At 47.9% G+C, this 118,351-nt stretch overlaps 1 protein-coding gene across 1 annotated transcript; it reads right to left on the bottom strand.

Annotated features, from left to right (window-relative positions):
* Positions 1–35,395: 35,395 nt before the first annotated feature.
* Positions 35,396–107,192, bottom strand: LOC147662678 (proteasome subunit beta type-9-like; the record flags this gene model as incomplete). The annotated part of the gene is made up of 4 exons (XM_086950985.1): positions 35,396–35,587; positions 54,276–54,417; positions 106,895–107,024; positions 107,170–107,192. Coding segments are annotated over 4 exons (423 nt in total), but the record flags the coding sequence as incomplete, so codon positions are not given.
* Between the last annotated feature and the right edge of the window lie 11,159 nt (positions 107,193–118,351).

Raw genomic sequence — 118,351 nt, 5'->3', positions numbered from 1 at the left:
TTCATGTTCTAAGTGGAAGTACCTGGAGAGACCATCTGCATTACCATGGTCAGTCCCTGGGCGGTGCTCCACTGTAAAGTCCATCCCCTGTAGGGAAATGGACCACCTGAGCAGTTTGGGATTTTCACCCTTCATCTGATTTAGCCACAAGAGGGGCTTATGGTCTGTCTGAATTAGGAAGTGAGTACCAAACAAGTATGGCCTCAACTTCTTCAGGGCCCAAACCACAGCAAAGGCCTCCCTCTCAATAGCTGACCAACGTTTCTCCCTGGGGGTCAGCCTTCTGCTAATAAAAGCAATGGGCTGGTCTTGACCATCTTGATTAAGTTGTGAAAGCACAGCTCCCACCCCCAACTCAGAAGCATCTGTCTGTACAATGAACTGTTTGGAGTAGTCAGGACTCTTCAGGATAGGTGCAGAGCACATGGCCTTCTTCAGGTCATCAAATGCCTTTTGACAGCTAACTGTCCACTGAACCTTTTTGGGCATCTTCTTGGATGTCAAATCATGTAATACCCAGTCAGGCCCAAGAAGGCTCTGACTTGTGTCTGGGTAGTTGGAGGAGCCCAGTCCTGTATGGTCTGGATCTTGCTCTCCAGTGGTTGAACTTGACCCCCACCTACTAGGTGGCCCAAGTACACAACCTTGCTCTGCCCTATCTGGCACTTAGTAGCCTTGATAGTCAGGCCTGCCTTTTGCAGGGCCTCCAGAACCTTCTTCAGGTGGATCAGGTGATCCTCCCAGGTGGAGCTAAAGACAGCAATATCATCTAGATATGCTGCACAAAAGTCATCCAACCCAGCAAGGACTTGATTCACCAACCTTTGGAAGGTGGCAGGTGCATTCTTCAAACCAAAGGGCATTACCACAAATTGATAATGCCCACTAGGGGTAGAGAATGCTGTTTTGGCTTTTGACTCTTCAGCTAGTCTGATTTGCCAGTAGCCAGCTGTCAAATCAAATGTGCTCAGAAACTTGGCAGAAGCCAATTTATCAATGAGCTCATCTGCTCTTGGAATGGGATGGGCATCTGTCCTAGTGACAGCATTGAGACCTCTGTAGTCCACACAAAACCTCATTTCTCTCTTCCCATCTTTGGTATGAGGTTTTGGCACAAGGACCACTGGGCTAGCCCATGGGCTCTCTGATGGCTCAATCACTTCAAGCTCCAACATCTTTTGCACCTCAGCCTTTATACAATCCCTGACATGGTCAGGTTGCCTGTAGATCTTATTCTTCACAGGCAGACTGTCACCAGTGTCCACCTCATGGGTGCACCAATTAGTCTGGCTGGGTGTGAGTGAAAACATATGTCTGTGGGCCTGCAACACCTGTCTGCAGTCCACCTGTTGCTGCTCAGTGAGGCTGCCTGCCAAGGCTACTCCATCAACTGAACCATCATCAGGGTTCTGGGAAAGCAGGTCTGGGAGAGGGTCACTCTCTTCCTCCTGTTCCCCATCTGTGGCCATGAGGAGACTCATGTCCTCCCTGTCAACAAATGCTTTCAAACGGTTTACATGAAGCACCCTGTGGGGGCTCCTAGGGGTACCAAAGTCAACCACATAGGTGACTTCTCCCTTTCTCTCAATGATAGGGTAGGGTCCAGTCCATTGGTCCTGGAGAGCTGCTGGGCCCACTGGGTCCAACACCCACACCTTCTGCCCTGGCTGGAACTCAACCAGAACAGCCTTTTGGTCATGCCAAGCTTTCTGTAATTCTTGACTGGCCTCAAGGTTTTTGGATGCTCTCTCCATGTATTCAGCCATCCTGGAGCGGAGACCAAGTACATAGTCCACAATGTCTAGTTTAGGCTTTTTGAGAGGTAACTCCCATTCTTCCTTCACCAAACTCAATGGACCCCTTACAGGGTGGCCAAACAAAAGTTCAAAAGGGCTGTAGCCAACCCCCTTCTGTGGGACCTCTCTGTAAGCAAAGAGCAAGCAGGGTAAAAGGATGTCCCATTTCCGCCTGAGCTTGTCTGGTAAACCTTTTATCATTCCCTTCAGGGTCTTGTTGAACCTTTCAACAAGCCCATTGCACTGTGGATGGTAGGGTGTGGTAAACTTATAGTTTACTCCACACTCTTTCCACATTGCTTTTAAGTATCCAGACATAAAGTTGGTACCTCTGTCTGAAAGAACCTCCTTTGGAAAGCCCACTCTTGAGAAAACTGCAATGAGGGCTTTTGCCACCACAGGAGCTGTGGTGGTCCTCAGGGGAATTGCCTCTGGGTACCTGGTGGCATGATCCACTACCACCAGTATAAATCTGTGCCCAGATGCTGTTGGAGGATCCATGGGACCCACAATGTCTATTCCAACTCTTTCAAAGGGTACCCCCACCACAGGTAGTGGTATCAGGGGGGCCTTTGTTGTGCCACCTGACTTACCACTGGCTTGGCAAGTGACACAGGAGCGACAAAACTCCTTGACATTTTCTGACATGTGAGGCCAGTGAAAGTGTGGAACAAGCCTGTCCCAAGTCTTATTCTGGCCTAAGTGTCCTGCAAGGGGAATATCATGGGCCAAGGTAAGAAGGAAGCCCCTAAACTTCAAAGGTATAACCAACCTCCTGGTTGTGCCAGGCTTGGGGTCTCTAGCCTCTGAATAAAGGAGCCCTTCATCCCAATACACTCTATGGGTACCTTGAGCATTCCCTGCAGCCTCAGCAGCAGCTTGCTGTCTGAGGGGTTCAAGGGAAGGGCAATCTAATTGGGCCTGCCCCAGGTCTGCCCTTGAGGGTCCCCCTGTCCCCAGAAACTCAACCCGGTCAGGTTCAAGTTCCTCTGAGACAGTCTCCTCTTGGACTGCAGAATCAGTTTCCTGTGAAACTTGATCCTCAACCTGGGGCAAGTGGGAAGGCACAGCCTTAACCCTCTTGCTCCTTCTCTTGGGTTGTGGTTGGTCTATTGTTTCAAGATCCACCACTGGTTCAGGAAGGCACTTCTTAGCCTGAGACCTTGTCACTGCAAGGACATGAGCTGAAATCCCTAGCATTTCTGCATGAGTCCTGTACTCCACTTCTGACCAAACTGAGCTTTCAAGATCATTGCCTAACAGACAGTCTACTGGGAGGTCTGCACTCACAACAACTTTCTTTAGGCCATCTACCCCTCCCCAGGAGAAGTTCACAACAGCCACACTATGTGAAGTAGTGGAGTTGCTTGCATTGGTCACTAGGTAACTTTCACCTAGTACAATCTGACCAGGGTCCACAAAGTCAGGTGTCACCATAGTGACACTGGCACAAGTGTCCCTGTAGGCCTGAGCCAGTTTCTCATTGATTAAGGGAGTCTGCCTATATTTGCCCAGGTTACTGGGGCTTACTGCAGTGGTCAAAGATAAGTCCACATCATATAGGAGAACTGCCTGTGTGGGGATTCTGACTAGGCCAGATTCCACCTCAGTACCCAAGGTTAACCCTACTAACCCCTTAGGTTGTGTACCACCACTGCTGACTGTACTAGGGGGTGCAGTTGCTTTAGGAGCTGCAGTGGTAGGAACTGGATTTTTCTTAGTGCATTCACTGCCCCAGTGTGAAACTGATTTGCAGGTATTACACCAAGGTTTCTTTGGGCCATCATTCTTCTTTTTCTTGTTTCCATTTTGGGAACCCCCCTCCTTATTGCTAGTTTGGGGGCCTGAAGACTTCTGGTCCTTTTCTTTATCTTTCTGATTCCCACCCTTCTGGTCGGTTTTCTTCTGGTCACCTTGGTTCTGGTTTTTCTGCTTAATCCTTGTTCTGACCCATTTGTCTGCCTTCTTTCCCAATTCTTGGGGAGAGGTCAAATCAGAGTCAACAAGGTATTGATGCAACAGCTGGTTCTGACAGTTATTAAGGATCTGCTCTCTCATGATAAGATTGTACAATCCTGTATAGTCTGAAACTTTACTTCCCTGCAGCCAACCCTCCAGAGCCTTAGTGGCACAATCAACAAAATCAGTCCAGTCCTGAGTCTGTGCTTTTTGGGTGTCTCTGAACAACAACCTGTATTGCTCAGTGGTTAGGCCAAACCCTTCAATAAGAGCACTCTTCAGAACAGAGTAGTTTTTAGCATCCTCAGGTCTAACAGTGAGGAGTCTATCCCTCCCTTTCTCAGAAAAGGAGTACCATAAAATTGCTGCCCACTGATCCTCAGGGACCTGCTGTACCATGCAGGCCCTCTCAAGAGCAGTCATCCATTTGTGGATGTCATCCCCTTCCTTGTAGGGGGGCACAATTTTTGTCAGGTTTCTATTGTCATAGGCCCTGTCTTTTTCTTTAGGAACTTTGCTGCCACCAGTGGCATCTAAGCCACACAATTTTCTTTCTCTTGCTAAAGCAAGTTTAGCTTGAGCCAAGGCTACCTCTTCCCTTTCTATTTGGAGTTGGACAGCCCTCATTCTGGCCCTATGCTCTTTTCTCTGGGAGGGAGTCATCCCTCTTTGAGATTCTCTTGAGGCACTAGAAAGATGAGAGTCCCCAGATTGAGATCTCACCCTCCTGTTACGTGGGAGAATTTGGTTATGAGATCTGGAGTGGTGCTGGCCCTCTCCATTCCCATGTAGGTCTAGGTTGGCCTGGTTAAGCCTGGCAACCTGTACCTGGGTCACCCTCTGATCCTGATCTTCAGGCTCATCTACATCTGAGCCTTCCTCTTCCTCTTCCTCCTCCTCTTCTTCTTCATCTGGAAGATCCTCATTCTCAGGGGAGTTTATCCCTTCACCTGAATCTAAGGGAGCCTGACTCACCTTCTCTAAGTCATCCTTTTCCAGGATAGCTATTAGGGAAGGAATGGTAGGGCCTCTGCCCTTTTTTAGCCCCCTGGATGTGCACAAGGCACTCAGGTCTTTGTGGCTAAGGTTGTCATATCTGGAAGTTGCCTTGGTAAGGTCAACTGCTACAGGAGCAGAGCCTGAGGCTCCACCTGTATCAGACATGACTGCTAGTGAGGTGTAAGTGATGCACTTACCTACACTAAGTGTTTTCCTACTGTACCTTGCTAGTGAGTTGTAGTCAGGGTGTGCTACTCCCTTTAATCTACAACTACTAAGTTCAGTAGAACTTAATATGCTAAGCTTTTGATTTATATGTACCTAAGGTACTTGATGTGATCTTTCAATTTGATGTAAAGATTGCAATGGTAAAACAAACAGCAAGCTCAAATCCGCACCGCTGCACACCAATGTGAGAAGTTGGCCTGGTATGTAGTGTTTCCAATTCTGGAACCACTGGGTATCAGTCCAAACAAACCCCAAAGATGTCTGGTTGTAAGTCAACCTTGTTAGACAAGCTATCCTAGTGGTAGCATGGACTAAGCAGCCTTAAAGGCTTAACTTAAGAGGTCGTGTTAAGCGAGCTGTTTTACCACATACAATCCTGTAATCAAATGAAAGGACACCACACAAGTATATATTATAAAAATATATGTATTTATTACTAAATTACTCCCCAGTACTCTTTATGAGGAAAGGGGCACAAGCGTTAAATCAAAAGCACAGTATAACATACAAAGTTGCACAATTTTGGATAAGGGCCGGTGGCCACTTAAACCATATACTAAAAAAGTGGTATAAGAGATACCAATCGAACAGTGGTTAGGCCTAGGGCCTAGAGATTCACTGGGAGCAGTCAGGACTAGCAATGCTGAAGCCGGGAGTAGCCCACAGGAGACGGGTGCAGCACGGAAAGTGCGGCTTGCACCAATGCAATGTCAATGGTGCGTAAAAGTTACACAAAGTGAGTTAAAAGATACTTCCGCTGAACCTAGAGGAACCAAACTCAAGACACAGACCCTAGAGGTGTGTACCAGTGTGGGAACACCGGCGTTGCAATGTTACCTCACCCACAGGCCGTGGGTGCACAGGGTCGAAGTGGCGTCGGGTTTTGACACGCAGGCTCTTGGTGCTTGAAGCTGTTGCAGCTGCAGGCGATGTGAAGCAGAAGTGTCCGGTGCGATCCAAGGGTGGATCGAAGTAGAAAAGTACCTGAAAGCAGAGGGGACAGAGTCTGGGTCACTCAGCAGTGACCAGGGTGGAACCAGGACGGAACCAGGCAATGTCGGGCGCAATCAGGTGGTTGTCGATAGGCTTCTCTCCGCTGTCACGTGGGCTCTGGGGCATCTGCGACGTCCAGGAGCAGGTCACGATCTGTCCCACGTAGGCTCTCGCCGTCAGCACCGTCGGCTTCAAGATTGCAGCAAACAGCACTTGGCAAAAGCAATCCACGCGGAACCGGGAGATTGCTTATCACTCGAACCAGGAGGGTCAGAGTGGGGGCTCCTTTTCACAGGAGCTGGTGCAGATCTGGAGCAACCAGAAAAGCAAGTCGTATTTGAAGTTTCGTTGGCACAGGGGCCACAAGCCAGCTGGCAAGTGACCGGGCCAACGCGTCGAGCCAAAACAAGCAGAAGGGCCCCACGCAGCACTCGTCGAGTGTGGAGGGGGTAGCTTTGGTGCAAGTGTAGCTCGGGGTGGGGGCTTCTCAAACCCCGGTGCACAGCTTCGAGGATCACTCGTGGGCTGCACGGTCAGCGTCTCGTGGCCTTTTCAAGATGGCGTGCCCCACGCTTCCGGTCGCCTCCACTGGTCTCAGCTCTGCAGGGACTGTGGATCGGGCTGGGAAAAGGCAGGCAAGCTTGATCTCGTCGATCTCTGTCGCTCGAGTTCCGGCGGGAACTGCAACAAAGCAAGGGTCGAGGGCTGGATGGTGCCTGTTTGCACAGGGTGGTCACTCCTTGACCACAAGGGAGATTCTTCAGTCTTCTATGTTGAGTAGAATGTCGAAGGGTCCAGAATTCGTTTCTTATGTTTCTTCAGGATGATCTGAGTTGCATTGGCACTGCTCCCACTCTTATTCGAATCTGGTGGGCTGGACATCCTGCTAGGTCCCCTCCTATGGGTGGGACCCAGGAAGGGGGTGGTTACACCCCTTTCCTTTGATCCAGGCCGCGTTGGGACTGGGGCTGGAAGGCCCCAGAACCAGTTTGGCCGGATTATGCAAGGGGCAGCCTTGTGCTCCCCAGGCAGTGTCTGGTTTCTTTGAAACCTCCCTGCTACAATCCACTATCTCCTGTCTGGGGGGTTTTAACACCGCCCTTCGACAGGAAACCCTTTGTCCAGGCCACCATTTGCTGAGTTTCGGTCAGCAGCAGGAGGCCAGACCCGTGTCTGTGGCAGAGGCATCCATTTTGTGGATCTGAGGCTCATTTTAAATCAACCGCGTTTCAGTAAAGTAACATGTCTTATCCCTCTAGAAGGGTGGAATGCTACCCCCGTCACCAGAACTGGCGAGGGGGTAGTATTCCAATTCGTATGACACCTTACATGACATGTTTTGATAAAGCCAAACCAAAGTTGCTATATAACCGCGAGGATTATAAGGCGCTTAAGAGTATATGGTATGGCATTATCCCGGATCAGCTTAGGGAGTTGTTCCCGACAGCTGCAGACAGGCTCAGCTCATGCCAGAGCTCCATCTCACATAAAACCACGCACTCTGCCTCCAGGATTGATGAGGCCTTCCATAGGAGTGGCTTACAGGCTATATATGTGTCCAGATATAGGTTTAGATATAGGTATACTATATCTAAGCAAGGGGTGATTACACCCACTTGCCCCAGCTGAGTGATCAGCCAGTTGTGTCAATTTAAGAACCAGCCAGGGGTGGCAAAAAGCTATGCTTCAGCCCCTGGTAGGCCTTGGTGGCACCTATGCCCTGAGCACCTATTGTGCATGGTACAGGGGCTGACAAGGAGTCCATTTCCAATTGTGGTATGTACCTATAGCACATGTATTATAAATTTAGAGAGAGAACAGCAGGCTGGGGGTCTGATTAGCAGGCCCACAGCCTGAGTAAGTCGAAAACCAGTGAAGCAAAAAGCAAAAATTGGGGTGACCATAGGATAGCAGACCCTACTCTCCTACAGACAGCTTTGCCCAGAATGTGTTTCTGGAAGGATTTTAATGCTAGGAATATGGCTAGCAATTGTAGGTGGTTGATGTGGAGCAACCTTTGTTGGGGTGTCCACGTGTCCTGTATGGTATGATGTAAGAGATGAGCTCCCCAGCCGGAGAGCGATGCATCTGCTGTTAGCACTATCTGTGGAACTGGTTCGATGAACGGTTGCCCTTTGGAAAGGTTTTTGGTGTCCCACCACTGCAGAGAGCGATGCGTGCGACCGTCCACCAACACCAGATCTGTCATCTGACCTTGAGCCTGGTTCCACTGACGAGCTAGACTTTCCTGTAGGGGACGCATTTGGAGTCTTGCGTGAGGGTCGTTGAAAATGCAAGATGCCATCATGCCAGTTGCATGAACACTCGAGCTAGGAGAGAGTGTTGGGGTTGAAATTTTGTGACAAGGCTTTGTATGCTTGATATCCTGGGTGGACTGGGATATGCAAGCGCCTTTGAGTTATTTATTGTTGCCTTAAGGTATTGCTGTATGTGGGACGGTTGCAGGTGAGACTTTGGTTGGTTTATGGTAAACTCCAAGTCGTGAAGCAATTGGATTGTAGCGCGAGTGTGTTGTACACACTGGCTGTACGACTTGGCTTTTATAAGCCAGTCATCTAGGTAGGGGTACACATGAATATGTTGCCTCCTTAGATGAGCTGCAACTACTGCTAGACACTTGGTGAAAACTTTGGGTGCTGTGGTGACTCCGAATGGGAGTACCTTGAACTGGTAATGCTGACCGTCCACTACAAATCTGAGATACTTTCTGAAAGTAGGCGTCCTTGAGATCTAGAGTGGCAAGGAAATCGCTTGTGCAAGTAGAGGGAGAACTTGTTGAAGCGTGACCATATGAAAGTGGTCCGACTGAATATACAGGTTTAGGGTTCTGAGGTCTAGGATGGGTCTTGGAGAGCTGTGCTTTTTTGGAATGAGGAAGTACAGGGAGTAAAGCCCTGTGTTTTGTTGATGCAGTGGTACTGGTTCCATTGCATGTTTTGTGGGTGGCTTTAGATGAGGTAGAGGTATAGGAGGAAGAATAGGAGAAGAGGGTCTCAATGGCGAAGTAGCACAATCTTTCCTCTTCTTCGGCACTTCTGGGATGATTGGAGTGTCCAGTTTCCTCTTGTTCCCATGGACATTGACAACACGGCCTGTTTTTGGATTGATGTGCAATGTCTTTTGTTTCGGATCTGGTCGAAACAGCTCCTCCTCCTATGAATCGTCTCTGGGGGCTGGTTCTTTGGGCTCTGTTTCTTTCGGCTCAGAACGTGGTTTCGGCTCAGGAGCCGTAGGAGGGTTCTGTGAGTCCTTTGGCTTTGGTGTTGAATCCAATTTATTTTTCGGTTCCGGAGGGTTTTAATGTTTCTCAGGATCCGAGGCCTTGACTTTTGCTGCTGGCGCACTGGGCACCATGGCCTTTTTGGGAGCAGGGCCTGATCCATGTTTCGGCATGGACGGTGGTTTGGGAGCACTGTGATGCGTCTTGCTCGGCACGGAGCTGCCAGAAGGCTTTTCTTTTGTTTTCGAAGCCAGGCCCGGGGGCGGGGCTTCTTAAGTTGTTTTACGATCTCGACTTGGGCTGCAGTCGAAGTCTTGACCGGAGCCTTAGGTTGTTCAAGCAGGGTTGGGGCAGGGACAGGGGAAGTTGTACTCACTTGTTGACCTGGAGTGATGTGGCCATCCGAGTCGGAGTCGTCTGCCTCAGATACAATATCCATATGTTCCGAATCCTCTGCCTCCAGGTCGTCGGGCCTTCATCAAAGATATCTTCGGGCATTGATGCAGCCTGTTGTGCCATCAGTTGTCGTCGGGCCCGGTGATCACAAATAGTCTTCTTGGACTTGAAGGAGGCGCAGGCTTGGCAACGTTTCTCGTGTTTTGGCGAGAGACAAAGGTTGCAGATCTTGTGCTGGTCACTGTGTGGAAATTTAGCTCCACACCGTGGGCATTTCTTGAACGGAGTCCTTTCCATTAGCTGGAGGCCCGAATGGCGTCGATAGGTCAAACGGCCCGCGTCAACCACTGGTGTCTGGTAGTTGAGTTTGTTTGTCGAAAGGCACGCAAATGAAACCATACCGTCGAGTTTGATATAGTTTGAAGAAGTTTGCGCGTCGAAAGAAGTTCGGGAGCAAGTACCGAACCAGAGCGCAAAAGTTACATCCGAACCCAGTGGCGAAAAAAAAAACAATCTGAGGATGGAGGTGATGCCCACTGTAGTCCAAGGGAGGAGTCACCTATCTCGTGACTACAAAGACTTATTCCAAGATAACAACAACGTGCAAGCATCCGAGCCCAACACTCGGTGGCAGACTTATTGCACTAGTATGAATTCCACAGCTCATATGCCTCGAACATTATGTTTTTTAGGGCATTTCATGTTATTTTTTTTGCAACCAGTGTTAAGGTGGGGTAATATATTTGATGCCTTTGGAGGATCTGTGTTGTTGTAAAAATGTTTAGCTTAGTTAGGTTTTGTTTTTGACATTGCTCAATGAATGCTGTTTTCTCCTGTGTTACAAATTGCCATTCCTCCTTTCTTTGTCTGGCCAGTGTGTATGTGTGTTTGCCATAGGCCACCATTTGTCTTTGTTCCCCATGCCATGCGGCCAGGGGCCATTTTTAGGTAGAGTCTAGCACAGCACGTAGCGCTGCTCTAGGAGATGACCTTTAGAAATCGATCTGCACTTTTGTTACACTTGTGCTTGTTTTGGCATCCACCTTGTGGGAGCAAGCAGCAGCATGCAGGGGCCATCTGTTTTCAATTAGCTTGGCTGCGCGTGCTTGTTGACATTCCTCTACTGTCGCTCTCACCCTCGCCCTCCCTTGTTTTTTAGTAAGCACAGCTCTCTTGCGGGGCTTCCTCTTCCTATTCCTGCCCCGTGCCTAAAAAAAGACATAAATAAACATACATTGTGTAATGCAACCGCGTGTAAGCATTTAAGACAGGCAAGGAAAATGCAACTGCAACGGTGCGCAGGGGCCATCTGTTTGTAATTAACATGGCCGCGCTGGTTTACATTTGCCTTGCCCGTCTTAAATGCTTACAAGATTTTCCTGCATCTTAAATTACAGGCACCCACGAGCAGCAGCGCGCAGGGGCCATCTGTTTGTAATTTTTTCAGGTGGCCTTCTACCTGTATGCTGTCACATGGCCCACTTGTCATGCCGTGTTGTTAAAGCCCCCCTCCCGGTTGCCATCCTTCGCCCTTCTCGTGCACAGTCAGGCGGTACTGGGATGTTTGCATGCCGCTACCCAGGTTTGCAGCTTTTCTCTGTTTGCACCAAGCGTATTCAAGCAGTCCAGGAAAGGGTAGAGCCTTTGTAAATCCCTGAAAAGAGAGCGGTTTGTTGAAGGGAGTTCATTCTATTACAGCGTAGAACTTTATTGTAATTCTGCACACCGTGGTATAGAGCAGTCCGCTGTTTTCTCGTCCTATTTTAACCTCTTTTTAAATTTTCAAACACACCTTAAAAAGCACTTGCATTTTTGTGGCCCAACATTGTATTATTGCACTAAAATATGAAGTTTGTTTTTAATTCCATAATGACATGCATATTAAGACTGGTTACTTGACAGATTTTCTTTATTATTGTACATTTACTTTTGATCTCCCATGACACTTTGTATGCTTTGTAAGGATGTTTTATGTGTCTTTTATATACTGTGTACTTTTATGATAATGAAGATCAAGATAAAGTTATTACAAACAAATACTTGCTCATACAATCCTTGGCCTCTGCAAAGTGTACAGAGCAGTGGGCATCTATTCCAGTTACAATTCCATGCAAATGTGTGGGTAGGATGACTACGGAAATGTTTGTTCAAGTGTTTAAACCACACCTTAAATATACAGGCCACACCCATGTTAGGGGCCCCCCCACACACATTTTCCATCCCACTTAAGCCCTGAATAGGCCTTTTGCCATTCCAGTTTAGACTGATCACCCAGAGAGGATGGAGAAATTGTTTCAAGCCAACAAATTAAACAGTTGGTGCTCATGGGAGGGCATACATATAAATACTGGAAGGCACCTGGTTCTTGTGCTGCCGTAATTCCTCATTTTAAGAGACAAACGTGTGCACTAAAACACATCTGTAATGCCAAGGCTGCTAGAGGGGTTCACCTTCTAGTTCTGCGCTCTACCCAGAAAGAGGCATAGACTGACAGTGTTAGTACCCCAATAATTCTTATGGTAAACCGCAGCGCCGAGTCATACTTGGGGTGGTCTCCCTACACTGCTGGTCCTTGCAGCCAGACAGTGTTTTGCAGGGTCCCTCAATGCACCCCTTAGCAGTCACGTGGTTAAAGATTGAGCATGAGTACATGTTCCCCCCTGAAAAGCTGGATGATCCTCGCATATAACCACGGCGCACCCACAATTGTACATTTTGAGGCCCTCAAAACACTTTTTACGGTATAACATGTTAACGTATTCTCTCCGGGGCAGAGCAATTAACTTCTTTGACGGCTTCCATAGACATGAAATGCGCTGTTTTCTAAGGGTGAAGACAGCCGTGAGAAATCAGCTTTTTACCTCGCAGGAAAGGAGTCTTCTCCTAAACTGATTCTTTGAGAACTCTTGCTGAAGGAACTGCAATGAGAACGCCTCCCCCACCATTACCACCACTCCTCCTCTGACAGGATTTACTAGGGTACAGAAATAATGAATTTCCTGCGCTCATACCATGCCCACACTCTAGTTTAGAGGCCCTCCTCAGGAAACGTTGTCAGAGGTGATGCTAGATGAAATTGTGTTTTAATTATTTTATTTTTCTTTCTTTCACCCTTAACTTTATCTGGTCCTCATCTTCTGTTACTCTCAAGCTGTGCGTTCGTTTTTGACTGACTTTCTCGACTCTCTGCTGTGTATAGACCATATTTATACTCTGCTACTGTACATGAGTATTTTTGTAAGTTGAACATTAATGTACAGTACTGTAACCCTCTCCAGGGTTTAACATGGCTACAGCAATAAATACTAAAAAAAGCATTTTCAATGGAACAGGTCTCTCATTTACGGAAGTTTGAGCTATTGCTTGGCATTGTAGATGACAGTGCCTTTTATTTATGTTTTGGTTTTTGAAACATAAATAAAAAGCTTTGTAATTTACAATGCCAATAGCTTAAACGTGCGTAAATGCGAGACCTATTGCATTGCATTTGTAAGCATTTCACCTTGGTGCACCACCTTATTTCACAGCTTTGAGAGGAGTCTGTGCTCCCACCATGCCGACAATGCCATTATTGACCTAGGAAGCAAGTCACTTTTCAGGTGGTCATTATATTTGGTTTATTTTGTTTTCATGAATAAAGCATCATCATAGTGTATTAAATCTAACACAAGATGTGATTGTACAGCACACATCCTGTAATCGTGCATTTGAATATACTAACATGTGCTAATGAAGACAAGGATTGGCATAGCCAATAGGTCTCGCCTTTGGGACCTTATAAGTGTTTAGCCATGCAAGTTGATGTTGTTGCACCAAAGATATTGTGCTGTATAACTAAATACTTATAAGGTCCCAAAAGCGAGACCTATTGGCTATGCCAATGCTTGTTTTGTATAGCCAGGGTCCATAGACCTGTATATGTTCTTTGTTTTCCATGCCTCCTGCTTGTTGTTTGACTGTGTGGCTGGTGGCCATGTTGTGTAGCTAGCCAGTGGGCTTTTGCCATTGGCCTGCATGTCCTGTTTGTTGTGGCCATGCCTCCTTGCTGGTTGTTGATGTGATGTGATCATGAGGCTGACGGCCATTTTGTGTAGCCAGTCTGTGTGCTTTCGCCATAGGCCAGCTTGTGTTCTTTGTTGTGGCCATGCCTCCTTGCTGGTTGTTGTAACCATGTGGCTGGAGGCCATTGTGTGTAACCCGCCAGTGTGCTTTTGCCATAAGCCTGCATGTCTTCTTTGTTGTGGCCAAGCCTCTTTGCTGGTTGTTGTGACCACGTGGCTGTGGACCATTTCGTATAGCCAGCCAGTTCGCTTTTACCATAGATCTGCAAGGCTTCTCTGTTGTGGCCATGCCTCTTTGCTGTTTGTTGTGAACATGCGATGGTGGCCATTTTGTATAGCCAGCCAGTGTGCTTTTGCCATAGGCCTGCATGTCTTTTTTGTTATGGCCATGCCTCCTTGCTGGTCATTGTTGTTGTGACCATGTGGCTGATGGCCATTTTGTGCAGCCAGCAAGTGAGCTTTGTCATAGACCTGAATGTCTTCTTTGTTGTGACTATGCCTCCTTGCTGGTTGTTGCTTCTGCGACCATGTGTCTGGAGTACATTTTGTTTACGTCAATGTGCTTTTGCCATAGACCTGCAGGTCTTCTTAGTTCCCCATGCTTCCTGCTTGCTGTTGTGACCATGTGGCTGACAGCCATTTTGTTTAGCCACCCAGTGTGCATTTGCCATAGGCCTACATATCTTCTTTGTTCCCCATACCTTCTTGCTCAGTGTTGTTGACCATGTGGCATAGGCTGGCAGGCATTTTGTGTGTCTAGCCTGTGTGCCCTTGCCTTAGGCTTGCATGGAAGCATGAGATATCAGTTTAATAATATGCTTGAGGATAATTTCACTTATTATTAATTTCTAAATTTATTTTTCTTTTAATTTTTTTTTTCATTAGATTGTTTTTAATAAAAAAATATTTAGTTGTAATATTTGTATTTGAATTTATTTAAAAAGTATTAGCTTTATTTTTTTCATTATTTTTTTATCATAAATAATTTTTTCCGTTTTGCCTCGATCGATCCATCATCCATCCACCATAGGCCCACAGCCACTCAACAGCTTTCAGTTCTTTAGGTATACATTAATTCAATTTCCTCCTGGACACCCTGGCTGTGGTGCACTTTGGAGTAGACATTAGCATCATTCATATGTGTAATGATGATGATAATTCCATTCCCCCCATGACCACCTTACCTACAATAGGCGTACAGAAACTTCAATTTTTTCAAAGATTACTATTCCATTTACCCATTCAGTTCCATGAGCACCACAGGTGTCTCCTTTAGAATATATGAACATAAAGGAAAGAGCTCTATCATTCTGTATTTTATGCGTTATTCTGATGGGGAATTATGGCATGGTGGTGTGGTTTGACTTTAAAGTGGTTAAACTAAGTAAACAAAACAACCACACTAATATCCGTATTAATTCAAACTGCGAACAATGGCACTTTTCACATTAAATGTTTTTATAGCTTGTTTGCTTTTAGGAGCACAAGAGAACAGACAACACCCTCACCCTCAGCACTGTGCAGTCACATGCCAGTCCTCCAATCTCTTTCGCTTGTGCAGCTTAGTGCCACCTCCAACTGAGAGCTTTAAGAATAAGATGGCCCTAAAAGAAAGATGCTTCAAAGAAAGTGGTAGGTGAGAAGAAGCAGCTTCCCACCAGTGGCTTGTCACCCAAAACCTTTTTTGGACCACCACTTCATGTGCCTGCCGCACCGGCCCCTGGGGAGAAAGCTGAGAGCACCACTCCTGAATCAACAGCACCACCCCAACCTAAGCCCAGGACCATGTCTGTCAGTGAGGCAGCCATTGTAATCATGTCGATGCCGACGAGTATTCACGTTGAATTGGATTCGTCCCTTTGGCTAAGTTGTACACAATTGCTTCAGGAAACAGAGCAAAGTGGACAGCAGACGCAGCCAGCAATAGTGCATTTTCCTGATGTTGGAGCAGAACAGGAGGTTGAGCTTCCTTCAGAGCAATAACCTCCTCTTTTGGAATCATTGGCTCCCAGATCTCCAGCAAAGAATAAGACCCGTACTACTCCACCATCTTCTCCAAGGACCACTTCTGATGATGATGATAAGGACATTGAGTGGATCCCTGCAGAGTCCAAGAGACAACAGGAGAGGCACGGGACAAGAAAAGTTCCTGAAAGACTTAGACATAGGAAAGGGGATGATGAGGATGACGACAACGAGGCAGTCATTGTTTAAGGTGACAAAGAGGAGTTGACATTGCTATTCAACCTGCTCCGAGGGATGTTTCACAGGTAGCACCACCAGCTCCCATATTTACAAAGCCCCAGCTGAGACCTGCACAAACCCCTACCTCACAAGAAGCAGAGAAGCAATTGACGACACGCCCACTTACCTCCAGTTCTTCTTCATGCATTGGCAGTGGCTTTTCCCCTGTTTGGGACTTTTTTACAGTTAGCAAAGAGGGAGAGCACATTGCAATATGCAATATGCAGTATTTATCACACAAATGTTTGTCCAAGTGATTAAAAAATTATGGCATTGGAGTCCAAAAGACCCATATGAAAAAACACCACACAATCAAGTGGGAGGAGTACCTTAAAAAAATTCAGTCCAATCACGGTGGAGAGTGATGATTAGGAAGAAGAGGGTGATATTTTTATGCAAAGCAGCCCTGTCACCAGCAGTGGCCCAGCAGAATCTCCCACCTCTGCGACTTCACAATGGCACAATACTCGGAGTGAGATGGAGACACCATGGCATACAGTGACTGCACCACCATGACGTACATTAAGTCTACCCCCATCTATTTCTCGAAAGACGCCTCTGTCAGTGGCCCCAGAAAAGAAGAAACTCCAGATTACTATTATGTGCACATTTAGGCAGGAGGAGCCCTACAAGCGAAACCACCCAACCGCACATTTGTATAATGGAAAGCTGGCAAAAATGTTAGCGCTGGACCTCCTCCCTTTTTCTTTTGTGGAAAGAGTGAGATTCTTGGAATTTGTGGCAGCCATCGGCCCGAAATGGGAGGTTCAAAGTATGACCTATTTTACCAGAGTTGCTGTTCCAGCGCTGCTTCAAGATGTGCTGCAGTTGGTTGGACAAGCTTTGTAGCAAAGTGTTGTTCACACTATCCACCTGACAGACATGTGGACCAGTTGTCAGGTGCGTGATTCCATGTGCATCACTGCACACTGGATCTCTTTTGCGGGGGTAAAGCAAAAGATATCTGCAGGTGTTCGCCCTAAAGAAAGTTTTAAGCTGTTCGGCAGCATGCAATAGTGGTCATGTTTGCCATGGAGAAATCACATACAGCTGTAAACACCTTGGAGGAATTTAACAGCAAGGTGTATGAATGGCTAAGACCTAGAAGTATCAGAATTGGATTTGTTGCCATGGACAATGGCAGTAACACAGCCAAGGCCATGGCAGACATATGCTGTTTCAGGGTCCCGCGTTTGGCCCTTTGCATCAACCTGGTGGTGCAAGACTTTCTAAAAAAACAAGACATAGTCAGCAACATACTGACCATCCGCAGAAGAATCTGCACTCATTTCAGCCATACGTTTAATGCCTGTAAGCGGGTGCGGATTATTCAGCGTAATAACAGAGCACCAGCTAAAGCCGTGAACCCAGGAGGTGCCAACACTTTGAAACTCAACCTATTACATATTGCATTGCAATGTCTCTTTGAGCAGTACAAAAAGATCAAGAATTATGTCATTCTAAGAGGAGGGGCTGCAGATGGGAAAGCTATGACCATGGATGCGGACAAATGGGGCCTAGTTAAATGTGAGACATAGATGCTACTCCCTTTTGAGGTTTTCACACTGGAAGTTAGCAAGGACAGTACCATGGGTCAAGCTATTCCGTTGTTACATCTGCTACAGAATCAGGTAAAGAAAGTGTCTGAAATGTTTTCCCCTGCAGGTGTGAATAAAAACACAGAAGTGCATGCCTTGGTTGGGAGCTTAATCCTTTGTTTAGCTTTTAATACAAGGCTCCTGCCTGACATAATCGCGTCCAAAGACTACATCTGTGCCACATTACTTGATTAATGGCACAAAAAAATTCTGCCCACTTTCATTCTTTTTTTCTGAAGAGGATGGTTCAAAATATAAGAGATGGATTGTAGAGCAAGCCGGAGACCTGGAAGAATGGTTGGGACTTAGAGCCCTACCACGCAGTTCTGGGGTGCCACTTTCAACTTCCAAAAAGGGCAGTCTTGTCTCACAGCGGCCAACACCACCATCAACCAACCAAAACACCAACAGTAACAGCAGGACCAGCTCCAACCTCTGCATTGTATCAGCTTCAATTGGCAGGGCTTAAGTCCAGTACAGAGGAAATGGCAAAAGTAGTTGAGCAAGGGGCAGCACCAATGACCATCCACAGGACGTCCCAGGAGTATTTAGATGATCCAAAATAGATCTATGTGGATCAAAATCCATTGATGTATTGGTATTGGAAGATGTTCCAATAACCAGAGCTCAGTAGGCTGGCAAAAAAATATTGGGCTTGTCCTGTAGCCAGTGTGTCTGCTGAGCGTGTGTTCAGTGCAGCTGACACAGTTGTTACAGTGAGGACCAGTCTCTTGCCTCAAAACATGGATAGATGGACTATGATCAAAATGAACCAACATTTCATACCACACAATTACACCGTTCCTGAAACAACACAGGAGGTGGAGGAGGATGACAGGTCAGAATCAAGTGAGTTAGCTGATCTAGGCGAACCACCTGAGTTTGAAGATGAACTCCACTTCCCAGACTAAGTATGCCAGTGCCCCCAAAGAAATTTTAAATTGTTTCTCGTTGAGATCTTTTTAAAAAACAAAAGTAGCTAGTGGAACATTATAATTTTTGTGTTAGATTTATGCTGCTCAACCATTTTTTAGTCACATATATTGCCGGATTGCAGTTGAAACAGTGTGCATTGAAGAAGTCTCCACAATTCCTTCATGACACTGAAGACAAAGCCTGCCCCCCCTCGCATGCCTATTGCCGATCCCTTTTTACATCACTTAGCATGAACAGGTCTGCCCCAGAAGATTGTTGATTTACAAGAGTGCCAATACCAAATTACAATGTGTTGCCTGCGTCAAAGATGAATACCTTATGCCTAAAAAACCCATAGTAGGATTGGAAGAGGTAACTACAACTATTGCAACAGTAAGTGAGTGACTTTGAGTGATGATGACTGGTGATTCCTGTGGTGGCGGATAGTAAGGGAAGGTGTTGAACTGTAATATGGGAACTTGCTTGAGATTATTTATTTGCAATGTTTGGGGCCTGAGTGATGGGCGATCATTTTTTCCCTGATGTTGATCTCTCTTTCACACTTGGCCAGATTTACTTGCAGGGTACTCTCCATTGTTCTGGTCCCTCAAAGACCAGAACAGTCACTTTAGTTAACAAACAAAAACAAAGTCAAAGTTCTGCAATTCTGTTTCTCTACTTGCTCTTCAACAGCTGTGCATTACACGTCTATCTTGGTCGGTTCATGAATGGTCTGAGACAGAGTTACTCGGAGTCAGGAGAAGGATGGAAGAATTCAAGGCAGGAGCTGCGAAACTACCTCAACAGCAAGAAGTTATTGACTTCAAAGGTAAATTAAGAGAGTGAGCCCTAGAACTCAGCTATGTGGAATGGAGAGAGGTTCGTTGTTTTGCGAAATGCTGCTGTGTGTGTGTTGCACTGGTGGAAAAAATGAAACCCTGAGTCCCCCGGTAGTTTTGTTTTTGCCCTGCCTCTGAGTCTTCTTTATACACTCCACCAGTTGATGTCAGCTGGCAGTGGCACTGACGATGGGATGACACGGATGCTGGAGGCTGAGGGGGACTGGCTGCACTGGGGCTCGGCTGAGACTGAGCAGAAGCACCTGCCTCTTTTTCCTCCAGGACCACCAGCTGCAGTATTCTAGCTGGATACGGCCCAGCCTCTGCTGCCGCAGATGGGTTGCTAGCTCCTGATTGTTGGTGTTGGGTGCTACGGGTGGACCAGCAGGAATAGCTATACTGAGAAAAAGAAAAAGAAAAAAGACAAATTGTAAATAATGCTCTGTGCAAACAATTGTTTGATATTAGAAGGTGGTACAGTAGCAGTACATTGTGGGTGCCCTAGGGCGATTAGTATTTGATGTGATTATGATTAAGAGAGTCACAAGGCCAATTTTATGTTTTACCCACATGAAAAGCACTGAATGTGGCAAGAAATTATTAAGGCTGAATAACACTGAATAAAAAAAGTGATTTTTTTTTTCTACAGGCTTTTCAAGTAACAATAAACACACTTTGAGTGGAAAAATAATTACCCAACATTAAGGAGCACAGCATTATGTACATTATTCCAATGGCCTTCTCTTCTCCAAATACATTTCTCTTCATACCCTGACTCCAAAGAGGCAGATGAATAATAAATAAGATACTATGTCACTCACCTCACGGATAGGAACGGGCTGTATAGACTGTATTTGGCATGTTCGCCACAGTGTATCCCATACGCCAAACTTGACATTAAATCATGCACTTACTTCCACTTTACTCACTGGTCTCGCCCTCAGCCACATATTTCCAACAAATTAATTAGTTGGGCAGTAAGTAAGGTAAGGGAAATTGACTTACTATACTGCTGGGTAGGGTAGAGGGATTGGATGGGTAGGTTACAGCTTTTGATATAGAATAGGGGGGTCACCACCCTGATTATCGATTCGTCATCTTTGGTTTGTTCAGTCACTGAAGTCGACATAGTCAAAATGGAAAAATCTGAACCGGTGTAAAATAAACCTGTTATGGAAAATCATGAACTATGCCTATTCTGGAATCACCTCACTTAATATGGTTATAAATTCAAATGTGGCAAATGTCAGGAATTGATTTTCCAATTTTTTGGTAGATTGGGATGGAAGAACTTAGGAAAAAATAAAGGAGTGAAGTCCTACAAGGTGAATGAGTGAGCGAAGTGAAATGTACCTTGTGTGTTCGGTTTGCAATGCATTGAAAACTTTGTAAATGCTGCATTAACTGAAGCAGACATGCACTGCATAGACAATACTGCAGTCACGAATTGAACCATAATGCACTTCGGTCATAGGTGGCAAAATGCCATGGGCAGGGAGAGGGGTGATGAATTATGGGTGGGATACATCTGGCTCACTTAACAAACACACTGAGTCAAGGGAGTGATTACATTCTCAATTATCAACCCCCTTGATGGAAGAGGTCAGTCTCCCTTTTTTGCAATGCATAGATTCTTACTATATGTGAAATAAATAAATTGGAACTGCATGAGCTACATAAACAAAGTCAGAGAGAGAACACTAACTCGCTGCTATCACTGATTTACTATGGTGACAGGAGGATAGTCTGCAATGGCTTTTTAATTATTCAGCCAAAGCGAGTGCCAATGATGAGTACAATTAGGTAGCGCTGAGCACCTGCCTAGCAGAAACTAGAAACTGGATCACATAATAATAATATCCCAAAGTAAACTTAACGTAACTTACCTCTGAGTGTGAACAGCATGCTCTTCGGGCAAAAAAAATGTTAGCATTGTTGAACACAAACACAAGAAATAATTAATACTCACCGAGCCCCGGAATCTCCAAGCCTAGCTGGGTGAGTAGGTCCTGTTCCTGGTCTAACATATCTGCCCAGCGGTGCGTCAGCTGCTGAATGGTGGGTTGAAACTGGCTGGTGTACCACAGGCACTGGTGTACCCTCCTCAGCGCAATCGACACTCCTGCAGGCCATATCCGCTGCCGGGCCTGCTGCCAGCATGGAGGGTAGGTGACACTGCACAAAAAAACGAGTGCTGCTACCGCCTCCTCACTAAAAATCACTTGGGCTGCACACCTGGCACTCGCGCTGCCCGCAAGGGTGATGTCCCTCTGCCATGGAGCTGGGCGGGATAAAGAAAGATGAGAAAAGAAGGAAAAGGAAGGAAAGGGTATATGAAATAAGGGGGAAAATAAACAAAACACAAAGAGCCATAAAAAACACCCCAAAAAAAAAATACTCAAACAGAAAGACGCAATAACATAATAAACAAGCATTTGCAATGCTAATTGGTCTCGCATTTGTGAGAGTTAGAGGTATTGGCGTTATAAATGGCAAAGTCTTTTATCCATGTGTTTTGTAATGGAGTTGAGTGGATGTACCCAGCCGCAAACGTTTCTTTTATCAAGCTGGCACCAAGTAAATAAAACATTAACACATCATTACAAACCACAAGCAGAGCCAAACAAAAAATATTGTGCCATAGTACCACAAAATTCACAAAAAAAGTGGAAATAGTACCTCAATTATAGCAATTGCAGCAGAATAAACACATTAAAAAATGTGATAATTAAAAACTAAAAAAGAATGGATGGATCAAACCATGTGAACCACTTAGATCGCAAATCATCCAAACAGCTTGGCTGTGTAGGCTCATATATATGTACATTTTTCAAGAGCGCAGCGCTTGTGTCTTTACCAAAGAGAGTTGTTTGTGCCCGAACACTGAATTTGTTCCCGATTGTGAACTGGATTCGGCTTTTAGGATCTCTAGTTTCAAAATCTGAAAGGTCAACAGATTCACCAGCACCCTCTTTCCTACTACAAATAGCCCCCACCTTTCCTCCTGGCCTCAAGTAGGTAAAAAGCACACAAAAGAAATTCACACCCGAAACATTTATATTTTTGGTATATTCCTAGTTGGATTTAGAGATCGCCTCTAGGTGAGTCAAAATAGGCTTTGAGAGTGAATTACATTTTTGAACAAAGATGTGAGGCAGAATTAAAGTTAGTGGTGCTGTCAGAGTGAAATTGTGTTCTCACTCACTGTGTCCCTTGTCAGGAGTGATTAGTTTTTGCCGCCCTTTGATCTTGAGCTACCCCTTCTAAACAATTATTTTCTCACTCGCTCTTTAGGATGGGTTCAATTGTTTTCACATAACACACTGCAAACTTTATTTCAATGCCTACAATTTTCTTTTCCTCCATAGACAGCTTGCGGCTCAGTTATCACATGGCCTCCCACAGCCATTCCTCGCTTTTTAAAAACTAAGCATGCTGGGGAATGTAGGCTCTTTAATTGGAATATCCAAATAAGCTACAGAATGCAAATTACAATTGGCAACAGCTAGTACACTCCTGTATGTACCGTGGGAAGGGAAACGTCAAAATGAAAAAGCCGGTACCAGCATAGGAATTTACAGGGACGTTGGCGCTCGGAAACACAAGGGCTTACTACAAAAAGTATAAGATAAAGCGCGGTGCTCATTAAACGGACGCTGCACTGAGAGTTTAAGTATGTTAAACTTGATTAAAAACACGTAGATGGGCGAGCCGCGCCACAACAATTATAAACAAGTTTTGTGACAAGGAGCACTTACGAAGACCAATGCAGCTAGGAGCAGGGAAGTGGGAGTGATTCAAGCTGTGTAAAGGTTGCAATGCCTGTTAGACCTGTCAGCCTTAGGGTGGTCTTTCCCTACTTTTTTTTTGCCCTTGCCTCATTTTTCCCACCTTCTTTTTGTTGGCCCTTAGGTCTTCGGGCACCTTTTCATGGCTAATCTATGTTAGGGTGCAGGTGCTCTCTACTACAAACATGGCTGCCACTGGCCCCTGCTACTGCAGCGTGGTCTTTTAGTGTAGCACCCTAGTTGCCAGGAGCTGGCTGGGTCCCCATACATTGTTGCAATGCCAGCCTGCCATCCCCCGTCCATAGGTAGAGTGGGGAAGCTCCTGGAACCTTCCAGAAGAAAGGCAGAGCTGATTTTTGCCACCTTAGAGAGTGGTCACCTGACCTGGGCATACTTAAGCAAGGGAGGGAACTTTTTCTAGTCAGTTGGGGCATCACTGACCTGGGGAACCCACGCAGGAGATTTAGGCGGGAGGGCCTAGTCAGGAACTTATGCCACTGGGAGTGACAGGATTTAGGTGCTGCCTCTTAAGCTGAGTGAGGTGTCCAAGACTAGCCCCCTGATCTGGCCCAGCGGTAGGGGACCCCAGGGTCCATCATTAGTGACCTGAGGAAAACTCATCCAGCCTCCAACTCAACCCCCCCCCCCTCTTCAAGAAACCACCTCACAAGGGCGTAGAACCATCCAAGCACCAAGAAGACTACTTGTCCTGCAACCGGATCTGCTGGGGGATCAGCCAGGTACTGGTGTTGTCACCCCTCTGTGCCCCCCAGCACTGTCCTGACTGAACTAATTGCATTCCTGACTGGAATTCCTCACCAGCGCTGTAGCCTGACCCCCCTCTTTGTCAAGCGCTGGATCATAAACTGCCTAAAATACCAAGCGCTCCTTCCCTGGGCCCTGCCGAACTGCTGGGAGTGCCCCATCTCGTGAGGGAAGCGCTCACCTGAGCTGTCTGACCTGGCCCCAAAAGGCTCTGGTGTCGGGCCCCCTGAATAGCGCTGCATTGCCTGAGCGCCACCTTCACGAGGCGCTATTGGTCCCCCACTCACCGCCACAGCTCGGAGCTGTTCGTGCCTCCTGAGGCGCCTGAGGAGACTCCCCCTGGTGAGCGCGCCTTCAGCGCCAGCGTTGTGCCCCCTTCGGCGGCCCCAGTGTGCCAGGAGAGGGCCGCCGGCACTCTTCACAGGCCTCGCTGGGCCTCACGTGACCTGCCATCCCCAGCGCTTTAGTCAAGTTCGCGCCAGCATTGTGACCCCCCACCTCGGCGGCCCTCGGATGCCAGGAGAGGGTCGCCGCTCTTGGTACAGTAGGCCGCGGTAGGCCTGAAGCCGCCCCCGGCCCGCATCACGTGAGCGGGAGCGCCGCCGCGTCATCGGCCGCGCCCCCGCCAAAGCAGCGCAGCCATTGGCTGCCACCCCCGAGCCGTCCTGAGAAGGCCTGGCACCCGGAGGAAGCCGTGATTTCGTCGCGGAGGGGGCCGTGAGCAGAAGAACGCCCCTCCGCTTTGCCCCGCTCTGTGTTGCCTCGCCCCCGGCGCCGGTGCTCTGTGACAGCTCCCCGAACCGCGCCAGGCAGCGTGAAGGCCCCCGGTCGGGCGGAAGCCCCTCCCGCCACCTCAAGCCTGCGCAAGGGCCCCGGAGGGCAGAAAACATAAGGTAACCCCCAGGGGAGGAGGGCGGAAGGCCGGAGAAGTCCCGTGTCCGCCTCTCCCCCGGGGAAAGTGAGACTGGGCCCAGTTGGCCCCTATGTGCCTCAAGAGTTGCGAGGCCTAGTTAACAGTTTCTGCTTGAGGACCGGCTTGCTGGTCATTGCCTGGTTAGGCCGGTCAACATTTCGAATGAGCCCTGCAGAAGGGAGTCGTTGGCCCTCATGACAAGAAGTGCCTTAATGCAATGGATTAATGGATGTAATGTTCACTTCTATTTAGTGAAATGCTGTATTGAAGGTCCTTACTGACAATGCTTTACTGAAAAGGCTTTAATGAAATGTTTTACTGAAAATGCTTTAATTAAATGTTTTACTGAAAATGCTTTAATGAAATGTTTTACTGAAAATGCTTTCATGAAATGCATACTGAAATGCTTCCATGAAATGCTCTAGGAAATGCTGATGAATTAATTGCCATGGTTTGATCCTATATAAAAGATATTGATTTTTAATCCAAAGTGCTGGTGTGGTCTCCATTATTGCTCCCACTTCTTGTCTCAATGGATGAGTGTGTTATGTAGCTGCTTTACACGTAAGCCCCTGGTTGCCTGCCTGCTCGAGCCAAGCTACCCCTCGGAGAACTGGTGGTCCCAGTTCTTACATTGGTGGCGAGCGGTGGGATTCAGGACCTGTAGCTACCTAACACCCTCCAGTGGGACAGAGTGCGCTGCAATTAATTGGCCACCTATTGTGCCTACAAGCTAACTCAATTGCCCACCACTGTCTAGCCTGCAAAGTGTGTAGGGACCTGTGTTGACCCAGCATTGTTGCCTACGTCCTAGGATCTTTCTTCCAAGTTACCTGGGTCCCCACCTGACAAAATGGAGTTCCAGCTGGCTGACCTTGATAAGTACACGGTAGTGCAGTTAAGGGAGTTTTGTCAGGGGATGGGGGTGCCGGTGAGGCAGAGGGCTGTAAGAGAAGAGCTCCGCACCGCCTTGAGGGCATGGGTAAGGGCCCACCCAGGGGAGAGAGAGAGGATGAGGAACAGGAGGAACAGGAGGGACAGGTCACGCAAGGGGAGGCAGACACTCAAGAAGACCCAGGCCTGCTCAACATTGATATGTCCGACAATGTGTTGCCAGGAAGACGTTCCGGGGCAGGGAGTAGTGTATCCAGGGGGAGTGTGTCGTCGCAGGAGCACGAGGACAGGATGGAGGAGAGGCGATTGAGGTGGGAGCTTGCCAAGCTAGAGCACGAGAGGGAGAGAGAGAGGGAAGATAAGCAGTTTGCTATGGAGGAAAGGAAGTTGGCGCACAAGCTTCAGCTCAAGGAAATGGAGCTGAGAGCATTACAGTTGGGTGCGCCAGGCAGTCCGAATGGTGGCAGCGTACCAGAGGCTCAGCAGGAGCCCAGATTCTGGTTACCTAAGGAGGTGATAGCCAGCTACACCAAGGGGGATGACATTGCAAGGTGGTTGGAGGCGTATGAAGTGGCCTTGACTGCCCATGGGGTGTCCGAGAAACATTGGGGAGGTGGTTTGTACCGGTATATACCCCCTCGTCAGGGACACCCTCCTGTATTTGGAGAAGGCAGACCAGTTTAGGTATTCCCCCATGAAGGAGGCGCTCATTAAACATTTTGGCCTCAACCCCGAAAGGTATCGCCAAAGGTTCCGTGGCAGCCATAAGCTGTCCACGCAGAATTGGGTGGATTTTTTTGAGTATGCCCGTAAGGCTCTGGATGGTTGGGTGCGTAGCAGCGAGGTGCATGATTATGAGGGCCTGTACAACCTTTTTTTGAGAGAGCACCTCTTAGATAAGTGTTTTCCGGAGCTGCGCCAACATCTGGTGGACCGCAAGCTCACTGACCCCCATGAGCTTGCGGAGGAGGCGGATACTTGAGTCAGCACCCGGGTGTCACACAAGGGCCCAGGGGGAGATGGGCCGAAAGGCGGACAGGGCGCCCCCAGAAGAAAGAGGGTGTGGATAAAAAGACGGAGTTCTCACAAGGCCCACAAACTAGACAGTTTGGAAAAGGAGTAGGTACCCCACCTCAGTCCCGTTCCCCAAAACCTACTTACCCTGACAAGAGTCAGCAGCCAAAAGTGGTCCGGTGCTATGAGTGCGGAGAGGTCGGACATTACAAGGGAGATGCCCAGTGTCGCAAACGACCCCCAGCCCCCACTGTTGGCAAGAGTCCCGTGGTGGCTAGTGTAGCGCTTGAGTTGGAGCTGCCCCTAGATAGGGAAGGGGAGTGGACAGGCCTGACCCTGGTTTCACTCGGGGATAGAGAGATGGTCCCAGTGATGCCCTTACCATTGAATACTGCTAAGTACCAGCAGAGGGTGAAGGTCAATGGGGAGGAGGTAGACGCTCTGAGGGACACAGGAGCCAGCATGACCACCGTAGTGAGGCGGCTGGTGTCCCCTGAGCAGGTAGTACCTGATGTGTTCCATCCGGCCGTGTTGGCTGACGGCAGTATGAGCTACTATCCCGTGGCTCAAATTCCCTTTGAGTGGGGAGGAGTGTCAGGCCCGTTGAGAGTTGCGATCAGCGCTACCTTGCCTGTGGACTGTCTGCTAGGTAATGACCTGGAACATACCGCCTGGAAGGAAGTGGAGTTCAAGGCCCACACTGAGATGCTGGGGTTACCAGGGTGGACTTGCGTAGTCACGCGGTCCATGGCTGCCCGGCAAGGAGCTCAACCCGGATTGGAGCCTGAGACAACGGCCCAACCCAGTGCCGGTCCAGAGGAGAGTGTTGTGGAGGACACGCCCCGTGTGATTAATGGGGAGCCCGCGGAGATACCCCCGGAGTCCGTGGAGGTGGATGTCGTTCCCGCGGGGGACTTGCCGACCCTTGCCGAGTGGCATGTGGAAGGAGGGCCTACCCGGGAGGAATTCTGTCGGGCGCAGAAGGAGTGCCCCACGCTTGAAGGCATGCGGCGACAGGCCGAAGCCCAAACGGCTGACCGAGAGACCAGCAGCTATCACGTGTATTGGGAGGATGGCCTCCTGTACAGTGAGCCTAAGGTTCCGGTGCATGGATCCTCTAGGGCCTTAGTGGTCCCCCAGTGCTACCGGGCCTTTTTATTGGAACTGGCGCATTTGATCCCCTTGGCTGGACACCTGGGCCAGGACAAGACCTTTGCGAGGCTAGTCCCACATTTTTATTGGCCCAGGATGAGGGTTGCCTCTGACACCTACTGGAAGACCTGCAAGACTTGCCAGGCCAGTGGCAAGACGGGGACCAAAGTGAAGGCCCCCTTGGAACGGCTTCCGGTGGTCGGGACCCCTTTTGAGCGGGTCGGTATTGACATCGTTGGGCCGTTGGACCCTCCGACCTCTGCGGGACACCGGTTCATCTTGGTGTTAGTGGACCACGCCACTCGGTACCCGGAGGCTATTCCTCTGAGGACCGTTACTGCACCTGTGGTGGCGCGGGCCCTGATGGGGATATTCACCAGAGTGGGATTCCCCAAGGTCGTGGTGTCAGACAGGGGCACAAATTTCATGTCGGCCTACATGCAGGCCATGTGGAAGGAGTGCGGAGTGACCTATCGGTTCTCCACTCCTTGCCACCCCCAGACTAACGGGCTCGTAGAGCGCTTCAATAAGACCTTGAAGGGGATGATCCGGAGCCTGCCAGACGACTTGAGGCGGAAATGGGACATCCTCCTCCCTTGCCTGCAGTTTTCATACCGCGAGGTACCACAAAAGGGAGTCGGGTTCAGCCCCTTCGAATTGCTCTATGGCCATCCCGTTAGGGGACCCCTCAGCCTTGTCAAAGAGGGATGGGGGAAGACTTCGAAAAAGCTTCCCCGTGATGTTGTCAGCTATATGCTGGCGTTCCGCAGCCAGATGGCCAAGCTGTGGAAGGAAGCCTCAGACAACTTAGAGGCTAGCCAAGCCGTCATGAAGGAATGGTATGACCGCAACGCTCGGACGGTGGAGTTGGACGCTGGACAGAAGGTGTGGGTCATGGAGCCTGGGGAGCTTAGTGCCCTCCAGGACCGGTGGACTGGTCCGTACGAGATTGTGGAGCGTCGAGGCCAGACCACCTATGTCGTTGACTTGAAGACCCCCGTCAGCCCCATCGGGTGCTCCACGTCAACCGCCTGAAGCCTCACCATGAGCGATCGGAGCTTGCTCTCCTCATGGTGATGGATGGGAGCAAGGAGGAGGAGAGTGAGCCTCTTTCTGACCTACTAGCGGCTCAGGATAAGGATAGTTCAGTGGAGGGAGTTGTCCTCTCCCCATCCTTAACCCCAGAACAACAGAGGGACTGCCGCCAGGTATTGGCACAGCACGCCTCGTTGTTCTCCCTCACGCCTGGAATTACACATCTGTGTACCCATGATGTGGACACAGGGGACAGTCCGCCAGTGAAAACCAAGTCTTACCGGCTATCCGATAAAGTGAAGAACAGCATCCAGGGTGAGGTGACCAAGATGCTGGAGCTGGGAGTGATCAAACCCTCCAGCAGCCCGTGGGCCAGTCCGGTCATGCTGGTGCCGAAAGCAGCCCCACCGGGCACCACACCAGAACTTCGGTTCTGTGTGGACTATCAGGGGTTTAACTCTGTCACCAAGACAGATGCCCACCCAATCCCACGGGCAGACGAGCTGATTGACCGGCTGGGAGCAGCCACGTACCTCAGCACCATCGACTTGACATCAGGGTACGGGCAGATTGCCATGGCCGATGGAGCGAAGGAGAAGACACTTCCAATTCCGAGTGATGCCCTTCGGGCTCAAGAATGCTCCGGCCACCTTCCAGCGGTTGGTGAACCAGGTGCTATCTGGCCTGGAGTCCTTCTCAGCGGCATACTGGGATGACATAGCTGTCTTCAGTAGCACCTGGGAGGACCATCTGCAGCATCTCCAGGAGGTGCTGCAGGCTCTGCAACGTGCTGGCCTCACCATCAAGGCTAGCAAGTGCCAGATTGGACAGGGATCTGTTGTGTACCTGGGACACCTGGTGGGCGGGGGTAAGGTGCAACCCCTCCAGGCCAAAATTAAGACCATCATGGCCTGGGAGCCCCCAAAACGCAGACTGAGGTCCGAGCTTTCCTCGGCCTCACTGGCTACTACCGCAGGTTCGTCAAGGGATATGGCACCATCGTGGCCCCCTTGACCGAGTTGACGTCCAAACAGCAGCCACGCAAGGTGATCTGGATGGCTGCTTGCCAGGAGGCATTAAAGACACTGAAGCACGCGATGTGCACCGCCCCGGTGCTGGCCACTCCGGACTTCCAAAAAGAATTCATCGTGCAGACAGATGCCTCAGAGCATGGCGTAGGCGCCGTGCTGTCGCAACTCAACGATGACGGCCAAGACCAACCTGTGGCCTTCATCTCCAGAAGACTCCTCCCTCGGGAACAGCGATGGAGTACCATCGAGCGAGAAGCCTTCGCTGTGGTCTGGGCCTTGAAGAAGCTGAGGCCATACCTTTTTGGCTCTCACTTCCTAGTTCAAACCGACCACCGACCCCTTCGCTGGCTCATGCAGATGAGAGGCGAAAATCCAAAGTTGCTAAGGTGGTCCATTTCCCTACAGGGGATGGACTTTAGGGTGGAACATCGGCCCGGAGCTGACCACGCCAATGCTGACGGTCTCTCCCGGTTTTTCCGCCTTAGTGATGAGAACTCCCTAGAGGTTGGGTAGCTCTCCCCTCTTTCGCTGGGGGGAACGAATGTTAGACCTGTCAGCCTTAGAGTGGTCTTTCCCTACTTTTTTTTTTGCCCTTGCCTCATTTTTCCCACCTTCTTTTTGTTGGCCCTTAGATCTTCGGGCACCTTTTCATGGCTAATCTATGTTAGGGTGCAGGTGCTCTCTACTACAAACATGGCTGCCACTGGCCCCTGCTACTGCAGCGTGGTCTTTTAGTGTAGCAACCTAGTTGCCAGGAGCTGGCTGGGTCCCCATACATTGTTGCAATGCCAGCCTGCCATCCCCCGTCCATAGGTAGAGTGGGAAAGCTCCTGGAACCTTCCAGAAGAAAGGCGGAGCTGATTTTTGCCGCCTTAGAGAGTGGTCACCTGACCTGGGCATACTTAAGAAAGGGAGGGAACTTTTTCTAGTCAGTTGGGGCATCACTGACCTGGGGAACCCACGCAGGAGATTTAGGCGGGAGGGACTAGTCAGGAACTTATGCCACTGGGAGTGACAGGATTTAGGTGCTGCCTCTTAAGCTGAGTGAGGTGTCCAAGACTAGCCCCCTGATCTGGCCCAGCGGTAGGAGACCCCAGGGTCCATCATCAGTGACCTGAGGAAAACTCATCCAGCCTCGAACTCAACCCCCCCCTCTTCAAGAAACCACCTCACAAGGGTGCAGAACCATCCAAGCACCAAGAAGACTACTTGTCCTGCAACCAGAGACTGCTGGGGGATCAGCCAGGTACTGGTGTTGTCGCCACTCTGTGCCACCCAGCGCTGTCCTGACTGAACTAATTGCATTCCTGACTGGAATTCCTCACCAGCGCTGTAGCCTGACCCCCTCTTTGTCAAGCGCTGGATCATAAACTGCCTAAAATACCAAGCGCTCCTTCCCTGGGCCCTGCCGAACTGCTGGGATTGCCCCACCTCGTGAGGGAAGCGCTCACCTGAGCTGTCTGACCTGGCCCCAAAACGCTCTGCTGTCGGGCCCCCTGAATAGCGCTGCATTGCCTGAGCGCCACCTTCACGAGGCGCTATTGGTCCCCCACTCACCGCCACAGCCCGGAGCTGTTCGTGCCTCCTGAGGCGCCTGAGGAGACTCCCCCTGGTGAGCGCGCCTTCAGCGCCAGCGTTGTGCCCCCTTCGGCGTCCCCCGTGTGCCAGGAGAGGGTCGCCGGCACTCTTCACAGGCCTCGCTGGGCCTCACGTGACCTGCCATCCCCGGCGCTTCAGTCAAGTTCGCGCCAGCATTGTGACCCCCCCTCGGCGGCCCTCGGATGCCAGGAGAGGGTCGCCGCTCTTGGTACAGAAAGCCGCGGTAGGCCTGAAGCCGCCCACGGCCCGCATCACGTGAGCGGGAGCGCCGCCGCGTCATCGGCCGCGCCCCCGCCGCGCAGCCATTGGCTGCCACCGCCGAGCCGTCCTGAGAAGGCTCGGCACCCGGAGGAAGCTGTGACTCGTCGCGGAGGGGGCTGTGAGCAGAAGAACGCCCCTCCGCTTTGCCCCGCTCTGTGTTGCCTAGCCTCTGGCGCCGGTGCTCTGTGACAGCTCCTCGCACCGCGTCGGGCAGCGTGAAGGCACCCGGTCGGGCGGAAGCCCCTCCCGCCACCTCAAGCCTGAACAAGGGCCCCGGAGGGCCGAAAACATAAGGTAACCCCCAGGGGAGGAGGGCGGAAGGCCGGAGAAGGTCCCGTGTCCGCCCCTCCCCCGGGGAAAGCGAGACTGGGCCCAGTTGGCCCCTATGTGCCTCGAGAGTTGCGAGGCCTAGTTAACAGTTTCTGCTTGAGGACCGGCTTGCTGGTCATTGCCTGGTTAGGCAGGTCAACATTTCGAGTGAGCCCTGCACAAGGGAGTCGTTGGCCCTCATGACAAGTAGTGCCTTAATGCAATGGATTAATGGATGTAATATTCACTTCTATTTAGTGAAATGCTGTATTGAAGGTCCTTACTGACAATGCTTTACTGAAAAGGCTTTAATGAAATGTTTTACTGAAAATGCTTTAATGAAATGTTTTACTGAAAATGCTTTCTTGAAATGCATACTGAAATGCTTCCATGAAATGCTCTAGGAAATACTGATGAATTAATTGCCATGGTTTGATTCTATATAAAAGATATTGATTTTTAATCCAAAGTGCTGGTGTGGGCTCCATTATTGCGCCACTTATTGTCTCAGTGGATGCGTGTGTTGAGTAGCTGCTTTACACGTAAGCCCCTGGTTGCCTGCCTGCTCGAGCTAAGCTACCCCCCGGAGAACTGGTGGTCCCAGTTCTTACAATGCCCATACAGGAGAAGGGAGGAGGGGCCATCACACGCTGTACAGTGTGATGGCCAACCAAAATGAAATCGCGGGAAATACAGCTAAGCACACAAAAGAGAGACAGTTATGGAAATGCACCAATAAAAAGCCAGCATTTCTAAATGCCACATGAAACAACCAATGGTAATTGGTGGGTGGGCCAGAGCCCATGGAAGAGGACACAACAGGTCGATAGAGGCTTGACCTAATAAAAACGAGGCGTAGATAAGTTTGATAGGTGGAGGATTAAAGAGATGAAAGAGTGATTGAAAATTAGGCCCAGCACCATAACAGAGAGTGGAAAAACAAGATGGCCACGTCCATGCAAACTGCGTGCTGCCGTTTGCATGTGATTTCCAATGAGAGAACGCACATGAAAGCCATGTTGGGTAGTTCGTGCGTGATGTGCAACATGAGGATGCAATCCATGTTGCACAGAGCAATGCGAACAGGCGGCCTGTCAAACTCCACCCGTGGAATTCCGCATAGCACAGTGGACTTTTCTAGCCACATCGATGAGTTCTGCGAGTTCTGCCCAGGCCTAGTTTCCACCACAAACTGCAAGTAGGTATAAACCACAAAAGTTGCAAAAATCAACTAACATTTAGGAAAATACAAAAACATTGGTAAAAAATATTATTATCTTTTTGGGCAACTCTGCCCATTCCTGAAAGCTAGAAAGAGGGTCATTAATATTAGCAAAGCAACCCCAAAATGTTAGAACATTTTTGCTATTTTCTTGTTTTCTTCCAAAGGAATCCGCCTTTAGAACATGTGGGTTGCAGAGTTGGGAACTGGCCCGAGTACTTCCGTGTAATAAAGTAAACATACACTGACCCAAGAATAAAAAACACAATAGCACTGGGGAAGAAAAAGCCTCAACGGTTAAGGTGTTAAGACAACAGGCTATGTATTATCTTTGCAATTCTAAGGTAGCCAGGCATCCTGGACTTTATAAAACTTTGACATCAGTAAGGAGATACTTATTATCAGCATGTTTTATTTGCTGATGTTAAAAGGTATGTGAAAGCATGCCCAATCTCTGCTCAGATCAACAGTTCACATAGTAAACCCATAGCAGTACCGAGGCGTTTGCCTGTTTTACCTATCCCATGGCACATAGTGCTATGGAGTTGATTTGGGGTTGCATAAGAGTGTAGCTTACACAGTGATTTGGTGGTTATGATCATTTGACTAAAATAGGTAATTTCACACGTTTGCCTGGGTTAGCTACATCCAAAGATTTAGCACAGATTTCTTTCACGTGTTATTCTCTCATATTGTGTGCCACAGTTTTGAGTACTGATATTCTCTGATTATTTCAAAATTCTGGTGTGCTTTGGGTAAGGAACTGGATATGGAAGTTCTCATCCTCGAATGGATGGACAGACTGAAAGTTTGAATAATGGGCTGAGCAGAGCTTGATATATCAATCCTTGACCCAAGGAGAGGAGTGGAGTACAACATTTTGTTTCGTAGAGTTAACTCATAATACCACAGACCACTCGTTTACTGGAATGTCAGTCTTTTTTGTATGTGTGTTTATCATCCAATATATTTTAGACTTTGTCTACCTCAGTACCTTCTCTGCAAAAACATTTAACTAACAAGTGAATCACTGCATGCTCCCCCTATTTAAAGAGATGGGATCAAGAGGACTCCTATTCTTTTGCAAACAGGATGTCATCCCAACTTAGCAGTCAGTAGCTTTTTAATGCTTTACGAGTGGATTTCAGTAGCAAAACATTTATGTATCTCGAACAGATTGGTATTTCGAAGGGATGCATAGAAGACACCCCTCGAAATAGCAAACCACTAAGGGGAAGCAATACCAGTTTAACAATCTGAAAAGTTTATTGACTCCTAAAATGAGATTGATACATCAGAAAAATCATTTGTGAGGTTGCTAAACTATATGGATGGTATTAAGGTGGTATTAGGTGGGTTTTGGAGTAGGGAGGTCAGATGGAATATGTTGGGTAATTTTTACATTCTGAGTGCAGAGCTTTCTCAATAATTGTAATCATTCGGATATAAGTATAAATGAACAATGAATTATGCATAATAAAGAACTGCACAAGATAAATTACCAATCATTGTGTGTACTTACTGGTTGTGGGTACCAGGTTGGAGCCCCATCCATAGCCCCATACAGATGAGAGATCCTCAAAAAAAGTGTGTCTGTCTCCTAACACTTTTTAACTAGAAGCCTAACTCATTTGAGGAGGGATTGAGTAGCACCTGCCAGTACTCCTTTTCTGGAGAAAAAACCATTCTCTTTCATTTGAGGATAATTGGATCTTACTGGGAGTGCCCACCTTAAACTGAGGGGTTCATAGCTCAAGCAAGACGCCCTAGGGCATTCGTGCGCTCTATACATTTATAAATCAAATCAAATCAAGCACTGGCAGTTCTCTGACACTGGCAGCCTCAGGGCTCCTAACAGCTGGTCATGTACTGTGGCATTGTACATTTTCCTACATAACAGCTGGGTGGCACCTTCCAGGGGAGCCCTGTTAATGGGTAAGTTTTCCTAAATGACACCTACAATCAGCAGCACCAGCATGAACTAACAAGTATCGATTAGTTTACTCTGTTTTAATCCTCTTACCTTTCCTTATTCTCTGTAACAATAGTTTTTTTAACATGTGATTAAGTGCCTTGTATCCTGTGAACAGTTGTATCGTTGAAAAGTGCAAAACTAAAACTAAAATAAAGACCCTTCATGTGCTCTATTCAATGTAATGTTTTATTAAATGCTTGTGGGTAAACTGCATTTACATCTGGGTTGAATGTCACTCATCATAGAATTGTGGCACGTCGGCACCAGCAAGGATCTTATGTTCACTTCCTGCCTTGGTGATAATAACCATGTAGATCACGCCTCCACTGGACCCATCACGTGACATCGCCAACGCTACAGCTGCGGAGAAACCAGAGAGGACACGTGTTAGTACCAGCCAGAAAGGTACTTCCGCTACTAAGAGTGTCTTGAGTTACTTAAACATGCATATGGGCATGATTTTAAGAAATGTTTCCTGGCTTGACAGCAACATCGACAGCAAAAGACCGTGCTCCAAGCTTATGCTTGGTCCACTGGTAAATAATGAATAGGAAGAGATATTCATGAAGAGATTGCTGATCTGAGGATAAGTAAATCAGCTGTGGGGGTCCAGTAGGCTTTGCAGTACACCATGCAGGCCAGAGCAAACTAATTCATCCACGATGAAAGGGAAGTGAGATAGAGACAGAGAGCAACAAAGAATGTGATGGAAACAAAAAGAAAAAAGACACCATTTGCAAGATAGAGATAACAGAGATTGAGCAAAATAATAGGGAATGAGGGAAAAATGAAGGCAGAAGGTAAGTAGGAGATAGGAGCGGGTAACAGAGAGAACAAGTATTGGCTAAGTCAACAGGTCTCTTCTATGCGAGAGCTACTGGCTTTGTCAATGTCTTTTAGCCATGTTGGACAGTAGCCCAGATGTTCTGTGGCATAACTGAAAGTTAGAAAAAAAGCACTATGGCGTTGCCGCATCATATTGCTTTTTTATGGCTGGGGGATTGGGACACGCAACAACGCAGGAGGGGAGAAGCAGTTAACACAACGCAAGAGGAGGGAGAAAGGAGACAAGCAGTACAACATGGAAGGGGTTAGGAGGCACGAGGCACGTAACACAACATGGAATAGGGAAGCAACACAAAGCAGAAGAAGGTGGGAGGGACAGGGAAAGCAACACAACTTGGAAAAGAGGTGGGGGACCACAGGGATGGGGTAAGCAATGATGGGGCAACCAACGAGTGGCAGGTTCAAGCAACAGCAACAAGGCAACATCAACAATGCATAAGGGAGCAGGTGCAAACAACGAAGGAGGAGAGGCAACCTGCAAACATATGTACTCTTATGGAATGCTGCAACTAAAAGAAGATTAGCTTACAAAGTTCAAGCAGTTGAAGCACACTGGGCAATGAAGAGGTACTTGGGCCTTGCTCAAGGGGAGGGAGAAACACAGCAAGAGGAAGTGAAGCTGGCATGCGCTGACCAAGGAGAAGCAAGGAAATGAGAGTGATGATGAAGCCAACCAATGATAAGCAATGGGCGGGCTCAAAGCCCCCTTCCTGTGTGTAAGCAAAATGACTTGCACATGACAGTGCACTGTCCCAGGCAAGACTTAAAAATAGGGAGCGAGCAAGAGAAAGGGAGAGATAGAACAAGAGGCATCAATAGAGGAGGTGGCGGGGTGGAAAGGGTTGTGTGTGTGTGTGTGCACACATACGTTTTTCAAATACAATATGGTGTTGGCCAAGGGCAGATTACAGAGCTCTATCATTTTTTTCTTGCAATTTCGTGTTTGATGAGCAGCAAGAGAATTTATACTATCATTACTGTTCAGAGCTTTCAACTTGTAGGGAACAGTTAGTCGCTCGAGGAAGCAACTGTTTTTTGTGTTAGGTATACATTTCTTGAAGGTATGCATTGAGAGCGGTCTTGAATGTGGGTAGTCTAGGCATCACTCAACATAAAGTGTCTTCCAATGGTGTCTTACATGGTGGTTAAAAGTGCAAAATATGTGCTCAGCACAATGGTGTTTGGACAGGAAGACAAACCAAGTGGGAGTTTTGTGCTTGGCTGCATCGGGTGAAGATGTAGGAGAGGTTTGCCGTTGAACTGTCTCTCACAGACCTAAAAACTAGTGTTAGTCATTTATGTAACTATGGAGTACTGAGTGTGTGCCTGCAGAAATGAAAGAGTGAGCAAGGACAAGAAACAACAAGTACTGCACGTGCCTTGGCAGAATAAAGATAGTATGCGTCAAGTGTACAGAAAGCGTACTGTATGTGTCTGATAAGATTTTTAAAAGTAGGCTTTGTGTGTATGAAAATGAGCACTGTGTGTGCATGGGGAAATCAAAGAGAGTATGCGATTGATGCACACGGGTACTCCATGTGCCTGGGGAAATTGAAGAGAGAACACGATGAGAGTACACACTAGTACTGCATGTGCCTGGGGTGAATAAAAAGATTATGAGTCCACTGTACATAATGAGTACCGAGTGTGGCTGGGAGATTAAAAAGAAAATACATGTCGACTGTACAGATTGACTACCACATGCGCCTGTGGAGATTAAAGAGACTATGCATCGGCTGTACAGAAGGAGTACTGTGTGCCTGGTCAAATTAAAGGGAGCAACTGTCTACTGTGCATAATGAATACTGCCTGTTCCGGGGAGATAAAAGAAACTCTGTGTCATGTGTACAGCGCTGATGCCCCTGAATCTAGCGACCATCTCACTGACTCGGCCACCTCAAGGAGGGCGGTCTCCATGCTGAAGCCCGCCCGGAAACCAGATTGTGTGTCATGCAGGGAGGCATTGCTCTCGATAAAGTTGGTCAGTTGGCGGTGGACCAACTTCTCTAGCATTTTTCCCAGAGTGGGCAGCAGTGAGATTGGCCTGAGATTGTTGAGGTCTCCTGTGTCACCATAAGGTTTTTTTCTCAGGGGGAGAAGTGGAACATGTTTCCACTTGTCCATAAAAACGCCAGTTTCAAGGGATGAGTTCCAGATATGAGATAGCGCACCAGTAAGAGAGAGAGATAGCATGTTCCAAAGTTTAGGAGGGCATTGATCATCTGGGGCACCTGACCTTCATTTTAGAATTTCAGTCAATGCATCTTGAAGCGAAATAGGTAAAAAATTTGTGAACTGAGGAGCCTCCGCAACATCCCAATGGTGTGTCAGGTTTCTCTGCTGCCTTATGTGCTGAGAAGGAGTGATAAACCTTTAAGATTTTATTATCAAAAAAACTTGCAATGTCGTCACACAGAGCTGGGGACGGTTGCACTTCAGTCTCTATTGCTTTTGGCTAAAAAAAGGTCTGTACTACCCTAAAAACCTCTTTACTGGAGTGATCTGCCTTGTGGATACTTGAGACAATGCAATTCCTCCTGGCTGCTTTTAGCGACTTATGTAGATCCTTCAATGAATTTTATAGGTTGCTTTAGCTAGGTCGCAGTAGCTTATTCTCCACTGGCGTTCTAGTCTTTTGCACCTGCTTTTTGCTTCTCTAAGTGAATCAGAGAACCATGGTGCAGATGGGGACAGTCTACGAGACTTCACCATTCTGGCCGAAACAATGGCCTCCACAGCAGTGGAGATCCATTGATTTATAGCAAGAGCATCTGCATTGGGGTCTAGAGATAGAGAAGGGAAATTGTTCAGTAGGATTGGACTTAGAACTGCTACAGTCAGGTTTTTCCAATTTCTAATAATGGTAGAGCGCTTGCCTCTGGCCTGGCCGGGTTTGGTCAGCATAACTGAAAAAGAAATCAGATAGTGATCCGACCATACCAGAGGACAAGGTGTCTCCATATCTATTGAAGAAATGTTAGAGAAAACTAGATCCAGGGTGTGGTCTGCTTTATGCGTAGGATCAGATACCAGTTGCATTAGATTGGCACCTGCCAAGGAAGAGACCAGCTGAACTGCTTGTGAGCAGTTGGGATCATTCACATGCAAATTAAAGTCGCCAAGCGCCATACAATTGGCATGAACTAGCCATTTTTGAGCAATGTGTACAGCGTGTGCCTGGGGGATTAAAGAGAATACACACCGAGTGTACACAATAAATACAGCGTGTGCCTGAGGGGATTGAAGAGAATACGCGTTGATTGTACATAATGAGTACAGCATGTCCGTGGGAAGATTAAGGAGAATACACATTGAGTGTATACAATGAGTACACGTACGGTGGGAAGATTAAAGAGAATAGGCACAATTGCCTGGGAGATTAAGGAGAATGCGCATCAAATGTACACAATGAGTAGAGCGTATGGCTGGGGAGATTAAAGAGAATATGTATTGAGTGCACAATGACTACAGTGTGTGCATGGGAAGATTAAAGAGAATACGCATTGAGTGTACACAATGAGTACAGCGTGTGCCCGGGGGGATTAAAAAGAATATGCATCAAGCATACACAATGAGCACAGCATGTGCCAGGGCCATTAAAGAGATTACACATTGAGTGTACACAATGAGTACAGCATGTGCCTGGGGGGATTAAAGAGAATACAAACAGTGTTTACAGTGAGTCTAGCGTGTGCGTGGGTAGAGTCAAGAGAATACGCATTGAGTGAACACAACGAGTACAGCGTGTGCCTGAGGAGATTAAAGGAAGTACACATCGAGTGTACACAATGAGTACATAATGCGCGTGGGGAGATTGAAGAGAGTACGCATCGAGTGTACTGAATGGGTATAGTGTGTGCCTGGTGAGATTAAAGAAGAATACACATTGAGTGTACACAATGAGTACAGTGTGTGCCTGGGGCGATTAAAGAAGAATATGCATCAAGTGTACACAATAAGTACAGCGTGTGCCTGGAGGGATTCAGAAGAATATGCATTGAGTGTCCACAATGAGAACAGTGTGTGCCTTGGGAGATTAAAGGAAGTACACCTCGCATGAACACAGCGAGTAGAGCGTATGGCGGGGGATATTAAAGAAAATACACATGAGTATACACAATGAGTACAGCATGTGCGTGGGAAGATACGTATCGAGTGTGCACAATGAGGTCAGTGTGTGCCTGAGGAAATTAAAGGAAGTACACATTGAGTGTACAGAATGAGTACAGCATGTGGTTGGGGCGATTAAAGACAATAGGCATTGAGTGTACACAAGGAGTACAGCATGTGCGTGAGAAGATTAAGGAGAATACGCATTGAGCGTACACAATGAGTAAAGCATGTGTCTGGTGAGATTAACTAAATAATATGCATTGTGTATGCACAATGAGTGCAGCATGTGCGTGGGAAGATTAAAGAGAATAGGCATTGAGTGTACACGAGTACAGCGTGTGGTGGGAAGATTAAAGAGAATATATTTTGAGTTTACACAATGAGTTCAGCGTTTGCCTGGGAGATTAAGGAGAATGCGCATCGGATTTACACAATGAGTAGAGCGTATAGCTGGGGAGATTAAAGAGAATATGTATTGAGTGTGCACAATGACTACAGTGTGTGCATGGGAAGATTAAAGAGAATACGCATGGAGTGTACACAATGAGTACAGTGCGTGGTGGGAAGATTAAAGGGAATACACATTGAGTGTACACAATGAGTACAGCGTGTGCCTGGGGGGATTAAAGAGAATATAAACTGAGTGTTTACAATCAGTCCAGCTGATCGTCAAGAGAATACGCGTTGAGTGAACACAACGAGTACAGCGTTTGCCTGGGTGGATTAAAAAGAATATACACTGAGTACAAACAATGAGTACAGCGTGTGCCTGGGGCAATTAAAGAGAATATGCATTGATTGTACACAATGAGTACAGCATGTGCGTGGGAAGATTAAGGAGAATAAGCATCAAGTGTACAAAATGAGTAGCGCGTATGGCTGGGGAGATTAAAGAGAATACGTACTGAGTGCGCACAATGAGTACAGCGTGTGCATGGGAAGATTAAAGAAAATACGCACTGAGTGTACGAAAATAATATAGCGTTGCCTGGGGGGGATTAAAGAGAATACACATTGAGTGTACGCAATGAGTACAGAGTGTGCCTGTGGGGATTGAGGAGAATAGGCATCAAGTGTACACAATGAGTAGAGCTTGGGAGATTAAAGAGAATACGTATCGAGTGTGCAGAATGAGTACAGTGTGTGCATGGGAATATTGAAGAGAATACGAATGGAGTGTACAAGAGTACAGCGTGTGGTGGGAAGAATAAAAAGAATACACATTGCCTGGGGGGATTAAAGAGAATACGAATGGAGTGTACACAATTAATACAGCGTGTGCATGGAGGGATTAAAAAGAATACACACTGAGTGTTCACAATGAGTACAGACTGTGCCTGGGGAAATTAAGGAGAATACGCATCAAGTGTGCACAATGAATACAGCATGTGCCTCGGGGGATAAAAGAGAATACGCATTGCGTGTACACAATGTGTACAGCATGTGTCTAGTGAGATTAAAGAAGAATACGCATTGAGTGTACACAATCAGTACAGCATGTGTCTGGTGAGATTAAAGAAGAATACGCATTGTGTGTACACAATCAGTACAGCATGTGTCTGGTGAGATTAAAGAAGAATACGCATTGAGTGTACACAATCAGTACAGCATGTGTCTGGTGAGATTAAAGAAGAATACGCATTGAGTGTACACAATCAGTACAGCATGTGTCTGGTGAGATGAAAGAAGAATACGCATTGAGTGTACACAATCAGTACAGCATGTGTCTGGTGAGAGAATACGCATTGAGCGTACACAATGAGTACAGCATGTGTCTGGTGAGATTAAAGAAGAATACGCATTGAGTGTACACAATCAGTACAGCATGTGTCTGGTGAGATAAAAGAAGAATACGCATTGAGCGTACACAATGTGTACAGCATGTGTCTGGTGAGATTAAAGAAGAATACGCATTGAGTGTACACAATCAGTACAGCATGTGTCTGGTGAGATTAAAGAAGAATACGCATTGTGTGTACACAATCAGTACAGCATGTGTCTGGTGAGATTAAAGAAGAATACGCATTGAGTGTACACAATCAGTACAGCATGTGTCTGGTGAGATTAAAGAAGAATACGCATTGAGTGTACACAATCAGTACAGCATGTGTCTGGTGAGATTAAAGAAGAATACGCATTGAGTGTACACAATCAGTACAGCATGTGTCTGGTGAGATTAAAGAAGAATACGCATTGAGTGTACACAATCAGTACAGCATGTGTCTGGTGAGATAAAAGAAGAATACGCATTGAGTGTACACAATCAGTACAGCATGTGTCTGGTGAGATAAAAGAAGAATACGCATTGTGTGTACACAATCAGTACAGCATGTGTCTGGTGAGATTAAAGAAGAATACGCATTGAGCGTACACAATGAGTACAGCATGTGTCTGGTGAGATTAAAGAATAATACGCATTGTGTGTACACAATGAGTACAGCGTGTGCCTGGGGAAGTTCAAGAGAGTACACATTGAGCGGAGAGAGTAAGTACTGGGCGATGGGCACCTTTTGACATGTTCGCTATGTTTGTATCTAAGGTGAGAAACCCAGGGATTTTGCACAGTGAACTGTTCTGGTACTCAGGTTAGTTTCAAATAGTTTTGTTGGGTAGTGTTTAGCAACGGTACTGCTTGGCTGCTGGCAGATAACGATAAACTCTCTCTTACTGAGATTCATCCTGGGCTTTCGACAGGACACCCTTTGTGTCTTCTAGGTGTTCATTCTTCCTAATGTGAGTATGTATGAGCAGTGATTGATTTTTACATACAACTGGGATTAGGTAGGAGAGTGGGCACAGGAAATGTATTGAAGAAATCCTACTAATGGTCGAAATACAGGTTCAAATGGATGAGTGCAAGTACTCAACCGTCTGGGATCCCAAAAGGATCTGTTGTTAATCTTCACAGCTTGAAATGATTCATTTAGATGCAAGATAAACCATTTTACTCCTCTCCCCCAATACCAAAGCGGGAGGTCAAGATTTCTGGCCAACAGGGTTCAAGGTTGTGTCAGGAGGAATTAGAATGGGAGTAAAGAGAGTGACAAGGTCTACTGGTTTCAAAAGAGAGGTCTTTTCAGTTTTTGAATACAGGTTAAACAAAATAAGCATTCCAAGATTTATTTCTCTGTCAGTAAGGCATTGAAAAGGTACAAATCGATGTTTTTAAGGGGTCCCCAATACACTTTTAGCCCCTTCGAAGCTAATGACGAGCTGGGCTCGTCATGGCGCTTACTTGCCGTGCGCGGATGACAAGGCCAGCTCGTCATGATTTATGGTGTTTTACATTTTTTAGCGCAGGACGGGAAAACGCCTAGCAGCCATGTGGTTAATAAGAACATGCTGCTTCCTTGGCCCTCTTAAAGAAAAGCTTCTTCCTTATGCATACAATCCTAATCTAGCATGCTCCATGAACACCCAGTAACGCCCTATACAAGTCCCAACCAGCACATACATCCATCCATACATACACGCTGCGTATGAACAAGGTTGCATTTACATGACCTAGTGACACTCCCATCTGATGTCTCTCATTTCCACACCCCATTGTCGCTCCCCACGATGCTCCCCGCCCTGCCTGCCTTGCAGCCTGGTATCGTAGCACATCGCTGCGGCTCTTGTTGAAATTGATTTGCACTTTAGAATTGCTGAACTCACTTGCGCTAGACTGCCTTTCATCTCATTCACAGGATTATCGTAGCACTAGACTGCCTTATCAGCGCATCGCAGCGGCTCTTGTTGAAATTGATTTGCACTTTAGAATTGCTGGACTCACTTGCGCTAGACTGCCTTTCATCTCATTCACAGGATTATCGTAGCGCGAGACTGCCTTATTTGCCTCTCATTCGATTCAGTGTAACATCGTAGCGCTAGACTAACGTGACTGCTTGTCTTATTTTTTTTAATCTTTGTGACATCGTAGCGCTAGATTATCAAAGTGCGCTGCCCATTTGCCTGCCTGTTTATTTGAAGGTGTGCCTGACTTTACCGCTGCCACTGCCATTTGCCTCGCATTTGCTTAGTATTGCGTTTTAGGCTGCCTGCCATTTTGTTTTTGTTGTTGTTGTTGTGTGCCTCCCTGCCCGGGTCTCCGCCCCGCTCCCGCCTCCCAGCTGACCCTCCCTCGCCCCTCCCCTTCCACTATCCACATATGACAGATGCATTCGCGCGCAGCGCTCACGCACAGTGGTCGCGCCCTATGCGCGCCAAAGGTGTGCCAAAGGTAAGCCCGTCTACGCCCGTCCATGCCTGGACCGCGCCCAGCACCATACCCCCTGGTCCTCGCAAAACCCACTCCTCCCGCATTACATACGATACCGCTGCCCTCATTGCCCTTAACCCCGGTCGCAAACCACAATGCTACAAGGCTCTCCCTGGACACACCCATGGACCCTTCGCCTGCCACTCATGCAAATTCACCTGCGTCAGGACCCAGACCAAATCCACGAACTCCAAACACAGCTCCGACCCTACCCACCTGAAGTGCATCCTGCTGAACACCCGCTCGGTCCACAAACACGCCACTGAACTCTGGGACCTACTCGACACCACATCACCAGACGTCGCCTTCCTTACAGAAACCTGGATGAACGCATCATCAGCGCCCGACATCGCCATAGCCATCCCGGACACTTACAAGATCGTCCGAAAAGACCGCACCAACCAAACAGGAGGAGGCATCGCCATCGCCCATAAGAACACCATCCGAATCACGACCAGCTCCGACGATAACCTCGCGACCGCCGAACACCTTCACTTCCAGATCCACACCGACCCCAGGACCACACTTAGAGGCAACCTCATCTACAGACCACCAGGAACCCGCACACAATTTAATGAAGACATCACTGACTTCATCAGCCCACATGCCCTCACCTCCGAGAACTACATTCTACTGGGAGACCTCAACTTCCACCTTGAAAAGAATAACGACAACAACACCACCACCCTTCTGGACAACCTGGCCAATCTCGGACTCAAACAACTTGTTGACACCCCCACCCACCTTGCCGGACACACGCTTGACACTATCTTCACCTCCAGCAAACACATCTCCTTCGACCACACCACGGCTCTCCATTGGACGGACCACAGCTGCGTTCACTTCAGCTACAAAAAGACCACGACCCACATCCCATCACAACCCATTCCTCGAAGAAACTGGAACAAAATCACTACCGACCAACTCCTCACATCGCTTAACCAAAACCCCCCCGCCATATCATCGGACCCAAACCAAGATGCCACCAAATTCACACAATGGATCACCCACAGCGCTGACAAATTAGCACCCTTGAAAAACCACCAGATCAAACAAGGTAGCAAAAAGGCCCCGTGGTTCAACGATGACCTTAAGAAATCCAAGAAATTATGTCGTACCCTCGAGAAAACCTGGAGAAAAAACCCAACCACTAACAACCTGACCACCTTCAAGGACGCCACCCGCAAATACCACCAACTAATCCGATCCACCAAGAAATCAGCATTCAACGATCGACTCGACAACAACACACACAACAGCAAAGAATTATTCAACATCGTCAGAAAATTTACCAACCCCACCGCCGGCACCAACGACATCACTCCCTCCCAAGACCTCTGCGACTCCCTATCCGCTTTCTTCTACAACAAAATCGCCGACATTCATAACAGCTTTGGAAACCTGTCCGAAGAACAACCCACTCCACCCACCTCCGAACCAAAACAGCACTCTCACATCCTTTGCGCCTGGAACCTGATGAACTCCATCCACTCAGGATCGCCAACCGACCCATATCCCCACCACATTTTCAACAAAGCAGACAATATCATCGCACCCCATCTTTGCGATGTCATCAACTGCTCCTTCAACTCTGCCACCTTCCCAGAAAGCTGGAAACATGCTGAACTCAGCACCCTTCTGAAGAAACCCACAGCGGACCCCTCTGAACTTAAAAACTACCGCCCCATCTCACTCCTCCCCTTCCCGGCCAAAGTCATCGAGAAAGCCGTCAATAGTCAGCTCGCCGCCTTCCTTGAATTCAACAATTCACTTGACCCCTCACAGTCCGGCTTCCGAGCCAAACACAGCACCGAAACCGCCCTCATTGCTGCTACAGATGACATCCGAAAGCTACTGGACAACGGAGAAACAGTTGCCCTCATCCTACTTGACCTCTCCGCCGCCTTCGACACAGTCTGTCATAACACCCTCATACAACGCCTCAGCAACATCGGAATACAAGGAAAAGCGTTGGACTGGATCATCTCGTTCCTCGCCGGAAGAACCCAGAGAGTCCGCCTCCCCCCATTCAAATCAGAGGCAACCGAAGTCATCTGCGGCGTACCACAAGGATCATCACTCAGTCCCACCCTCTTCAACGTGTACATGAGTCCCCTAGCATCCATCGCACGACAACACAACCTCAACATCATCTCCTACGCTGACGACACCCAGCTGATCCTCTCCCTCACCAAAGACCCAAACACCGCCAAAACCAATCTACACGAAGGAATGAAAGTAGTAGCCGAATGGATGAAGAACAGCCGTTTAAAACTAAACTCGGACAAAACGGAAGTCCTCATCTTAGGATCATCCCCCTCAGCATGGGACGACTCATGGTGGCCACCGGCCCTGGGCACAGCACCCATACCTACAGATCACGCACGTAACCTGGGCTTCATCCTAGACTCCTCCCTATCGATGACCAGACAAGTCAACGCCGTCTCATCATCATGCTTCAACATCCTACGCATGCTCAAAAAAATCTACCGCTGGATCCCCATCGAAACAAGAAAGACAGTCACCCACGCACTAGTCACTAGCCGACTGGATTATGGAAACACCCTCTACGCCGGAACCACAACCAAACTACAGAAAAAACTCCAACGCATCCAAAACGCATCAGCCAGACTCATACTGGACATCCCCCGTCAAGCTCACATTTACGGTCATCTGAAAGATCTCCACTGGCTTCCCGTCAACAAGAGAATAACGTTCCGTCTCCTCACCCACGCACACAAGGCCCTCTACGACCTCGGACCCGAATACCTCAACAAACGACTATCCTTCTACACACCCACCCGCCAACTACGTTCATCCAATCAAGCCCTCGCCACAATCCCGCACATCAATAGATCCACCATGGGAGGAAGATCTTTCTCCTACCTAGCGGCCAAAACCTGGAATTCTCTCCCCACTCACCTCCGCCTCTCACAGAACCACCTCTCCTTCAGAAAGCAGTTAAAAAGCTGGCTATTCGATAAATAATGCACCCACCCTCACTCAAGCGCCTTGAGACCCTCTGGGTGAGTAGTGCGCTATACAAATTACTGAACTTGAACTTGAACTTGAGTGACAGTGGGAAGAACAGGGGCAAACTCACAGAGAAATAAACATATCACAGCGCTCCTTAGCACGGGTTGGTTGATCTTGAGTTCTGCATGCAAGGGACGCACGGATGTATGACGTTACAACGCATACTTTTACAACGCATGCATTTACAACGCATTTTGTACAACCCAACATCCTATACAACGCATTCCATTACAACGCATGCCATTACAACAAATTCCCTAAAACTACCATTACAACGCATTCCATTACAGCGCATACTACCTTTACAACGCATACCATTACATTGCATGTGTGGTAAGTATTGGATAGTATAGGGGTAAAAATTACTATTCTAACTCCAGGGGGTGCAACAGTAGGGTAAGTGTTAGATAGTGTAGGGGTAACAATTACTATTCTAACTCCAGGGGTTGCAACAGTAGGGTAAGTTTTGGATAGTGTAGAGGGAAAAATCACTATTCTAACTCCAGGGGGTGCAACAGTAGGGTAAGTTTTGGATAGTGTAAGGGTACCATGCGTTGTGATGGTATGCGTTGTAATGGTATGCATTGTAATGACTGTGTTGTAATGACATGCATTGTGATGGTATGCGTTGTAATGGTATGCGTTGTAATGACTGCGTTGTAATGACATGCGTTGTAATGGATCTTGCGTTGTAAAAATGTTGTTGTAATGGTAGTGCGTTGTAAAAGTTGCGTTGTAAAGGTTGTTTCCCGGACGCACAAGATTTGCTTATTCTGGGGTACTGTCACAGATCTTCCTCAAGGCCCCTATTCATCAAAGACCACTAAATGTCCATGCCTCATGTTTGGCCTGCCTTCTGTCCATTGATGCTTCACCAAGGTTCTTTGGTTCCTAGTGGTGAACCTCAGGACCATGAGCTTTCACCTCATGCTTTATCTGAAGACATCCTTCTGATACAATAAGGTTGACTAGTGCTCGCTTAGCAACCTAACCCTGATCTCTGCTTCTTGTGTCCACCTGCTCTCCACTCTATTTCACATATATTTCTGAGTCTTACCTTCTTTCAACCTCAATTGACAATTTAGACCAAGAGGGGGTTGGGTTGGTCCTCAAGGTAGACACTCCCTCTCCCTTTGAAGAGAGTGGCCATGCAGATCGTCCCCTTTCCAGCCTCAAGCAGGCCATTTTTATGGCATAGCTTCACTATCCAGTGCTTCAATTTTGGGAACCTACTCACCTCTCCCATGGCCGCCCCTACTAATGATTTGTTCATTAAGACAAGGAGTGCAAGAGCAAGCTTTGTTGAAGGTTAGCCAATAGGGAAACCTTGAACAACAAAGGAATGCTTAGGACCACTCTGAACATCATCAAACGTTGATGGCAGCAGGTCAGGCTGATGTACATATATACATGGTGGGTGCGTTAGCAGGGGTTGGTGCCAGCAGAGTCCGGACTCCACATCAGTTTCCGGGACTTCAGGCTGGCACCTTTGCCACCAGGAGTCTAGCAAGACCAGAATCTCATCCTCATACCTTTTTTTCATGAACAAGGTTTCCACTTTGATATACATAATCAAACTCAGCAGAACACAGTTGCAAGCCTTGACAGAGGTCTCTTGTCATCTGCACCAGTTTGACCTTAGCATTGAGTCTCCTGTAGCTAATGAAGGGAAAGCTGCACAGTTTCCACAGTGGACCTTTACTGCACTTCCTTCAGTTAAACAGGGGATAGCACAGGGCATCTGTTTGCCTCCAAGTGGTCAGTGATGTTGGTTCAGGTACCTTCATGTCCTCCTGGTCCTTTGTTACTTTCACCAGTGTGGCTGGCACCACAATTGCTGTCTCGTCTAGGCCCAGCACCAACAGATTGGTTCTTCAGCAATGGTAGGAATGCCTCCATGCTTCACAGAAACCGGTTTGGAATACTGTCTGCACACTGTCCTCGGTTTTGTCTATAGGGGCCAAGTGTTCACTTACAAGGGGCATCTACTTCTTTACACCTCCAGAAACTAAATACCTAACAGACAACAGGTGCTTCTGGCCCATCAGTTGGTTATCTCAAAACCTGTGGGTTAAAGGAGGCATCCACAAGGGACAGACAGTGTGTACTCTAGGCACCTCTAGGACGCCCAGGACCTCTGACCTCCTGTTCAGTGAACTCTGCTTTCCCCTCGCGCAGGTCTCGTTGAGCCGCTGCCCCAGAACCTCTACATTCACTGGCAGGTGTTCGAGGCCCTCCTCTACCCGCAGGCTCCTGCCTGTGCCTCATCCCTGATTGTCTAGTGGGAGAGCCTTGCTCTTCTGCTGGTCCATTCAGCCTGCCCTCTGCTGTTCTGTTTGTCCATTTTTTCTCTGTTTTGTTTTTGTCTATTTGTGCCTTCTGGTTTTCCTTTTTGTTATTGTGGCTTTTTGTATTGTTTTCTTTTGTTGCTGCTTTTTTCCGTTTCCATTTTTGCTCCCTTTTCTACTGCTGCTGCCCCCTCCCCCCTTGCCGGTTCCCGCTCCTGCCTCCCAGCTGCGTTCCCTCACCCGTTCCATATTTAATGGTAGCCGTGAGCAGCAGGTGTGCCAAAGGCAAGCCCGTCTGCGATCGTCCGCTGCCAGGGACCCTGGATCTTCAACTCCCCACTGCTACGACACAGTCGCCCTCCACGCACTCAACCCCGGAGGAAACAACAACTGCCAGCTGTCGATGCCAGACACCGCTCACGGCCAGTTTTCCTGCCGACACTCCCACCAAACCTTCTCCAACCTCCTCACCCCCATGGCCACCGTCCATCCTCCTGACACCATGCCCCCAAGCCCCTCAGGTGCATCCTGCTCAATCTGAGCTCCCTGCACCGACACGCAATAGAGATCTGGGACTCCTCGTCACCATCTCTACAGACGTCGCCTTCCTCACGGAAACCTGGACCAACTCTACCTCCGCCCCCACCATCGCAACCACCATCCCTGACGGATACAAGATCCATAGGAAGGACCGCCCCAACCGCCCAGGAGGAGGACTCGCCATCGCTCACAAGAACTCCCTCCTACTCACCACTTCCAGTACAAACGACTCAGACAAGCCCCAGAACTACCCTACGTGGCACCCTCGCCTACAGACCTCCCCGGACCATGATCACCGTTCACCACAACCATCACGGATTTCATTGCGCCCCACGCCATCGCCTCCTTGGACTACATACTGCTCAGAGATATGAACTTTCACCTCAACAGTCTCAGGGGCCCCAACTACACAGCCCTCCTGGACAACATCGCACTAAAACACCCACAGTGGAGAGGTTCGATCCCCGGCTCCGACGGCAGCTCACCTCAGCACCATGTAACTCTGGGCAATAGCTCACTTAAAATTTCCAGCGCCTTGAGAACCGTAAGCAGTTTTTCAAATACGGATTACACTTTTTTTTTACAAGGCAGGACACACCCTCGACCTCATCTTCGCAGGAGTAAACAACATTTGTTTCAGCAACACCACCCAGCCCCATTGGACGGACCACCACTGCGTACTCGTCTCCTTCAAAAAACCCACCGCTCACAAACGTACACCAAGCCCTCAATGAAGGAATTGGAGCAAGGTCACAGAGGATCACCTCAACCCCATCCTCAACCACGATTCCCCTCCCACCACTACCAATAGGAACTCTGCAGCCAACGAACTCCAGAACAGACAAGACAAGCTCGCACCCTCCGTACCTAGACAGACAGCACCCCTTGAAAGCCACCTGGTTCACCACCGACCTCCGAGAATCCAGACACATCTGCAGATGTCTCAAGAAAGTATGGGGAATCACCAAAACCTCAGAAGCTCGGACCACCTACAAGAACGCCATGACAGAATACCACCAACACATTAGATCCACCAAACAGACCTTCATCCAGCACAAAATGCTTGCCAACTCCAGCATCTCGAAGGTACTCTTCAGCGTCATCCAGGAATTCACCAAACCCCCTAGCGAAGCCTCTCAGGTCACACCTTTCCAGGACCTCTGCAACAAACTCGGATCCTACTTCCACCTCAAGATCAAGTCCCTCTACGAGAATTTCAACAAACAGACACCGGACGCTGAAACCACGCCTACCCCCATCAATGCTGGCCAGCCTACCGTCTCAACCTGGACCCCGATCACCACCGCCCTGACCATGAAGAGCGTTCACTCAGGAGCCCCCAATCAACCCCTGCCCGCCACACCTCTTCCACAGAGCCGCCACCGCCATTGCTCCCAAGCTACGATGCACCATCGACGCCTCCTTCAAATCCGGCACTTTCACCAACAACTGGAAATGCACGGAAGTCAAGCCCCTTCTCAAGAAACCCTCCGCAGACCCATCGAACCTCAAAAACTACAGACCCATCTCTTTCCTCCCCTTTGCGGCTAAAGTCACCGAGAAGATCGTCAACAGACAACTCACAAACTCCATCCTCGACTCTTCCTAATCCGGATTCCGCAGTAACCACAGCACCGAGACCACCCTCCCCGCCGCCACACATGACATCCGCACCCTCCTCGACCAGGGCCACAAAGCGGCCCTTATCTTACTTGACCTCTCTGCAGCATTTCAACACCGTCTCCCACTGCACTCTCACCGCCAGACTCCACACCACCGGTATACAGAAAACTGTCCTCGACTGGATCCGCTCTTTCCTCACCAGCTGAACTCAAAGAATCAGATTCCCTTCCTCTCCAAACCCACAGAAATCAACTGCGAAGTACCCCAAGGATCGTCGCTCATCCCCACTCTCTTCAACATCTACATGACCCCCTCACCCCCATTGTCAGAAAACATGGACTCAGCATAGTATCCTATGCCGCCGTCACCCAGCTCTCCCTCACAAGACAACCCAACATCATCAGACTCAGCTTCCAGGAAGGAATGAAAGACGTTGCATCCTGGATGAGCAGCAGCTGTCTGAAAGCTTAACCCGGAGAAGACAGAAGTCCTCATCTTCAGACCCACCCCCTCAGTATGGGAGAACACCTGGTACCCCTACTCCCACGGACCATGCCTGCAACCTCGCATCATACTTAGGCTGTCCGGGAATCGGTTAAAACCGATTGTGCCCAACAATACCCTACTGTCTGACAATCAGCTGACTCAGTTTAAACCTCGCTGCATTGATTTTTCACAATTGTCTCACTGCTTGGCCACTTGAGAGAGCCAAAGCAGTACAAAACGAAGCTGAGAGTGCATCACGGCAGTCCCGGGTTGATGCGATGTGTTTCATGGCACCCAGTCAGCGCTGTAGCAGTGGCTACACCTCCCAGCAGACAGGTGTTCAAAGAGGGCGTCTAAAATGTGGAGGCAACACAATCTACTACCTTGTCCTTTTGAACAGTTCACTGATATTCCATCAAGGGATAATGCTGGCAAATTCACCTACATATTTCTCCCTCATCGCAGGACTTCAGCAGCTGCTTCCATCCAATAACACATTTGAAATCAGATGCCTAAATCTTCATTAGAAGTCTTGCCCGGCTGTCACTGTTCTCATCAAGGCTAGCACTGCTGCCAACCAACAGGGTTTGTCTTAACATGGCAACTGTTATATATACCTATAGACCATGCACTAGCAGTGCAGAAAGCAAGCAATAATAAAAACAAAACATTCCATAAACACTGGAAAAACAGTTTCTGTTGTTTTCAATGGCGCAAAAATGTGTCTTCACTGATAACCACAGTTTTTTTAAGGTATTGAAATCACTGTAAAACACAAAAAACTCCACCAGAATTTACAAAAAATAGAAATTGAAAACAGGAAAGCTTAATCATACTAGACTCCTCCCTCACCATGACCCGAACAGATAGATGCCATCTCCTCCTTGTGCTACAACACCATCTGCATCCTTCGCAAGACCTTCAAGTGGATCCCCCACGAATCAAGAAAGACCATCACCCACGCACTCATTAACAGCAGACTGAGCTACAGAAATGCTCTCTATGCCGGAATCAACAAATCCTTATTCTGTAAACAACAGACCATCCAGAACACCGCCGGCAGGCTCATCCTCAGCATCCCACGACATGAACACATCAACCAGCACCTACGACACCTCTACTGGCTCCCCGTTGAGAAGAGAATAACCTTCAAGGTACCCACTCCCGCCAACAAATCCACAACATCAGACCCCAATACCTCAACAAAAGAGTCTCCTTCCACGTACCCAAAAGAAACCTCCACTCCGTCAAACCCGCCCTCGCCGAAACCCAGCGCATATGCAGAGCCAGAGCAGCAAAGACCTGGAACAAACTCCCACTCAACATCAGATGTTCCCTCACTCGGCACACTTTCAGGAAGAACCTCAAGACCAGGCTCTACGGCTAAATCGGAGCTGCATGACCTCCTCCCCCCCTCTGCCCTCTCCCAACCCCCAGGCATCTTGAGGCCCTCACTGGTGAGTAGCGCGCTTCACAAATCCCTGATTGATTGATTGATTGAAAATCAAATCATCTAACTTTAACAAGCTGCAGGTGGACATGGAGATGGAGGGTCATCACCTGCCACAAACATGTATCCACCCACCGATGAGCACAGACTCCATGGTTCAGGATGATACTTAGGAGATGGGACTCTTGAACATGCACTGCCCTAGATTGGAGTAGTGATACAACCTCACAACATTTGCAACAGGAGGATCACTTACCAAGACCCACTCAGAAGGAGATAGCAGCATGATGGACGAAGCATCAGAAAGGAAGCTGAACTATATATCACCTGTATACATTCCACCTGTCACTCACCAACACTCTGTGGATTACATTTAGGTAAAATGTAGAGGTGCATAACGTTTACCGTTAGTTGCAAACTGAACACACTCTTCTCTGGACATCCTCGGCTTGAAGGTGGAGTCTACATAGCCATAAATGTATGTGCTCCCAGATCCTCCAATGGAGAAGGGCTGGCGGATGAGCATTCCTCCGAGAGTCCCGTACACCTTGGCAAGGAAACACAGACATGTCAGAGCTGGTAAAATAAGCTCAAGCAAGTGCACCACAGAGCACAAGTAAACACACGTTCATCTTCCAGTAAAAGTTCTGCAGTTGCCCCCTTTAACTCCCAGGAAACCATGGATATCACACGTACATCCGCTCTCTAGAACCAAGTTTTACAGGGCATTATTTCTATCACACTGCACATGTGAACTAAAAGGGGGTTCCCAACTCATGCAGACACTTTTTTTTTATAAAGACAAGGCATTAGACATTCCTCTTTTTAGGTCGAGCCTATAGCGGCAGCGCGCATGCGCTGCTCGCTTTGCGAGGCATGCAGTAATGGACTATGGAGTGGAAGCTCCACCCACTCTCCACCCATCTTTTTAATTGGCTTGAGTTATTGTCTTTTGTAAATGCTGTCGTCTGATTGATTATGAGGCTTGTTAGTCCCTCATTATATCCATGTCGTCATTTGTAACCTCCCATGGCTACTGGCCCCTTTACTTTGAGTGTTACACAGTACGCCCCCTCCCGTTGTCTGTGATGCAATGCAATAGGTCTCGCGTAAGTGCGAGTCCTATTGCATTGCAAGTGCTTCTTTTATTTATGTTCTGTTGTGGCACAATTTTCTTTTTTGTTTGCCTCAAGCTCGCTCCCACCTGGGCAGCAGAGAGCATGCATGGAGGCTGCGGGAGAGAGCGAGCAGCTTTGCCAGCAAACACAGTGTAATGTGATGCATAAATCTGACTTCACTTTTCAGTTTTGCAGTTCTCATCTGGTCTTTGTTGTTGACACGGCGACTGCCGTGCTTTATCTTTTACCATGCGAACTGCACTTATTTTCAATTACCCCCTCACTTGGTACTCTGGGACCAAGGACCAGAGAAAATTCAGCATCTTATTGCGGTCAGACAAATGCCCACAAAGAAGTATTACAGCTCAACATGTGGATAGGTTTCACTTGGAGACATTGGTTTATAGTGTTTGCCAGTCCGCGCTTCAAACAGGCCTGATAAGTCGAGCTGGTGTACGACCCCTCTTCATGTGTGGGCGGCACCCTAGAAGCACGAGCGGTTTGTGATGATGGAGAGTGTGGTTAGTGCTGGCAGTACTGGCACTCCGTCAGACCTTCCCAACCCCCTGCCGAAGCAGACTGTTCTTCTGCGGAGTATTAAGACCCTTTTCAAGTCTGCACACCTCTTTACTCGCGCCCCTGGTCCTGGGTGTGCCCTAATTCCTAAAACCACACACTGAGCTCTCGGCACAGCTTGACGTCCTCCTGTGATGCTTTACACATGTTTCCCATCAAAAGATAAAATGTTCTGCATTCCATTTAACACGCACCTTCCTCCCCTTTACCCCCCACACTCACATGCACCTTTTTCTATTTTTTTCTTTATTGCAAACAAAGGGCCAGATGTAGGAGCCCTAATACCGGTCGGAAACTGCCGAATTCGGCCGTTTCCGACCGGTATTAGGCTTTTCAGATGTAGGGGGCCTACCGAATCGGTAATTTTACCGATTCGGTAAATATACCGATTCGGTAAAATACCGAATCGGTATATTTACCGAATCGGTAAATCCATATGTAGCTGACACTCCTATGAGTGCCACAGGCCCTTAAGAGTCGGTATTTTACCACACAATCCTATTGTGTGGTAAAATACCGAATTCAGGTGTGCATGCACATCTGTGCATGCACACCTGTGCCATGTGACACACAGACATGCCCTTAGGGCATGTATGTGTGCCACATGTCACACAAGCCTGTACTTGGGGTGCTAGAGGGTGTCAAAGTGACACCCCCTGCACCCTTGCAGGATTCGGTATTTACCGATTCGGTAAATACTGAATCAGTATTTCCCATTGATTCCTATGGGCTTCAAGGCCCATAGGAATCAATGGGCAATACCGATTCGGTATTTACCGAATCAGTAAATACCGAATCTTACAGATTCGGTATTCCTAAATTCGGAATTATCTAAATCTGCCCCCTTCCCATTTACAGACTCTTAAATACCGATTCGGTAAAATTCGGTATTTAAGAGTCTGTAAATGGGAATTACCTACATCTAGCCCATAAAACTGAAACTAAGCAAAAACTAAAATATTGGTTGGCTAGCAACCACCATATTTGGCTGCCCCGCCCTCCCACACCCCCTCTTATGGAGGCCACGCAGCGGGCGCGCCGCTGCGTGCCGAAGGTGCGCCACAGGCAAGCCCGTCTGCGCCCGTCCGCGCCTGGGCCGCGCCCAGCGCCAGAACCCCTGAACCCCGCGGCCCCTGCAAATCCAGACTGCACTACGACTCCAGCACCCTCCACGCACTCAACACCGGACAAGACCACCCCTGCTACCGGGCAACCCCGAAGCGCACCCAAGGGCCCTTCGCCTGCCGGAACTGCAGATTCACCAGCATCCAGCCATCCAAACCACCAGCCAGAGAACCCAACCACCTCCGCTGCATCCTCCTCAACACCCGCTCCGCCCGCAAGCACGTCATCGAACTCTGGGACCTCCTAGACTCCACTGCTCCCGACGTCGCCTTCCTGACGGAGACCTGGCTGAACATCACCTCAGCACCAGACATCGCCATAGCCATCCCACACGGCTACAAGATCTCCCGCAGAGACCGCACCAATGGAATTGGAGGGGGAATCGCCATTATCCACAAGGACACCCTCAGAGTCTCGACCAACACCGACGACACCCTCACCACTGCCGAGCACATGCACTTCCAGATCCACACCGACCCCAACACCACCCTCAGAGGAACACTCGTCTACAGACCACCCGGACCACCACCACAGTTCTGCGACACCATCGCCGACCTCGTCAGTACCCACGCCCTCGCCTCCACGGACTACATCCTCCTCGGGGACCTGAACTTCCACCTCGAGAACAACAACGATGCCAACTCCACCGCCCTGATCGACAACCTCGCCAACCTCGGACTCAAACAGCTCGTAACGACACACACCCACGCCGCTGGACACACGCTGGACCCCATCTTCTCCACAAGCCCCCACGTCTCCTTCAAGCACACCACCAAACCCCACTGGACCGACCACAGATGCGTCCACTTCTCCTTCAGGAAACCCGCCACACACCACCACACCCAACAGCTACCACACCACTGCTGGGGCAAGGTCACCAAGGATCAAGTGACTACCACCCTCGCCCTGAGACCACCGGCCGACCCCACCGACCCAGACACCGCCGTGACCAACCTCAAACCGTGGATCAACGACTGCGCCGACACCCTCGCCCCTCTCATGACCTCCACAACCAACCACACCAACAAGAAAGCCGCCTGGTTCACCGAAGACACCCGGATCTCCAAGCACACCTGTCAGAAGCTGGAGAAGAAATGGCTCCACGACCGAACACCAGACAGCCACACAGCCCACAAAAGCGCCACCCGCAGACACCACCAACTCATCAGGACCGCCAAGAGGACCGCCTTCAAAGACGGCTAGACAACAACGTACACAACACCAAAGAGCTCTTCAGCATCGTGAAAGAATTCTCCAACCCCAGCTCCAACACCAACGACATCCCACCATCGCAAGACCTATGCGACTCCCTGGCCACCTTCTTTCACCACAAGATCGCCGACATCCACGACAGCTTCAACTCCGACACCCCCGCACCCACCACCGAGTCCACCACCCCTGCGATCACCACCCGCACCAGCCGCCTGACCGCCTGGTCCCACGTCAGCGACGAAGACACCATCAAAACTATGAACTCCATCCACTCCAGATCCCCATCTGACCCCTGCCCTCACCACGCCTTCAACAAAGCCAGCACAACCATCGCACCCCACCTCCGGAAAACAATCAACAGTTCCTTCGAGACAGCAACCTTCCCGGAAACCTGGAAGCACGCTGAGATCAACGCCCTTTTGAAGAAGCCCAAGGCGGACCCCAAGGACCTCAAGAACTTCCGGCCCATCTCCCTGCTCCCGTTCCCGGCAAAAGTGACAGAGAAGATTGACAACAAACAGCTAACCCGCTACCTCGATGACAACAACATCCTGGACCCTTCCCAATCCGGATTCCGCAGCAACCACAGCACCGAGAACGCCCTCATCGCCGCCACTGACGACATCAGGATCCTTATGGACAAAGGAGAAACAGCCGCCCTCATCCTCCTGGACCTATCAGCAGCCTTTGACACAGTCTGCCACCGAACCCTATCAGCACGCCTCCATAATGCCGGAATTCAAGAGAAGGCCCTGGCCTGGACCACATCCTTCCTCTCCGGCAGAACCCAGAGCGTCCGCCTCCCACCCTTCCACTCAAAAACCACTGAGATCATCTGTGGCGTCCCACAGGGATCCTCCCTCAGCCCAACGCTGTTCAATATCTACATGGCACCGCCTGCCCACATCGCACGACAACATAACCTCAACATCATCTCCTACGCCGACGATACCCAGCTGATCATATCCCTCACCGAAGACCCCCACACCGCAAAAGCCAACCTCCACAGAGGAATGAAGGCCGTAGCCGACTGGATGAAGGACCGCAGACTGAAGCTGAATTCAGACAAGACGGAGGTCCTCATCCTCGGACCCACCCCATCAGCCTGGGATGACTCCTGGTGGCCCACATCGCTAGGCACAGCCCCGGAACCCACAGACCACGCACGCAACCTGGGGGTGATCCTCGACTCCACCCTCTCCATGACCAGGCAAGTCAACGCCGTCTCAGCGTCCTGCTTCAACACCCTTCGAATGCTCCACAGGATCTTCAAATGGATACCCCCCGACACGAGAAAAAACGTCACTCAGGCCCTCATCACCAGCAGACTCGACTACGGTAACGCCCTCTACTCAGGAACAACAACCAAGCTCCTGAGACGACTACAACGAATCCAGAGCGCCTCAGCACGACTGATCCTCGACGTCCCCCAACGCAGCCACATCACACCCCACCTGAGAGGCCTGCACTGGCTCCCCGTCAACAAGAGGATCACCTTCAAACTCCTCATCCACGCACACAAAGCACTACACAACACCAGACAATCATACATCAACAACCGACTCAGCTTCTACAACCCCACCCGAAGCCTCCGCTCAGCCAACCTCGCCCTCGCCACAATTCCTCGTATCCGGAAAGCCACCACTGGCGGCAGATCCTTCTCCTACCTCGCCGCCAAGACCTGGAACGCTCTCCCTACCAGCCTACGACAGACTCAAGTCCTGCTGGCCTTCAGGAAACTCCTCAAGACCTGGCTTTTCGATCAGAGCAGCCCCCCCCTCAGCGCCTTGAGACCCTAATGGGTATGTAGTGCACTTTAGAAATGCAGTGATTGATTGATTCATTGACCCCTCTCGCTACGCTGGTGGTGGTGACCGGCGCAGGCGAGTGTTGTCGTGCTCCTAGGATTGTTATTGAGGACCAGTAGCACTTTTAAACTTCTGTGTGTGTAGCGCTGATTCCGAGCGTTTTTACTAATTTTATCTTTTTTACCGTATTGATTGTGTTTACTCTGTGTACCTCTATTTCCATGCTTGTTGCCTGAGGCGGAAAGCCGGGCAACTCCTTTACTCTCCTGCTTCCTTTGGTACGTTTTGCACCAGTACCCTCTCCGCCCTTGGGAAGTCGCGCCTCGCCGCGCTTCTCTCTCCTGCATCTTTCCCACCCCCACGGCCAACTAGGGAGCCTAAGGGGATTTTGGGAACTGTAGTTCGCCTTTCTAACGTGCGGCCATATTGGGGGAAGGTACGCCCTGCTGGTCGGCTGACTAGCGGTGCGGTCTCTCTCTCGCCTGCAACGCTATATATTCAGAGGCTGCAATATTCGCGCTGCGGAGGCGCCAAAGGAGCGCCTAAGGAAAGCCCGTCTGCGCCCGTCAGCGTCCCGGAGGCAGACGGGTGCGGGCGGGGTCTGTTTTCCGGGTTTCCTGCTCCTTCGCTGCTTCTAGGCGCTCTCGACATTATGTGGACTTACACATCATCTGAGCTTGTGTCATTGAGGGGTAAGCCAGGTAAATGTTGTGTTGTTTTTCCATGTCGACATAGGGGCAAAAGGTGCTGCCCTGGCTGCAATTGGTCCCCGCTGAATACCCCCGTCAGTATCCCCAAGATTCCTCCTTTGTCTAGTACCTGTCTACTCTTGAATACTAGATCCCTCAGTAAGCACGCCATAGATCTTCATACCTTGCTTACAGATACCAAACCAGCCTGTCTGTTTCTCACTGAAACGTGGCTGAACGATTGCTCAGGGCCTGACATAGCCTTAGCAGTCCCCTCCAACTATGTTATCTTTAGGAAGGACAGAGTCACCGGTAAGGGGGGTGGCGTGGCGCTGGTGGTGGATAAACGGGTGACTTGCTCAGTCCTTCCTACTGATGAAATCCGAGGCTGTAAGGCCCTGGGGTTTTCACTCTCGCTGTCCCCTCGTCATTCCTGTGCCGGGCTTCTGATTTATAGACCTCCTGGCCCTATCGGTGCTTTTCATGAGGAACTCCATGCAGTGGTCTCCACTATCTGTCTAAAGACTGAACAGTGTCTCCTCTTGGGAGACTTTAATATCCACATGGACAGTAGGGAGGATGCTGATACAGTCAAGTTATTGGATACTACATCCCCTTTGGGCCTGTTACCGTATCTCTGTGTCCCAACCCACAATAAAGGCCATACACTTGACCAGATTTTTTCCACTGTGCCTATTGGGATTTCCCCCCCGATCCTGGTCTTGTGGTCAGATCACTTTCTGGTACTTTTTCAGATCTTTCATTTGGATAAAACGCCTTCTGGCGCCGCGGGTCGTCTTTCCCAGCCAGCGCGTGCCTTTTTTCGTATTTCCCCTGACATGCTCACTCAAGCTCTTGTGTGTCATCCTTGTGAGCTCACTGGCAATCTTGAGGTCGATCTGGATCTCTTCCAGTCGTGGTTCGTGGAGAGATTAGACAAACATTCTCCCGCTGAAACCGCCTGTGCGCCCAGCGGCCGCATGTCTGCACCTTGGTTCTCGGCTGCATTGGCTGAGAAGCGGAGGCTATGTAAAAAAGCCGAAAGGGAGTGGCGTCGCGCGTACGACACTAGTGGGAAGCAGATTTATAAAGGGCTAATTAAACAATATCATTGTGATATCTTGCTGGAAAAGAAAGCCTTCCGAGCCAGAAGAATAGAAGCGGCCAAGAACACAGGCAAAGAAATATTTACTATTGTTAAAGAATTCATGTCTCCCTCCTCTTGTACTCCTCCATGCTCCTTCTCAGAAGAGTGGGTTTCCCAACTAGCCGCCATTTTTACTAACAAAATTAAGACCATTCAGGTCTCTTTTCTGGCCCTGGGTGCCAGGATAGCCCCGACTGCCTTATCTGCATCTGCTGTTAAGCCTACTAGTTTATCGTCCACCTGGGAGTGTGGGGGAGTTTACATCTTCGCTTATGGAAACTACCACTCTCCTGGCCTCAGCTTCGTCCAACTTTATTCTGTTGGGAGATCTCAACTGCCATTTTGATGAGGCAACTGACCCAATGGCAACTAATTTAATGAGCGAGCTGACCGCCCTGGAGATGAATTTGATAAACACCGGGCCCACACATGTTAAAGGGCACCTTTTGGACCCCTTTTTTACGAACATGAGGGGTTTATTAGCTATGCCCCCTCTCGTTCTTCCCTGGTCTGACCATTCACTGATCATGGCAAACTGGGAGGTAAAGGAAGATGATACCCTCCCACCCAGGAAATTTAGAATAGACAGGGCATGGTCAAGGCTCCCGGTAGAGGCCTGGAATGCCCGGTTGGAGGGCTCCCAGCCTGAGAAAGGTCAGGATCCAGTGACTGCAGACGCTATGATGAGGAACTGGCTGACCAACGCAGTGGGCCATGTGCTTCCACTCAAGAAGATGCTTATTAGGGATAAGAGAGTGGGGTCTGCCCCATGGTACTCCCCAGAGCTTAGAACCCTGAGAAAGAACTGTAAACGGGCGGAGAGACTATGGAGGAAGAACCCAGAGACAGAGAGCAGGGAAAAATACCGTAGGGAATTAAGGACGTATAAACTTGCTATACGCGCAGCAAAGGCCTCCTTTTTTGGGGAGAGAGTGAGTCATGCTGCGTCCTCATCCAGGGAAGCCTTTCTAGTGATGAAGGAGCTTCTTAAACCACAGGATCCCATTCTTGTCCACGACAGACCACAGGAAAAATGTCTGGAATTGGCCACTTACTTCAAAGATAAAATTGACACCATTATTAGTTCTCTCCCTCCGGTGATGGGAACCCCGACTCCGTCTGAGGACTTAAGCATGTCGGAAAATGTATTGACGTCTTTTGGCCCCGTAACCTCAGGCGAAGTACTGAAGGTCCTCGGGAGCTTGAAGAGTGGCTCGCCTCGAGACCCAGTCCCAATGCGGTATTTAAAGCAGGCTGCCCCATCGATAGGAGAGCCTTTGACCGATTTGGTCAATCTCTCCTTCGCTCATGGCACGGTACCGCCAGACTGGAAGAGCGCAGTCGTTAAAGCGCTTCTGAAGAAGCCTGGCTTAGATCCACAGAACTTAGCCAATTTCAGGCCTATCTCCTTGCTACCAGGGATTAGTAAGGTTGCCGAGAAACTGGTTAACCGCCAACTGTCCAACTTTCTCGAGGAGAATGGTCGGTTGAGAGACTCCCAGACGGGATTCCGACCGGGTCATGGAACCGACACGGCTCTGCTAGCAGTTGTAGAGGAGGCCAGAAGCACTTTGGATACAGGGGGGTCAGTGGCAGTGATCCTCCTGGACCTAAGTGCGGCCTTCGATACTGTCAACCATGGAGTGTTGACACAACGCCTAGCAGAGACAGGAGTCACAGGAGCGGCCCTGGAATGGCTGGCCTCTTTTCTGGAGGGGCGCACCTTCGAGGTTTGGGAAGGCAACGCAAAATCTCCTCCCCTTCCACTTCACTGTGGGGTGCCTCAGGGCTCATCCCTGAGCCCCACGTTATTTAACGTGTATATGGCACCCCTGGAGGGTGTGGTGTCTCCGTTTGGCTTTAAGACCATAAGCTATGCGGATGACACTCAGCTAGTGGTGGGTCTGACACAGCTGGAGAAACAGCCTGAAACGCTCCATTCATGCCTAAGAGAGGTGTTTGACTGGATGACCAGGTCATCGCTCAAATTGAACGGCTCAAAAACTGAGCTGATGATCTTGGGCCACTCAAGCTTTGCCCTCTCGCCGAGCAGCTGGCCCAACTGTATGGGCACTCCGCCTGACCCAAAGAGGGAGATTAAGAGCCTGGGGGTCTGGCTGGAGCCTGATCTGTCCTTTAGGACACACGCCAAGAAGATCGCTGGCGTGTGTTATGGACTGCTCCGTTCGGCCCGTAAGGTTCTCCCCCTCTTACCTGAACTCTCCCGGAAGCTGTTAGTCCAAGGTCTAATCATCTCACGCCTGGACTACAGTAATGCACTCTTTCTCGGAGCACCGGAATCAACGTTCAAAATCCTGCAACAAGTGCAGAACGCGGCAGCCAGGCTGCTGCGGAACGTTCCGGCCAGGCAATCAGCCAGGCCCGCTCTAAAGGCACTCCATTGGCTCCCGGTCTGTGGTAAATAAAATTACCTGGTACTTAATTTCTATGCGGTAAAGTTCAATAAAATAGCTCAATCAAAATAAGAGACACAGAGTCCGTGGCATCTGAGTTTTAAGGGGTTTTATTCCATAAAATGGAATTGGTCCGGACCAGGTAGCATGACCAGCACCATGAGGGTTCTGGAAAAGAATCATGGACATGTACAATGATTTATTAACAGTACACAGTATATATAGTATCATTACAGTGGTGATGGTTCAGAAGGCGTAACAGCTGAAAGAAACAAGATAAGAAACATGTGCGTAACAATATGTAATCAGAAGGCGTGCACAAGGGTGTACACGGAGGTGGGTGCCAGAAACGTCACATAGAAGAAAAAACATTTCAGCATTTCAATCACAGAAGTGACGCAAGTGGGTGGATCCCTAGAAGAATCCTGCAGTGTCAACAGAAATATATGGCAGAGATGCGTGCGCAGCAGCATGACGTGTGACTGACGTGGGACTGACGTGGGACTGGAGGGTGAAGGGGACTTGACATTTAGCGCTAGGATTAGAGACAGAAATCTGGTGGGTCAGATCGACTTGTTCCTAAATCATATCTGGTATCTTGTGTTTGGAGTACATGTTGCTGGAAACTAAAGGGTCGGTGCTGAGCCCGACCCTTTTTAACATCTTCATGACTCCATTGGCGGCGCTGGCGGAGTCAATGGGTGCCCAGATCATATCATACGCTGACGACACCCAGCTACTCTTCACCTGCAAGAAGGGCACGGAGTTTGACGGGGAGAGCATCCGTGGTTGCCTTGGGGCTGTCTTCAACTGGTTTCAGCGAAGCAGCCTCAAGTGCAACCCTGATAAATCTGAGGTGCTCTTCTTCGGATGTCCGGCAGAGCCGCCCTGGCAGGAATGGTGGCCAGAGAGCATGTCCCCCCCTGCCTCCTCTTCTTCGGTTGCAAAAAACCTGGGAGTCAAAATTGATAACACCCTTGCTTTGAAAACGCAGATCGCAGGCCTCACAGGTACCTGTTTTGGTCTGCTAAAAATGATTCGTAAATTCCTTCCTATGCTCCCCGCTGCCCATAGGAAGTTGATAGTACAAGCTCTGATTTGTTCCAGGCTTGACTATTCTAACATCCTCTACCTGGGCTTGCCGGATTATCTTTTGCACAAACTCCAGGTTGTACAAAACTCTGCGGCTAGAGCCATCTTCGGCCTACCCCGGCAAGCCAGAGCCTCTGAGTTGCTAGTCTCCTTGCACTGGCTTCCGATTAAAAAACGAATCATATTCAAAGCTCTTACACTGGCCCACAAGGCACTCCATCTGGCTGGGGCCTCTTACATTAGGAAACGGCTTTCCTTTTATAAGCCCACCAGATCTCTCCGGTCGGAAAATCTTGGCTTGGCAATGGTGCCTCCCATTAAGAAAGCCAGAATTGGTGGACGTTCCTTTAAACATCTTGCCCCCAGACTATGGAATTCTCTTCCCGTTGGTCTCCGCCACATCTCCAATTTGTTTGCCTTTAGAAAGGCCCTGAAAACGTGGCTTTTTAATCAATAATACTGTTATGTCTGTTATCCTTCTTCTTTTTCAGTAATGGGTCAGAAAGCGCCGGGACACTCCTTGGAGTAGCCGTGCGCTATATAAGTCACCCATTAACATAACATAACATAAAGGCTCTCGGGACAGAGGTTACTTGTCACTAAGGCTAGGAGATGCATATATTTCCTTAAGTAACTGGAGTTTTCTATGGAAATGGGTACAGTAATACACTTGCATGGAGACGGAAAGACTGGACTGTATCTATTGCAGGCAGGATATGTTTATCCTACTCGTTAGCTAGGAATGTGGATTCACGGAGCAGAACTGATAACATAAAGGCAAAATACCATCTTGGCAGGCAGGCCGGACTGAGCCAGGCCCCGCGCTGCTTGGCAGGAAGGAAGGCAGAGTTCAGAGATGCAGGTGGGGGCTGGCGTTTTCAGAGGCAGAAATCAGGAAAAAGGCTCGATGGCAGGCCTTCGCCAGAGCCATGAAAACATGAAAGTGCACCATGTAAAGACGGTGGCACGGCATATTTAGAAACTGAATTATTGATCCATTCATGGTGGATCTGAAAGAGGACATGTTAACGTTGGACGCAAATGTATTTGCGTCTTCATAGCTAGAAGTGGAGGGAACTTACATGTACTTGAAGTATGTACATGGAGCCGATGGGGTACGTGGTAGGGGACACAATTTGAGCATAAAAATTCATATTACCTCATTCCCTCCTTGTCCCCTACGGACCCTTCATGATATATCAATCCTCATTAATCCATCTATTTGTTCATATAACATCATTTGCTCTTCCTTTTTCTGACAGGCATTTGAACTTGAACTTGAATGGGGAATACATGATGTGGCGCACAAGCCGCAAATCGCTGGCCCACATTGTAAACATAGGCAACAACTGGATAGGACTTTCCATCCCCAGGCTGATAACGTGCTCCAGAACCAACCGGACCAAGTCCAGGTGCCTGGATTCTGGTGTATCTGACTTGCAATCTGGTGAAGACGGGTAATGGCTTTATATACTGAAGGTGCGTTTTGTGGAATGAAAATACAGCAACTCGATCCGATGACTCTACAAGCTCCGCCCCTATCGGCCAAGATGACGTCAAGAACAAGACGATTTTGAAGGACAACAAGTCTCATAGCAGACTGTTCCTCTGTTAAGTTGCCTAGGGCGGAAGTAGTTTCATTTATTACTGCTTCAAGGGTTCTGGTCAATCTACGTATCAGTTTACTATTCGATACAGTGCCTAGATAGGGGAAGAAACCTTTATTGAAGTCTGTGTATTGCTCCCATGCCGTTTCAGTATAGTCGACAATCGGGAGTTCTCTCTTGTGTCTAGTATGTACTAGGTGGGAGTTCCTATGATAGTCAGGAGGAGCTAGGAAAACAGGTGGTAGAAGGAATGCAATGTAACAAGTGCCATCCCAATCTAGAGGTAAACGTATGTATGCTGTATGGCCACAAACAAAATAAGAATGACGGGAAGCTTTGAATGTAGACTTGCCCTTATCACTAAATTCAACTACAGTGGTACATTCGCTATGACCTAGGTGTACTGAACCATTCTTTCTGACACACAGTTCACCCTTAACTGGTAATACTGACATAGAGGGTAAGTCTGGCTTGGTTTCGGACTCGACATTCAGAATCATGAGGTTAAGTGTAAAATTACCTAATCCATATACTTCGTTTTCTAGATCTGTCCCTGTCCTTTTGGGAAAACCCTCCTTGTCAGGGAAACATACTTTGTGCAGAACAGTGTTCAGATTTCCCCATACCCAATTGCCTTGGTAAACTATGGAATCAGAATCTACGGAATTAATTAGACTAAACCATGCACCACAGGAACCATTGTGTGTGAACGGGTACGGAAAGAGGGGCAGAACTCCCTTGTATTTCTGATAGGGAGGGAGTCGGCCACATATCCAACAATTGGTAGCATTGCTGGTCTGGTGGGAATGGTGTAACATACTAATGAATGTATTGTTGCGCAGCGCAAGTCGGTAAGACAACTCATGCGGGGGCAATTCACTGAAAGTGTGCTCGACAGTGACATTTGAGGAAGAATATGTACGCTTGAATATAGGATAGTACAAGTGTAGCAGTATACTTGCAGCAATAATCATAAGACTCCGAAAAAACATAATCATTAATGTCACTATACAGTGACTGCGGAGAGTTTTACAATATTCATGTTTCTTGAGCTGTTTCTGTCTATCTCTCTCTCTATTGGGGTCTAACGAGTACATGTCAGAATCAGGTTTAACCGATTCACCTAGGGGAGGACTTAAACAATTAAACTGTCTGACTTGCTAGACCGTAACTTGCATTAATACTCCTGATGCGGAGTTTTTCTAGAAAAGGGGGTTTTGAGTCACTGGTTTCAAGGCAGTCTTTTGGGTGTTATCAAAGATTTGGGCAAAGAGAAAGTTCCAAATTGTCCATAGAATTTCCTTTTCGTCCTTCGAGCCGGATAGCAGTCCTCGTGGTGTGTAGCACAAGCTTCGGCGTCCTCCAATGCGGCTCAAGGGGGGCTTGATCGGTCAAAAGTTCCGCTCATAGATAACATCTCCAGGGACTATGGCAGGCTCCTGGACTTGGGTGTTGTCAGGGAAGGCGGTGGCAACCTGTGAATGAAGAGAGAGTAGCGCAGATATCAAGGAAGCTAGGTAATCTGTCAGCATGTTATTGTCAACATCAGATATTTTTTTTTTTTAGGCATAGGCGTACCCCTAATTTTGTTTTAAGTGTCTGATTATGGCTTTCTACAAGGCCTGCTGCAGTATAATCTGGGACTGGGTACGCTTCTGTCCATCTGGTTAGTGCCCACACTAATTTGTCCATTTGGATGTAATCCATCTGGAGGATTTCAAAAGGGCGATCGGGAACATGAAATCCACCTTGCTCTACGGGAATGCCTTTACCTGGGTTGAACTGACAACAGATCATGCAAGTACGCACTTTCTGTTTTGCTGCTGCTCGTAAATGTTTATTGAACCAAAGGTTTTGAATACTGTCTAACATGGCTTTTTCTCCTAAATGTGCAGGACTATGTGCTGTGTTAATGATAACTTGAACCATAGAGTCGGGGAGAAACCATGTGGCTTTTCCCTTCGTCATCCATCCCTGTTCTGTCTGGATCCCTCCTAGTTCAGTCCATTTCTTGATTTCGTCTGGGGTAGCATGTGTCTGTATGTCAATTACATCTAAGGCGGGATCCCTGACTGTCATGCAATGAGTTGGTGTCAGGACTATTGTCTTTGTCAAGTCAGTTGTGTGAGTCTGTGCTGTAAGCTTGGCTGTTCGGTCTGCCAGGTCATTACCCTGGGAAATGGTGTCAGTAACTTTAATATGTGCTTTACACTTCATAATGGCTATTGCTGTAGGCAAATGTATTGCTTCTAACAGAGCTTGAATGAGAGGACCGTGCTGGATCTTGGCACCATGTGAAGTTAAAAAACCTCGTTCTTGCCAGAGGACTCCGAAGTCATGTACAACTCCGAATGCATAACGGGAATCCGTGTATATGTTAACTTTCTTATTTTTGGCTTGAATACAGGCTTGGGTCAGAGCGATGAGCTCTGCTGCTTGAGCTGACAGGGTGTCAATACGATGTGTTTCTATGACATCAGTTTCTGTTGTTACTGCATATGCAGCCACTAACTCTCCTGTACTTGTTCTCATACATGAACCATCCACATAAAGTGTCAGGTCTGGATCTGGTAATGCGGTGTCTGTCAAGTCTTGTCTGGGTTTCGTCGTGATGGTAATGACTTCGACACAATCATGTGCCAAAGGGTCTGTCATATTTAATGGCAAAAGTGTAGCTGGATTCAATGTATTACAGCATCTGATTTCTATGTGTGGCTGAAACAATGTCAATTCATATCCTGTCAGTCGTGCTATAGTCAAATGTTGAGTCTGTGTACGATTTAAAAGAACTTCCACGGAATGTGGAACTTGTACTGTCAATTGGTGTCCTAACACTATAGAATTTCAGGCACGCAGGCAAAACCTGGGCTACTGGATCTAATGTACTAGAAAAGTAGGCACACGGTTTGTGTGAACCCGCTTGGTCTTGAGTGAGGACCGACAATGCAGTACCTTCACGTTCTGTGACAAAGAGTGTAAAAGGTTTGCTGTAACATGGTGTCGCTAAAACTGGTGCTTGACATAAAGCTTTCCTTAATTCGTCAAAAGCCTGTGTATGTTCCTGAGTCCAAGGGAGGACAGTCGATGACGCTGCCTCCTGTGTTGTCAACTGTATAAGTGGCTTGGCTAGAAATGCATACTGAGGGATCCATTGTCTGCAATAAGAAGTGACTCACTAAGACATTGTGTTCTGGGCTGTGACATATTTACAATTAACTGGATACGGTCGGGTGTTAGCTGTCTCCCCCATTTGGACAGCAAGTGTACAAGGTACACACCACTTGCTGTGCACTTTGAAAGGGACAGTCTGTAAAACCTTTAAAAAATTTAAAGCTACGTCCACTTAAACTGAATCAGAAGAGATACTGGCTACCTGGATGAATTGGAACACTGAAAAAAAACATTTTTCAGGTCAGTTACTGTAAAAAATGATGCTTCAGAATCAATAGCAGTCAGTAATGAAGAAATGTCTGGGACCACTGGGTATTGTGGTACTACACATCTGTTCAACCACTAGTCTGTAAACTGGTGGTGCATTAGGGTCTGATCGTTTAAGGACAGAAAGGACAGGTGAGTTACATATATTTGAGTCAGTCTTCACCACCCCCCCATGTGCAATGAGTTCGTCAACAATCTTTAATAAGGCCACTATGGCATCAGGTGGTATCTTGTATTGTCGTATACGTGGGAGTACTACTCCTGCTTTGAAAGTGACACGGTGTGGTGTTATGTTCATGTGACCTACGTCAGTTGGACCTTGTGCCCATAGGTGCTTTATACCTAGCCAGTTTTCTGGACATGATTTGGTAAGTACCAAGTCTGTGGCACGTGACAGTGGACCAACTCCAAGGGAAACTGGCTTTGACCCTTACTCTATCCTCTCTAGGCTGTTTCATGAGAAAGATTGGTAGTCTGACTGCATATACTGCCTCACTACTCTGAGAAGCAGCCCCCACCTCTAGAAAGATGTTCGCGCTCAGAGATCTCATCGCAGGAGCAAAGCTTCCTGCCAATTATCCTGTTTACACTACTGAGGGAAAAACTATTCATTTGCAAGCATGCTCTTATCTGGAGTCAATGAAGCTTTTAGTACTGACTGTGAGGAAGAGCCTGACTCAGCTGGAGAACAGCCAATAATTGTCCGCGGAAAAGAATTGGAGGATGGCTCCAAGAGGCAGTAGCCCTCCCTTTATATAAACATCATTTACTGGGAACCAGGCCATCTCGGTCGGACTGACTGTCTCAAGGTTAAAAAACACATTCCTTGTACGTCATAACATATCTCTTCCCAGGCCAGAGCTTTTCTAACTTTAACTGAAGCAAACCTTTAAAACGTTAATTAATAAAGACATATATTTTTCTGTAACTGAGTGACATGCTAGCATTTTAAAAATAATTCTGTACTGCTACTAGCTGCAAGGGAAACAAAACATTCATGGCATGGAAACACCATATTTTACCTTTTTTTTTTTTTTTGAAAATAACATGTCGAACTCCTTAATTCTGCATTGCGTAACCAATATTTTCATAAGTAAGTGTGCAAACTTTTCTATTCTACCTATTAAGAGGGCCAAATTCATACCTTTTCAAAAGGCCATGTTTTCTAATTTTAGTGGGATAACTGTCACACGCTATTCTAAAGGGCAGCTTGTATTGGGAAAAATATTCTGTAGAAACATTCCTATTTAAAAAACACACTGTTCTATTACACTAATAAAAACGCATTCTATGAAGGGTCTGATTTATATTTTCTTGTCAACCCTGAAAACATCTAAGCACCCTCTGTGCAAAACCCTTATCTCAATTCGACTGGTCTATTTACAACTTTACCGTCTTCTGAGCTAAACACATTAAATCAAGTATTCCAAGACAAAACCCTTCACAAAAACACTCCTTTACCCTCCATGCAACATTTTACCATTCAATCTACAAACTGAATACGCCCATTGGATAACATGGCAAACCGCACCCCCGCACAAAACATGCTTTTTCCACCACTTCCACAGCTCGGATCCTTTTCAAATTTTGCATCACAGTAGTCCAACCTATTCCCTAAATCCTCACCAAAAAGCAACCAAATCCCTCCACTGGAACGGGTACGAATTTCCGCTCAAAAACACGCCCCCCCCCCGCAAACACCAAAAAACGCTAAAATTCCTCAACACCTTGTCAAAACAAATACTGCCTTCTTAATCCAAGAAATAACATTTTCTCCAAGCACTTGAAAGAGATCCAGCTCTCTCCTGACTAACGCAATGATAACATGCTCTGTACAAGCCATATCCACATGGCGCTATTCACAAGCCATATTTACAAGAAAGTCAACAAGTCCAAAAATGACATGCTCTTCACAAGGCATATTTACAAGGCGAAATGCACAAGGAACACAACAAGTCTAAATGAGAATATGCTCCTCACAAGCCATATTTACAAGGAGCTATTTACAAGAAACTACACAAATCTTCCTAGTCTTAGTGAAATCACGAGCATTGAACCCTTTCCTGGTTCTTGATCATATATACAGTGGGGAATTGCTACATCTTCCACGACCTGCTGAAGCTGTTGGAGCTGGTCTGCTGATGGGGGCGGAGGGAAATCTGCGTTTACGTAGTCCGGTGCGGGCTCTTCTAGATAGGCGGAAATAAAAGCCTCTGATGCTGTCGGCTTCTTTCTACATACTCTAAAGGTACAGGTGCCATTCGCGACTTACGGGGTGTTTCTGAGGGGGTCACTTTTAGCTAGTTCTTCTGAGAGGACCAGTAACAACGGCATTTCTTTCTCTATCAGCCTGTTCTGCCTTGACCTTGTCTAGTTCTCTCTGCTTGATGAATTTCTTTTTCTGTACGTCTATGTGATTCTTAACGCCATAATTCTATGGCGTCTTTCTGTGAGGGTCTTGATTTCTTTTTCAATAATGCTTCCTCTACTCTCATGATGCACTCGGCATCCCATGTTCCTAAAACAGGCCATCTATATTTCTCTTCTAAGTGTTTGGTATAATTGACCCACAAGTCTGAGTACAGTATGGCATCTAAGCCATGCTTGTGGTACATAAAGTGCCCTGGAGTGTCCCTAGGTGGAACAGGCACTGCTTCTTCTAGAATCCCTTTTCTAGTTCCTATCTGTCGTAACTTACTAAACAGCGGCATTTTCGGACTTAATACTCGACACTTTATACTTACTCGAACTTGAACACTATGATTACAATATACACAGTAATGCGGATCAAACAATCACTCATACCACGACATTAAAACACATTTAAACATTTCGAACAGAAAACCACATATTAACTAGTAACATTTACTTGATGCACTGCTAAACAGCACAGATACACTGCTAAACAGTGCAGACCGGGTCTGTGTACCCAAACTCGTCTTGACCGGGGCAAACTAATGCACCCGTCTAGATGCGTCCCCAGCAACGGTACTCACCGGGAAGCACGGAACAGAAGGCCTCGGAAAACTCGACACTGGACTGGACCGGACTGGTACTTCGGAAAACTTCGGAAAACTTCGGAACTGGTGGGCCTCAAGACACCTCGGACCTTGCACTCTCTCGGCTGGACTCGGGTTGGGATCCTCCGCACTCCTCACCGCCTCGTCTGGGTGTCGATCGCAGTCTCAGTCACCTCCATTGGCCTGAGGGAGATACAGGAAATCCTGCGGATGCGCATGAGTGTCCGTCCGGCTGTGGCAGGGGACTAGGCCTGCAACGCACCGCCAGCGCGTAAGGTGGGGGAGGGTCCCATCTGGGGTGCCAATTTATGTGGTAAATAAAATTACCTGGTACTTAATTTCTATGCGGTAAAGTTCAATAAAATAGCTCAATCAAAATAAGAGACACAGAGTCCGTGGCATCTGAGTTTTAAGGGGTTTTATTCCATAAAATGGAATTGGTCCGGACCAGGTAGCATGACCAGCACCATGAGGGTTCTGGAAAAGAATCATGGACATGTACAATGATTTATTAACAGTACACAGTATATATAGTATCATTACAGTGGTGATGGTTCAGAAGGCGTAACAGCTGAAAGAAACAAGATAAGAAACATGTGCGTAACAATATGTAATCAGAAGGCGTGCACAAGGGTGTACACGGAGGTGGGTGCCAGAAACGTCACATAGAAGAAAAAACATTTCAGCATTTCAATCACAGAAGTGACGCAAGTGGGTGGATCCCTAGAAGAATCCTGCAGTGTCAACAGAAATATATGGCAGAGATGCGTGCGCAGCAGCATGACGTGTGACTGACGTGGGACTGACGTGGGACTGGAGGGTGAAGGGGACTTGACATTTAGCGCTAGGATTAGAGACAGAAATCTGGTGGGTCAGATCGACTTGTTCCTAAATCATATCTGGTATCTTGTGTTTGGAGTACATGTTGCTGGAAACTAAAGGCTCTCGGGACAGAGGTTACTTGTCACTAAGGCTAGGAGATGCATATATTTCCTTAAGTAACTGGAGTTTTCTATGGAAATGGGTACAGTAATACACTTGCATGGAGACGGAAAGACTGGACTGTATCTATTGCAGGCAGGATATGTTTATCCTACTCGTTAGCTAGGAATGTGGATTCACGGAGCAGAACTGATAACATAAAGGCAAAATACCATCTTGGCAGGCAGGCCGGACTGAGCCAGGCCCCGCGCTGCTTGGCAGGAAGGAAGGCAGAGTTCAGAGATGCAGGTGGGGGCTGGCGTTTTCAGAGGCAGAAATCAGGAAAAAGGCTCGATGGCAGGCCTTCGCCAGAGCCATGAAAACATGAAAGTGCACCATGTAAAGACGGTGGCACGGCATATTTAGAAACTGAATTATTGATCCATTCATGGTGGATCTGAAAGAGGACATGTTAACGTTGGACGCAAATGTATTTGCGTCTTCATAGCTAGAAGTGGAGGGAACTTACATGTACTTGAAGTATGTACATGGAGCCGATGGGGTACGTGGTAGGGGACACAATTTGAGCATAAAAATTCATATTACCTCATGTCAAAGAGAGAGTGACCTTCAAAGCCCTCTGTATTGCTCACAAGAGCATTCAGGGGAAAGGACCTGCTATTCTGAAGGACATGATTCGGCCCTATAAGCCCACCAGAGCCTTACGCTCCGATAATAAACACCTCCTTCAGATAAAGAGAATTAGGAGAGCCCGTTCAGGTGGCAGGAGCTTTTCTATCCATACTGCACACGCCTGGAACTCCCTCCCACTCTCACTACGCTCTGAACCAAACCTGCTCAGGTTCAGGAAACATTTGAAAACTTATCTATTTCCAGAATAATTCTAAATCTGTTCTGCTTCACATAGGCAGCTTGCTCTGATTCTCTATAAGCGCTGGGATGCCTCTGGGTAACCGTGCGCGGTACAAAATTCGTTAATAATAATAATAATACCCTTTCTACCTTCCCTGACCTTTCCTTGCTAGCTTCATTGGATCTTCTGGCCAAACTCAAATCGGGGTCCCCGTTGGACCCCTGTCCAGCCAAATTTCTTGCCAAATCAGCCTCAGCCATTAATGTTCTCATTAACCCTGTGCTCAATCTATCATTGAGCTCAGGCACGGTTCCTCCGGCCTGGAAGCATGCTTTCATCTTACCGCTGCTGAAAAAGCAGAATCTGGACCCCTTGGCCCATGCTAGCTATAGGCCTATCTCCCTCCTGCCAGCCCTTGCTAAAGTTGTTGAGAAACATGTCCATCAATCTCTCTCCAACTTCCTTGAGGCGAATAACATCTTGCATAACACCCAGTCGGGCTTCCGCACCAATATGAGCACGGAAACGGCTCTACTGGAAGTGACGGAGGCCATCAAGGAGGTATTGGACGCTGGAGGCAAGGCCATGGTGGTCATGTTAGACCTTTCGGCGGCTTTTGACACCATCCCCCACGGCAGCCTCCTTGCTAGGCTTAGGGAGATCGGGCTGTGGGGGACGGTGTTCAGTTGGTTCGAATCTTTTCTGACGGACCGCCGCCAAACGATCTGGGCCCCCCCGTACTCAGCCAGTATGCCGTCATTGGAGGTGGGAGAGCCTCAGGGTTCTATCCTGAGTCCCACTCTATTTAACATCTTTATGACCCCTCTGGCGGCTCTGGCTGAGTCGTTTGGAGCCCAGGTCGTTTCCTATTCCGATGACACCCAGCTCTTATTCGCCTGTAAGAGGGGCGCCGACTTTGACGGAGAACGCATCAAAGGTTGTCTGGAAGCCGTTTTCAGCTGGTTCCAGTGCGACGGCCTGAAGTGCAACTCGGACAAGTCCGAGGTGCTCTTTTTTGGTTGTTTATCAGACCCTAGATGGATGGAATGGTGGCCTCCGGCCATGTTCCCACCTTCCTCGGTGTCCACTTCGGCAAAAAATCTGGGGGTGTCAATTGACTGTGGTCTTACCCTGAAGCCCCAGATCCTCGGCTTATTCGGCAAGTGCTTCGGCGTTCTCAAAATGCTGAGAAAGTTCCTCCCATTGCTATCCCTTGGCCACAGGATAATCACAGTACAGGAGTTAATTGGCTCACGCCTGGACTATGCGAATTCGCTTTATCTGGGACTGCCGGAGTATCTTCTCTCGCGTCTTCAGATAGTCCAAAATGCTGCGGCGCGTGCCATCTTTGGCCTTCACAGGAGATCCAGTGCCAGTGAACTTTTGTCTACTCTTCACTGGCTCCCGATCCAGAAGCGCATTGTTTTTAAAGCACTTACGTCGGCTTTCAAAGCCCTTCACGGATCTGGCGCGAGTTATATTAGGAAACAGTTGTCTTTCTATCAGCCTTCTCTGGTGCTTAGATCAGCGTCGCAGGCCCTGGCGGTTGTGCCTGTGATTCAGCGAGCCCGAATTGGAGGCCGGTCTTTTAGACTCCGTGCCCCTCAGCTGTGGAACTCTCTGCCGCCCACCCTGAGAAAGTCGAGCACTTTGCTGGCTTTCAGGAAGGAATTGAAGACCTGGCTTTTCGTCCAATAGAGTTAGTCACACTGCTCCCACCCTGTCCCGCTTCTGGTTAAAGCGCCGGGACACTCCTCGGAGTAGCTGAGCGCTATACAAATCACGTTATAACACAACATAACATATGTATGGCAACTCCCAGTTTGGTATCCAGGAAATTGGGAAGGAGGGCTTTCAAATGAAGGGCTTAGTACGAAAAGGAAGGCAAACAGGCCAGAGTTGTATAGGACAATAAGTGCAATCATCCGGAGACTGGAACGGGAGAGAACTGAATACAAGTCTGTAATATGTTGACTAATAGGTACAGCACAGACAGCTACAATACAAGCTTACCTCACAGGAAAATCCTGTTCATCAGTCTGTTTAATGCTTAATTAGGTGTCAATGTTTATTTATTAACGCTTAAGTGGCAAAAATTTTGTAAGCACCACAATATTTGTCGGACGATATTCTGAAACCTTACTGGATGGATAGATCACAGACAGCACCTGTAAGTGCAGTACCTATGGAAGGTCCCCTTATACATTGAACAGAGACAGCAGCTTGGCAACCCTACCACGCAGAGAATAGATAAACTAAGAGCAGCAGGAGGGCAAAATTCTGATTATTCAACTCCAATTTCAAGTACAGCCAGGGTTGAAATGCTCCAAGCTTAGCATCTCTTTTAGTCTCTCTCGCCCTGCAACTTCAAAAATATCTCGCTAAAAGGGACACCTTGTGCCACATCAGTGGAGCAGTAGGTCCATCTTTGGTTCAGGGACGGCTCCACTAGAAATGGTGGCCGACACGCAGAGCCGTTCCGCTAGTACTCCTACCTTTCTTACAGCCTTCAACACTGTGGCATTGACTTGGGCTGGACGTGACAATGCAAACATGATTCAACCAGCCCACCATATAACACCATGCATCATATTTTCCCTCCACATAACCCCATTCACAAACACAATTCAACTCCAACTAATTCCACTCTACTCAATACTATATAAATACACCCCACATACATCCACTCAATGCCACATAACAATCCACATAAATATAGTCACACCATGTGTAATGGCTGGATTTTCTGTTTAGATGGGATCAGCCCCCAGGGGCCCCTGTGACCCAGCCAAAACGTACTCACCTTCCCTTCTTAGATCGTATTCACAATGAGTAGATATACAGATAAATATACAGGTCGCACCTAAGAATGGGGAATGACAATATACATATATGGATTTTCTACAATATCTTATTCACATCGATTGGCCTCGCGGTCACTCTGACCCAGACCGTTCTACCCCAGGGCAGATCTGACACACAATCCGGCGTGTCTACACACGGGCCTGCAGAACCCAATGCTCCCTTTTCCAAAGCGTTCGCGATCCTGCGAAACCTAAACGTCAGTATCCCTCCTGACGCTCTCATTTATTTTAAGCCACAATCTGGTGGATTTACACGACAGTGTCCTTCCTGTCGCTCTCATTAACGCCGCATATCAACGACGACCACATTCCTATGAAACATTATTGGGACGATATCTCAGCAATCTACTTAGGATAAAACTAAAGTAATAACTTTGGATATGGATTCAGATTATATAGTGTACTTTGTGCTCATGACATCAAAGGTCCACTCACTCCCTCCTTATTTGGTTACTATTCGTCTGATCGGGATTTCTCATCCGTTCGCCTAAACAGTGCCCAACTAGAAATGCCATTTACCAAGATCGAACACAAGCACCAGGTACACGATAATTCTATATGAATTAGGGTATTTATTAACAATAAACATAAATCACATTACTATGCAGCATTACATTTGCAAAGGGAATAAAAGATAAAGGTTAGGGTGCACATACTATAAGAATCGGTCGGACTTCACCTGGTTAATGGGAAATCGGGACTCGGCAGTAATCTAGGCTCCTGTCTCGTCTCTGGGTCCTGGCTCGCCTTGCAGTCACCCTCAGCCGTCACAAGTACACGTCTGCACCGCTAGGCTCAAACTCGTCTGCTCTCCCTCAGGACCTCGGAACCTTGCTGTTAATTAGCTACCGTCTCTCTCTCTCTCTGCATTAGTGCGCTCCGCGCCACTTCTCGTTCAGTCTATCTTCAGAGAGTTTCGGTCTTAAATCTTTCTCCGACTTCAAAGATGGCGACTTGTCCACCATGAAAATGAATAATGGTAGAGATGCTAACGGCTAGATGCCGCCTACGGACTAACTGACTGAAAGACTAACACCTTCGCTAATATCAAAGCCCGTTCCTTCATGGAAATTCACGGCCAGTAACCTGCCGCCCACCAAATTCTTGTACCTCCCCGTACCAAGGACACTTTCCCAGCCGGCCGGCCTGAAGTTGTGTCTTCGGAGTGGAGAAAAATACATTCCTTCGATAAGGGTCAGCCTGAACCGGTTCTCTCCAAGCGAACAACAGCTTGAAACTAAAACATCACTCTTAACCTAGAAAGCCTTCTCGAGCTACCAGGCAGAAAGCAAAATGGAGTCTGTCTCGCTTAAGGCCTACGGAGCCCATAATATGCATAGCTCCATGAGAAACAGATCGGCATGTTAGCAAATGAGTAAATCATGACTAATACTTATATATCTAACCCCTCACTTAAATTCATAAGCCTTACTCTAAGGGAAATGGCACGAAAATGCCCTTATATCTGTAAGACAGGGTCCCTGTCTATCGGCCTAATCCCTATGCTATGGGGGTGATAGGCTGGAGTCACTCTCCATCATTCTCCTTCTCCAGAGAGCTGGCAAAAAGACAGCCATAACATTACACCCCTTGACTCCAGTCTATTAACCAGTAACTAAATGGAGCTAACGTCAGTAGACGAATAATATGAAACAAAACTAACTGATCTACGACTCTTCGTAAGTCTAAAAAATTGTAGCAGGGAAGGGATACACTGAATAAAGCAGCAAATCGCTATAAGGATGCAGACAATAATAATAACCCCTCCCAAAATTTGTCGTAAAAAATGCATGTCAGGGAGCCAGTTAAAAAGCCAGTCAAAGAAACCCTGGTCTATGTGTTCTCTAATTTCTGCAGTCAAGTCGTGGAGTTTATTAATATGGGACTGGATATCTTTAGAATGGTCAGACAAATTAAAACAGCACAGACCTTCAAATTCAGAGCATTCATGCCCGTGTTTTAACAACAAATAATCGATAGCAGCACGATTTTGCAAAATAGCTCTACGTTCACCTTGGGAATCTAATAATAAATCTGACAAAACAGTAGAAGTTTGGTTGATCGATTTGACCATCCAGCAGGCCATCTTGCCGATTGTTTTGGCATTATAAACGGCCAATGCAGGAACACCAATAATAGAAAAAGCTAAACCAAGATATTCTGATTTGGAAAAAAGATGAACAGAGGAATCACAATCTTCATGCAATGACATAGAGTCACGAACAATACGGGAATGGGAAGGAGGATGTGAAGAAAACATTAGCAAACTTAATCTAGTGATGGCACACGGGCCACCAGAAATATTCGCAGGAATATAGGGCCAAGATGAATTCCCGCAAGAAAAGAGCCATCCAGCTGGTAACAACATTGAACGATAATGGCTAGTGGCTACAACTAAACTTTTACAAGTCATATTGTTCTTCACTGAAAGGCATGAATTAGGAAGTCTTTTTGAGCATAGCAACCGTTGATGAAATGAAAAAGTAGTAGCGGCTTGAAGTTTCAACCGCAGACATTCAGAGATGGCTTTAGGATTACAGGTCATTATAAAGCAAAGGTCACCAGGGGTAATATTAAAAGTAGTAATTCTGGAATTAATAAGGACATCCTGGTCTGGAAGAAGAGTACATGAGGGACAAAATTCATGGGCCAAGAAGTCGCCCAAAATAACATTAGGTCGGGCACTGGATACATTAAATACATGATGAAGGGTTTCAGTAGATGCAGGGACAGCAACCAAACAGGTCGATAAAATGTCAGTGACAGACTTCATGGGGGTAAGGCAAAAATGCGGAGAGTTCGTCACTCGCTTCGCGAGTGTGATCCAAAAATTGGAAGACTTCTGCCACGCGGATCGCGTGGCTCTTGTTATCCCATCACTCGGCGTCGGTGGATCCTCTCCTCTCCCGGCGTAGCAAGCCAAAAGGAGTCCAACGCCGACACATCCTGCAGCAGCAGTCCAAAGAATGATCTGAAAGAATACAAACACAGGCCTTAATCATTCTCGTAAGTAACATTTATCAGCTGGGACAGCTTCCCAGCCATCTTTCCCTGGCTTCATCACCAAAACGGTGTTGTCATGACCGGTCGCAATAATATCAGCCTGTTCAGGAGGATTTTTAGGCGATTGCACCCATATTTTAGCTCCAGGAAGATCAGACGATCCGAAGCCTTTTTGTCCTCGCACAGTTAGCAACGTTGGGGCAGAGCCTTTTTTGATCTCACCACTGAAGACAGGCATAATCAGTAACTGAGCAACACGGTCAGACTTTTTAATCAATAAATCAGTCTCACTGCTATTAAGCAAGAGAACCTTAATCTCTCCCTGATAATCACTGTCAATCACACCTCCAAGTACTTGTACACCTTTCAGGGCCAGGCCAGATCTAGGGGCAATTAATCCAAAACTACCGGCAGGTATAGAGACACCAATGCCAGTTTCAACAATGATTCGATCTTTTCCTGGGAAGTGTGCATCATTTAAAGCATGCAGGTCGAGGCCTGCGGAACCTGGGGTTGCTCTACACGGAGCCAAAGCACCGGGGGTAATTTCCCAATATGTGACCGTAGTTGCAATAGAATTAGGTTTCGCATCAACATGTGGAGGAAACAAACGCATCAAAGGAGATTCAGCATGTAACAAAGGACGGTTATTTAAAATCAATAAAGCTTGAAGTAGGACATCTCTCCACTGGCTGTAACGGTCATCAGTCAACTTGCGCAACTGTTCTTTCAACAAGCCATTCATTCTCTCAATCAGTCCTGAAGCCTGTGGATAATATGGAATGTGAAACACCCAGCCGATGTTATTTTCCATACAGAATTCCTGCACCAATCTTCCACGAAAGTGGGATGCATTGTCGGATTGAATTTGGAATGGGACACCATAATACAAAATAATTAGCTCCAGGGTTTTAATTGTATTCACTTGGGTAGCATTCTTGCAAGGGAAAGCGACCAAAAGGCCACTATAAGTATCAACTACTGTACAAATGTATTGACAATTTCTGATCATGGGGAGCGGACCAATATAATCAATCTGCCAAATTTGGGCGGGCAATTTACCTCGATGTAAGTGACCTCGAACAATTTGAGGCACCTCTTTCTTTCTAGAATGTTGGCAAATGGGACAATGTAGAATGGCATCTTTAATTAAAGAAAAGGGAATATGAATTCCTCTATCAGCAGCCCACCTGTTAGTGGCTTTCTCTCCAAATGTCCTGCTTTCTGATGGGCCCATTTCGCCAATCCCGCCAAATCAGAATCTTGCATGTCAACCACTGCCTCAGAAATTTTAGACTGTTCATCTGCAATGTTATGGAAAAATTTGTCAAGGGAATCGATTGGAGTATGAGCATCCACGTGAAAGATTGTTACAGTACTCTGCGGAAGCAGTTCCCAAATGTCTTGCCACAATTCTTTACCCCACAACTCTTTGGAGTGCAATTCCCAATTGTGCGAGTGCCATGTAGGCAGCCACACCGCTAGTCCATTTGCAGTGGACCAAGAATCAGTGAAAATATGACATGTACCTGGTAACTCCTGTTTCAAAACTTGGTAAACCGCATAGAGTTCAGCATATTGACTACTCTTACCGTCTCCAGTTGTGCTCAATAATTTCTGTGTAATCGGGTTATAGGAGACAGCTTTCCAATGTCTTTTGTCACCAATGAACTTCGCAGAACCATCCGTAAACCACACATGTTTTCTATCCTCCGCGGACAGATCATCAAATGATTTACCCCACTTCACGGGAGACTCCTGCACTACGGGAACCGAACACTCACTTTCAGCCTCATTGGAGGGCGCCTGCGCCACTCGCTCATGTAAAACCGCCACACCTTTCGGACCCACACGTGCCCTGTCCTGAATGTACCATTTCCATTTAATCACACTAGCCTCCTGAGCATGTCCAATTCGATGGGACTTCGGTGAACTCAAAACCCACTGCATGATGGGAATTTCAGGCCTCAAAATCACAGCATGGCCTAAAGTCAATTGCTCGGTATCCACCAGAGCCCAGTAACAAGCAAGCAACTGTTTTTCAAAAGGTGAGTAACGCTCACCAGCCTCTGGCAACTTTTTGGTCCAAAAACCTAACGGCACTTTTTGTCTGCCCTGCTTTTGCCATAAACTCCAATTGGCATACAGACCTTCCACGGACACATTCAAATCAACATCACCGTCACTCACAGGCCACAAATCCAAAGCATACTGGATAGCTTCTTTAGCCAAATTAAAAGCAGTCTGTTGAGGTTCACCCCACTCAAACGCATTCTTTTTACGAGTGACTCGATACAGTGGAGCCAAGATTTGACTCAAATGGGGAATATGTTGACGCCAAAATCCAAACAACCCAATGAAGGATTGCGCCTCTTTCCTATTTCTGGGAACAGCAAAATCAAGTATTTTACGTTTAACTTGTGGGATCACCTCTCTGTGACCCTCATGCCAATTAATTCCTAGAAATTTTACAGCTTGGGATGGAGTTTGTAATTTGTCAGGATTAATTTCCCAACCTTTTGCTCGCAAACAGTCAATAATCTGATCTAAATGAGACTGTACCTGGTCTTGCGTTTCACCTTGAATCAAAATGTCGTCAATATAATGACAAATCTGAACTTGTGGAATCGTGGGCACTTCAGACAAATGTTCCGCCACCAGCCGGTGACAGATCGTAGGGCTATGTACATAGCCTTGAGGAAGACTCCGGAACGTCATTTGACGTCCATTCCATGTAAAACTGAATTGTTCCTGGCATTCGGGGGCAATTGGAATCGAAAAGAATGCATTAGCAATATCGATAGAAGCATACCATGTACCTGGATGCTTTTGAATTCTCTCAATCAGTGTAACAATGTCAGGCACTGCCACAGTCAATTTAGGTGTATGTTTGTTCAATTCTCGATAATCAACAGTCATGCGCCAAGAGTTGTCGCTTTTGCGCACGGGCCAAACAGGATTATTCCAAGCAGATGTGACCGGAGTAATGACTCCTGCGTCAACCAAGTCCTGAATCGTAGCTGTAATTTCTTCATGACCACCTGGGATGCGATATTGTTTCTGAGAAATCACTTTCGTTGCTAAAGGGATCTTAATAGGTGGCATGCGTAAACGGCCAACCCGTACGGGTCTGGTCGAAATGTACTATCTAGTACCAAACTGATAGTAACCATCATCCAAATGCAAAGTCATACCTTTCAAAATGTCAATTCCAATAATATATTCCAAAAGTGGCACAACCAACACAGAGTATTCTCTACGAGGAATCCTACCAATTTTAATTTCAAGTGCAGTTTGAACTGCGGGTGTTTCTTTACCACCCAGCCCGGTAATTGTAAAAGACTGTCCATGAAATTTCCTTGACTTACCATGAATTAAAGTGGCCTCCGCCCCAGTATCAACTAACGCTCGGGCCCTTTGGATATTACGATGTTTCCAAAAAATCTCAATATCTACATATGGTCTGTAATCTCTGTGGGCCCACCTGCGTACCGGAGCTTGACCTATTTCCTAGTAATTTTTCCTGCGTTCCGTCAACCAAGACAGATCAGGGTAAATGTTTTCAGTTTTCTTTGGTATCAAAATTTCTTGTTCATATCCGTCTCCAGTACGAAACGGATTAGTGTCAGGTTCAAAAAGTTGTGAATTACGGTCAGAGAGTCTGTTACGATCCTCCCTCCTTCGTACGTCAGGGGAATAACTCCTTGCATCTCTACGTCTGCTAGAACCACGATCATCTCTTCCCCTTTCACGATCATCCTCTCTCCCCCTCCCATCACTACGACGGGGGGAACCACCACGTTCTTGGCGCCGATCATCACGGCGATCAGAATTTACACGTCGTCTCTCATCACCACTGTCATCCGAACCACGATCATAATCATTCTTTCGCACACGACGGGCACCTTCCTTCCGATCCAAACCACGCTTACGAAACATATCCCATAGGATATTATTAGGTTCACCATCGATCTCTTCCCTTTTGACACCATCAGCAATGAGAGCAAGAAACATGTCACGTCTAGAGAACTTATAGTCCCCACCAGTACGACCCTCAGGTCGGGATTGTCTTTCAGGTTTAAACCATTCACCCAGCTCACCAAGCTGACGAACAGACTCAAGCACAGCAGACAAAGGATTGCCAGTTTGGTTAATCAATAATGTCATCATGACCTGCTTGTAAGCAACAGGAGAAGTACGTATAATGCGGTTACGCACGGAAGATGTTAACAGACCATCTAATAACCTGTCAGCAGTACTAAGGAAGATACACGTTTTCATGACTTCTTCCTTTAAACGTTGCGACGCATCGCGCAGAGTGTACCACGGCTTTTCATCAGAGGGCCAATCAGACTCTGTTGGATATTTATGATTACAGCCATCAGACGCAAGCTGGAGCAATGAAGTTTGGGCATTACCATTATAATTCCGAAAATGGTCCTGAATAGTAGAATCAGAACTCAAAGAGCAAAATCGTAAACAGTCAACAGCATCAAGCATAATACCGGAAGCGCCAAGCTCATAAAGACGCACCATCCAGGTAAGCAAGGTCTCACCAGGTCGTTGTTTAAATCGTTGCAGGATGTCACTGATCTCCTGCTGAGTAAAATCTTCAATACAGTCAAGAGCGATACCACCCGGATTACCAGGGGCTTGTTGTAATTTCCGTCGAAAGATCGGGTGAGCAGAAACTGCGGGAAGAGCTTCCGAGGAAGCCCGCATCTTAGATTTAACAGAACAATCAGGGCAAGCTACGTCATCCACACGGGAAGAACGAGCACGGTCAGAATCGGGAGTCAAATCAATGCATGAAGCAGATTTACAATCACGTCCGGAGCGAGAAGACTCGCGCTTGTCACCCTCCTCTGCCGAGGAGTCAGAAGTATGAGAATCCCAGATATTACCGTCCCACTCATCGGGGTTCCAATCCATTCCAGCTTTTGCTACAAGCATACGCACTTTGCGGGACGACACACGCCCACGACGATGTTTGTATTTATATCGTGCAATACGGACCGCAGCTCTTTCGGCAATGGTCTGATATGTTTCAAGTTTGTCGGCAAGCAGTTTATTTTGACAACGCAAAAGAGTATGCGCATTTTGCAACTCAACACACTGTCCTTCCGTATCTTTAAATTGTTTCTGTAGTTGAACAAACTTCTCATGCAATATTCTGTATGCATTAAGAATAATCCACCCTCTGCGTCCTAAAATAGGAAGCTCATCGCCTTTCACTATTGGCGCTTTCTGTAGGCATGAAATCACATCGGCAGGCTCCGCCTGCTCCAAGCATGAAGACCAATTTTCACTCAAACCAGTAGAATCAGCCCACTCACGGGCCAAGGCCTCGTAAGGCGTAGACTCCCAGCCGGGAATCTGAATCGGTAATTTGAAAACCGACGGTGATTTTTTCGGAAACATAATAACACGCAAAAAATTATATACACAATTATAAACAAAATTTTATACGTACAAGCCGAGCGCAAACCAACGAGATTAAAACAAAACAATGCACACAGGCTTCGTAAACAGTTCGTGACGCCAGATGTAATGGCTGGATTTTCTGTTTAGATGGGATCAGCCCCCAGGGGCCCCTGTGACCCAGCCAAAACGTACTCACCTTCCCTTCTTAGATCGTATTCACAATGAGTAGATATACAGATAAATATACAGGTCGCACCTAAGAATGGGGAATGACAATATACATATATGGATTTTCTACAATATCTTATTCACATCGATTGGCCTCGCGGTCACTCTGACCCAGACCGTTCTACCCCAGGGCAGATCTGACACACAATCCGGCGTGTCTACACACGGGCCTGCAGAACCCAATGCTCCCTTTTCCAAAGCGTTCGCGATCCTGCGAAACCTAAACGTCAGTATCCCTCCTGACGCTCTCATTTATTTTAAGCCACAATCTGGTGGATTTACACGACAGTGTCCTTCCTGTCGCTCTCATTAACGCCGCATATCAACGACGACCACATTCCTATGAAACATTATTGGGACGATATCTCAGCAATCTACTTAGGATAAAACTAAAGTAATAACTTTGGATATGGATTCAGATTATATAGTGTACTTTGTGCTCATGACATCAAAGGTCCACTCACTCCCTCCTTATTTGGTTACTATTCGTCTGATCGGGATTTCTCATCCGTTCGCCTAAACAGTGCCCAACTAGAAATGCCATTTACCAAGATCGAACACAAGCACCAGGTACACGATAATTCTATATGAATTAGGGTATTTATTAACAATAAACATAAATCACATTACTATGCAGCATTACATTTGCAAAGGGAATAAAAGATAAAGGTTAGGGTGCACATACTATAAGAATCGGTCGGACTTCACCTGGTTAATGGGAAATCGGGACTCGGCAGTCATCTAGGCTCCTGTCTCGTCTCTGGGTCCTGGCTCGCCTTGCAGTCACCCTCAGCCGTCACAAGTACACGTCTGCACCGCTAGGCTCAAACTCGTCTGCTCTCCCTCAGGACCTCGGAACCTTGCTGTTAATTAGCTACCGTCTCTCTCTCTCTCTGCATTAGTGCGCTCCGCGCCACTTCTCGTTCAGTCTATCTTCAGAGAGTTTCGGTCTTAAATCTTTCTCCGACTTCAAAGATGGCGACTTGTCCACCATGAAAATGAATAATGGTAGAGATGCTAACGGCTAGATGCCGCCTACGGACTAACTGACTGAAAGACTAACACCTTCGCTAATATCAAAGCCCGTTCCTTCATGGAAATTCACGGCCAGTAACCTGCCGCCCACCAAATTCTTGTACCTCCCCGTACCAAGGACACTTTCCCAGCCGGCCGGCCTGAAGTTGTGTCTTCGGAGTGGAGAAAAATACATTCCTTCGATAAGGGTCAGCCTGAACCGGTTCTCTCCAAGCGAACAACAGCTTGAAACTAAAACATCACTCTTAACCTAGAAAGCCTTCTCGAGCTACCAGGCAGAAAGCAAAATGGAGTCTGTCTCGCTTAAGGCCTACGGAGCCCATAATATGCATAGCTCCATGAGAAACAGATCGGCATGTTAGCAAATGAGTAAATCATGACTAATACTTATATATCTAACCCCTCACTTAAATTCATAAGCCTTACTCTAAGGGAAATGGCACGAAAATGCCCTTATATCTGTAAGACAGGGTCCCTGTCTATCGGCCTAATCCCTATGCTATGGGGGTGATAGGCTGGAGTCACTCTCCATCATTCTCCTTCTCCAGAGAGCTGGCAAAAAGACAGCCATAACACCATGCCACATAATTCCACTCACACCATGCCACACAGTTCCATGCCTTACAATTCAACTCTACAAATTGTAATTTCACACCAAATAATTCCTCACAAAGCCACAATTCAACTACACAACACAATTCCACTATACACCACCTTTATCCAATTCACAAGAGATAATTCCACATTGTGCTACAAAATTCAACACCACATAATTCCACTCCACTTCATGCCACTCCATGACACACACTAGCACTCCACATAATTACATGCCACTCCATGACACACAATACCACTCCACATAATTCCACTCCATAAAACACAATTCCACTTCACAGAATTCTAGTAGACTCAATGGCACATAATTACTATCCACATAATTCCACTGCACACCGTGCCACATAACTCCACAAGACAGAACTCCACTTAACACCACACAATTCCATGACAAACAATTCCAGTCCAACCCACATACTTCCAATTCACACCACATATATCCACACCACTCCGTAACACATGACTAAAACACATTGACATTAACAATGCCAGTAGCTCTCAAAAACACAAAGATATCCTTACAGTTCCAAGCCACACAATTCAACTCCACACATTTCCATTCCAATCCACACCACATAATTTGACACGAACCTCATATTACAACTCAACAGCAAAATTACACAACATACCACATACATCAAATCCACATTGTGCCACAAAATTCAACAGACTAGCTCAAAGAAGTAGTACAGTCAGCACACACTGGGGTTGACCGTGAGACATATGTTAATGTGTATAAAAAGGGAGAATTGCTCCTTTTTTAGGTGTCCCCTCACTCACCGGGGTTGCCCCACGGTGACATGCTTCATCATTGGGGCCATCCCAGTCCTCTACGGGCTGGGGCGTGCTACGACTTGCGGAGTTACGTAGGAGCACTTTTAAGGACTATGTGTGGTGCATGTGTTATTGTGGGGAGTGGACTATGTGTTGTAAGATAAAAATACCTGCCCAGTAGGTTTTCAATAAACTTTATTCTGGCCTCTAGGTGGTAATATTAAAAACGGGGTGGGGAGATAGGCTACCCTAAACTCAATGTGTTCAGATGTTCCTATCAACTCCTATAGTCGACATGTTTCGTGCATACCCCAAGCACTTCTTCAGGACTACACAGGGACCAGCCCTGTGTTCGCCACTCCTTAACTCTCCAATTAGAATTAATCAGAATCACTTTTTAGTGCAGCAAACTATATTAAGTTAACTAAAAAGTGATTCTGATTAAGTCTAATTGGAGAGTTAAGGAGTGGCGAACACAGGGCTGGTCCCTGTGTAGTCCTGAAGAAGTGCTTGGGGTATGCACGAAACATGTCGACTATAGGAGTTGATAGGAACATCTGAACACATTGAGTTTAGGGTAGCCTATCTCCCCACCCCGTTTTTAATATTACCACCTAGAGGCCAGAATAAAGTTTATTGAAAACCTACTGGGCAGGTATTTTTATCTTACAACACATAGTCCACTCCCCACAATAACACATGCACCACACATAGTCCTTAAAAGTGCTCCTACGTAACTCCGCAAGTCGTAGCACGCCCCAGCCCGTAGAGGACTGGGATGGCCCCAATGATGAAGCATGTCACCATGGGGCAACCCCGGTGAGTGAGGGGACACCTAAAAAAGGAGCAATTCTCCCTTTTTATACACATTAACATATGTCTCACGGTCAACCCCAGTGTGTGCTGACTGTACTACTTCTTTGAGCTAGGCTCTTGGGTATCTGGAAACAGAAACCTTTTTTGTTTTGACTTACTGTTTGGAGGACGAACCTAGCTGACTATCCTCTAACTCCCCTTCCTATATGTTGACAAAATTCAACAGCACACCACATAATTAAACTCCACTACATATTACTGCACAAGACAAAATACCATTCCACATAATGACACTCCACAACACACAAAATCCCACTCCATATAATTCCAGGACACTCAATACCACATAATTACTATCCACATATTTCCATTGCACACCATGCCACATAATTCCACAACACAAATCCACTCCACACCACACAATTACATGCCACAAAATTACACAACTAACTAATCCAACCCACATAATTCCACTACACACCATATACATACACTCCATAACTCCTAGGTAAAAGACATTGTCATTTACAAAACCAATAGCTCTAACTTAAACAAAAGCAAGACAGATTGCATTTCCAATGCTTGTTTTAATTGCAATCGCCAGAACCTACCAGTGTAAATCACTACAGGAGGTTTTGCTACAAGGTCGTATCCCCTGGAAACTGCATCTACAGTGAGAGCAGATGCCAGCCTGAGAACACAAAACCATATAACAAACCTTAGGAACCCGTAATAGAGATAACAACATAGAGAGGGGGGACCTCCTGGTTCCAAGTAACATCTAGACAACTTGAGCTTTACTCTGGTGGTCTGTGACGTCTCTGAAATGACTAAGTGAAACAGAATTGACACCTACCCATCCATGGTTCTATGTATTGTCCCTGGTACCCCCGTTTCTGATAAAGACTTTTCACCGCAGCTTCCTCACCTTTTGAATATTCCACAGATGTCAGAATGGATCCAGGATTTTTTTTTTTACACCTGTCTGCTCTGGAAATGATGTGCAGTATATATATATATATTTGCGGGTGAAATTGATGGCGCAGTTGGTTTCTAATTAATGGGAACAGGATTCTACTCTGAGGCCCACTGGAGGGCGAAAATAAGTCCTGGAAACAGTTTGGAATGCACACAAAGCCACCGGAGGCTTACAGACAAACCGCATTAAACTACAAGTTCCAGTGAGCACTGCGCAAGGGAAATAACTGAAAGGCACACCTGAGGCTGTTTAAAAGGGTTAAAAAACGAAAGGAACTGTGGTTGCAGAGTAATGGTGGTGCAGGCAAACATGCCTCTGAAGAAAGAGCTTGTAAGCTCTGAAACGCGTCAGGCAGCAGGACAGGAGAGATCGGAGAAGTAATGCCTGTTCTCTTGAATTAAAGGATTCTGTGAATCACTAGCTGGAGGAGTGCGTGTCCATTTGCAGGGGCAATTTTTGGTGAATATATATATATATATATATTTAAATATTATAATATGTATATGTATATGTATATGTAAAAGTTGATGGAAGAATAAATGTTTAAATAAGTGTTTACATGGATGCTTTTAAAAAAAATAAATTGATTGGTTAACTGGTTTATTGAGTGTTTCTTAGTGAATACATATATTAGAGAGTAATGTTTAAATATTTAAATATATGTGTTAGTGTTTCTCTTTGTGTATAAGTGGCTGCATGTGTTGGTGAGTAGCTACATGTGTAGGTATATGGGTTATTAGATGTTTTTCTTAGTATCAGTATGAGTGTTTATATGGTTTGGTGGGGGTATTACTTAGCACATAGATGCATGAATGACTGACTCTCTCTTTGTATATGTTTTGAAGACAGCATATGTGCAGGACTGTATGGGTGGATGAGTGTGTATATGTGTATGTTAGTGAGTGAATGACTGTCTCACTAGTGTCTTTAATAGTAACTACATATGTTTTAATGTAGTATATGTGAATATTGATGTATATAAGTGAGTATATGTGAGACTAAGGGATTGTAAGAGTTCCTGTTTAAATAAGTATGTGTTTCTATAAGTGATTGTTTAAGAGAGTAAGTATGTGTAAGGTTTCTTAGAAGTAAGGTGGTAGTGTGTGTATAGCTGTATATGCAAATAAATGGATGTTCAATAGTTTATTTGAATGTGTGAGTATGTGTGAGAGTATCTTTTGGATGACTGTCGGTGTATAACAGGATATATATGTGTATCATTATATTTGATGAGTGAGTATACGTATGAGTGATTATATAGAACTGTTGGTGAATGAGTGGATGTGTATATAGATGGTGGAATTATTGAATTGGTTGTTGTAACTGGTATGGGTATCTCAATTTTTTTGAAAATTGTAGTTTCTATTTTTGAATATGTGTTTTAAGGGTTACATTACAGTGAAAAGAGGTCTGTCACTGTATCACAAGGATGGTGCCATCAGTGATGTCATGAGTGATGTCACTGACCATGTCATGAGTGATGTAATATGTGACGTCATCAGCAGTGCATTGCACGCGCAAGTTATAGTGAGTCCAACTAACTATAACGTGGGAATTTCAATGGTTTTATGTGAGTAAAATTTCCAGCTAACTATAACTGGTGTGAAACCTACGTTTTTTTTAGTGAATTTAATAGGTTTTTTAATAGCAAATCTCTATAGGTATGAAATGTAATATTTTTTATTACGAATATTATATTGTATAATTATGTAATATTTTGTATTTTTTATTTCCCCCGGTGCGCTCCCGGGGCGCGTACCGATGCGCTCACCAGTAAGCGCAGTGCTATGGCGCGCCCCGGGGCACGTACCGGTGAGCTTCCCGTTAGCGCTATTGCCGCAAACGAAAACAACATTGTGACGTATCGCGTAGCCGCGTGATGCGTCATATGACGCACAGCGTAAGCGCACCCGGAAGCACGCGAGCGCATACGATCGCAAAACGTCCAGACGCGCTTACGCTACGCGCCCCGGGGCGCGTAGCGTAAGCGCGTCGGGTCATGTGACCTGAAAATAACACTTTTCATTGGTTCACAACACTTTTGGTTTCCAAATGATGAAAGCCCTGGTCATGTGACTTGAAAATAACACTTTTCATTGGTCCAGAACAGTTTTGTTTTCCAAATGATGAAAGCCGCCACCTTTTTTCCTTATTCTGACTTTGTCCTTTGACTGAGGAAGACCTGTTTGGAGATCTGTCTCTAATCTTTTCTACTTTAAAATGGCTACAGTAGCAGCAGCAGCTGGAGCATCTGCCCCACCACCACCACCACCACCATCAAAAAGACCACCAGAAGATCACATTGGAGGTCAAGAAGAAGAGGAGGAGGATGAAGAGGAGGGACAGACAAGGCATTTCCTGCCTGAAGTTAATCAGCCCTACAAACCAAAAGAGCACTTCGTATGGCAGTTCTACAAAATCCCAAGGGGTTTCAAAAAAGTCAACGCTGCGAAGGTAACTTGTCTGATTTGTGATGCTGAGCTGTCCAGGGGGAACCCTAACAAAAAATATTCCTTCGGGAATCATACCATGATTCGGCACATGATCCGTTGGCACCCAATCAACTATTCTGCTGCAGAGGTAAGGGACCTCTGCAGTAAGCTACCCCCATCAACAACTAGACCCTCAACATCGAAAGAACCAACTCCATCGGGTTCAGAGGCAACAGAGACAATGCCTATCATACAACCAAAATTTTACGATTTTAAAATCATGTGCAAATATTGTGGAAAGTTAATTTGCTATGGTGAGCAAAGTATAAAACTTATCATCTGTGCTGGGGATAACCATAAGTGCCCGAAAAATCCCTAATTTTTTCTGGTTTTTTTTGCTCCAGTTGAGCCATTTACAATTCCCTGTTTTTTGTTTCTCCCCATGAAAAATACAAAAAAAATATAAAACTGTTCAGAAAACCCCAAAAAAGTAAAAAAAATTCAAAAAAACAATAAAAAAAATATAAAACACCAAAAAGAAGAAAAAAAACTGTTCTTTTTAGAACTACCTCCAATTTTTTAAAAAAAGACTACATTTTTTTAAAACTCTGTCATTCTTTTTTCCCCATGGTACGCTCCCCGGTACGCTCCCCGGTGCGCGTACCGGGCGCACCCCCGCGCAAATCGAAAATAAAAAGTAAATTTTTTTTTGTCCCGCGGGGCCCTTTTATGGCCCCCACATCAATCCTAGGGGGTCAGGGGGGGTCTACCCTGCCCCCTTTTGGTCATTTCCCCCTTTGTTTTTGCCACCTCTTGTGTCTCGATCCTACCGAGACACAAGATGGCGGCCGCTCTGGACTGTTTGGAATGTTTACAGACAGCCGAGAGCCAATCAGCTTTCCGCGCGCGAACTCGCGTTGCGCGCTGGTACGCTCCCCGGTGCGCGTACCGGGGCGCGCTTACAGATATATATATATTTTTGAACCTAAATTACTCAAGATCCTCTGGAGCACATTTCTTGAGACCTAGCAAAGGCACATCGGGCTACCAGTCCCTACAATTTTGCCAAGTTTGGTGAAAATCCATTCAGCCGTTCGGGCTAAAAGTGAGTCCAACCGCCCTATGGAAATTAACATGGGGAAAACACGTTTTGGGACCCCCCTTTTATCTCGGCCCCCGCTTGACAAATCCCCCCCACATTTTCAGGGAAGGAGCGGACCATCTTCTTTGAGAAATTCGCGAAGATTCGTCCACCGGCGCCAAAGTTATTCCCAATAGAATGTTGCGGATTTCCTATGGAAAGTAGATCCTAACTATAACTACCTACTGGCTATCGCCAGTAGGTAATATATATATATATATATATATAGCAGATCTTTTGACTGGGTGTGAGTGTTTGATTGGTTCAGATGCTCCGTCCATCACCACCCCCTTTTGTACCGCTTTGTTCGCCATAAGTTGGCAGGGTATGCTCAGACGTGAGTCCCTTGCTCACTTTGCCACTGGATTCAAGCAAGCCTGGCTGAAGACGGCTGGAATCCCATAAACCGGTCCTAGGAAGCTTGTTTCCGGTCCAGGGAAGGCATGGCTTGGCAGTTCGGGCTGGACTGTTCCCATGAGGCACAGAGTCAGACTGATTTGCATTTGGCCATGTCTGAACTGGGGTGGCAGAGTGGGCTAAAGAACGGTGATGGATCAAACCCAGATCTCTTGACTGGGTGTGAGTGTTTGATTGGTTCAGATGCTCCGTCCATAACCACTCCCTTTTGTACCGCTTTGTTCGCCATAAGTTGGCAGGGCATGCTCAGACGTGAGTCCCTTGCTCACTTTGCCACTGGATTCAAGCAAGCCGGGCTGAAGACGGCTGAAATGCCAGAAACCGGTCCTAGGATGCTTGATTCCGGTCCAGGGAAGTCATGGCTTGGCAGTTCGGGCTGGACTGTTCCCATGAGGCACAGGGTCAGACTGATTTGCATATGGCCATGTCTGAACTGGGGTGGCAGAGTGGGCTAAAGAACGGTGATGGATTAAACTCACATACATAGAGAACCCCCCCAAACCCCCCCGCTGCGCATACACACACGCACACACACATAGAGAACCCCCCCGCCGCTGCCGCGCATACACACGCACACATAGAGCACCCACCGCAGCCGCGCATACACACACACATGCACACACACACACACACACATACATACAGAACACCCCGGCGCTTACACACAAACAATCCCTTACCTCGTCTCGGCGTGTCTTCTCATCGCAGCTTGCGCAGGGACAGCCACAGCCACAGCTCTAAAGAGGCAGGAACCATCCTTTGCAGCTTCCTTCCGGTAGAGCCCATGGGAAGCCAGGTACTGGTCCATCAGTGCCTCCCCCGTCAGCTGCTCCTTTCTCCCTACAGTGATCTCCTGGCTAGCCCCACCAGTTGCCTCCATCTGCGCAGTGGGCTTCACAGACTGCCGCTCGCATGGATGGAGGGAGCTGCATGCACTACTAGACCTGCATACAGCCTCCCATGGTCGACTAGTGCTAGGGCGCCGTTCTCCCTGTCTCGCATATTCTGCGCACTGTGATTAGTTGCATGAGTACCCCGGTGGTAACGAGGCCGCCCAGTCCTGAGCCACTCCTTGCCTCATATCCTGAAGTACCATCAGGAACCGGGATTTATGAACCCACAGAAGCGCAGACACTGCCCGCAGCTGCCTAGAACGAGGTGAGGCCGGAGGTTGGGAGGAGACACGCGCTGATCAGGGAAACACAAACAGGAACGTTTATTTTCACTTTCACAGACGCAGGCAGGCGGCACCATGGGAACTGTAGTCCAGGGGAAAGGAAAGTTCTGCGCTTACGCACATAGAGCTAGGACTTACCTGAGGCCTAAAACCTCTCGTGTTGTAACCGGCGTGCGGGAGCCGATTCACCTAGAAATGTGACAAACTGAAGACAAGCTGGCTAGGTGACGTTACTTAATATTATCTGGTACCATTATAGGCATTCGAAAGATGAAAAATAAGTGTTATTTCAATGTACGTCTTCCTTACTGGAGGATTCTGTGTCGTTTGTTGAAGACTGATCACAGTAACGCTTTTGGCTAATATTAATTTATAGTTTCGTAGACGTTAATAGATTCTTGCGTCTGAAGATTGAAACTCCTTTAGCTCGCAACTTTGAGACGCCACTTCTCCAATATGTTTTAGCAAGAGTGGCAAAATGTGCAAGATGTCCGCCCGATTTGTAGTGGACAAACAGCCGTCTAGTTGCAGAATAGAGATAGTCTAAGAACTTTAAATATGGACTTGACTATCAAACATTCATCTCCTTTTGATGCAATGTTTCTATTGTGAAGAGTACCTTAAACTGTGATAAGTTAGGCATAGGCATGTTACTTTAAATATGAACAAAAGTAAATAATGATAACTGACGGTAAATATCTGCTTCTTTTCGTTTATTTATGCCAAGTACACTGTCTTATAAGACCACAGTTTACTTTACAGGTATTTAGGTTTTTGTTTGAACCGAAATAAATTGCATGAATAGCAAAAGGTTAAAATAAAAGTACTTAATTCATTCCACTAAGTTCCCTACCCTCTTTGACTTCAAGTAAACAGGTATTGGTATCATGCAAACATGACCACTACTTTTAACTGTTCTCGACAGTGATACGTTTGCCCCTTTTCTCTTTCGATACCCTTTTCCGGACAATGCCGGTAGAGGTGGGTTAGGCTAATAGTGTGTGAGAAATTGTTATTGTATGTACTACCTACGAAGCACTTTAAAAAAAAAAAATCTTAAACGTTTTTTATGCTTTATTTACTTGAAAAACGGTTGAAAACTACACATGACAATGGATGCAGAGATAATTTCAGGTAATGGAGTAGTTGCTAATTTCCTTATCTCTGACATTTCTATGTGTTTGGTAAGCTTAGGTGCAACATTCTAGTATCTCCTGTTTGACACTTTTAGTGACATTTCACAGTGAGTAGAAAAAAACAGATACTTCCATGTAATGATATTAGAAATAATAAATGATAAATGGAAATGTGCCTCAAAGGACCCTAATACAATCTAGACCAGCCTAAAGGTGCCAGTTACACAAAACTCAGACTGCTGGGAGTTATATTTGCAAACCTTCATCTGTTTTACAAGACTACTGGAAAAAAACACCAAGTTGGAGTCTGATTCTGGTCTTGGATTGTTCTTTAGTTGAGGCAACTTTCTTCTCCACCTTGGAGGCGACTTTCCTTCTTCAAAGACGCTCCCTTTAACAGAAAACAGGAGAGTGCACGCGCGCGTAAACGGATCAGGTCACGCGCGCTTCCTGTCTGCCATGGCTCCTTGGAAGCAGAAACGCACGCACACACACATACAGACCCCCCCCCGCGCATACACACACATAGAGAACCCCCCCAACCCCCCGCCGCGCATACACACACGCACGCACACACACACACACACATAGAGAACCCCCCCGCCGCTGCGCATACACACGCACACATAGAGAACCCCCCCCGCAGCCGCGCATACACACACGCTTGCACATGCACACACACATACATACAGAACACCTGGCGCTTACACACACACATCCCTTACCTCGTCTCGGCGTGTCTTCTCATCGCAGCTTGCGCAGGGACAGCCAACGTGCACACGCACGGCGACTGCGTCTCCTGCGCTACAACCGTGGTTTCGGTTTCGCGCCCTAACCTTGCCATTGGCTGTACTACCGCCAACCGGCACTTGTTTTATTTTTTTTGCATTTACGTTGCATCGTCTCCCTGGCATTTTGATTGAACTCTGGGACATCGTCGATCCTCGAGCCATTAGTGAGGGCGGCACGGTAAGGCACAAATAACCCCGCCGTGAGCTCGGGGGGTCTCCGTCTCTTTGGATTGTTCGCACAGGGTGTTGGTGAATGGGAAGAGTGCGGCGTGCAGGCTGAGGGATGGCGTATGTTGGCCGGGGCAGCTGCAGCGGGATGGGACAGGGGAGGTAAACAACTTTTTCAAGGTTTGCTGGGGGGACGTCATTAATGACTGCGGCATTCAGGCTAGTGGTCGCCCGTTCATGCACTTTGAAAGTATGCAGGGTGCCATGGGGGACTCTGTGTTTGGGAGGGGGGCGGGGCAGTGGTTCACGCCCCCTCCCCAAAAGAGAAAACCATGCCGAGCAGCATAACGCTGGAGAGGGGCGTGCCTGTGCAAGATGACAGAGAGCGCACTTCGATTTATCCTAGCTTTTTGAGAACATCCTTTAAAACTTTGGGACTCTAGTGGTCGGAAAGGTAGTGGATGAAGAAGAGTTCGCCGCGCTATTGAAAAAGTAATGACGTATTATATAATAGTCGCCACCTTGTTTCCTCCTTCCCGTAAAAAATAGCATTCCTGCCTGCATGCACCATGCTTGGGTTTTAAAAGTGGACTTTTTAGCAAGTGTTGCTGAGGGGTTAATGCCGGTATACCTCCGCATCTCGCCCCAAACGTCACTTTTGTTAAAGTAAAGCACTACACCGGGGAACCACCCCTCTCGATAGAATTATTTACGTGAATCAGGCATAACGTATACGTTCGCGTTAAGGGTGCACTGCTACAGCTGCGCCGGCAATATGGTTGGTGATCCAGGGGGCGCAGTACGGCGCTGCGTAGGATGGACAGTGGAAATGTACACCAGCAGGCACTGGCTGCGCGCTTCGATGGGGACTCTAAGGGGAGTGGCTGTTTACCTTCTCAAAACTCTCACGGCTTCCCAGAGGACTCCTCTAGGGGCGTCTTACTAGTACTCCATCACTCCTTGTCTTTTCCCGCCCTCTCTCCCTTTCCATGGCATGACAGGCATTCTCACACGGAAGCTGCAAGCTATCTGCGTTGTTCACCTCATTACACAAGACACCCATCTCCTTAGCGCTCACACATCAACAAACCAAACCGCCCCTCCTCTAACCACAGCGCTTCACATATTCCTAAAAATGCCTGCCCCCAAGCCACAGCATAGCCCGCCTCCTCTGCTATTCCACCCACACTACGAGCTCCAACCTCCACAAATGCATCGCAAGCCATTCACCACCCCCGAATATAACTGCCACCGACAGCCCATCTCTCACACATTATGCCAGCCTCCTTCTGCACAGTGCGCATACTTCAACAACGCATCTCCCTCAAGCCACAGCCTCTCTTCCCACCTGCCGAGCCCTCCCACTTTCATTCCACGCCACTGTCTTTTCCAGCCTCTTTACCCTCTAACCGTGCCTCCTATAGTGCGAGACCCGTGGTACTACTCGCCCACCTCGCATGCACTTGTCGGCCTAACAGCTGTGAGCCCGTGCCTGAGGTGCATCATCAGAGCTGTGTGAATAATAACTGCTGTGAGCCCCGTGCTGAGATGCATCATCAGAGATGTGTGAATAATAACTGTGTCAGCCCCGTGCCTGAGGTGCATCACAAGAGCTGTGTGAATAATAACAGCTGTGAGCCCCGTGCCTGAGGTGCATCATCAGAGCTGTGTGAATAATACCGTAACTGCCGGCGGCCCCGTGCTGAGGTGCATCATCAGAGCTGTGTGAATAATAACTGGTCAGCCCAGTGCTGAGGTGCATCATCAGAGCTGTGTGAATAATAACTGCGTCAGCCCCGTGCTCAGGTGCATCATCAGAGCTGTGTGAATAATAACAGCTGTGAGCCCGTGTCTGAGGTGCATCATCAGAGCTGTGTGAATAATAACTGCGTCAGCCCCGTGCGTGAGTTGCATCATCAGAGCTGTGTGAATAATAACAGCTGTGAGCAACAGCATACTCTTGCACACACTCTCACTGCTCACCAATTCAAAGTTTGCTAAAAAATGTATGCTACGCATTGTCATACACAATGCCAATAACTCAAACTTTAATGCTGCGAAACCTATTGCATTGTAAATGCATGTTTAAGAAGAGTTTTCACTTTTGCACATTTCCATGCTGGGGGAACCACTCCAGTGGAGATGAAAGCATTGACCAATTCAAGAATTACTGAATGTTCCCGCAACTGAGGTCTGAGAATGAGGAGGGACGGGATCCCTAGGGGAGACTTATTTAACACGGGCTGTGATGGCTTCTAATGTTTTAAGGTCAAAGAGAGGGATTTGTTCCAGCACAGCTTGGGTACAATAGGATGGGACAGTGGTAGGAACCAGGTCTTTATGGCACAACCCGAGTTTCTGAATCCTTCAGTGATGCCGCACCAGATCAAAGAGTTCTGCGCAGCCAGCAGCAGAGTTCTGAGCTCCTACTCTCTGGACACCAACTGACTCATTCTGTTGCACTCTATGAGCCCATCTTACCTGTCTCCAACCTAGACGCCGCTTCCAGCGCCATGACTCTTGGGCACATGGATACCAGTCCAACCTAATTTGAAGTGATGCCACCCCTCCCCCTCGATTTACCGCCACTTGCACATCCACATGGTCAACAACACTACCTCTATTCTCTTTTAGGACCAGATTAAGGCAATTAATATAATCCGGGTATGAGGTCACTCACTGGTATGAAGACTTACAGAAGCTAATGGCCTTGACACCTCCTCATAGATGACATGGTTTTCTCCCCTGAGCCAGCCACAGAAGAGTTCATTTTCTTTGCCATGGTAATGCATAGGGAGGCTGAAGTCCTTGATCTGCAGCTTCCAACACTAGAGGTCAAAATAAATGTACTGACCAAAGTTCTCCAGTCTAGACAAACATCTCGGCAGCCTTTCATACATACCTTTAAATGAGGCGCTGACAGAAACCCTATTAGGCACTTAGGCCAACCCATGCTCGGGACTGCCAGTCAACCATCAGGTGGAGAGGCACTTTCATCCTTCTCCAGGCATCCAGGCTTTTCTCTTCTAGCATCCTTCACATTTAAGTGCGTGGAAATGATTGGAAAATGTCTGTTCTCTTCCAGTATTCTGGGCCTCCATTCAGTTAACATCAGCTGCTTGATGGACCGTCAGGGCTTGGTGGCACAAGTCCTCCCTGCCAGCCTGAAGGTCTTCCCCCCATCCTGTCTCGTGCAGTTCAATATGGTCGTGATGCAGCCAAATTCACAATTCATTGTTGTTTTAACTCCACCGACACCATAGGCTTTGCCAGCTGTTCTAGTGTTGGCATTCACCTCCATGCATGGCTGAGCTCCACCACTTTCTCCAGCGATGTCCTTGATGGACATGACCTTTGATGGGACTCGCTTATTTGAGGATTAGGCTGAATCTACTCTTGAACATTTCAAGGAGAGTAGAGCTATGCCTTGCTCTCTAATCTCTCTGCCCCACCTCACCAACTGCAGCAAAGCAGTTCCGCCGCTCTATTTGTGAGTTTGAAGTGAAAGCTTCAACAGCGGACATATGGTTCTGCACCTCAAGCCAGTTTCATCTGTAAGTGGCCCTGTGCACTGATACCCCAGCATCAGCCGCTGAGTGGTGCATCTATGATCCAGATCCTGAAAGGGGCAGCTACAAACAGGGGGTGCACCAGGCTAAGCAGTCCAAAGCACTTAGATTGTATCAAAAGCCTTTATTTCAATTTCTAATCTTCTAATGCATTTCGTTCCCTCAAGGAGAACTTCATCTGGGCTTAATATAACGAAGGTGGATAATTCTGTGTTGCTAGCATCCAGTCCAACCCTCACCCTCAAGAAAACCCAGCAGTTTTGCAGTTGCAGCCAAGGTCAGAGTGCTGCTTAGTCCACCGTGCTCTGTCCACCCCGCAGCGTCATTCCCACAACCTCGTTAGTGTGTCCTTGCAGGGACACAGCCACCCGGTGGGAGGCTAAATTCACCAGTTCTATCTGGGTTGGCGAGCAATCACCTCGGACAGGTGGGTGCTTCAGAACCTCTGCAAAGGATATGCAATTCAATTCCTTTTTTCCTTATACCCCTTCCACTGTTCTCCCCCAACGACTGACAGAGGCCCAGCTCTGCCTTTTGCAACTGACAGTGCAAGCCTGTAGGAAAGTAGGACCTGCTTTTATGGTTACCCCCACTTTTTGCCTGGTGCTATGCTGTTTCTGATTAGTCTGACTAGGATCCTGCTAACCCGGACCCCAGTCTCTGATGTTTTCTCCCTTAAATTGATATGGTGAGTACTTAGAATCATCCCAGATTGGCTACTGGTGTACCATTATAAGTCCACCAGTATATGGTCCTAAGGTACCCAGAGCATAGGTACACCAGGGGTTTTCCATGGGCTGCAGCATGTATTATGCCACCCATGAGAGACCACTTAAATTGTGACCACGGGCCTGTATTGCAGCCTGTGTAAGCTGGTGCTAGCACCAATTACGAAAGATATAGGTTTCCCTACATCGGAGGTCACTGCACTTAAAACCTATAAGTCTTCCCTAAGGCAGGCCTTTCAATCCTGAAGGCAGGTTGCTCGGTTCTAAGTGAGGGGGTGCCCCTGCATGAGCAGGACACCCTTACAACCTTCGGAGTCCATTCTACCGGACTGTAAGTGAATCAGCCATTAAGATACATAGAGTGGTCATGCGTCATTACGCAATGCTCATCTCTAGATTTGCTGGAACGAATCCTGTCATGTTTGGTGTCAAACATGTTGGAATCATACCTCCCACACCGTTTACGGTGTGGGAGGTATGATTCCATGCACTGTAAAGCTCCTTTGGGAGGCCCTCAGTGCTCCCGGTACCAGTCTTTCAGACTCTGACAGCACAACATGGCTGCTGCCGACCAGACACAAGAGTCTTCCCTCCTGCTGCTGAGCCAAGCTCGAGCAAGGGAAGGCAGAACAATAGGTATTCTGTCACAGGGAGTTGTGAGCACCTCCCAGACAAGGTTTAGTGTTTTGGGGCATGGTGGGAGCACTTGCCAGCGCCACTCAGTCTGCTTGAGGGGCACATTTTGTGCCCTCCTTGCATAGACCAGTCCAAAGCAGCTCATGGAGCCGATGGCTCCCCTTCTGGTGCAAAACTGGACAAAGGACATCGGAGTATCCTCCCCACAGTCCAACCACTCCACTGGGAGGTAACCCTGAATCATCTTAAACCTTTTCTAAGGGTACTTAAGGGCTTACCTGTAGGTGGGTCTCTAGATTTGTCGTGTGACAAGATTCACATCAAGACACCACTTCTACCATGACCGTCTGGGCACTCTGAACTTTGCAACACTTCGCTCTGGGTATCGAGACTGCAACTGGGAAGGCTCCTGCTGCTCCTGGTCTCGTTGCCCTGCTCGTCAGCTGCAATGACCGTGCCTGTGCTCCATACAGGAACCTTCCAAGGCATGTGAACATCTAAGACACCTGAAGGAATCTCCCTTGAAGTAAAGGAGTCACTTCCCTGCATCTGAAGGCACCGCAACGTAGCTGACCGGTCTGCTGATCCTGGGATCCCACGGACTCCAAAAGGCTCAGCAACACAGGTGGTGGTTCTTCACATCCCTTGAGGCCAGCCCTGTCCCCTTGCCGAGTTTGAGGCCCGTATCCCTCGTCGGAGCTACAGGAACCGAGCCCCTGTGCACCGCCTCGACTTGCCATTGCAAAGGCTTGTTGACTCCCTTGCTCAGAGATCTTTGGCTCCGAGTAGCCTCCACCTCAAGCATTTCTTGTGACCAAGATCTTTATCCTCATCGCATCCCTTGCACCGTGAGCCTGCATCTTTTGGTGAGCTGCTCGAGGTCCTCTCGCAACTCCAGTGCCTCCTGCCTGTGGGTCCATTTGAGGGGCTTCTTTGATTTCAGCAGGTTCCCCTGATTGCTCGGGCCTGCTCTGACTCCCCTCCTTGTGGTGAGTCATCTGGACCTAGCTGGTCTTAACACTGCACCTTCTTCGCTTTCCACGTTGTTTGCAGTTGCCAAAGCTTGTTGGTGTGCCCATGGACACCGACTCCTCAACTCTCGAAATCCGACGCGGGAAAGGTCATGAGCGACGCCTAGTCTTTCACAGCATCACCTGGTCCTCAGAGCTGCAGCTCCAAGGTCACAACAACTCTCCTGAAACACCTGACGTTGGTGGGCATTCATCTTCCGTGCCTCCTTGTCAGTCCTGAGTGGCATAGACTCTGTCCCCTCTGCTTCCAGGTACTTCTCATCTTGAATCCACCTTTGGGTTCCACTAGACACTTTCAACCTCCTCCAGCAGCGGCAACTTCCCGAAGTCCTCCATTGAGTTTGACTTTGGTTTCCGACACCACTTTGCACCTATGCACCCGGCTTCCCTGGTGTAGGTATCCTGGTTTCCAGGGGCTCCACGGGTGGGTTGACTCTCCAACCTTCCATCTTCCAAGAGGTTTCTTCACAGACACTGGGAAGGGTCCTTCTTTAAAATTGCAACCGAGACTTACCCATTGACTTCAATTGAGTACGCAGTTGTGTTTCCACTATGCAAATGATCTCCGTGGGGTTCCTAGATACTCACCGTGGGTGGTTCCTTGGGTTCCCGACTCTTTTACATCTTCTGGGTCCCCTCTTGACTTGAGTTGTGGTTCGCATTCCACTATTAAAGTATATGGTTTGGTCTCCCCCCCTGGTGACCACTGTGTATTTGTGTTTCTTGCTTATTCTGTTGACAAAGTATTGTGTGTATTGTGCATATATCTCCATGTAGAAGATATTGTATTGTGTTAGTAAGTGTTAATAATAAATACATATTTTTTATAACTATACTGTGTGGTTCTTTTTCACTTAACCCATACCTTAAGATTAAGTAGCGGAAAAAATAAGCTGTTTTACACTCCTGCTGGACTGACCCCCTAGGCTGCTCTCCACAGCTACCACTTAGAGAGCTTTCTAAGGTTATCTAAGACCTCTTACATCACAATAAGGGTTGTCCTGATTAGTGCAGGGTGCTACACTTACATAAGTGAGCACCATATACTAAGCCAGTTTCTCACAAAGCCCTTTTGGCCAAAGGGGCTATTAAGATGGTGCGCGTGTAAGCATGTCATGGTTGATATTTTTGCTACATTCCGGAGCCCAAGAAGGAAGGAGCTTCTATATACATTGCACCAAGGACCCCTGGGTGGATGATCAGCTCTATGTGGGGTTCTCTACAGCAAAGAAAACGCAAGGCAGTGCAGAAAAGAACCATTTTGTGCTGTATCATGCTCTGCATCAAGATCTGCTACACACTGGCCAAACAGCCGTCCCAGAAGCACTGCAAGCTCTTTCCACCAGGACCAAAGCTGCTACCACGGTGTGAGTTCACAAAGTCCCTGTTCTAGACATTTACCAAGCAGCTACCTAGGTGTCCCTCCACACATTCACAAAGTACTACTCACCTGGGCAGTCCGGACACCGAGATGACATTTTATAAACTCTATATAGCTGCAGGTATTTTACTGACCCTTCCATCCTCCCTTATCTTTTACATATCCTGTGGGAGTGCCCATCTTTAGCTCAATACTGGAACGATGTGCTATCAGAGATAGATTACCACCTGGACACCCAGCTCCCTCGATTCCCGGCCTATGTACTATTGAACCTCCCCAACCCGCTAACCTTTCCCTTCACACAGTATCTGGCACCTATGAGGAATGGAATAAATCCCAATGATGCTACAATCCCAGGTAGATATGTTTGGAAGGTTTGGCAGGCATTTATCTCGCTGCTATCATAGGAATTGATAGAACTGACCTGCCCTAAATATCTGAGACTGTTGTTGACCAACTCATGATTACGCCCAGCGGCTAGCATCCCTCCAGAGTTTTAAAATCATGGTCACATAGCAATATATATGTATACGAGCACCCGGGGTGAGAATGGGGGGAGTTTTGTTTCTGTTTTGTATATTAAAATGCATTGCTAACAGCACTGGCATTAGCTGAATGTTGATGCTACGTCAGAGATTATATTGCCTCACCTCTTCAACAAAACAAATTTAAACCTAAAAATAACAAATTGCTATAGTTCAGAATAATTAGGATAGCTGACTCCATCACAAGAGTACAAGAATGACTGGGAAGAAGAGGCAACATTTTGTGGAAAAGCTGCATTAAAGAAAAATAGGAAGATAACCTGTTAACATGATTATTAAGGGGTTGATAGCTGTCCATGAAGACTACACGATAATGCACAGAGCGATGACAGATGGAGAAGTGTTGTTCTCGTGAGCCAAGAAATCAACAGATTATGTGATATATTTCTGTTCTAGTTAATGAAGATTCTCATATCTTGCGACACCAGTAACATAACTCTTCCTCAGATCCACCACAAATGGCGAAACTTCCTCTCTCTTACTTAGTAACAGATTCCAAGAATCAGCTCCAGAATATCATATTTGCTTTGCTCAACTTCAGATGAGTTTAAATGCTACAGTACTACAGTGAAGTCAATCATTCCTCAAACCAGTCACACCTGGCCGAGTTCACCAATACCAATATTGATCCACTTTTTCCAGGATATGTTCCTTCCTTCACACAACATTAACGAATCCCTCATAAATATGACTTTTAAATTGCACCCCTTGTTTCATTTTGGCATAATGAATGATGTATTAACTTCACACATAAATTGACTGCTCACTGTGTGCTGAATTTGTTTGTTGGACTTCATTGACGAGGTCACATTTCACAAAGCTGTAGTGAGTTCCACTTTTGGCAGCTAAACCACAATACCCTAAGATTCTAGGTCAAAAAACTAACCTGAACTCATACACAAACCATGTGGATCACAACAATAGCTGCAGTTGTGGGGAAAAAGGGAAATATTCATAGACAAACAAACAGATAGACTACAGATAGGAAGATAGACAGATAGATAGCTGGATAAACAGCTAGATGCATCAATGAAGGATCTACAAATTGACAATTAGATAATTTATAAACAGGTATAGATTTAACATCACTCACCTGTCCTCCACGTCGCCGGTCCCAGCCCGCCACGATCAGATGAGCCGATAACTCCTCCTTGTACTTATAGCTGATGCCCTTCACAAGGCTGGCAGCAGCCACCACCAAGGGGGCTTCATCCAAGTCCAGGCTAAGAAAGAGAGATAGAGTCTGTCAAGCCAGAACAAATCTGAGGGACAGTCAGACAGGCTAGATGAACAAGACCCTATGTTGTGTTGTGTGTTGTGGAAGGCAGCTCGCTGCTGGGAGTACCAGGGATTGCACCGGTTACTTACTGATAATCTTTATTACTCCAAGTCTACGCCTTCCCCGATACAGTCCTTACGCACGAGTCTTCATCTCCTCCCTACAGGCACTGTTCTCTAGCTGACACAAAAAAGTTCTCCCAACTTGGCCGCCACTACCCAGATGCCAGCAGAACATCACTTCCTGTTATTACCAAGTAAACAACAAACCACAAACCAGATGCACTGTAATCAATCCTCACCCTTTATACCGGACTGTATCTTGGAAGACTTGGACTGGGAGTAATGGAGATCACCGGTGAGTAACCAGTGCATTACCTCCTCATCCATCGTCCACGATCCAGTCCTCACCTGTGAGAAATACTGTAGGAAGCTGGCTCTGTATATACTATACCAAAGTAAGGTATAGTGTGCACAGAGTCCAGTGAAACCCCAGAGGCTTACAGAGGTATAAGTAGATAATACTAAAAGCTCTATTTGTGGCAGTGTGGTGGAGCAGTAAGGCTTATTAGAGCGCTCTGTTAAGAATTTGATGTACACACTCAATCGCCAAATGATATCACACACTCAAAGACTGAACTTCAGACCAATTGTTTTGTATAAAATGTTATTACTATGTTATTTTAATTTAGAACCAAGATGAACTCAGTTGCAGGTAAGTAACAGTTTCAAGAATAGCAATACTTTTCAAATACAGTAAGTATTGTTTTGAAAAGGCAGTCGAATACTTTACAGTAGTATAAAAATACTTTACTAATGTCAATCAAACAGCGATTTTATTTTATTTTGGATTTGTATAGCGCTCGAATGCCCGGAGGCGTCTTGGCGCTTGTACAAACTGGTGCAGTGCTACATGGACCGATAGTTGACACTAATTAACGGAGTGTGAACAGCCAAGTTTTTACTTGCTTCCGAAAACTCAGGAAGTTGGAATAGTTCCTAATAGGCAGGGGTAGGGCATTCCAGAGCGTAGCTGCCTTCAGCAAAAAACTCCTACCACTCTAAGTCGTCGACTTTGCTCTAGGAGTGGAAAGTAACCTTGTGTTCAAAGATCTGTACTTTCTGCCTGGGGAGCACCAGGCCAACTTTTCTCAAAAATAGCTTGGTCCAGAGTTATGCAATGCTTTATAGGTTATGCATAATGTCTTAAACTCTAGACGTTTTTGCTATGGGTAGCCAGTGCAGATTGACCAGTGTTTGGACTGCTGACATATGTTAAGGAATTCGGGCAAGAAATCACGCTGCCGCATTTTGTAGTGTTTGTAGTTTTTGTAATGACTTTTTTCGGATACCGATAAAGAGAGCATTTCCGTTGTCCAGCTTGGTCAGGATAAGGGAGGTAACAACTGTTTTTAAGAGTTCATTCAGGATGAAAGGACTGACTTTCTTTATTAGTTTTAGTGTATAAAATACAGAAGAAGATAGTGCTTTTACTTGCTGGTCAAAGTGGAAGTTGACATCAAAGATAACTCCACATTCCTTCCTTTCTTAACAGGCGTCTGTAGGGGTCCCATGTTCTGGGGTCACTAGGCTGGTGACCAAAATTATCTGTTGTTTCCGAAAAGTAGCACCTCTGTTTTGCCAGAATTTAATTTTAGGCAATTTCTTGTCATCCAATGATCGATTTGAGCCATACAGGAGCTGAATCTAGGCCCACTTCTTCCTGATCTTTGGAGATTGACACCACAATTAATGTGTCATCGGCATAAGACACCACTGAGAACCCTAAGGACTTCATCAGTTTGACCAGGGGGGCGACGTAAAAAAATTGAAAAGGGTGGGGCTTATTGAGGAGCCCGGCGGCACCCCACATGGCAAACTGAATTGTTGTGAGGTAAAATTGCCCAAGATGTCATGATTTCTTCAATGTACTAGAAAGTCTTTCAAAGTCAAGGCTACGCCTCTTATTCCCAGCTCCCTTAATCGGTTAATCAAGATAGTGTGGTTAACCGTGTCAAAAGCCGCAGAGAGAACGAGTAATATCAGGCTGGATTGACCACCTTTATCCATGGTCCATTTGATCTCTTCAGAGGCAGCAAGCAAGGAAGTTTCTGTACTATGAGCCTTTCTGAAACCGTATTGGGAGGGGTCCAGCAGATTATTGCTGTCAATACAGGCCATCAATTAGTTATTTAATGCTTTTTCAAGTAGTTTGGCTGGGAAACGAAGTCTGGAGATGGGCCTATAGCTACTGGGTTCCTGGGAGTCCAGGTTGCTTTTTTTCACTAAGGGTAGGATGGATGCAACCTTCCATTCAGTGGAATATGTCCTGTGCTTAGCACTTTATTGAGGATTTGTGTGAGTTGTTCTTCAAACATCCTTAGAGCTAAACGTATGATTTGGGGGGGGGGGGCAGGGGTCTAATAGGGACCCTGATGTACATGCCGTTATGAGTTTCAAAACCTGCTGTCTGTCAAGGGGAGAGAACCCATCAAGAATTGTAGGAAAGTCATTCCCGAGAGCTATGGAATCGAAGACCTCAGTTCCTTTACTTTGAAAGAAGCTGGCAAGGGTATCGCAAAAGGTTATATTTCCTCTGCTATCCTTTTTTGTTATCATTTTTGATAATTTAGTTATTGCACTAAAAAGTTTTCAGCCGAAAGAATTTTTTCAGTAAAAGTATTTTGTTTTCACCCTATGTATCAACGTTTTATATTCCGCAATGGCTTTTTTGTAAGTCACTCTATCTAGAGGATCATATTCAGATCTCCAAATTTGTTCTAGTCTCCTACGTGTTTGTTTCTGTGACCTTAGGCTCTCAGAGAACTAGGGTTCAGATGGGGTGCTGCGCCGGTGTTTCTGCACTTTTTCGGGTGCAAAAAAGTGAAAGGCCTTTTTAGGTCTCGCCTGCCAATGCGCTTGCGCATTGCTGGCGAGAGATATAGAGGGCCACCAGCAAATCCTACCAAGAGGTTTTGGAGTGTGCATGTGAGGCATTCAAGCGCGAAGCTCCACCAGCGCGCGCTCGGCCTCACTTCCTGCTACCCCTCTTACTTTTGTAATTGCTCACACCCCATATGCTCGTTCCCTCCCACCCCATATGCTCGTTCCCTCCCACCCTTCCGACTTCAAAGGAACGCCGCTCCCCTGCTCCCCAGCCCCCACGCCACGCAATGCCGAGAACTTGTTTTTTAAGCAGTGCGGCACGCCGCACTTACTCTAATGTTTTTTTTTTTTAATCCGCGCTTTGTTTTTCACCAGTGTGGCATGCTTCGGGTACAACAATGGAGACCGCAGCTTTCTTTTCCTATGCGCGGCTCGCCCATAAGACAAGGACATAAACAACAAGAAAGGCTAAATTATTTTGTTTACAAAGAGGCACACCGCGCTAGAACTTTAACAATGGCGGCCGCATCGTTTATTTTGTTGAGTGTGGCTGTCAAAATACATTCAGTCCTTGTACGTCAACATTCTAAATTATTTTTCCCATCGTGGCACGCCGCATAATATTACACTTCTGTGCATTGAATGTTTGTTCTTTCCTTCATTGCATCCCCTCCTTCAGCCTACAGTGACAATACTTTCGACACAGTGGAACTGGAATAGAATTGTCATGGTGGCTTAGCGCATGTGCACATCTAGTTCTACTTGGAAAAGCAAGGCAGACAATAGGCGTTTGAAAGGTATCATGTAACTCCTTGCCCCGGTAGTGGATCAAATCAGATTTATTATTCACACGACTTGCATGGTCTAGTGCTTGTTAGAGTGACAAGTTGCTGTTTCTGTTGCACATGCGCGTGGTGGATCAGAGGCGCTGAGGGCTTGCATCGTGTTTTAAGCTTCTGGATCGCAAATTGAGTCTATCTTACTACTGACATCATGAATACTGCCCTATGCAGAGCCAACTCTCTCTTCACTTTCTCCATAAGCGCCATTGCCGAGAGGTTCATGCCTGTTGGCATCCACGTATCACAGGTCATGCTGTGAGCACTGTGGCCTAATTGCATCCTTGAGCTAGCTGTTAAGCCCCAATAGCCTCATGCACTAGCATCATCACTCTCCTCTTGCTAACATTGCACCTCAAGCTTATTGCCACAAACTCAAAGCATTGGGAGCCAAAACAGGCAACCTCTATCCTACATACCTTCCTTTCTTTACCCCTCGTACTGCGGTCTTCTACATCACTGTGCATTTCTGTATCACTGTGCTTTATTTAGAAAATGTTTTTCCCTTTCTCTTATTTTGCATGGCTCGAACAAAGACATTTTGTAAAAGTTACATTGTGCGCTTTTAGTAACATTAATGGCGGGCGCAAATGCACTAAGCTAGTAAAGGGTGCAGTGCCACAAGCTATTACTATTTTTTTTTTACAACTCTCATGCCTGCCTGGCTGCCCTTCTCATCTCAGCTCTGACCCCAAAGCTGGTCGTCGGCAACAAGGACTCAGGCCCTGCCCGCCCTCTCTTTTATTAAACACGGTCCCCGTGATTTTCTTTTTTTACAACTCTCATGGCTGGCTGCCCTTCTCATCTCAGCTCTGACCCCAAAGCTGGTCGTCCGCTACAAGGACTCAGGCCCTGCCCGCCCTCTCTTCCCTATCCTGTGTCATCTCTCCGGATCACCAGTGGCTGCATTAGGCTACAACCCACCCTCACTCACTCCAACTCCACCATCCAACTCCATCCTCCAACTCCACCCTCCAAATCCACCCTCCAACTCCAACTCCACCCTCCAACTCCAACTCCAACTCCACCCTCCAACTCCACCTTCCAACTCCACCCTCCACCCTCCACCCTCCACCCTCCAACTCCATCCTCCAACTCCACCCTCCAACTCCACCCTCCAACTCCACCCTCCAACCCCACCCTCCAACTCCACCCTCCAACTCCACCCTCCAACTCCACCCTCCAACTCCACCCTCCAACCCCACCCTCCAACCCCACCCTCCAACCCCACCCTCCAACTCCACCCTCCGACTCCAAATCCACCCTCCAAATCCACCCTCCAACTCAAACTCCAACTCCGCCCTCCAACTCCACCCTCCAACTCCAACCCCAACTCCACCCTCCAACTCCAACTCTACCCTCCAACTCCACCCTCCAACTCCAACTCCACCCTCCAACTCCACCCTCCAACTCCACCCTCCAACTCCACCCTCCAACCCCACCCTCCAACCCCACCCTCCAACTCCACCCTCCAACTCCCCCTCCAACTCCACCCTCCAACTCCACCCTCCAACTCCACCCTCCAACCCCAACCTCCAACCCCACCCTCCAACCCCACCCTCCAACTCCACCCCTCCAACTCCACCCTCCAACTCCACCCTCCAACTCCACCCTCCAACTCCACCCTCCAACTCCACCCTCCTACTCCACCCTCCAACTCCACCCTCCTACTCCAACTCCACCCTCCTACTCCAACTCCACCCTCCAACTTCCACCCTTCAACTCCACCCTCCAACTCCACCCTCCAACTCCACCCTTCACCCTTCAACTCCACCCTCCAACTCCACCCTCCAACTCCACCCTCCAACTCCACCTTCCAACTCCACCCTCCAACTCCACCCTCCAACTCCACCCTCCAACTCCACCCTCCAACTCCACCCTCCAACCCCACCCTCCAACCCCACCCTCCAACCCCACCCTCCAACTCCAACTCCACCCTCCAACTCCACCCTCCAACTCCACCCTCCAACTCCAACTGCAAATCCACCCTCCAACTCCTCCCTCCAACTCCAACTGCAACTCCACCCCCCAACTCCAACTGCAACTCCACCCTCCAACTCCACCCTCCACCCTCCAACTTCCAACTCCACCCTCCAAACTCCAACTCCACCCTCCAACTCCAACCTCCAAATCCAACTCCACCCTCCAAATCCACCCTCCAACTCTATCCTCCACCCTCCAACTCCACCCTCCAACTCCAACTCCACTCTCCAACTCCAACGCTACACTCCAACTCCACCTTCCAACTCCACCCTCCAACTCCAACTTCACCCTCCAACTCCAACTTCACCCTCCAACTCCACCCTCCAACTCCACCCTCCAACTCCACCCTCCAACTCCACCCTCCAACTCCACCCTCCAACTCCACCCTCCAACTCCAACTGCAAATCCACCCTCCAACTCCACCCTCCAACTCCACCCTCCAACTCCAACTGCAACTCCACCCCCCAACTCCAACTGCAACTCCACCCTCCAACTCCACCCTCCACCCTCCAACTTCCAACTCCACCCTCCAAACTCCAACTCCACCCTCCAACTCCAACCTCCAAATCCAACTCCACCCTCCAAATCCACCCTCCAACTCTATCCTCCACCCTCCAACTCCACCCTCCAACTCCAACTCCACTCTCCAACTCCAACGCTACACTCCAACTCCACCTTCCAACTCCACCCTCCAACTCCAACTTCACCCTCCAACTCCAACTTCACCCTCCAACTCCACCCTCCAACTCCACCCTCCAACTCCACCCTCCAACTCCACCCTCCAACTCCACCCTCCAACTCCAACCTCCAACTCCAACCTCCAACTCCAACTCCAACCTCCAACTCCACCCTCCAACTCCACCCTCCAACTCCAATCTCCAACTTCACCCTCCAACTCCAACCTCCAACTCCACCCTCCAACTCCAACCTCCAACTCCAACCTCCACCCTCCAACTCCAACCTCCAACTCCAACCTCCAACTCCAACCTCCAACCTCCAACTCCAACCTCCAACTCCAACTCCACCCTCCAACTCCACCCTCCACCCTCCAACTCCACCCTCCACCCTCCAACTCCACCCTCCAACTCCACCCTCCAACTCCAACCTCCAACTCCAACCTCCAACTCCAACCTCCAACTCCAACCTCCAACTCCAACCTCCAACTCCACCCTCCAACTCCACCCTCCACCCTCCAACTCCAACCTCCAACTCCAACCTCCAACTCCAACCTCCAACTCCAACTCCACCCTCCAACTCCACCCTCCAACTCCACCCTCCAACTCCACCCTCCAACTCCACCCTCCAACTCCACCCTCCAACTCCAACCTCCAACTCCAACCTCCAACTCCACCCTCCAACTCCACCCTCCACCCTCCAACTCCACCCTCCAACTCCACCCTCCAACTCCAACCTCCAACTCCACCCTCCAACTCCACCCTCCAACTCCACCCTCCAACTCCACCCTCCAACTCCAACCTCCAACTCCAACACTCCAACTCCAACCTCCAACTCCAACCTCCAACTCCAACCTCCAACTCCAACTCCAACTCCACCCTCCACCCTCCAACTCCACCCTCCAACTCCACCCTCCAACTCCACCCTCCAACTCCAACCTCCAACTCCAACCTCCAACTCCAACCTCCAACTCCAACCTCCAACTCCAACCTCCAACTCCACCATCCAACTCCAACTCCAACCTCCAACTCCAACCTCCAACTCCAACCTCCAACTCCAACCTCCACCCTCCAACTCCAACCTCCAACTCCAACCTCCAACTCCAACCTCCAACTCCAACTCCAACACTACACTCCAACTCCACCTTCCAACTCCACCCTCCAACTCCAACTTCACCCTCCAACTCCAACTTCACCCTCCAACTCCACCCTCCAACTCCACCCTCCAACTCCACCCTCCAACTCCACCCTCCAACTCCACCCTCCAACTCCACCCTCCAACTCCACCCTCCAACTCCACCCTCCAACTCCAACCTCCAACTCCAACTCCAACTCCAACCTCCAACTCCACCCTCCAACTCCAACCTCCAACTCCAACCTCCAACTTCAACCTCCAACTCCAACCTCCAACTCCACCCTCCAACTCCAACCTCCAACTCCAACCTCCAACTCCAACCTCCACCCTCCAACTTCAACCTCCAACTCCAACCTCCAACTCCAACCTCCAACTCCAACCTCCAACTCCAACCTCCAACTCCAACTCCACCCTCCAACTCCACCCTCCACCCTCCAACTCCACCCTCCACCCTCCAACTCCACCCTCCAACTCCACCCTCCAACTCCAACCTCCAACTCCAACCTCCAACTCCAACCTCCAACTCCAACCTCCAACTCCAACCTCCAACTCCACCCTCCAACTCCACCCTCCACCCTCCAACTCCAACCTCCAACTCCAACCTCCAACTCCAACCTCCAACTCCAACTCCACCCTCCAACTCCACCCTCCACCCTCCAACTCCACCCTCCAACTCCACCCTCCAACTCCAACCTCCAACTCCACCCTCCAACTCCAACCTCCAACTCCAACCTCCAACTCCAACCTCCAACTCCACCCTCCAACTCCACCCTCCACCCTCCAACTCCACCCTCCAACTCCACCCTCCAACTCCACCCTCCAACTCCACCCTCCAACTCCAACCTCCAACTCCAACACTCCAACTCCAACCTCCAACTCCAACCTCCAACTCCAACCTCCAACTCCAACTCCACCCTCCACCCTCCAACTCCACCCTCCAACTCCACCCTCCAACTCCACCCCTCCAACTCCAACCTCCAACTCCAACCTCCAACTCCAACCTCCAACTCCAACCTCCAACCTCCAACTCCACCATCCAACTCCAAGTCCAACCTCCAACTCCAACCTCCAACTCCAACCTCCAACTCCACCATCCAACTCCAACTCCAACCTCCAACTCCAACCTCCAACTCCAACCTCCACCCTCCAACTCCAACTTCCACACTCCAACCTCCAACTCCACCCTCCAACTCCACCCTCCAACCTCCACCCTCCACCCTCCAACCCTCCAACTCCACCCTCCAACTCCACCCTCCAACTCCACCCTCCAACTCCACCCTCCAACTCCAACCTCCAACTCCAACCTCCAACTTCACCCTCCAACTCCAACCTCCAACTCCAACCTCCAACTCCAACCTCCACCCTCCAACTCCACCCTCCAACTCCACCCTCCAACTCCAACTCCAACCTCCAACTCCAACCTCCAACTCCAACCTCCAACCTCCAACTCCACCATCCAACTCCAACTCCAACCTCCAACCTCCAACTCCACCACCCAACTCCACCATCCAACTCCAACCTCCAACTCCAACCTCCAACTCCAACTCCAAGCTCCACCCTCCAACTCCAACTTCCACCCTCCAACTCCAACCTCCAACTCCAACTCCACCCTCCAACTCCACCCTCCAACTCCAACCTCCACCCTCCAACCTCCACCCTCCAACCTCCACCCTCCACCCTCCAACTCCACCCTCCAACTCCACCTTCCAACTCCACCTTCCAACTCCACCCTCCAACTCCACCCTCCAACTCCACCCTCCAACTCCACCCTCCAACCCCACCCTCCAACCCCACCCTCCAACCCCACCCTCCAACTCCAACTCCACCCTCCAACTCCACCCTCCAACTCCACCCTCCAACTCCAACTGCAAATCCACCCTCCAACTCCTCCCTCCAACTCCAACTGCAACTCCACCCCCCAACTCCAACTGCAACTCCACCCTCCAACTCCACCCTCCACCCTCCAACTTCCAACTCCACCCTCCAAACTCCAACTCCACCCTCCAACTCCAACCTCCAAATCCAACTCCACCCTCCAAATCCACCCTCCAACTCTATCCTCCACCCTCCAACTCCACCCTCCAACTCCAACTCCACTCTCCAACTCCAACGCTACACTCCAACTCCACCTTCCAACTCCACCCTCCAACTCCAACTTCACCCTCCAACTCCAACTTCACCCTCCAACTCCACCCTCCAACTCCACCCTCCAACTCCACCCTCCAACTCCACCCTCCAACTCCACCCTCCAACTCCACCCTCCAACTCCAACTGCAAATCCACCCTCCAACTCCACCCTCCAACTCCACCCTCCAACTCCAACTGCAACTCCACCCCCCAACTCCAACTGCAACTCCACCCTCCAACTCCACCCTCCACCCTCCAACTTCCAACTCCACCCTCCAAACTCCAACTCCACCCTCCAACTCCAACCTCCAAATCCAACTCCACCCTCCAAATCCACCCTCCAACTCTATCCTCCACCCTCCAACTCCACGCTCCAACTCCAACTCCACTCTCCAACTCCAACGCTACACTCCAACTCCACCTTCCAACTCCACCCTCCAACTCCAACTTCACCCTCCAACTCCAACTTCACCCTCCAACTCCACCCTCCAACTCCACCCTCCAACTCCACCCTCCAACTCCACCCTCCAACTCCACCCTCCAACTCCACCCTCCAACTCCACCCTCCAACTCCACCCTCCAACTCCAACCTCCAACTCCAACTCCAACCTCCAACTCCACCCTCCAACTCCAACCTCCAACTTCACCCTCCAACTTCAACCTCCAACTCCAACCTCCAACTCCACCCTCCAACTCCAACCTCCAACTCCAACCTCCAACTCCAACCTCCACCCTCCAACTCCAACCTCCAACTCCAACCTCCAACTCCAACCTCCAACTCCAACCTCCAACTCCAACCTCCAACTCCAACCTCCAACTCCAACTCCACCCTCCAACTCCACCCTCCACCCTCCAACTCCACCCTCCACCCTCCAACTCCACCCTCCAACTCCAACCTCCAACTCCAACCTCCAACTCCAACCTCCAACTCCAACCTCCAACTCCAACCTCCAACTCCACCCTCCAACTCCACCCTCCAACTCCATCCTCCAACTCCAACCTCCAACTCCAACCTCCAACTCCAACTCCACCCTCCAACTCCACCCTCCACCCTCCAACTCCACCCTCCAACTCCACCCTCCAACTCCACCCTCCAACTCCAACCTCCAACTCCACCCTCCAACTCCAACCTCCAACTCCAACCTCCAACTCCAACCTCCACCTCCAACCTCCAACTCCACCATCCAACTCCACCATCCAACTCCAACCTCCAACTCCAACCTCCAACTCCAACTCCAACCTCCAACTCCAACTCCAACCTCCACCCTCCAACTCCAACTTCCACCCTCCAACTCCAACCTCCAACTCCAACTCCACCCTCCAACTCCACCCTCCAACTCCAACCTCCAACTCCAACCTCCACCCTCCAACCTCCACCCTCCAACCTCCACCCTCCACCCTCCAACTCCACCCTCCAACTCCACCTTCCAACTCCACCTTCCAACTCCACCCTCCAACTCCACCCTCCAACTCCACCCTCCAACCCCACCCTCCAACCCCACCCTCCAACCCCACCCTCCAACTCCAACTCCACCCTCCAACTCCACCCTCCAACTCCACCCTCCAACTCCAACTGCAAATCCACCCTCCAACTCCTCCCTCCAACTCCAACTGCAACTCCACCCCCC

The sequence above is a fragment of the Lissotriton vulgaris genome, unplaced genomic scaffold, assembly GCF_964263255.1.
Source record: "Lissotriton vulgaris unplaced genomic scaffold, aLisVul1.2 SCAFFOLD_2358, whole genome shotgun sequence".
Taxonomy (NCBI): Eukaryota; Metazoa; Chordata; class Amphibia; order Caudata; family Salamandridae; genus Lissotriton; species Lissotriton vulgaris.
Note: the sequence above shows the minus strand (reverse complement) of the source record. Positions and strands in the feature narration are given on the sequence as shown.